Source organism: Salvelinus namaycush, chromosome 26 (genome assembly GCF_016432855.1).
Source record: "Salvelinus namaycush isolate Seneca chromosome 26, SaNama_1.0, whole genome shotgun sequence".
Classification (NCBI taxonomy): Eukaryota; Metazoa; Chordata; class Actinopteri; order Salmoniformes; family Salmonidae; genus Salvelinus; species Salvelinus namaycush.
The window spans coordinates 15,358,623-15,464,777 of NC_052332.1; the positions used below are offsets into that span (position 1 = coordinate 15,358,623).

Consider the following 106,155-nt stretch of genomic DNA (forward strand, 5'->3'; position numbering starts at 1 on the left):
TATTCTATGAACACCACACAAAATCAGAATGATCCAGATTCTGTAATCCTTTTTGACTGTGTTTAGACAAGCAGCCCAATTCTGGTATTTTCCCCACTAATTTGTCTTTTGACCAATCACATCAGATCTGTTCACATCAGATCGTTTTCAGAGCTGATCTGATTGGTCAAAAGACCATTTAGTGAAAAAAAATATTCAAATTGGGCTGTCTGTCGAAACACAGCCTTTTTTTTTGCAATTCAGGATCAGATCGATCTGTCTGCCTTTGAGACAGTGTTTGAGCAAAGAATCGGAGAGGATAATTCTGATAAAGATATCACAATATGGTTGTGTTTACACAATTTTGATCTTTTTCCACTAATTGCTCTTTTGACCAATCATATTAAGTCTTAAAAAGAGCTCATATGAAAAGGTCTTATGTGATTGGTCAAAATACCAATTAGTGGAAAAAATATCAGAATTGGGTTGCCTGTGTAAACAATATTATATTGTATCATATCAATATCACAGAATCCAGATTTTCAGTGCTTTGAACAGGGCTGCACCTTGCCATCTACTGGACAGGTTAGGGTACTACTACCTGTCATAGGGAAAATGAAATTACGAAACTACATGAATAAAGGTACCTAGATTAAAAGTAATAGAGCCTGCATATAATTTATAAGTAAGTACACACATTTATTTAACACTTCTCAATATAACAACTGACCACATGCCTATACTGCGGTCAATTAAACATAATTAACCTTTAGTTTTCAGATGTAAGAAAGTTCTCTATGCCTTGTCACCTTAATTACATTGACAGTTATTGGTTGTAGAGCCTTTCACCTTTCTAAATCCACTTTTCCAGTGGAATAAAATAATCCTGATTTTCGGCACCAAAACTATACTTATCACATTTGAAAACTGCAAAAACAGCATTTAATCTTGATTTGAAATCAGATTGGATTACTAAATCCAAATACCTATCCGGGGGATCAGAATCTAATTTCAGTTTTGAAAAACCCAATTCTAAAATGTAATACTATCCGATTGTAGGAAATCTGAACTCATCGGATTAAATGCATAGAAATATAATTAATCAAGACAATGATTCATCCGTTCTATTCATTACTTTTCTATGCATTTAATCTGATCCGATAGACGAAATCCAGATAATAAAAACAAAACTGGGCCCAGAAGATTAATTTGAAAGCCACACCCATGAATGGAGGCTGAACACGTTGAACAATTATGAGTTTCAGAGGGTGTGTCTTGTCAGAATGAACGAGCCCACTCTAATTTTACATTTAATCCAGACGAGGTACAACACGAAACGCTCTTCCACAACTTTCTGTCGACCCAGGTTTTCTGGAGGATAAGCGACCAACTTGCTTTTAAACATTGAATGTGGGGTCGTTTCGGGGAAGTGCAAAGTGTTACGCAGTAGGCTAGTGTTTTTCTTCATCACCTAGTTTCAGATATTGTCCTTGATATTGGCCAACGCGGCTCTCTTGCCCCTTCTCTTGGGGTCGCTTTCGTCGGGGATTGTTGTTAGTTCACCAAGGGGGTGTAGCCATGGGGGATGTTATTTCCACTCACCTGGACGAGGGCAAGCGAGAGATGATTACAGGTAAGCTCTCCCTTCTCATGACAACTGAACTCGTGGAAATAAAATTGAATTTCCCACTTATTTCCCTCTTGAGTTGCTGCCTAACTTGCGTAAAATGTGAAGAGGGGTACAAGACAATTGATTAAAAACGATACGTCCTTCCACACTCACAGGAAACGTACTCGACAGTCAGCGTCCCTCGAAAGTTAGGCTACATTGTTTCAATAAATTACAGAATGTTACAGAATGTCAAATTGCCTCGCATAACCCTCAGCTGAAGTACATTTCGAACAGTCAGTCTCCCTCCCCCTGCTTGAAGCAAGCCCAAAGTGAAAGTCCTAATTTCTCAGAGATAATAACTGCTTTCCCAATGACAGGCGGCTTGATCATAATGTTAGTACACTAGTGTGGCCCATACAGAAAGAAGTCTATTTAAAGCATGTATTGCCCAGCCTCTCACTCCCACAGATTATTCTTATGTCAATTTAGGGAGCAGAGTAGGCTAAACTGGCACATGGACTGAACTATTTAGGTTTGAGGAATGCACTCCCTCTTGTAGAAGTTATATACTATTGCTTGAGCATTGGTCTGCTAACTTCTCATGTTGAAATGTGTCCTTCTGAAAGATAAACAGGGGTGAGAGCTGGAATGAGGGTAGGCCTATTTGGGCTACTTGTGATTCACTGAACCAGTCCACAATTCAACCCTGTTGATATACATTTGCTTGGGTGAAGTGAGGTCTGATCAGGCTACTCCAATCTTGTATTTTCCATAGCTAACCACTCAGTCTGGGGTTCTGGCCTCAGAATCCAGGATGTGTCTGGTTGTGGCTGGAAACAATGTATGCCACTTTTCCCCCCAGACTCACCCTCATTCCTGATTTACAATTGATTCTCTCCACCATGAGTGTTTGTGCCTTCTATAAGACTTGTCATCCAGAGAATAGGCAGATTTACAGATATCTGTGGTCTCTCCACATGGAATGGAAAAATGGATTAATCCCAATTGGCACCCTATTCTCCAGTTCACTACTTTTGACCAGGACCCATAGGGCTCTGGTCAAAAGTAGTGCCCTATATAGGAAATAGTGTGCCATGTGGGATGGAACCTCTCCTAGGGGAGTCCTTCCTGGTAACATGAGGTATCAACTCTAACACTGCTGCTTCTTGAGAATGTGAAAGTGTGCTGTTCACACTACTACTTCAGTCAGATCTGTCGCAAACGGCAAGCAACTTCTAGCGAGGCTATCAGAATGTCATCACAAGCAAAAGGAGCCTCGTTTACACCTTGCAGTAACATGTAGGTTTTTTGATCTGATCAATATGATCAAATCACTCAGATCATGGTATTAAAATGTCTCTTATCTGTCCACTTTGTCTGCATTGTGACCAGATTTCCAGGTACCTCCCAGTATATAAATATGATATATATTATTTCAAACTAACATGAATTTATTTGTTTTAAGACAATTATTAATGCCATAAGTCATTGGTGCTTCCTGTCAATGATGTTAGAGGCGGGTATAATGATGAATTTAAATGGTTTGACCATCCAGATCGTTTTACACTTGATCGATATCCAGATACAATAGGTCTCTGACTACCTCCAGAGGTGGGCAGGAAGAACGGATCACAATCACATTATAATGCATCTTTTAATGATCTCCACGTCTAAAAACGTGGACAAGATCAGGACAAAGGATGCTAGTTAGCACCAGGTATAAACCGGGCTAGAGTAGGCCAATTATTTCCCTACTACTGCAAGAGTATAGCACGTCACTGTTCATAGTAATATACACACTACCTAATACTAAAAAAATCAAGCCTAGCCAGTTGATATAATACTGAACCCTTCCTCCACTGATAAGCCTGACTGTATTTTAGTCTGGTAAAGAGCGAGGGCAGAAACCAGACAGTAGCTGTAGCTTCTAAAGATGTCCAAAGCTTCAGAAGGAAAGTAAGTACAGAAGAAAAAGCAGGTAGGAACATGCCTTGGTATTAATGAACAGAAAGTCAGTCTGGTTCTCACACAGTAGAATGGGAAGTAACCCCCCCCCCCCATTCTGTCTATATGGCTTTCTTTCTACATGCCTTTTAATTCATATCTCTGTTTCATTTTATACCTTTTGTCTATTTCACAAACACGACCCAACCAACTGCTAAAGGTGACAGTCCTGTGTGGGTGGGAGGAGTGGTTAGTCAGCTCTTGTCCATGGGGAGTATACTGTTTGGAATAGTTAGCTGTACTGGGGGATGTCTCCACATTTGCTGTCAAGGTACATTCTCACCAACACACACACACACTTCTGTTTTCTTTCCTACTCCTAGACGTGTGTTAATCAGTTGTCAGTGAACTGCTTGACCCTAGTCCATCACTCCCTCATCCCCTAATGCATACAATACAGTAGACCTACCCAGTGACAGTACATACCATTCAAGCTGCAGGAGTGTTTCAGTCTAGTTTTCCGTCTGTAAAGAGTTCAACAGTCTGCAACCAACAGAAACAGGGAGGCTACTGTTCAATGCATTCTGACTACTGTACTTCTCGCTCTCATATATATATATATATGAGAGAAGTACAGTACCCCCATGCTGTCATGGTGTTTGATGGGGTTGAGGTCAGGGCTCTGCAGACCAGTATGCTGGAGGTAGGTGAGGGTGCTGTCCATCTAACCCCCAGATGGCTCCTTTGATCTGATACAATCAAAGCCAGGTTTGAATTGGACTCTAGATGACAGGGAACACAGTTTCATAACTTAGGCCTTGAGTGTAATCAAATCTCCATCAGTTTAGTCTGCTGCAGACTGTCCGTCAAGACATGCCTTCATTCCAGTGGGGAAGTGTGTAATTTGACCTAACTCCTTGTGAGAGTGGCTTTGGCACACTAACCCAGCCTGTCGGAAGTGCAGTACGTGAATGAAATATACTGAACAAAATATAAACGCAACAATTTAAAAGATTTTACTGTTATAGTTCATATGAGGAACTCAGTCAATTTTAAATTAATTAATTAGGCCCTAATCAATGGATTTCACATGAAGGGGATTATAGATATGCGTCTGTTGGTCACAGACACCTTATAAAAAAGGTAGGGGTGTGGATCAGAACCAGTCAGGGGCCTCCCGAGTGACTCAGTGGTCTAACGCACTGCATCGCAGTGCATGAGGTGTCACTACAGACCCGGGTTCGGATCCTAGGCTGTCTCTCAACCGGCCCGTGAACAGGAGTCCCAAAGGGCGGCCATAATTGCCCCAGCATTGTCCGGGTTAGGGGAGGGTTTGGCGGGGGGCTCTTTTTGGCCCATCGCGCTCTAGCGACTCCTTGTGACGGGCCGGGTGCCTGCAGGTTGACTTCATTTAAATGGTATTTCCTCTGACACATTGGTGCGGCTGGCTTCCGGGTTAAGCGGGCGGGTGTTAAAAAGTGCGGCTAGGTGGGTCATGTTTTGGAGGACGTATGACTCGACTTTTAGGAAGAGCTGGGGCATTATGCTGAAATGTGAGGTGGTGGCGGCGGATGAATGGCATTCAAATTGCCATCAATTTAAAATGCAATTGTGTTCGTTGTCTGTAGCTTATGCCTGCCCATACCATAACCCTACCACCATCATAGGGCACTCTGTTCACAACGTTGACATCAGCAAACCGTTTGCCCACACAACGCCATACGTGGTCTGCATTTGTGAGGCCAGTTGGACGTACTACTTACTACATTCTCTAAAACAACATTAGTGGTGGCTTATGGTGGAGAAATTAACATTAACTTCTCTGGCAACAGCTCTTGTGGACATTCCTGCAGTCAGCATGCCAATTGCATGCTCCCTCAACTTGAGACATCTGTGGCATTGTGTTGTGACAACTGCACATTTTAGTGGCCTTTTGTCACCAGCACGAGGTGCACATATGTAATGATCATGCTGTCATGGTGTTTGATGGGGTTGAGGTCAGGGCTCTGTGCAGACCAGTCAAGTTCTTCCACACTGATCTCGACAAACCATTTCTGTATAGACCTTGCTTTTGTGCACAGGGCATTATTACGCTTAAACAGGAATTAAGTCACCTAGCCCAAACCATGAAAAATAGCCCTAGACCATTATTCCGCCTCCACCAAGCTTTACAGGTGGCACTATGCATTTGGGCATGTAGCATTCTCCTGGCATCCGCCAAACTCAGATTCGTCCGTCGGACTGCCAGATGGGGAAGCGTGATTCATCACTCCAGAGAATGCGTTTCCACTGCTCCGGAGTGCAATGGAGGCAAGCTTTACACCACTCCAGCCATCGCTTGGCATTGCGCATAGTAATCTTTAGCTTGTGTGCGGCTGCTCGGCCATGGAAACCCATTTCATGAAATTCCAGACGATCCATTCTTGTGCTGACGTTAGTGAGTGTCGCAACCAAGGACAGATGATTTTTACGTGCTGCCCATTCAGCACTCGGCGGTCCCGTTCTGTGAGCTTGCGTGGGCCTACAACTTCGCGACTGAGCCGTTGTTACTTCTAGACGTTTCCACTTTACAGTAACAGCACTTGCATTTGATAGTGGCAGCTCTACCAGGGCATAAATTTGACCTACTGACTAGTTGGAATGTAGACAATAAGTAAAAAAAAATTAAAATAAATGTTACACAACACACCAAAAAAAGGAAATGCACAATTTGGTTGGGAGAATGCAAAACGTCAGCCAGGTTCTTCGGTGCCATCCTGTGGGTGAAATAGCCGAATCTACTAATTTGAAGGGGTGTTCACTTACTATTGTGTGTGTGTTTGAGGTAGATGTGTACATGAAGGCAAGGCAAAGTGACTAGGCATCAGGATAGATAATAAGAGTAAAATAAAGAACAGAGTAGCAGAAGCATGTGCGTGTTTGTCGGTATGCGTGGTGTGTGTACAGTACCAGTCAAAAGTTTGAACACCTACTCATTCAAGTGTTTTGTTTCATTTGTACTATTTTCTACATTTTAAATAATAGTGAAGACATATAAACTATTAAATAACACATGGAGTCATGTAGTAACCAAAAAGTGTTAATCAAATCAAAATGTATTCAAAGTAGCCGCCCTTTGGCTTGATGCCCACTTTGCACACGCTTGGCATTCTCTCAACCAGCTTCATGAGGTGTTGGAATGCATTTCAATTAACGGGTGTGCGTTAAGTTCATTTGTGGAATTTATTTCCTAAATGCATTTGAGCGATTCAGTTGTGTTGTGACAAGGTAGGGGTGGTATGCAGAATATAGCTCTGTTTGGTAAAAGGCCAAGTCCATATTATGGCAAGAACAGCTCAAATAAGCAATGAGAAACGACAGTCCATCATTACTTTAAGAAATGAAGGTCAGTCAATCCGGAGCAGTTCAAGGACTTTGAAAGTTTCTTCAAGTGCAGTCGCAAAAACCATCAAGCGCTATGATGAAACTGGCTCTCATGAGGACCGCCACAGGGAAGGAAGACCCAGAGTTACTTCAGCTGCAGAGGATAAGTTCATTAAAGTTACCAGCCTCAGAAGTCGGCAATTAACTGCACCTCAGATTGCAGCCCCAAAAAAATGCTTCACAGAGTTCAAGTTACAGACACATCTCAACTATTCAGAGGAGACTGCATGAATCAGGCCTTCATGGTCGAATTGCTGCAAAAAAAACACTACTAAAGGACACCAATAAGAAGAGACTTGCTTGGGCCAAGAAACACGAGCAATGGACATTAGACCGGTGGAAAGCTGTCCTTTGGTCTGATGAGTCCAAATTTGAGATGTTTAGTTCCAACCGCTGTGTCTTTGTGAGACGTTGAGTAGGTGAACGGATGAACTCCGCATGTGTGGTTCCACCGTGAAGCATGGAGAAGGAGGTTGTGATGATGTGGGGGTGCTTTGCTGGTGACACTGTCAGTGATTTATTTAGAATTCAGGGCACACTTAGGCTGCATGGCTACCACAGCATTCTGCAGGGATATGCCATCCCATCTGGTTTGGGCTTATTTTTCATTTAGAGTTTTTATTTATTTAACCTTTTATTTAACTAGGCAAGTCAGTTAAGAACAAACTATTTACAATGACGGCCTACCTGGGAACAGTGGGTTAACTGCCTTGTTCAGGGGCAGAATGACAGATTTTTACCTTGTCAGCTCAGTGATTCGATTTAGCAACTTTTAAGTTACTGGCCCAACGCTCTAACCACTAGGCTACCTGTCGCCCCAGTGGGCTTAGTCCCACTATCATTTATTTTTCAACAGGACAATGACCTAACACACCTCCAGGCTGTGTAAGAGCTATTTGACCAAGAAGGAGAGTGATGCAGTGCTGCATCAGATGACATGACCTGACCTCCACAATTACCCGATCTCAACCCAATGGAGATGGTTTGGGATGAGTTGGACCGCAGAGTGAAGGAAAGCAGCTGTTGGAGAAGCATTCCATGTGAAGGTGTTTGAGAGAATGCCAAGAGTGTGCAAAGTTGTCATCAAGGCAAAGGTGGCTACTTTGAATCTAAATTATAAAAAAATGTGTTTTACACTTTTGATTACATGGTTCCATGTGTTCATAGTGTTAATGTCTTAACTATTCTTCTACAATGTAGAAAAAAGAAACTTGCATGAGTAGGTGGGTCAACTTTTGACTGGTACTGTGTGTATGCAGAGAGTCAGTGCAAGATAGTTAACTAATGGTTACCCGGACTATTTAGCAATCTTATGGCTATTTATCAGTTTTATGGCTTGGTGGGAGAAACTGTCTTGGAGCCTGATGGTCCGAGAGCCGATGCTCCAGTATTGTTTGCCGGACGGTAGCTGGTTGGACAGTCTATGGCTTGGGTGATGGGAGTCCTTGGCAATTTTTTGGGCCTTCCTCTGACGCCTGATCTAGAGGTCCAGGATGGCAGGGAGCTCGGCCCCAGTAATGTACTGGGCTGTCCGCACCCCCCTCTGTTGCACTTTGGGCTCTCAATGGTGCAGCTGTAGAACTTTTTGAGGATCTGAGGGCCCATGCCAAATCTTTTCAGCCTCTTGAGGGGAAAGAGGCGCTGTCGTGCCCTTTCCATGACTGCGGATGTGTGTGGACCACGTTAAGACCTTAGTGATGTGGACTCCAAGGAACTTGAAGCTCTCGACCCGCTCCACTACAGCCCTGCGGATGGGGGCGCGCGCTCCCCTATTTCTCCTGTATTGCATGATCAGCTCCTTTTTCTTACTGACGTTGAGGGAGAGGTTGTTGTCATGGCACCACACTGCCAAGTCTCTGACCTCCTCCCTGTAGGCGGTCTCATCGCCATCAGTGATTAGGCCTACCACCATCATGACATCAGCAAAATTAAAGGAAAACTCCACACAAACTATCTTTTGGTATTTGTTTCATTAGTCCATTGTTGAGATATTCCCCAAATGTTTTGAATGTCATCATTCAAGTTTTCGAGATGTGTAAGTTTCAAAATACAGAAACTTTCAAAATGCATCATGATGCTGCGTTTTGTATATCTTTATCGACCTTGTGCCATCCCAAACTCCACAGAACCTCTCTAATCAGGTTAGCAATGCTAACAAGTACATGTAAATTGCTATAGTAAATGCTAACGAGTGCAGTATTTGACAAACTATTTGCAGGACAGACATCCCAGCTCATAAAGTTATAAAATGCTGCACTGTTTGCTGCACCCACAAATACAATATTAGACAGCAAGGTGCTTGATCCAGTAGGGGATTCTCTGCTGTTACCAAGAGAAGCTAACCACTTAGCTAGCTAGGTAACTAGCTACTAAGTTAGCAAACCAAATGCACAACTGCAGAGCATTTAGCACATTTTATACGGTTAACTTAATAGTTAAGCTATCTAGCTGGCAAATGTAGAAATAAAAAAAATAACGTTTGGAATTCCATAGTGTAACTAAATCTTCTGGCGCATGCTGCACAACAGTGAGTGTGACTTACAAGGCTTCCGGTCTCTCGTCGTTGTGTGCTTGTAAACAAAACAACGTGAATGGGGACTACTGTTAAGCTTCATAATGTGACCGGTGAAATTAAGAACGCAATCTGCTTTATCTCCTAGCGTATTGCACAAGTTGGTATTTAAGTAGCTACAAATATTCACATTTGATTAAACTTCAGTATACCTCCCAAGCCTACGTGAGGGGCCCCCGTGTTGACGGTCAGTGTGGCGGAAATATTGTTGCCTACCCTCACCACCTGGGGCCCTCCCGTCAGGAAGTCCAGGATCTAGTTGCAGAGCAAGGTGTTCAGTCGCCGGTTCCCCAGCTTGGTGATGAGCTTGGAGGGCACTATGGTGTTGAACGCTGAACTGGAGTCTGAACATCATTCTCTCACAGTTATTTCCCCTCTTGTCCAGCTGGGAGAGGACAAGCACTTCATAATTACATATGTGAGTGCTACATGGCGCTAGTAATTTAGGCAGGTTATTTTGGAATTTTTGGGAACAGGGACAATGGTGGTCAGCTTGAAACATGCTGGGATTACAGACTGGGACACAGAGATTGAAAATGTCCATGAAGACACTTGCCAGCTGGTCAGCACAAGCTTTGAGAATGCACCCTGGTATTCCCTCTGGCCCGGGGCCTTGTGAGTGTTAAACTGTTTTAAAAGTTTTACTCGCATTGTTCAGACAGAGCTCACACAGTCATCCGGAACAACAAGTGCTTTCATGCAAGACTCTGTTAAAAGGCATCGCTGGGTATCTCATGGCTGGGTTTCCCTTTGTAATCCGTTGTTGTCTGCAAGCCCAGCCACATACGATGAGCATATGAGCCGGTGTTATAGGATTCCACCTTACTGCTATATTGTCCTTTTGCATGTGCAATGTCTCGTCGTAGCAGGCTTTCTTGTATGTGTCCTGTTTCTTGTAAGTGGTTGCTCTGGTTTTTAGTTCAGATACGTTCGTATAGTTACTCTGGAGACATCATATATGCACATATGATGAAGCCCGTGACTGATGTGGTAAACTCCTCAATGTTATCGGATGAATCCCGGAACATATCCCAGTCTGTGCTAGCAAAAGTCTTTTAGCATTGTCTGCTTCATCGGACCATTTCAGTATTGCGCGGGCCACTGGTACTTACTCTTTTGAGCTTTTGTTTGTAAGCAGGAGAAAGGGTCATGGTCAGATTTCCCACAGGGAGCATGAGGGAGGGCCTTATATGTGGTCTAGTTTTAGCGCCCCTAGTGGCGCAGGACACGTGTTTGGTAAAAGTGAGGTAGAACGGTTTTAAGTCTCCCCGCATTAGTTAACACCCACCAGAAACGCTGCCGCTGGGTGAGTGATTTCTTGTTTGTTTATACAATTTGTTCAGTGCTAAAGTGGTGTTGGCTTGTGGAGAGATGTATACAGCCCTGATTACGGATGAGAACTCTCTTTGTAGATAAGTGTCTGCAGCATACCATGAGGTGTTCTATATCAGGTGAGCAAAAGCTAGAGATTTCTTTCACACTGGAAGCATTGCGCTGGTTGTTTATGAAGACACACCCCTCCCCCTTTGGACTTGCCCGAGCCCTCCTTTGTCCGATCGTGCCGTTGCATGGAGGAAACCACTGAGTCCTACTTACATAGTCATCCAGCCATGTCTCTGCTAGCCATATAATATTGCAGCTTTCCAAGTACCTGATTGGAGACGCTCTGGAATGAAGACACACCGAGGCTATCATAGGAGCGTCAGGTAGCCTAGTGGATAAGTGTGTTGGGCCAGTAACCGAAAGGTCGCTGGTTTGAATTCCCCGAGCCGACTAGGTGAAAAATAGGTCTGTGCCCCTGAACAACTCACTTAACCCTAATTGCTCCTATAAGTTGCTCTGGATAAGAGCGTCTACTAAATGACTAAAACGCAAAATGTAAATCCTCTGTTAGACCAGCAAGAATTGATTATGTAGGTGGAACTGTCTAGATTTTATGTTTGCAAAATTTCACTAACTTTCCAGGTTGGAAGATTCCTGGAATCTGAAGGGTTATAAGCTGGAAATCTGGGAATCGTTCAACCAGAATTTCTGGGAGTTTTGAGTTCGCTGAATTTTGCAACCCTAGACCAGCATGAAACATCTGTTAAACTTTCAGTATCTATTCTGTTTAGATCCCTCATGTTTTATACAGTGCGTTTCAGAAAGTGACTAAATGTGTGTTTGAGTTTACAGGATAAACCCTGATTACTTGTCTCTGTTCCCTCCTTGGCTCTTCCACTGGTTCTTATCTTGTTGTCAGGTCTTTCCTTCCTGCCCTCCTACTCAAAGGCTCCTTTCTCTTTCCTGTGGCGCCTTTGCCATAAACATCTCATAGACTGGTGTCACGTTGGACTGAGAACACTGAACCACCACAAGCCAAGCCTAAATGGACTGTGAGCAATTTTGTTGTTGTTGAGGAAGTCCTTTCAAGAATGACTCTGGTTAGACCATGGTATGTTACCATTCAACATCATGATGCTTGATTGTCCGTATTAGGGTTGCAAAATTCTGGTAGCTTTTAAATGTCCAGGTTTAATGAGAATTTGGGGGGAAATAACTGGAGTTTTCCAACCTTACTCCAGATAGGGTGTCTGTCGTCTGCTACAAACACAATACATTTGGCACAATCCTATTCTAGGCTCTTATGCGCCTTGACTGTAACAAAAGGTATGCAAAAGTAATCTTCAATATCTGTTCCAATTGAGAATGAAGTTATTGTACCACCATTATGTAGTGTTTTCTCAGTGAAATCTGATGTAGCTCCTGACTTGCTAACTTTCCTTATAAAGACATGGTGAGCAATTTTAATTTTACTGCTTGGACCTTTTCATATAAGGCAGATAAAGGTGGTAAAGATACTGGAGGGTTAATGCCCTCTCTTCCAGTCTCTCTCTGCTATTCCTGTCTGAGTCCAAGCCTAGCTAAGTCACCTTATAGCCCTCCACACGCCTGTCCTCAATGCCCGCCTCGGTAGTCTCATACTAACGGCTTCTCTTCTACACCAAGCTCTTAGCTAAATCCTCTGTGATCTACCGAGTCACATTACTGACGTGTCACGCTTTTCTGGCTCTGCTACCAGCTGAGACTGTTTCTGGGACTGGCCTAGCTGTGCTCTCGCTGTCTCTGTGGCTGTTTTTCTGTGACTGTTGACTGTGTTAATGTTTTGACTGTGACGTTTGGGTAACCTGTTGTCATTTCCGATTTACATAATGGGTTATAAATCAAATGTCTTTATAAAACCCTTCTTACATCAGCTGATGTCACAAAGTGCTGTACAGAAACCCAGCCTAAAACCCCAAACAGCAAGCAATGTAGGTGTAGAAGCACGGTGGCTAGGAAAAACTCCCTAGAGGCCAGAACCTAGGAAGAAACCTAGAGGGGAACCGATCATTCAGAGTATCTCTACTGCTCCTGCTGTCTCTAGAGAGTTGAAAACAGCAGGTCTGGGACAGGTAGCACGTCCGGTGAACAGGTCAGGGTTCCATAGCCGCAGGCAGAACAGTTGAAACTGTAGCAGCATCACGGCCAGGTGGACTGGGGACAGCAAGGAGTCATCAGGCCAGGTAGTCCTGAGGCATGGTCCTAGGGCTCAGGTCCTCCAAGAGAGAGCGATAGAATTAGAGAGAGCATACTTAAATTGACACAGGACACTGGATAAGACAGGAGAAATACTCCAGATACAACAGACTGACCCTAGCCACCCGACACAAACTACTGCAGCACAAATACTGGAGGCTGAGACAGGAGGGGTCAAGGAGACACTGGCCCCGTCCGACGATACCCCCGGACAGGGCCAAACAGGCAGGATATTTCCTTCTCATGAATTTATTCTATCGGTGTTGCCAGCTGTGTTTACGGTCTGTTGCCAGTTGTGTTTACGGACTGTGTTGCTCTTCAATTGTGTTGTCTATCCTGTGACTGTGTTAGCCTCCAACTGTAAATTCTGTCTTTCTTCCCACAGCTCGTGCCAGGCAGGTGATGGGGGAGTTTGGCCATGTGTACAAGGAGCAGTATGCTGTGGCCCTCTTTAACAGTGTCCGCTTTGAGATCGAGGGGGGAGGAGGGCCCCAGTCACAGCTCCTGCACCGCAAGGCAAGCGGCCAGGCCGGCCTGGGGACGACTGTCTGTTGCACTCGTTCACCCCTCTGTTTTGCCGGGGGTTTTTGTCACCCCCCCCCCCCCAATTATCTCTTTTCTCGCTCCAGCTCTCTTCATTTTATTCAGTTCCTCTCTCTCACTGTATTCCCACACCATCTGCAACTCTCTCCTTCTCAACCTCCTTACCTCTTTATCCCCCCTTTTTTTATCTCTTCCTCACTATCCTCCTCTGAGTCTCAAGGTTTTATCTCTGAGTGCAAGGCCGTGTGTGTTTAAACTCGACAGTCAAAAGCGATGGACACAGATAGGAAACACTTACTATAGCCATCTCCACTTCAGTGCTTGGGGAGTTCTGTGTTAGTCTCCGCCATCGAGTCACTGGAGGGAAAGTGGAGCAGAATTCACACATGAACAAACGGGGATGGTGCTAAGAATGTTGTTTCCCTCGTCTCTTCTCCTCACTACCTGAGTGATGCCCCGGGTAGTCGCACACACCGAAACACACAATTTTATTTACACTCCCAAAAATATTTCTGAAGAACACACAGGCACCACATTTTACAGAGCACTGCCAGTCAGCACCTTCTAAGCACACAACCTCTCTTCTCCAGCTTCTCTCCATCCCCTTATTTCTGGCCTTCCTCTGCTGGCATTAAGCTGTTTGAGTTCCAGTATTTGATCTACAACAGGAAATGTAAAAACGAAGTGTGGTTGTGTAAACACTATCCGAAACTTATGTGCTCTCACTTTAGCCCTCCGGTCTCAATCGCCTCCAGCGTGTAAAATAGAATTAGGCCTGACATTACTGTATGGATGAGTCTCAAATAGCACCCTATTCCCTATATAGTGTACTGCTTTTGACCTATAGCCCTATCGCTAACTGTGTCTGTTGTGTTGTGGTAGAATCCTCTAGAAGACCACTCTATCTTCTCTGGGGGTCTGTTCCAGTACCTGGAGGGGAACAAGAAATGGAGAAACCGCTTTGTCTTCGTGGCCGACACATACGACGTTAGCTTCTACGAGAACAAAGTGGTGAGGGCAGTCGGAAAAACTGAAACTATATATATTTTCTTCCTTGTTTTACGTTTACCTTCATAACCAAACTTCAATGTCAGCTAGTCTGAATCATTTGGGTCACAACTTTAGCTGTGGGCTGATGGTTCTGAACGGCTTGTACTTTTTCATTTTTTTTTCACCCTCTCCTTGAAACTACCCCCTTCTCACTCCGTGCTCTCTGATAGGCTCACGAGAGGGGCTTGCACCCTAAAGGAACCATCAACTGTGCCGGATACAAAGCTCTGACCTCCATGGAAGAGTACCTGGATCTGGTCAACACCAGCCTGCCAGGTGAGAGAGACGATTTGGTAACGGCCGCTGATTGTGTATAATAAATGGCCGATCATGAGAAACACTGTTGGATTGTCGTTGAACCAGGACTTCATCCAATGTGAGATCAAGTACTAAAGTCCTCAGTGGCTCGCTGGGCCGTATTCATTAGGGGCTCTATTCAATCTGGTTTGCTAAAGCGTTACGTTTCCCTAAATGCGTTCTCGGCTAATGCGGGGACATTGCCTTTGAATTTCAATCGCGCTGTAACTCTGAACTTCCGTGATACCGATTTTGAATAGAGCCCTAGGGCACACTGTAGCAAAAGTTTAGCAATCAGTCCGTTTTCTTCCATTTAGTGATAAGTGAATACAACCCTGATGAAGAAGCTATGAACACTATAAATGTGTGTTTTTTCAGGTGTAAAGGCTAAGGTGGGCAGCGGTCCGTTTGTCAAGGGTGCCACCCAGTTTCCCCTGATCCTGTGGCACCCGTACGCCCGCCACCACTACTTCTGTGTGCTGACAGAGAAGGAGCAGACGAAGTGGCACGCTGTGCTCCAGGACTGTGTCAGGCACAGCAACAATGGTGAGGAGCTGTGTGAACACATGACACAGTTAACACACACAGTGTACACACACACACACACAGCCATTTGGTGGTTCTGGATGACAGGAAGGGGATGACAGGTAGGGAACAACACAGAGACTCTCCCTCAGCTCCACCCTGGCCAATTATTGCTCTTCTGCCTTACTGCCATTGTTCACAACACAGACCAGGGTGTGTGTGTGTCGCTATGTGAACGTTTGCATACCATCTCAATGAGCTGGTCTATCAGTGAGAGTGAAATGCAGCCAGGCAGGAATGTTTTTTTTAAGTTATGACTTGGTTATGATAGTCTGGAGTGGTGTTCCTCTACTCCGAGTCCTGGAGGGCATGTGAGTGGCAGGGTGTGGCCTAATTCTTTATTACCCCAATTCAATAAATGTAAGTAAGCCTTGTCCAATCCAGAACCAGCCATAGTGCAGGAACCTATGGCTGGTTCTGGAACATATCTTATTTTTTTCTCTAGCTCGATGCATCTACAAGTAAACCGCCCAGACAGGAGGCTCCATTAACCAATCAACCATTTGATCTGTACTGGCACACACCAGATGAATACAGCCTGGTGTGGTGAGTGTAGGGTGCTACACAGTAAACATTGGTGTTGGATGAGGTGAAACTCCCCTCCCCACAATGACAGTAGTAAATGTGGAGTGTGTTTGTGTATTCCCCTACCTTGCGGAGCATATAAAGAGACTTTTATATATTTTTTTATTATTTCATTAGGATCCCCAATTAGCTGCTGCAGGGAACAAAATACAACAAATGTAATACATAATATACATCACAGAATACAATGAAATGCATAATACTATACAGAATATATAAAAGAGGGCTGTCAAACAATTAAAATAATTGCGATGAATATGGTGCTAAGTAACTTATTTTTATGGACAAATCTTTATGTATTGAGTTATAAGCATGTTTTTAATGGCATATTCACCATAAACAACAAGCAAACAAGCAATACAAAAGTCCTGTGCGTTACTAATGCACACAGTAGGGCTACTCCCTCATACATTTTCTTGAAATTCACACACACACACACACACACACACACACACAGTTAAAGTTTCAGCCATTCCAAATGATTGTTCTACCAATTACTAATTGGAGGGTTGGCTATAAGAAAAAAAATAACTGGCTCTATGGATACAAAGAACAAAGGGCATAAACATGTCCAACAATGTCATGAATTCCACACAAGCCTATGACCATAGACTTCAGTCATTCTCATTTCTTTTCACTGAGCCAGTTGCTAAGACAAACAAGCCTGTTGTCATTTTCAAATAATGAAGCTGCTCTTTTCTTCTGTATGATATGCTCAGAGAGTGAAAACAACCTCTCAGGCAGGCGTTGCCAGGTAGATTTGTGCAATGCAGGCCAGCCTGGTGTGTGTTCCCCTGCATGCTGTGACCACCAGTGTAGTGGACAGTCCTCCATGTTGATGCTGGGCTTTGTAACGCTCCACACATTTTCTCAATGGACTCCTCCTCTTCATCAGACTCAGAAGAACTCAACAAGAGGGCGGCTTTCTTCTTTGGTGGCTCTGACAGGTTGCTTTATCAGGTTGCTGTGCAGGCCTCTTTCTTCAGCAAGTTGCTAACCAAAGCCCACACCTCACCCCTCTCAGGTCTGGGAAAGCACTTCAGGTCCTTAAGGATTGGCTACTTTTTTTTCCAATTTTTGCCTAAAATGACATACCCAAATCTAACTGCCTGTAGCTCAGGCCCTGAAGCACGGATATGCATATTCTTGTTACCATTTGAAAGGAAACACTTTGAAGTTTGTGGAAATGTGAAAGGAATGTAGGAGAATATAACACATTATATCTGGTAAAAGATGATACAAAGATTTTTTTTTTTACTATGTTTGAAATGCAAGAGAGGCCATAATGTATCATTCCAGCCCAGGTACAATTTAGATTTTGGCCACTAGACGGCAGTAGTGTATGTGCAAAGTTAGACTGATCCAATGAACCATTGCATTTGTTGTATCAAGACTGCCCAAATGTGCCTAATTTGTTTATTAATAACTTCATGTTCTAAACTGTGCACTCCCCTCAAACAATAGCATGGTATTCAGTAATAGCTTCTGTAAATTGGACAGTGCAGTTAGATTAACAAGAATTTAAGCTTTCTGCCAATATCAGATATGTCTATGTCCTGGGAAATGTTCTTGTTACTTACAACCTCATGCTGATCGCATTAGCCTACATTAGCTCAACCGTCCCGCAGGGGACCCACTAATCCTGAAGTTTTAATTAAACCTTGGGTCGAATGCTGTGGCGATCGTCAGCCATGTGAGGTTGGTGTTTTCCTTTGGTTTCTCCAGGTCTATAAGATGAGAGATGGTCGCCTCACTTTGAGTTCTTAGGAAACTATGCAGTTTTTATTTTTATGTATTATTTCTTACATTGCTACCCCAGGAAATCTTAAGTCTTATTACATACAGCCGGGAAGAACTATTGGATATAAGAGCAACATCAACTTGCCAACATTACGACCAGGAATACAACTTTCCCAAAGCGGATCCTCTGTTCAGACCACCACCCAGGACAATGGATTTAATCCCAGTAGCCGACCCACAACAACGATGCCGCAGACGGAGCGGCTACTTGGTCAGGCTCCGTAGACGTGCACATCACCCACCGCTCCCAAGTATACTACTAGCCAATGTCCAGTCTCTTGACAACAAGGTAGATGAAATTCGAGCAAGGGTTGCCTTCCAGAGAGACATCAGAGATAGTAACATTCTCTGTTTCATGGAAACATGGCTCTCTCGGGATATTTTGTCGGAATTGGTTCAGCCACCGGGCTTCTCCATGCATCGCGCTGACCGAGATAAACACCTCTCTGGGAAGAGGAAGGGCGGGGGTGTATGCTTTGACTAACAACTCATGGTGTAATCATAACAACGTACAGGAACTCAAGTCCTTCTGCTCATCCAACCTAGAATTCCTTACAATCAAATGTCGGCCATTTTACCTACCAAGAGAATTCTCGTCAGTTGTGTACAATCCCCCTCAAGCAGACACCAGTACGGCCCTCAAGGAACTTCACTGGACTCTATGTAAACTGGAAACCATATATCCTGAGGCTGCATTTATTGTAGCTGGGGATTTTACCAAAGCAAATTTGAGAACAAGGCTACCTACATTCTATCAGCATATTGATTGCACCATGCGCAGGGGTAATACTCTCGACCACTGCTACTCTAACTTCCGCGATGCATACAAAGCCCTCTCGCCTTCCCTTCGGCAAATCCGACCACGATGCCATCTTGCTCCTACCGTCTTATAGGCAGCTGGTGTGACCAATCGGAAGCCACGCTTCATTGTTTTGATCACGAGGACTGGAATATGTTCCGGCCAGCCTCAGAACATCGACCTATACGCTGACTCTGAATGAGTTTATAAAGAAGTGCTTTGGAGATGTTGTACCCACTGTGACTAAAACCTACCCTAACCAGAAACCGTGGATGGATGGCGGCATTCGTGCAAAACTGAAAGCGCGAACCACCGCATTTAATCATGAAAAGAGGCCTGGAAATATGGCTGAATATAAACAGTGTAGTTATTCCCTCCAAGGCAATCAAACAAGCAAAATGCCGGTACAGGGACAAGATGGAGTTGCATTTCAACGGCTCAGACATAAGGCGTATGTGGCAGGATCTACAGGAAATAATGGACAACAAAAAGAACCAGCCACGTCAGACACCGACATCACTCTTCCAGACAAACTAAACACCTTTGCCCGCTTTGAGGATAATACAGTGCCACCGTCGCGGCTCGCTAACAAGGACTGCGCACCCCCCCCACCTCATCAGTGGCTGACGTGAATAAAACATTTAAATGTGTCAACCCTCGCAAGGCTGCTGGCCCAGATAGCATCTCAAACCACGTCCTCAGAGCATGCGCAGACCAGCTGGCTGGTGTGTTTACGGACATATTCAATCGCTCCCTATCCAAGTCTGTTGTCCCCACATGGTTCAAGATGGCTACCATTGTTCCTGTACCCAAGAAGGCAAAGACAACTGAACTAAATGACTACCGCCCTGTAACACTCACTTCTGTTATCATGAAGTGCTTTTGAGAGGCTAGTCAAGGATCATGTCACCTCCACCTTACCGGCCACCCTAGACCCACTTCAGTTTGCATACCGCCTCAACAGGTCCACAGATGACGCAATCACCATCACATTGCACACTGCCTTATCCCATCTGGACAAGAGGAATAACTATGTAAGAATGCTGTTCATTGACTACAGCTCAGCATTCAACCACATAGTGCTCATCAAGCTGGAGGCCCTGGGTCTCAACCCCGCCCTGTGCAATTGGGTCCTGAACTTTCTGACAGGCCACCCCCAGGTGGTGAAGGTAGGAAACATCTCTACTTCGCTGACCCTCAACACTGGGGCCCCACAAGAGTGTGTGCTCAGCCCCTTGCTGTACTCCCTGTTCACCCACGTCTGTGTGGCCATGCACGCCTCCAACTCAATCATCAAGTTTGCAGATGACACAACAGTAGTGGGCTTGATTACCAACAATGACAAGACAGCCTGCAGGGAGGAGGTGAGGGCACTCGGAGTGTGGTGTCAGGAAAACAACCTCACTCAACGTCAACAAAACAAAGGAGATGATTGTGGACTTCAGGAAACAGCAGAGGGAGCACCCCCCTATCCACATCGGTGGGACCGCAGTGGAGGAGGTGGAAAGTTTATAGTTTCCTCGGTGTACACATCCCAGACAAACTAAAATAGTTCATCCACACAGACAGTGTGGTGAAGAAGGCGCAACAGGGCCTCTTCAACCTCAGGAGGCTGACGAAATTTGTCTTGTCACCCAAAACCCTGACAAACTTTTACAGATGCTCAATCGAGAGCATCCTGTCGGGCTGTATCTCAGCCTGGTACGGCAACTGCACCGCCCTCAACTGCAAGGCTCTCCAGAGGGTGGTGTGGTCTGTCCAACACACCACCAAACAACTACCTGCCCTCCATGACACCTACAGCACCCGATGTCACAGGAAGGCCCAAAAGATCAAGGACAACAAACCCCAAACCACTGCCTGTTCACACCGCTACCATCCTGAAGGCGAGGCCAGTCCAGGTGCATCAAAGCAGGGACGGAGAGACACAAGCTGTTTTTCAATCTCAAGGCCATCAGACTCCTAAACAGCAGTCACTAACTCTGAGGCTGCTGCCTACATTGAAACCCAATCACTGGCCACTTTAATAAATGGATCACTAGTCACTTTAAACAATGTCTATTTAATAATGTTTACATATCTTACATTACTCAATTTGGAGGTGGAGGGTTCGTCATGGTCTGGGGCGGTGTGTCACACCATCGGACTGAGCTTGTTGCCTGCAATGACAATCTCAACGCTGTGCATTACAGGGAAGACATCCTCCCTCATGTGGTACCATTCCTGCAGGGTCATTCTGACATGACCCTCCAGCATGACAATGCCACCAGCCATACTGCCCGTTCTGGGTGTGATTTCCTGCAAGGCGGGAATGCAGTGTTCTTCCATGGCCAGCAAAGAGCCCGGATCTCAATCCCATTGAGCACATCTGGGACCTGTTGGATCGAAGGCTGAGGGCTAGGACCATTTCCCCCCCAGAAATGTCCGGGAACTTGCAGGTGCCTTGGTGGAGGAGTGTGGTAACATCTCACAGCAAGAACTGGCAAATCTGGTGCAGTCCACGAGGAGGAAATGCACTGCAGTACTTAATGCAGCTGGTGGCCACACCAGATACTGACTGTTACTTTTGATTTTGACCCCCCCCCCTTTGTTCAGGGACACATTATTCCATTTCTGTTAGTCACATGTCTGTGGAACTTGTTCAGATTATGTCTGTTAAATCTTGTTATGTTCATATAAATATTTACACATGTTAAGTTTGCTGAAAATAAACAGAGTTGACAGTGAGAGGACTTCTTTTTTTTTTTTTTTGCTGAGTTTATGTACATATTCTCATTCACCCCTTTTTTAGATTTGTGTGTTGGGGAATTGTTAGATATTACTGCACTGTCGGAACTAGAAGCACAAGCATTTCGCTACACTCGCATTAACATCTGCTAACCATGTGTCCAATAAAATTTGTTTTGAACTTCAGCTTGAATCTTACCACATAGGCAGGTCATCAGAGCTTTCCATCACCTGAAGGAGATGGCACAAAGCAGGCAACACCACTGAGCAAGTTCAGTCAAGTACCTGCAGTGGAAGATCATTCAAAATCACTTCAGTCAATTATGAGAGACTTGTTATACTCAGACACACGCAGACAATTTACACACTCTCTCACACACACACTACTCTCTCACTCACACACTTGTATTATAACACACACACTCGTATTATAACACTAATGGTGTGATAGAGCAGATTACCTGCAGGGCCCAGTAGTGCCCACAGCTTCTGCAGTTTCTCCAGTTGAGCTGTGTTTGGCATGATGTTTTCTGTTGGGCCAGAGCATCTCTGTGGTTGTTTTCTGTGGACAAGCTTACCGTTTCCAGAGTGGAAATCCATCTTGTTTTGACATCTTGTGCAAGTGACTCCTTTTGGCCATTTGCAACTTGCTAATGTCCTAGCTCTGCACCTTTTTTGGTGGGCTGTGTTTTGAAATGGCCAACAATTTTTCAGCGTTTGGCTAGCAAGGGCATTGTCGAACCTGCTGTTCTGTAGGGACACTGATGGACCTTTTGAATACTGCGCAGGGCAGGTGTTCAAAAGGCAGATGTCTCTCAGCTGCGGTCATGGTCTGTGCAAAGTGTGGTAACTTTGTTTTCAATGTTCAACTGCTTTGCTACATCCATGACCTGCTCGGCGCGCGTTTCAGCATAGTGCATCTCTTCTGTGCGCGTGTGAATGCTGTTTTTCACTGATTTTTATGGTGCGCAGTAACCCCAGGGTAGTTGTGGTTACTCACTGAAGTCCAGTGCTATTGCTTGTGTTAGCTTGCTGCTCGTCGACTTGTCCATCGGTCTCCCGCGCTCACACTCTTCTAGCTTAGCCTGCCGAAGATGTCCTCCATTGGTACTTGTATTGCCAGCATCAACGGTGTGTTTCGCTTGTAAATGATAACGAGGACTCGATGCATTTCGGTGACGCAAATTACAGCGTTTTATCCAGAGCCACCTGGGAGGGATTAAAATTGAATTTGGCATATTAAAAGCCCCTTACATCATTCAGTCATACAAGTGGCTAGCCAGAAAAGTGGTTGTCAAACTAGCACATCAGCTGCATGGGCTTGAATTTGAACTATGGATGGTTCAGGGGATCAAACTAACAATGTGTTAATGGCGTCAAAAAAATGTTTACCTTTGACAGCCCTAATAAAAATGTATCTCGTCCCCGTCCTGCCGTAAGGTGTGTTCGTTTTATTTATTTTTTAATTATTTTTTATTGCTAGCTTGAGTGGCAGAGTTCCATGTAGTCATGGCTCTATTTAATACTGTGTGTTTCCCAGCCTCTGTTTTGGACCTGGGGACTGTGAAGAGACCTCTGGTTGCATGTCTTGTGTGGTACTCATGAGTGTCCGAACTGTGTGCCAGCTGTTTGACCAGTACCTTCGACACCTCACACAAAGACCAATAGTGACGCAGTTAATCTCTCAACTTCTGAGCTAGGAGAGATTGACATGCATGCCATTGAGATTCGTGCTCCGTGTACATCTAAGTGCAGTATGTGCTACTCTGTTCTGGAGCAACTGCAATTTGCCTACATCCTCCTTTGCTGCACATGACCACACAAGTCCAGGTGCAACAAGGGCCAGTAGGGCCTTGGTCAGGGAGGTGACCAGGAACCTGATGGTCACTCTGACAGAGCTCTAGAATTCCTCTGTGGAGGTAGGAGAACCTTCCAGAAGGACAACTATCTCTGCAGCACTCCACCAATCAGGCCTGTTATGGTAGAGTAGCCAGACGAAAGCCCGCTTGGAGTTTAACAAAAGGCACCTAAAGACTCTCAGACCATGAGAAACAAGATTCTCTGGTCTGACGAAACCTGATCGAGCATCTCTGGAGAGACCTGAAAATAGCTGTGCAGCAACGCTCCCCATCCAACCTGACAGAGCTTGAGAAGATCTGTAGAGAAGAATGGAGAAACGGCCCAAATACAGGTGTGCCAAGCTTGTGGTGTCATTCCCAAGAAGACTCGAGGCTGTAAGTACTTTGTTAAAGCACATTTAACAGCAATGAGTAAAGGGTCTGAATACTTATGTAAATTCGTTTTTCAGTAGATTTTTTATAAAATAGCAAAAATGTCTAAACTGGTTTTTACTTTGTCATTATGGGGTATTGTGTGTAGATTGAGGGGGGGGGGGGGGGGCAATTGTTTACAAATTTTAGAATACGGATGTGACGTAACAAAATGTGGTTAAAGTCAAGGGGTCTGAATACTTTCCAAAGGCACTGTATGTAACTCAATCTATGATAAGGCAGAGGATGTAAATCCGTAACATCTAGTTGTTTTTTTCAGCAATAGGTTATGATCAATGATATCAAAAGCTGCACTGAAGTCTTAGCAAAACAGCTCCCACAAGCCTCTTATCAATTTCTTTCAGCCAATCATCAGTCATTTGTGTAAGTACCGAGAATGTTGTGTCCTTCCCTATAACCTTGATGAAAGTCCTTTGCCAATTTGTTTAATGTAAAATAACATGTATTTTGTCTTAATTGAAGGTTTCTATGCATCGGTAACAGGCCGATTTATAGTCAGCTGTTTGAACTATTTAAAGGGTGCTTTGTTATTCTTGGGCAGTGGAATGACCATTGCCTTTCTCCAGGCCTGAGGGCATATACCGTCTTCTAGGCTTAAATTCAAGATGTTGGAAACAGGAGTTGCAATGTATTCCAGTACAGACCTCAGGAATTGACCATCCAGATTTTTTCACCTCTTCCACACCCAAATTGCCGAACTCAACTACAGTGCTTGCCTTTCATTATTTTGTCCGATATGCATGAATATGAAGACGAAGTTTGCTAATCTTGTCAACAAAAAAGCAATTTAAGTGGTTGGCAATATCAAAGGGTTTTCATTGCGATCTGCTCTTATGAAGGATGGAGCCGAGTTAGCTTTATAGCCTAGAATTTCATTTTAAGGTACTCCAGCGCTTTTTACAATCAGTTTTTATAATTTATCCTGTTCCACAGTGGTTTCCCCCAACAATCATTGAGGGGCTGCACGGTGCAGCGAGGAGCGCCGTGGGAGAAAGGGGGGTGACGAGAGCCTCCGTTGATTCGGTGCTCCGATGTTGTGGAAACCCAGCGGTGAGGTGTTCCCCTGTTTGGGACAGAGGACACATTCTGGCTGAAAGTGGACATAGAGGGAGTAGAGGGACTGATGTTGGCGAGCACTTGCCTGGCATCGGGGTCTCCAGGACCAGAGTGGGCTCCTGGGGTCAGATAATCCACTTCCAGCGGCGCAAATCTGTTTGCCAGGTGGAATGGATCCTCCAAGTCGCGGCTCGCTCGTGCCCTTTCGTGTAACCATCTCGGCCCAGTCTTTGTGGTGGAGTTGAACAAGCCACCTTCTCCGAGAAGTGGGACAGATCAACTTCGCCCAACTCTCCACCACCCTGGGTGAGATGTTCAGTGCAGAGCTATTTTTAGCCTGGGCTATAGCTACATTGGTGAACTCATCAATAAGGCTCTGATTCAGCTCATCGGATAGCCGGCAAAAGTCCTTCTGTAGCCACCCGATATCACGCGGTCACACCAATGGCACTTCCACTCTGTCCCGTTTTGGTTAGTGAACATGTCACAGCAGTAGCATTGGACAGTCAATGGCCATTGATATCCATTGGATCGCCATCGGTAGCGATCATGTTAAGCCACAGCTTAGCAGCACTAGCTTAAAATAAAAAAGTCAATTTAAGGCAGTGTGTTCCATGAAGTGCTAAAATAAGCTACAAAAAGACGTGCATCGGTCTTGCTTTGACAGTAGTTGTATTCTTACCATTGTTAAGTTTTTAAAAATTCTGGCATTCCATGGCAAAATAACTCTAGTCGGTTGATTGTCCTTTGTGACATCAGAATTACTGAGTGAGTTTGCCGTGATGAAGACGTAGAGCCTGAACAGGAATGTAGTCAATATGGGATGCCTACCAAATGGCACCCTATTCCCTACATAGTGCTCTCTATAGGCAATAGGGGTCCATTTGAGACAAAACCATGGAGACGTGAGAAATTGAATTACATGCTGACCACACCAGCCGCATTGCGAGCGTGAGCGTTGAATAAAGTGTACATTTATTTTTTGCAATCATTTCATACAAACGTCAATGAGTGTCTGCGTAATCAGGTGTTAAAATAGAACTTGGTTCTATTTTAGACACTTGACACGCTACAAGTCCTGTGTCTCCCATCTCCTCATTGGTCTTTATGAGCATATACCCACGTTTAAAATAATAAATAAATATAAATTATTTCACCTTTACTTGTTTTCAACTGGCCTACCTGGTTAAATAATCATTTACAACTGCGACCTGGCCAAGATAAAGCAAAGCAGTGCAACAAAAACAACAACAGTTACACATGGGATAAACAAACGTACAGTCAATAACACAAACAAAATATCTATATAGAGTAAGGAGGTAAGGCAATATAGGCCATAGTAGCAAGTAATTACAATTTAGCAAATTAACACGAGTGATAGATGTGCAAGTAATACTGGTGTGCAAAAAAAGTAAATTAAAAACAATATGGGGATGATGTAGGTAGTTGGATGGGCTATTTACAGATGGGCTGTGTACAGCTGCAGCGATCGGTAAGCTGCTCAGATAGCTGATGCTTAAAGTTAGTGAGGGAGATATGTCTACAACTTCAGCGATTTGTTCCAGTCATTGGCAGCAGAGAACTGGAAGGAAAGGCGGCCAAAGCAGGTATTGGCTTTGGGGATGACCAGTGAGATATACCTGCTGGAGCGTGTGCTACGGGAGAGTGTTGCTATGGTGACCAGTGAGCTGAGATAAGGCGGAACTTTACCTTGCAAAGACTTATAGATGACCTGGAGCCAGTGGGTTTGGTGACGAATATGTAGCGAGGGCCAGCCGACGAGAGCATACAGGTCTCAGTGGTGGGGGATATATAGGGCTTTGGTGACAAAATGGATGGCACTGTGATAGCAAACTGGATGCAGTCTGAGTAGAGTGTTTGAGGCTATTTTGTAAATGACATCGCCGAAGTTGAGGATCGGTAGGATAGTCAGTTTAACGAGGGTATGTTTGGCAGCGTGAGTGAAGGAGGCTTTGTTGCTTAATAGGAAGCCGATTTTAGATTAAATGTTTGACTGGAGATGCTTAATGAGTCTGGAAGGAGAGTTTACAGTCTAGCCAGACACCTAGAATATGTGGACAACTGACAACTACAAATACCGAAATCAGAACCGTCCAGAGTAGTGATGCTCGGAAACCGGATTGCACACCTGAGAAGGTACGGTGGAATTCGAAATGGTCAGTGATCTGTTTAACTTGGCTTTTGAAGACTTTTTAGAAAGGCAGGGTAGGATGGATATAGGTCTGTAACAGTTTGGGTCTAGAGTGTCACCCCTTTTGAAGAGGGGGGCTTTCCAATCTTTGGGAATCTCGGACGATACGAAAGAGGTTGAACAGACTAGTAATAGGGGTTGCAACAATGGCGGCAGATACTTTTAGAGAGGGTCCAGATTGTCTAGCCCAGCTGATTTGTATGGGTCCAGGTTTTGCAGCTCTTTTAGAACATCAGACATCTGGATTTGGGTGAAGGAGAAACTGGGGAGGCTTGGGCAAGTAGCTGCGGTGGGTGCAGAGCTGTTGGCCGGGATTGGGGTAGCCAGGAGGAAAGCATGGCCAGCCGTAGAGATTGCTTATTGAAATTCTCAATTTATCGAGGATTTATCAGTGGTGACAGTGTTTCTTAGCCTCAGTGCAGTGGGCAGCTGGGAGGAGATGCTCTTATTCTCCATGGACTTTAGTGTCCCAAAACTTTTTGGAGTTAGAGCTACAGGATGCAAATTTTTGTTTGAAAAAGCTAGCCTTTGCTTTCCTAAGTGACTGTGTGTATTGGTTCCTGACTTCCCTGAAAAGTTGCAGAGGATGTTTTTGTGCTGGTCGAGGGCGGTCAGGTCTGGAGTGAACCAAGGGCTATATCTGTTCTTAGTGTTACATTTTTTGAAAGGGGCATGCTTATTTATGATGGTGAGGAAATTACTTTTAAAGAACAACCAGACATCCTGTACTGACGGGATGAGGTCAATATCCTTCCAGGATACTCAGGCCAGGTCGATTAGAAAGGCCTGCTTGCTCAAGTGTTTTTTAGGGAGCGTTTGACAGTGATGAGGGGTGGTTGTTTGACCGCGGACCCGTAACGGATGCAGGCAATGAGGCAGTGATCAGAGATCCTGATTGAAAACAGCAGAGGTGTATTTGGAGGGCAAGTTGGTCAGGATAATGAGGGTGCCCATGTTTACGGATTTAGGGATTAGGAACCCACCTGGTGAGATTGAGGGCATCTATCTTAAATTGTAGGACGGCCTGGGTGTTAAGCATATCCCAGTTTAGGTCACCTAATAGAACGAACTCTGACGATAGATGGGGGGCAATCAATTCACATATGGTGTCCAGGGCACAGCTGGGAGCTGAGGGTTTAATTTTTTTAAATTAGAAGCTCGAACTGTTTGGGCATAGACCTGGAATGTATGACAGCCTGCAAAGTTCTATCTCTGCAGTAGATTGCAACTACTCCCCCTTTGGCAGTTCTATCTTGACGGAAAATGTTGTATTTGGGGATACATTTCAGAATTGTTGATGGCCTTCCTGGCTTCAAACACAGCAAGGACATCAGGGTTGGTGGAGTGTGCTAAAGCAGTGAGTAAAACAAACTTAGGGAGGAGGCTTCTGATGTTAACATGCATGAAACCAAGGCTTTTACGGTTACAGAAGTCAACAAATGAGTACCTGGGGACACACAGGGCCTGGGTTAACCTCTACATCACCTGAGGAACAGAGGAGTAGGATGAGGGTACAGCTAAAGGCTATCAGAACTGGTCGTCTAGTGCGTTGGGAACAAAGAATTAAAGGAGCCGATTTCTGGGCGTGGTAGGATAGATTCAGTGCGTAATATACAGACGGGTAGGGTGCAGGTACAGTGGAGGTAAACCTAGGCATTGACTGACGATAAGAGGTTGCATCTAGAGGCACTAGTTATGCTAGGTGAGGTCACCGTGTGTGTGGGTGGGACAAAATAGCTATTTAAGGCATATTGAGTGGTACTAGGGGCGCCGCAGTAAAATAAAACAATGATAACTACCCTAAACAACAGTATACAAGGCATATTGACATTAGAGACCAAGCGAGGCATAAAGCAATCACAGGTGTTGATTGGGAGAGCTAGCTAAGACCACAACGGGTAAGACAACAGCTAATCAGCTAAGACAACAGGTAAAATGGCGATGAATGGGCAGAGAGGGTCAGTTAACTACACACAGGGCCTGAGTTTGAGGCTGGGGACCGACAGATGAACAAAATGGAGTACCGTGATTAATGAACAGTCCAGCAGGCATCAGCTATGTAGCCAAGTGATCATAGGGTTCAGTGAACAGCAATAGATGATAGATGAAACGGGGAAGCCGTAATGTAGTTGTTACTACCCTAGCTGGGAGATGCGCCTGGCTCGAGGCTAACTGGTGCTAGCTCTGGGACAAGGGTGTTACCGACGTGCCCTCAACCGGACATCAGACGGAATTACGTCGGCAGACCAGTCGTGATGGATCGGCGGGGCTCCGTGTCGACAAAGGGTCCAGGCCAAATTAGCAAAAGCGGTATTGTAGCTGGAGTAATTTTGTTTGCTAGCCGGGAGATGCGCCTGGCTCGAGGCTAACTGGTGCTAGCTTCGGGACAAGGGCGTTAGCCACTATAGCCACTTTGGTGCGTCCTGTGGAAAGGTCCAGAGCTTACGGCAGGAATCCGGTGACGTAGTTTCTTCTAGTCGTGTTAGTGAAGAGTCCGGGAGGCATCAGCTGTGTAGCCGAGTGATCATAGGGTCCACTGAGCAGGCCGGGAGATCGGCCTGGCTCAAGGCTAGCTTCGGGGCGTGGGAGATTTGAACGATGAACTGAGGTCCAGACTCCAGTCCAGTTGGTGGCAGTAATGCACCTTTAAAGTTGGTTGCCAACCACCATATGAAGTCCGAAGAAGACTGAACACTGAGATTACTCCGACAATTAATCCACAGATAAAAAGGGGAAAGCTAGTTAGTTAGTTTCTAGTAGAGGACCTTGTGCATTTCAGGTAAAATAACAGCAATGTTTATCCCAGGACAAATTAGCTCGCAACAGCAAGCTAGCTAGCTAAATGTTTGTGAATGTTTTCTTGTTTTGACCTTTCTCCAAATTAATATATTTGGTTGAGTTTGTTTTGATATTTCAACTTGTGTGTCCTGATTTGCGTCTGGTGAGGATAGACAAACTCAACATACGCACGCACGGGGCTGGTTTGGTCACTTTCACAGAAAGGTGAAACAATAACAGTGATTATTAATTGCGTGAAGTAGAGCACGCCGATGAAATCACATGAACAGACATGTTTGGTTCCACAGGTGGCCGAAGCAGCTAAACAATAACATGGTGATCACTGCACTGTTATCATCAACTGATGGTCCTCAGATTTTACCTCAGCACCTTCTCATAATACCCTTTTTAAATAAACACACTCTTGAGTCTGGACCATTAACAACCCACGCCCTGGGAGGATCTGACCCGTGTTTACTTGGGATCAAAGCGCACACACACACACACACACACACACACACACACACACAATGGTTCTGACAATGTTTGTGTCCATTTTAGACTAACTCCTTTGAAGAGGTCTTCTCATATTTATTCCGCTGATTTGATGTAAAGCATTCTCTAAGTTGGTTCTATTAGAGCCATGCAGTGTATCGTTACCAGAAGTACAAGCACATTTCTCTCTCAGACCCATCATTTGCCTATTTATAGTCTATTTATGAGTAACACGTACACACCACATTGGGTGGGCTTAACACACCCAGCTGCACATTGACTAGTGTCTTCAACTTTCTTTACAAACATGAAAAAGCCCCAGAATCTTCACCCCTCTCTGGAGCCAAGCAGAGCCATTGTACAGCCCCTACCTGTCCAGGCCTGCTAGCCCTCCAGTCACTCCTCTAAAGACACAACATTCCTGCTGTGAGCTTCCTTCCACTGCAGTGAAGGAGCAGTGACAGTGCTCATTAGCAGTTTAACTGTCTTCTCTTCTGCTCATGGCTGTTAAGAACGCTGAGCTGGAAATAGTTACAACTGATAGTAATTGAATGGAAGGGGAAATGCTGGGATGGTGTGTTTAAAAAAATAAAAATAAAATAAAATATATTGGCCTATTCGATTTGTCCTCAGCCCCTTTCTCTTGGGTCTGTAGTGTACTAGGTGAGGTTTCACTCCTCTTATAGGCCCTCCGTGTTTAGATGGGGTGTGTCTGTTTCTATGCATCCGTGCATGTGAGTAAATATAACACATTTAGGACAGTACTCATGTACGTTACTAGAAGGGCAACATAACATGAGTCATGTGCATGTTGTCATGCATGTCATTTCCTGCAGGTGTGCTCAACTGTATTTGAGAAGTAGTCGTTAGAGGAATTGTGTTGGTCAGAATTCTCGTTTAGTATTTCACTCTTTCTTTCTAGGACTGTATGGTTCAGTGTATAGTGCCTCTTGTTACTTAGAATATCACTAAAGATAAGTTGCAGGGAGCATAATACTGCGCTCAAAGAACTGCTTTGAATAGTGGTTCAGTGCTAACCAGAGCATTTACACAGTGAAGATGCTGCAAGGCGATATAGTCTGACCAGTACAGAAACACCATTCAGTCTTCCCTCATAAGTCTCTAACCACAGATGCAAACACATTGTGTGGCTTGCTGCATATTCTGGGCTCGCAGGGGAATTGGTTATCATAAAGTGCAGTCCAATAAAAGTGATTTGCATCACATTCAGAGGATGGATTGTTTGCTGGGGTAGGACTGACTTCTAAGGCTTCATCTGAAATGGCACCCTATTCCCTTATTTATAGTGCTCTGCTTTTTCAAAAGTAGTGCACTATATAGGGAATAGGGTGCCATGGTGTGAATTTGAAGAAAATGGCTGAGTTCTCTCTTTTTCCCTTTCGTAGTGTTAGAGTAGTCACAGGCAGTTGTCACTGTGGGCAAAAATGGCTTTGTTGCTGTTCTTGACTGTTATACCTGGTGTCCATGACAACCACTTGTTCCTGTGGCTTCACCTGTGGCAGGTGATGGTATTATCACTTGATGACATCTTCATTACCCATACACCTAAAGGTTTAGAAAAGTACACTACATGACCTAAAGTATGTGGACACCTGCTCGTCAAACATCTCATTCCAAAATCATGAGCATTAATATGGAGTTGGTCGCCCCTTTGCTGCTCGCCGCCATTGGACACTGGAGCAGTGGAAACGATTTCTCTGGAGTGATGAATCACACTTCACCATCTGGCAATCCGACGGACAAATCTGGGTTTGGGGGATGCCAGAAGATTGCTACCTGCATAGTACCAACTAAAGTTTTTTTTTTTTGTGGTTTGGGTTAGGCCCCTTAGTTCCAGTGAAGGGAAATCTTAACACTACAGTATACATTCAAGACAAATCTGTGCTTCCAACTTTGTGGCATCAGTTTAGGGAAGACCCTTTCCTGTTTAAGCATGACAATACCCCTGTGTACAAAGCGAGGTCCATACAGAAATGGTTTGTCGAGATCGGTGTGAAAGAACTTGCCTGGCCTGCACACAGCCCTTACCTGAACCCCATCAAACACCTTTGGGATAAATTGGAACGCCAACTGAGAGCCGGGCCTAATCGCCCAACATCAGTGCTCGACCTCGCTAATGCTCTTGTGGTTGAATGGAAGCAAGTCCACGCAGCAATGTTGAAAAGCCTTCCCTGAAGAATGGAGGCTGTTATAGCAGCAAAGAGAGGACCAACTCTATATTAATGCCCATGACTGAGCTTGAGAGGATCATGGGCATTAATCGTCTACACACAATACCCCCTATTAACAAAGCAAATGTATTAAAAATAAACACATTTACTTAAGTATTCATAAGTATTTATTCAGGACTCTGTAAATCACTGCCAAAAGGTGCTTCAGTCTCGAGTCTTCTTGGGTATGACGCTACAAGCTTGGCACATCTGCATTTTGGGAGTTTCTCCCATTCTTCTCTGCAGATCCTCTCAAGCTCTGTCGGGGTGGATGGAGAGCGTTGCTGCACAGCTATTTTCAGGTCTCTCCGGAGATGTTCAATCGGGTTCCAGTCCGGGCTCTGGCTGGGACACTCAAGGACATTCAGAGACTTGTCCCGAAGACTCTCCTGCATTGTCTTGGCTGTGGTTCACCTTCCAAGGTTCCTGAGCATTCTGGAGCAGGTTTTCATCAAGTATTTCTCTGTACTTTTGCTTTCCCTCGATCCTGACTAGTCTGCCAGTACCTGCCACTGAAAAACATCCCAACAGCATGATGCTGCCACCAACCTGCTTTACCTTAGGGATGGTGCCAGGTTTCCTCCAGATGTGCAGCTTGGCATTCAGGCCAAAAAGTTTAATCTTGGTTTCATCAGACCAGAGAATCTTGTTTCTCATGGTCTGAGTCCTTTTTAGGTGCCTTTTTGGCGAACTTCAAGCGAGCTGTCGTGCCTTTTTATGGAGTGGCTTCCGTCTGGCCTCTCTATCATAAAGGCCTGCTTGGTGGAGTGCTGCTTAGATGGTTGTCCTTCTGGAAGGTTCTCCCATCTCCACAGAGGAACTCTGGAGCTCTGTCAGTGACCATCAGGTTCCTGGTCACCTCCCTAAACAAGCCCCCCCCCCCCCCCACCCCCCAGATTGCTCAGTTTGGCCGGCTCAAGCTAGAGTTTCTTGGTGGTTCCAAACTTCTTCCATTTAACTTCACTAGGGTAGGGGGCAGCATTTGCAATTTTGGATGAAAAGCGTGCCCAAATTAAACTGCCTGCTACTCAGGCCCAGAAGATAGGATATGCATATAATTAGTAGATTTGGATAGAAAACACTAAAGTAGTGTGTAAGCATTTGGATTACTGGACAAAACGCGCAAACAAAAAGGAGGTTTTTGGTCATAAAGAGGGACATTATCGAACAAAACAAACATTTATTGTCTAACATGGAGACCTGGGAGTGCCACCAGATGAAGATCATCAAAGGTAAGTGATTCATTTTAATGCTATTTCTGACTTTTGTGACACTCTCCTTGGCTGGAAAATGGCTGTATGGGTTTCTGTGGCTAGGTGCAGACCTAACATAATCGCATGGTGTGCTTTCGCAGTAAAGCCTTTTTTGAAATCGGACACAGCGGTTGCATTAAGGAGAAGTTGTATGTTTAACACTTGTATCGTTTATGATGAGTATTTCTGTAATTTGATGTGGCTCTCTGCACTTTCACCGGATGTTTGTTTGAGACAATGCATTTCTGACCATAACGTGCCAATGTAAACAGATGTTTGGATATAAATATGAACTTTATCGAACAAAACATACATGTATTGTGTAACATGAAGTCCTATGAGTGCCATCTGAATACAATTTAAGTGATTCATTTTAATGCTATTTCTGACTTTTGTGACACTCTTTGGCTGGAAAAATGGCTGTATGGTTTTCTGTGACTAGGTGCTGACCTAACATAAGAGCATGGTGTACGAATGATGGAGGCCACTGTTCTTGGACCTTCAATCTGCAGAAATGTTTTGGTACCTTTCCCCGTTTCTGTGCCTCGACACAATCCTGTCTAGGAGCTCTACGGACATTTCCTTTGACCTAACTGCTTGGTTTTTGATCTGATTGCACTGTCAGCTGTGGGACCTTATATAGACAGGTGTGTGTGTGCCTTTCCAAATCATGTCCAATCAATTGAATTTACCGAAGGTGGACTCCACTCAAGTTGTAGAAACATCTCAGGGATGATCAATGGAAACAGGATGCACTTGAGCTCAATTTCGAGACTCATAGCAAAGGGTCTGAATACTGCTAGCTTTGACATCAGTTTTTTTATTTGTAATACATTTGCAAAAATGTATAACCTGTTTTCGCGTTGTCATTTAAAGGGTATTGGGTGTAGATTGAGGGGGATTTTTTTGTTGAAATAAGCCTGTAACGTAACAAAATGTGGAAAAAGGGAAGGTCTGAATACTTTCCGACTGCACTAATACACATGCATTGATACATACATTTATACAACCGTTCAAAAGTTTGGGGTCGCTTAGAAATGTCAGTTTTTTAAAAAGAAAAGCAAAAAATGTTGTCCATTAAAATAGATCAGAAATACAGTGTAGACATTGTTAATGTTGTAAATGACTATTGTAGCTGGAAACGGCAGATTGTTTTAATGGAATATCTGCATAGGTGTACAGAGGCCCATTGGCAGTTTCATAAAATAGTATCCACAAAACACCAGTCTCCACGTCAACAGTGAAGAGGTGACTCAGGGATGCTGGCCTTCTAGGCAGTTACTCTGTCCAGTGTCTGTTTTGCCCATCTTAATATTAGATTTTTATTGGCCAGTCTGAGAGATGGCTTTTCTTTGCATTTCTGTTGCCTCTTCGCTGTTGACGTTGAGACTGGTGTTTTGCGGGTACTATTTAATGAAGCTGCCAGTTGAGGACTTGTGAGGCGTCTGTTTCTCAAACTAGACACTCTAATATACTTGTCCTCTTGCTCAGTTGTGCACCGGGGCCTCCCACTCCTTTTTCTATTCTGGTTAAAGCCAGTTTGAGCTGTTCTGTGAAGGGAGTTGTACACAGCATTGTACGAGATTCAGTTTCATGGCAATTTCTCGCAAGGAATATCCTTCATTTCTCAGAACAAGAATAGACTGACGAGTTTCAGAAGAAAGTTCTTTGTTTCTGGACATTTTGCTCCTATAATCAAACCCACAAATACTGACGCTCCAGATACTCAACTAGTCTAAAGAAAGCCAGTTTTATTGATTCTTTAATCAGAACAACAGTTTTCAGCTGTGCTAACATAATTGCAAAAGGGTTTTCTAATGATCAATTAGCCTTTTAAAATGATGAACTTGGATTAGCTAACACAACGTGCCATTGGGAACACAGGAGTGATGGTTGCTGATAATGGGCCTCTGTACGCCTATGTAGATATTCCATTAAAAATCAGCTGTTTCCAGCTACAATAGTCATTTACAACATTAACAATGTCTACACTGTATTTCTGATCAATGTGATGTTATTTTAATGGACAAAAAATTTGCTTTTCTTTCAAAAAACAAAATTTCTAAGTGACCCCAAACTTTTGAACGGTGTGTATATCGATGTGTTATTTTTTTCATCACTAACACATACACACAGTACCCCACTGACTCCCCCATGAATTGCTGTTTCAGCGTTGTCTCAATGAAGAGTTCGGTGTTCGACAAGCAACATGCCCACAGTTACGAGCCCGGCTTGATTGAGCGACAGGTACAGGATCAATATCCCCCTTCATATCATGGATAAAGCCTGAGCTGGAATGTGACGCTAGCTGACACTGGCTAACTTGATAAAATCCTGAAAATATCTAGTGTTGTAGTATAGCCCTCCTGGCCTGATCACCACACCACCACTTCAACCTTGAGCAGACTGAGTGGGCCATATTTCTGCCATGGATGGGGTCTGTTTACAATTGTGCATACACACAGAGAGAGAGACAGGCTGGATGTGAAGGCCTGGGAACTGGGATCTGGCTGTGGTAGGACTCGGGAGTCACGCCAACCACAGTAGTGCAGAGAGGGAGACGGAAATGCCTCAAATAAAGAGACATTGGTAAATGCTACCACATGTTCTATTTTTACAAAACACACACTTTCTCATGTCTGCTGCTACTCAGGATGCAATCTGTTCCCTTATCTTGGTATAAGTAAAGGTATCCAACAAGCCTTTTTGTGAATTAAACATTATTCCCTTTTCCAGGGTATTGCCTCCAAGCACTAAGATATGCTTCCCATGTGTGGGAGTTCATTTGTGTTGATATACTTAGTGGCCAGTTTAATAGGTACACCACCCTGTTCACGAAAAATGAGGTCCGGTTAGGTCCTTTTTATACCGATTGAACAACGTTTCCACGCCCTGAAGAATTTGGGCTGTTCTGGAGGCAAAGGGGGGTATATAAATGTCCTCTCATTGTCAACTGCGTTTATTTTCCGCAAACTTAACGTGTAAATATTTGTATGAACATAAGATTCAACAACTGACACATAAACTGAACAAGTTCCACAGACATGTGACTAACAAATGGAATTATGTGTCCCTGAACAAAGCGGGGGGTCAAAATCAAAAGTTAGTCAGTATCTGGTGTGGCCACCAGCTGCATTAAGTACTGCAGTGCATCTCCTTATCGACTGCACCAGATTTGCCAGTTCTTGCTGTGAGATGTTACCCCACTCTTCCACCAAGGCACCTGCAAGTTCCCGGATATTTCTGGGGAATATGGCCCTAGCCCTCACCCTCCGATCCAACAGGTCCCAGATGTGCTCAATGGGATTGAGATCCGGGCTCTTCGTTGGCCATGGCAGAACACTGACATTCCTGTCTTGCAGGAAATCACATGCAGAACGAGCAGTATGGCTGGTGGCATTGTCATGCTGGAGGGTCATGTCAGGATGAACCTGCAGGAAGGGTACCACATGAGGGAGGAGGATATCTTCCCTGTAACACACAGCGTTGAGATTGCCTGCAATGACAACAAGCTCAGTCCGATGATGCTGTGACACACTGCCCCAGAACTTGACGGACCCTCCAAATCGATCCCGCTCCAAAGTACAGGCCTCAGTGTAACACTCATTCCTTCGACAATAAACGCAAATCTGGCCATCACCAAGGTGAGACAAAACCGCGACTCGTCAGTGAAGAGCACTTTTTGCCAGTCCTGTCTGGTCCACCGACGGTGGGGTTGTGCCCATAGGTGACGTTGTTGCTGGTGATGTCTGGTGAGGACCTGCCTTACAACAAGCCTACAAGCCCTCCAGTCCAGCCTCTCTCTCTCAGCCTATTGCGGACAGTCTGAGCACTGATGGAGGGATTCTGCGTTCCTGGTGTAACTCAGAAGTTGTTGTTGCCATACTGTACCTGTCCCGCAGGTGTGATGTTTGCATGTACCGATCCTATGCAGGTGTTACACGTGGTCTGCCACTATGAGGACGATCAGCTGTCTGTCCTGTCTCCCTGTAGTGCTGTCTTAGGCGTCTCACAGTATGGACATTGCAATTTATTGCCCTGGCAGTCCTCATTCCTCCTTGCAGCATGCCTAAGGCACGTTCACGCAGATGAGCAGGGACCCTGGGCATCTTTCTTTTGGTGTTTTTCAGTGTCAGTAGAAAGGCCTCTTTAGTGTCCTAAATTTTCATAACTGTGACCTTAATTGCCTACCGTCTGTAAGTTGTCAGTGTCTTAAAGACAGTTCCACAGGTGCATGTTCATTAATTGTTTGTGGTTCATTGAACAAGCATGGGAAACGGTGTTTAAACCCTTTACAATGAAGATTTGTGACAGAGTCCTGAAAAAGATGTCTCTTTTTTTGCTGAGTTTACAATGCTTTTAGTTTTAGAGTTTACATGTAGTTTAGTAAAAGTTCACACCGAAATAACAGAGATTGTTATTTTTATGAAGGGCAATCCTGTTTTAAAAGGGGTCCCTCTTTGTCCCTGGTGACACATTTTTCTTGCTGTGTGACGCTCCACTCCCTATGTAGTGTACTACTTTTGAGTGCACCATATCAAATCAAATTTCAAATCAAATTTATTTATATAGCCCTTCGTACATCAGCTAATATCTTGAAGTGCTGTACAGAAACCCAGCCTAAAACCCCAAACAGCAAGCAATGCAGGTGTAGAAGCACGGTGGCTAGGAAAAACTTCCTAGAAAGGCCAAAACCTAGGAAGAAACCAGGCTATGAGGGGTGGCCAGTCCTCTTCTGGCTGTGCCGGGTGGAGATTATAACAGAACATGGCCAAGATGTTCATAAATTACCAGCATGGTCAAATAATAATAATCACAGTAGTTATCGAGGGTGTAGCAAGTCAGCACCTCAGGAGTAAATGTCAGTTGGCTTTTCATAGCCGATCATTAAGAGTATCTCTACCGCTCCTGCGGTCTCTAGAGTTGAAAACAGCAGGTCTGGGACAGGTAGCACGTCCGGTGGGCAGGTCAGGGTTCCATAGCCGCAGGCAGAACAGTTGAAACTGGAACAGCAGCAAGGCCAGGTGGACTGGGGAGGAGTCATCATGCCCGGTAGTCCTGACGCATGGTCCTAGGGCTCAGGTCCTCCGAGAGAAAGAGAGAATTAGAGAGAGCATACTTAAATTCACACAGGACACCGGATAAGACAGGAGAAGTATTCCAGATATAACAAACTGACCCTAGCCCCCAGACACAAACTACTGCAGCATAAATACTGGAGGCTGAGACAGGAGGGGTCAGGAGACACTGTGGCCCCATCCGATGATACCCCCGGTCAGGGCCAAACAGGAAGGATATAACCCCACCCACTTTGCCAAAGCACAGCCCCCGCACCACTAGAGGGATATCTTCAACCACCAACTTACAATCCTGAGACAAGGCCGAGTATAGCCCACAAAGATCTGCGCCACGGCACAAACCAAGGGGGGGCGCCAACCCAGACAGGAAGATCACGTCATATAGGGAAGTACACATATATATATATATATATATATATATATATATGGAATAGGGTGCCATTTTGGATACAGCCATGGCCAGCTGACCTGTATGTCTGTGTTCTCATGAATGCCAAGACAGACTAGCCCCATTTCACCCATCAGCCCAGAGTTGGCATGGGGGTAGAGGGAGGGCTTCCTGTCTGTCTAGCCCTCCCCCAACCTTCGCCATTTAATTTCCTCTCTTTGTCAAACCCACAGCCGAGGCATGCAGGATAGACACATGAGCACGCGCACACATTTCCACATGACTAGACTACATCACAGACACACTCAAGTGGGTCTTTCCTGTACGCTTAACTCTTGTGGAGTCATGAAGTGATATGCGATTCTGTTATGTAAGAGTATTTTCCCCCAAACATTTATATTTAGCAGGGGTCTCCTACATAGTATTTTCTCAGTAGGTTGCTTGACTTCGACTAAGCTGAGTGCTATCCTCTACTGATTCTGTGGATGGTTGTAGTCGTTAGGTCGCATCTGTACATTGGTGCAATCAATGGCTCCTCACCATTCTGTTTACCTGGCATAGTGATTTGTATGCACATGTTGGCACATTGTGTGTTCTTTGTATGCATGCTGTGGAGCTCTGTCCTATCCAGCCATCTGGCAGGCACATCTGCTTGCTTGATATTCAATTAATGTCCATACCTCTTAACACACTACCTACTAGACAGTGTTTCAATACAGTGACCTTGAGAGAAACAGATTTCAGACTTATTTCAGAATACCCTGACCTTGAAGGCTGGTGTATTTTCACCACATATGCAAACCCACATGAGTGCTGACTTCCTGAAAGCGAAATAGCCCTATGAACATGTGTGTGCTGACTCCTCTTCAGCTGCCTACCATTGTCCCTGCTGCTACTGGGAGGGGCCGTTACCATAGTAACTACACCGCCTCTGTCACTTCCTGTTTTGGGCATGACTCCGCTGCCTGACGAGGGCTGTGATTCCTGTTGTCCCACGGTCAAGTTACTATTATTAACGAATAGCCGCTGTGGTGGAACATGGCTGGTTTATGAAGGGCCAAGAGGTCGTTGATAATGTTCTAGCAATTTCCTTGAGCAAATAGATTTTTCAAATTGTTCTATTACCTGAATAGTTTGATAGCTGGTCACTCAGTACAGTTGATACGCCTGTTTTGTGTCTTCCAAACAAACTGTATCTCTCAGGGCCTTCCCAAATCGCATCATATTCCGTATATAGTGCACTTATGACCAGAGCCTTATGGGACCTGGTGAAAAACAGTGCACTATATAGGGAATAGGGTACCATTTGAGACTCGACCTCAGTGTTCATACTGAAACATTTCAAACGTCACAATCACTTCCACCACAGAAGCTCCAGCCTATCGTAACTGTGTGCTCTTGCCTGCCCCCTCCAGGTCTGTCAGAAGAATGCAGGGTGCAGACCCCTGCCTTCACGGATGCTGTGCGGCTCCACAGGCAGGCTCAGGGACACTACGGCACCTGGGACATGATGTGTGGAGGGCCACCACAGGTGAGAGGAACACTATGGAGCTGGCTCTACCTCCTTGAGGACTTAGTTACATTTAGTTAACCTTGTTTAATTTGAATGTATTGTGAATAGGTGATGCTAACACCATACAGTACTTACAGCAGGTGTGTTGAGTCACGGCCTTAGCTAAACCTCTTGAGTGGTCAGTGTCCATGATGGATGTGAGTCAGGCAGCTGGTGTGTATTTGAGGTCTGTCTGTCTACTGAGGATTTGTTGACTGTTTCTCTGAGAGTACAGATGGGAGGAGGAATTGAACTCTCCTCCTGAGAAAACGTAAGGTTACTTGCATAACATCAGTTCTCTGATATGCGTTAGATACTGTATCTCACATGAGGGATTCACAAGAATCTTATAAGCTCAAAGAACCAATCACACACATCTGTCGGAGACGTACAGGTCGAGTGGCAAATGAGTTCAGCCCCTCTCAAACTAAAGAGCCACTCACCCGCCTTCTGGTCATTCTCGAGCATGCCGAACGTCCTCACACTCCTGTGAGTAGAGGAATACGGTGAGATCTCACTCATAATAGCAGGGTTACACAAGTAACCTTAAGTCATATGTCCATTATTAGTTTCAATATCTCAAATGAGGGATATGGCCAACTCCCGTGTTGCAACATGTTCTCTGAAGCCCGGTAACTGCAACATATCAACCCTCAGAGGCCCGACACTAAGGACCGTATGCACCAAAGAATGTGCAATGACGTCTAGCTGTTAGAACCTCCTAAAAGTATGAGGGGATGTCCAACAAGCTGCATCGCAAGGGCATCTCCTTGCAGGAGAATTGAACAGTGCCCAAGAAGTAGCCATACCTCTCTCTGGTGGAGTGAGGCCTTCCGGAGGCTGGAACGCTTTACTATTATAGGCCAATATAATAGCTTCTACCATCCAATGTGATAACCGTTGTCGGGTTATGCCCTTGCAGGGAGGCACCCATGACAGAGTTGGTCGCTCTTGTGCAAAGCTCTCGTTCAATCCGCTCATACTGGACAAAAACGGTGGAGTCACTCTTCTGTAGAAGGGAAAGGCGGCGGATGGAAAGCCACAAGGTCCAAGGCGAGAATTGTAATTGCCGCTGACCTTTAGGCATAAAGGCAGGGTTGGGCAATAAGGTAACCTTGGAAAAGCCCTGTGCCAACTGTAGGCATGAATCTCTCGCTTTGCGGTCATAAGGGCGACCAATAAAGCAGTCTTAAAGCAGGGATATGTCATCTCCACGCTTTCCAGCAGCGCAAAAGGCTGCTGTGAAATGGCCTCGAGCACAACAGACAAATCCCATGACTGGACTAAAGGCTTGGGAACTGGCCGTAAGCGACGCGCCCCCTCCATGGCTCTCGAGTAGTACAGCGGTCTAAGGCACTGCATCTCAGTGCAAGAGACGTCACTACAGTCCCCTGGTTCAAATCCAGGCTATATCACATCAAGCTGTGATTGGGAGTCCCATAGGGCGGCACACAATTGGCCCAGCGTCGTCCGGGTTTGGCCGGGGTAGGCCATCATTGTAAATAAAAATTTGTTCTTAACTGACTTGCCTAGTTAAATAAAGGGTCCATTTATTTTTATTTTTATGAAACGCATTAACAAGTGGTGTTTCCCCACCGTGTTATTGTCGAAGCCTATGTGACAGGCCGAGAAGGCGGCTAGATAGACCTTATCAGTGGAGAAAGCGTTACCTCCGTTCAAAAAAGTATAAAAATACAAAGCATTGGTCAGGAATGATGTGTTTCTGGTCACACCACTTCTCAAAAATGCACCACTTGATTCCATACAGAGGGCGTGTAGAAGGAGCCCTCTGGATAGTCTCAATGACTCTGAGAGGGCAGGCCTGTCGCATCCAGATTTAATCTCTCACGGGCCAGGCCCAGAGGGCCATGGTGTCTGGGTAAGGTTGTAAAATTTGCTTGGGTCAGCAGATCCCTGCGTAATGGCAGTTGCCAGGGCTCGACGTACAGCAGGAAAATGAGCTCCGCTATGCAGAGCTTGCCTGGCCATCGAGGGGCTACCAAGTTGAGGGATGAGCCTTCTTCCCTCACTCTGGCTAGATTGGGGCTGAGGGGAGTAAAGGTATAACGCAACACCCTCTGCCAAGCGTGTGCCAGCAAATTCAACCGGAGTTGTCTCCAGCTTGCGTGAAGAATAGCGGGTAGTGTGTGTTTTCGTGCGAAGAGATCTACGGATGCTTGACGGTATCTCTCCCAGATCTGGTTCACCCCTTGGGTATTTGGTATTTTATTAGGATCCCCATTAGCTGTTGCGATAAGCAGCAGCTTCTCTTCTTGGGGTCCACGTGAAACATGACATCATACAGAACATTAAACTAGAACAGCTCAAGGACAGAACTACTCAAAGGTTCGGTACTGACTCAATACTGAAGAAAAAAATCTGGTTACCTGAGCAATACGAGATGTTGCATGCAATCATGGCTATCATGGCTCTATATAATACTGTGTTTCCTTCAATTCATTCTGGATTTGGGGACTGTAACAAGTTGGTGGCATGTCTGGTGGGGTAAGTGTGTGTGTGTCAGTGCTGTGTGTTAACTGTGCAAGCAATTTAGTAATTTTCCACACATTAATGTTAAACACTGAATAAAAATGTAAAGTGTTGGTTTTATGAGCTGAAATAAAAGATCCCAGAAATGTTCCATATTCACAAAAAGCTATTTCTCCCAAATGTTGTGCACAAATGTGTTTACATCCCTGTTAGTGAGCATTTCTCATTTGCCAAGATAATCCATCCACCTGACAGGTGTGGCATATCAAGAAGCTGATTAAATAGCATGATCACTACACCTGCCCAGGGACTGCGGTTGAAAATTAGCCGGCTGGCTAAAACCGGCACTTTTACTGAAACGTTGATTAATGTGCACTGTCCCTGTAAAAATAAACTCAAACTCAACTCAACACAGGTGCACCTTGTGCTGGGGGAAATAAAAGGCCACTCTAAAATGTGAAGTTTTGTAACACAACACAATGTCAGTCTCAAGTTGAGGCATGCTGACTTAAGGAATGTCCACCAGAGCTGTTGCCAGAGAATTGAATGTTCACTTTTTGACCTTAAGCCGCCTCAAACGTATTTTTTTTACAGAGAATTTGTCAGTACATCCAACCGGCCTCATAACCTCAGACCAAGTGTATGGTATCATGTGTGTGAGCGTTTTGCTGATGTCACTGTTGTGAACAGAGTGCCCCATGGTGGCGGTGGGGTTATGGTATGGGCAGGCATAAGCTACGGACAACAAACACAATTGCATTTAATCGATGGCAATTTGAATGCACTGCAATGCTGCGACGAGGCCCATTGTCATGCCATTCATCTGCCGCCTTCACCTCATACTTAAGCATGATAATGCACAGCCCCATGTCGCAAGGATCTGTATACAATTCCTTGAAGCTGAAATTGTCCCAGTTCTTCCATGGCCTGCATACTCACCAGACATGTCACCCACTGAGCACGTTTGGGAGGCTCAGGATTGACTTGTACGACAGCGTGTTCCAGTTAACGCTAATATCCAGCAACCTGGCAGAGTCATTGAGGAGTGAGACAACAGGCCACAATCAACAGCCTGATGAACTTTATGCGAAAGATGTGTCGCGCTGTATGAGGCGAATGGTCACACCAGATACTGACTGATTTCTGTTCCTTGCCCCTACTTTTTTTTTAAAGGTATCTGTGACCAACAGATGCATGTCTGTATTCCCAGTCATGTGAAATCTATAGATTAATGCCTAATGAATTAATTTCAATAGACTGAAATTCTTATATGAACTGTAACTCAGTAAAATCTTTGAAATTGTTGCCTGTTTCGTTGATATTTTTGTTCAGTAATAAAACAAGAAGTGATGCAGTCAGTCCCTCTCTCCTACTTTTAGCCGAGACTGTCATGCATAGTATGGATATTAGCCCTCTGATTGCAGTGAAGAGCAAGACGTGCCGCTCTTCTGGGCCAGCTGCAGTTTTTCTAGTTCCTTTGTAGCACCTGACCATATGACTGGGCAGTAATCAAGATAAGATAAAACTAGAGCCTGCAGGACTTGCTTTGTGGCATGTGGTGTCAAGAGCATCTCTTTGTCACAGACATACTGTATCTCTCCCCATCTTTACAATCATTGAATCAATATGTTTTGACCATGACAGTAATTTAGTCTCCAACTTGCTCAACAGCCACTTTTTTAATCAGATTCAGCTGAGGTCTTGAACTTTGGAATGATTAGCACCAAATAAACTCAGCAAAAAAAATGTCCTCTCACTGTCAACTGCGTTTATTTTCCGCAAACTTAACGTGTAAATATTTGTATGAACATAACAAAATTCAACAACTGAGACATAAACTGAACAAGTTCTACAGACATGTGAACAACAGAAATGGAATCATGTGTCCCTGAACAAAGGGGGGGTCAAAATCAAAAGTAACAGTCAGTATCTGGTGTGTCCACCAGCTGCATTAAGTACTGCAGTGCATCCCCTCATGGACTGCACCAGATTTGCCTGTTCTTGCTGTGAGATGTTACCCCACTCTTCCACAAAGGCACCTGCAAGTTCTCGGACATTTCTGGGGGGAATGGCCCTCACTCTCCGATCCAACAGGTCCCAGACGTGCTCAATGGGATTGAGATCCGGGCTCTTCGCTTGGCATGGCAGAACACTGACATTCCTGTCTTGCAGGAAATCACGCCCAGAACGAGCAGTATGGCTGGTGGCATTGTCATGCTGGAGGGTTATGTCAGGATGAGCCTGCAGGAAGGGTACCACATGAGGGAGGATGATGTCTTCCCTGTAACGCACGGTGTTGAGATTGCCTGCAATGACAACAAGCTCAGTCCGATGATGCTGTGACACACCGCCCCAGACCATGACGGACCCTCCACCTCCAAATCGATCCCGCTCCAGAGTACAGGCCTTGGTGTAACGCTCATTCCTTCCATAAACGCAAATCCGACCATCACCCCTGGTGAGACAAAACTGCGACTCATCAGTGAAGAGCACTTTTTGCCAGTCCTGTCTGGTCCAGCGACGGTGGGTTTGTGCCCATGGGTTTGTGCCCATAGGTGACGTTGTTGCCGGTGATGTCTGGTGAGGACCTGCCTTACAACAGGCCTACAAGCCCTCAGTCCAGCCTCTCTCGGCCTATTGCAGACAGTCTGAGCACTGATGGAGGGATTGTGCGTTCCTGGTGTAACTCGGGCAGTTGTTGCCATCCTGTACCTGTCCCGCAGATGTGATGTTCGGATGTACCAATGCTGTGAAGCTTTTGTTATACATGATCTGCCACTGCGAGGACGATCAGCTGTCCGTCCTGTCTCCCTGTAGCTCTGTCTTAGGCGTCTCACAGTACGGACATTGCAATTTATTGCCCTGGCCACATCTGCAGTCCTCATGGCTCCTTGCAGCATGCCTAAGGCACGTTCACGCAGATGAGCAGGGACCCTGGGCATCTTTTGGTGTTTTTCAGAGTCAGTAGAAAGGCCTCTTTTTAGTGTCCTAAATTTTCATAACTGTGACCTTAATTGCCTACCGTCTGTAAGCTGTTGGTGTCTTAACGACTGTTCCACAGGTGCATGTTCGTTAATTGTATATGGTTCATTGAACAAGCATGGTTTAAACCCTTTACAATGAAGATCTGTGAAGTTATTTGGATTTTTACAAATTATCTTTGAAAGACAGGGTCCTGAAAAAGGGATGTTTCTTTTTTTGCTGAGGTTACAATGCTTTTAGTTTTATAGATGTTCAGGACATGTTTATTACTGGCCACCCATTCTAAAACGGACTGCAACTCTCTACGTACATATCCCAACCAGAAGCCATGGATTACAGGCAACATCTGCACTGAGCTAAAGGCTAGAGTTGCCGCTTTCAAGGAGTAGGGCACTAATCCGGACGCTTATAAGAAATCCTGATGCGCCTTCCGATGAACCAACAAACAGGCAAGGTGTCAATACAGGACTTAGATCGAATCCTACTATACCTGCTCTGATGCTCGTTGGATGTGGCAGAGCTTGCAAACTATCACGGATTACAAAGGGAAACCCAGCCGAATGCTTGCCCAGTGACTCAAGTCTACCAGATGAGCTAAATGCCTTCTATGCTCACTTTGAGACAAGCAACAGTGAACCATGCGTGAGAGCACCAGCTGTTCCAGACATCTGTATGATTACGCTTTCTGTAGCTGACGTGTGTAAGACCTTTTTAAAGGATAACATTCACAAGGCCACAGGGCCAGACAGATTACCAGGACGAGTACTCAGAATGCGCTGACCAGCTGGCAAGTGCCTATACTGACATTTTAAACCTCTCTCTTACCCACTCTGTAATACCTACATGTTTCAAGCAAACCACCATAGTCCCTGTGCCTAAGAACGCCAAGGTAACCTGTCTAAATGACTATCGCCCCGTAGCACTCACGTCTGTAGCAATGACGTTCTTTGAAAGGCTGGTTCTGGCTCACATCAACACCATTATCATAGAAACCCTGGACCCACTCCAATACGCGTACCTCACCAACTGATCAACAGATAAAGCAATCTCTATGGCACTTCACATCTGCCTTTTCCTCCCGCTGACAGGAAACTGATGGCCTAACACACCCCCATTCACATCGACGGGGGTGGAGTGGATCAAGAGCTTCAAGTTCCTCGGTGTCCACATTAATGACCTATCATGGTCCAAACACACCAACACAGTTGTGAAGCGGGCACTCAGCTCCTCAACGTTCTACATCTGCACCATTGAGAGCATCTTGACTTTTCTGCATCACCTCTTGGTATGGCAACTGCTCAGCATCCAACCACAAGATGCTACAGAGGGTAGTGCGTACACCCCAGTACATCACTGGGGCTGAACTCCCTGCCATCCAGGGCCTCTATACCAGGCAGTGTCAGGAAGGCCCTAAAAATTGTGAGACTTTCTGCTACCGGGAAGCGGTACCGGAGCGCCAAGTCTGGGACCAAAATCGCCTGAACAGCCCCCCCCCCCCCCCCCCCCCCCCCAAGCTAGAAGGCTGCTGAAAAATTAATCAAATGGTTACCCAGGCAATTTACTTTGACTCCCTTTATTTATTTATCTTCATTGTTTTGAACTGACTCCCTTGCACTGGCTGTATGCGCACTGGCTGTATGCGCACTCACTAGACTCTGCCCGCGCACTCACTAGACTCTGCCCGCGCACTCACTAGACTCTGCCCGCGCACTCACTAGACTCTGCCCGCGCACTCCAACACACACATTGCATATGTGACCGACCGGCTCGATTCGGGGCTATGTAGCAACATTTTAAATTGTTTTTTACATTGGATAATAGTAGTATAAATGGTATATCATACACTACAGTTGAGGAACAATGGGAAAGTAATTCTGCTTTAAAGGTTGATTAACTTGTATCCTCACTTTTGAGAAAATTGCCTTTGTTTTGGTACCTACTGGAGAGCCCTTTGTCTACAGCCATGCAGCATCATTCACACTCTCTTAAGCTTTATCCCAACCCATCTCTTTAAGGCTTGATCTGAGCATTCTGTCCTAACCGCAGTCAAACACCCAAGCTAACTGGCTAATGTTGGCTAGCTTGCTAGCTACTTTCAGACACAAATGAGAGAACAGCTTACTGACCATTTTACTCACCCTAGCAGAGCTGGTTAGGCTGTGTTTATGTTATCCAGACCATTGGTCACTGCAACTTTGCTGCTGGCAACAATTTTATACTTTTTTGCCTACATTTACTGATTAAATCAGAGTAGATAGCCTTAGCGAATTTACCAGCTACGTCTATCAACAGTTGTCGCAGTGACATTCTATTGAAATGGTTACTTGCATAGTGTAGTCTTTTTTTGTTAACCTGTCTGGCTCTGGCGTTCCGCCAGCAGAACTCCTCCCACATTCCACTGAAAAGGCAGAGCGCGAAATTCAAAAGATTTTTTAGAAATATTTAACTTTCACACATTAACAAGTCCAATACAGCAAATGAAAGATACACATCTTGTGAATCCAGTCAACATGTCCGATTTTTTAAATGTTTTACAGCGAAAACACCACATATATTTATGTTAGCTCACCACCAAATACAAAAAAGGAGACATTTTTCACAGCACAGGTAGCATGCACAAAGCCAACCTAACTAACCAAGAACCAACCAAACTAACCAACAAACAACTTCATCAGTTGACAGTCTTATAACATGTTATTCAATAAATCTGTTTTGTTCGAAAAATGTGCATATTTCAGGTATAAATCATAGTTTACATTGCAGCTACAATCAGAAATTGCACCGAAAGCAGCCAGAATAATTAGACACCAACTTCAAATACCTAAATACTCATCATAAAACATTTCTGAAAAATCGATGGTGTACAGCAAATTAAAGACAAACATCTTGTGAATCCAGCCAATATTTCCGATTTTTTTAAGTGTTTTACAGCAAACACAATATAGCATTATATTAGCTTACTACAATAGCCTACCACACTACCGCATTCATTCATCAAGGCACGTTAGCGATAGCAATAGGCACGTTAGCGATAGCGAATAAACCAGCAAGATATATAATTTGACTAACCTTGATATGCTTCATCAGATGAGTCCTATAACATCAGGTTATACATACACTTATGTTTTGTTCGAAAATGTGCATATTTAGAGCTGAAATCAGTGGTTATACATTGTGCTAACGTAGCATCTTTTTCCCACAACGTCCGGATATTTTTCTGACACTTTTTCTGACACACATTCTGACCAAATAACTATTCATAAACATAACTAAAAAATACATGTTGTATAGGAAATGATAGATACACTAGTTCTTAATGCAATCGCCGTGTTAGAATTCTAAAAATAACTTCATTACGACATCCAGCTTAGGTATAGCGAGAGAGTACCCAAAAGCTGGGCGCAAACGACTAGCACAACATGTTCGACAGATATGAAATAGCATCATAAAATGGGTCCTACTTTTGCTGATCTTTCATCAGAATGTTGTACAAGGGGTCCTTTGTCCAGAACAATCGTTGTTTGGATTTAGAACGGCCTTTTTCCCTCTTGATTTAGCAAGCACACTTGCCAAGTGGCGCGAATCTCTCCATCGTAAACAAACTCAGAGAACGGAACACGGCAAAACTCCCGAAAAAATTTCAATAATCTGATTAAACTATATTGAAAAAACATACTTTACGATGATATTGTCACGTATCAAATAAAATCAAAGCCGGAGATATTAGTCGTCTATAACGGCAGCTTATCAGAAGGCAAATCCAGGTCCCTCGCGCTCTCCGGAAAACAGGAAACTGGTGACACGTCATACCAAGAGCTGTAATTCGAGCCCAGATCAAGTTACACACTCAATTTCTTCTCACTGCTTGTCGACATCTAGTGGAAGACGTATGAAGTGCATCTAAACTAATAAATATCAAGGACTTTAATAGGCAGCCCCTAGAGTGCATCGATTTCAGATTTTCCACTTCCTGTCAGGAAGTTTGCTGCAAAAGGAGTTCTGTTTTACTCACAGATATAATTCAAACGGTTTTAGAAACTAGAGTGTTTTCTATCCAATAGTAATAATAATATGCATATTGTACGAGCAAGAATTGAGTACGAGGCCGTTTAAATTGGGCACGATTTTCCCCAAGTGAAAACAGCGCCCTCTGTCCTCAACAGGTTAAGACATGTAGCTAGCTAGGTAAACAATGAACCATAATCCCAACTCATGACATTACTACCCTGCATGAATCTGCAGGTAGCTAACCAACCAGGTTCAATGTTAGCTAGCTAACATTAGGCTATACCTTGCAAAGCAAATGTCTCTGAGATACGAATAATATTACTACACAGATCATACATGTAATGTTAGCTAGCCGTCCTAAGAGCAGCAGTCAAGCACCCAAGCTAACTGGCTAACATTGGCTAGCTTGCTAGTTACTTCTAGACACATGAGAGAACAGCTCACTGACCATTTTACTCGCCCTATTGAAATGGATACTTGCATAGTGGAGTCTTTTGTTAACATCTAGCTAGCTAAACAATGAACCATAATCCCAACGCATGACATTACTACCTTGCATGAATCTGCATTTCACTAACCAACTAAATTCAATGTGATCTAGCTAACATTAGGTTATAACTAGCAAAGCAAATGGTTCTGAGATACGAGTAATACTACACAGACCGAAGTGGTGCCATGCCCTGAATCACAGCACTCTGGGTGCACCTAATTCCTATGGGCCCTGGTCAAAGGTATTGCACTGTAGATGGAATTGGGTGCCATTTTGGGGGACACACTGTTACTCTGAAGTCCTGAAGTGATCGGACTTGCCTAGTATGAGAGACAAACTTTGAAGGGATCACAGTGTTGGGCATGAGACAGGAGGCCCGCATCTGAAATGGCACCCTATTCCCTATATATTGCACCCTGTGGACCCTGGTCAAAAGTAGTGCACTATATAGGGAATAGTGTGCCATTTCAGATGGGCACCCTAGATTTACCATGTCAATATCATGGCCCTATTTAATAACAGCTGTCATAGGAGTAATAGTGTGTTTCTAGCCTTTGTTGCCTACGTAGGGTTTGCCCAGAGCATCACAGGCACCCGAAAGCATGTACCTCACCAACCACACAGTAGGCTTCTATGAACATCTAGAGACGAGGGGGGGGAATTCTACATGTCATGTAGCTAGCCGCTCTGTTCAGCTCCAATCTGTTGTCTGGACCGCATTGAGACAATTATTCAAGTATGTCGAAAGCAGAGTGGGCCAAGTCGAGCCCTGGTCCAAGCATATTAAATCGTATTAAAACATGAGTTATGGTTTTATATTCTGCAGCCAAGGCAAGCCAGGGCTACTACACATGTAGATGGATAAAGACTGTAATGCTGTATCCCTGTTGCCCTCTTAAGAGATGGGTTGGGTGGGGCATGCATATTTACACATGTTAAACCACTTCCTCAGAACTATCATGTCAAACTTGTTTGTTTTCAGTTTCTCTTATGATTTCACTGGAAGTCGGACTTGTGTGTGTGTTATCCATAGATTTGGTTTTCCCCATGTGAATGAACCGACAGTGTGTTTCGAATGATTATTAGCTGTCTGGTGACATGTTTGACTGTTTAGTGTAGGGTTGTATTCATTAGGCTACATGGTAGTAAAACCTTTTTTCCATTTCAGTTCCTAATGAATGAATCCCAGTTGAGTCTTATTGGAGGTAAATGAAGGGTTATTGAGCACAGAGTGTGTGTTGTGTGCCAGAGTGTGTGCATGGGCTGGGTCCTGGGTAGGCGCAGTAACCACTTTTCCTATCTCCCTCCGGCTAGTTTCAATCGCCCCCCAGTGTGTCTACAAACACGCAACACAGGATAAAGGGGCCATAGGGCCAGTGTTTGTGCTGCAGGGCTGGGGCTGCTTGCTTGTTTTTCTTAGTGTTCAGGATACATTTGGCCTACACCTGTGACAACCCCCTCCCGCATATACAGTACCAGTCAAAAGTTTGGACACACCTATTCAAGGGTCATTCAAGGGTTTTTCTTTATTTTGACTGTTTTCTACATTGTAGAATAATAGTGAAGACATCAACTATGGAATCATGTAGTAACCAAAAAAGTGTTAAACAAATCCCCAAAAAATGTAAATTAAAAATGGCAAGAGTGGGCAAAGCAGTCAAAGGCAAAGGGTGGCTACTTTGAAGAATCTCAAATACAAAAAATAAGATTTAACACTTTATTTGGTTACTACATGATTCCATATGTGTTGGTTCATAATTTTGATGTCTTCACTATTATTCTACAATGTAGAAAATAGTCAAAATAAAGATAAAACCTGCAATGTACAAACTTGGTACTGTATGTTGGCATGTAAACTATAGTTGTTTACCAGTGAAATGTATGCTGGAATATGTTTTCTTTCTATGTGATTCTGACCAAGAACCGAGAGCAACTAGATGGGTGAGGTGTACTACTAGTACAGTACTGTCTAGTAGTATCTAATATAATTTCTTATATCAAACAAGAACACGATCCAAAAGATGACGTACACTGCCTTTGTTTGTATTGTGTAACAAAGCCAGGGGTTTTCTGAAACACAATGAGGGGAACTCATTTTTCTGTGATTTACCCCTGAGGACTGGACCTTCATCCCTCTGCTCTGCCCGTAGCTGTGGCCCATGAGTAAACAACCATCTGTCCTTATTGTGTAACGCCACACCCTACGATCAGTTCTAATTGTGGCTGTAATTCAACTGGGACAACCAGGCCTGGTATAATTGGGCTTTAAAGACATGGTCCTGAACTTTGGCGACTAGTAAACCTCTTGCTTTGGGCTGGATGTGTCAATGTGTAGTTTATACATGCATAGTGTATGAGCAGAATTAGTGTCTTACCTCAATTAGCCACGAAATCCCTAGTTTTAAAGCGACTGTTTTCTGGTAGCTGTGTGGCGCCATTTTCCCCCCACGCGGGCCAGCCCTCTAGCAATTCGAGTTTCAGCCAATGAGCTTCGGTAACCGAAAGGTGGCTGGATCGAATCGCCAAGCTGACAAGGTAAAAATCTGTCGTTCTGCCCCTGAACAAGGCAGTTAACCCACTGTTTCCCGGTAGGCCGTCATTGTAAATAAGAATTTGTTCTTAACTGACTTGCCTAGTTAAATAAAAAGTTAGCTATTCAAGTGTGTGACTGTGTATGTTGGATTGGAGGAGGGGTGGACTGAGGTGTGTGTTCAGTGTTTGAGTGCCTTTTTTAAAATGTTTTCTGTAAGTCTAGTGAGGTGGATGCGCTGCAGGTAAAAAGCAGGCTGTGTGTGTGCCTGTAAGCACCTTAAAATGCAGAACCACTAATGAGCAAAGGGAAATGGAGAACTGGCCCTCTGACAAACCCAATCCCAGCAGATTTATCTGTTTGGAGTGTGAGTATTTTACTGCATGTTAGGGAGAAAATAGTCTCATGACGTTCTGGGTGAGAGATTAGGGTGTAAAATACAATGCTATTGTATATGAATACATATGATATTACATGACTTAATTATTTAATGCAGAATGAATCAATTGAATTAATGACACATTAGTTACATAGTGGTCAAACTGCATCCTGTCTCAGACACTGACCTTAAGGTTTCTGTAAGGTTAACCCTATAGCATAGCACTATAGCATGCACACACAGATTTCTGTTATACAGTGCATTTGGAAAGTATTCAGACCATTGACTTTTGCCACATTTTTACATTGCAGCCTTATTCTAAAATGTATTTCTCATCTACACACAATACCCCATAATGACAAAGCAAAAACAGGTTTTTAGAATTTTGAGCAAATTTATTACTAATAAAAAAATATCACATTTACACAAGTATTCAGACCCTTTACTCAGTACTTCGTCGAAGAACCTTTGGCAGCAATTACAGCTTTGTCTTCGGTATGACACTACAAGCTTGGCACACCTGTATTTGGGAAGTTTGCTTAGGCACACCTGTCTTGGCTGTGTGCTTAGGGTCGTTGTCCTGTTGGAAGGATCTCTGTACTGCACTCCGTTCATCTATCCTGACTAGTCCCCCAGTCCCTGCCACTGAAAAACATTCCCTCCAGCATGATACTGCCACCACGCTTCACCGTAGGGATGGTGCCAGGTTTCCTCCAGACGGCATTCAGGCCAAAGAGTTCAATCTCCCTTTCATCAGACCAGAGAATCTTGTTTCTTATGGTCAGAGTCCTTTAGGTGCCTTTTGGGAAACTCCAAGTGGGCTTCCATCTGGCCACTCTACCATAAAGCCCTGATTGGTGGATTGCTGCAGGATTGCTGGTTGTCCTTCTGGAAGGTTCTCCCATCTCCACAGGGGAACTCTGGAGCTCTGTCAGAGTGACCTTCGGGTTCTTGGTCACCTCTCTGACCAAGGCCCTTCTCCCCCGATTGCTCAGTTTGACCGGGCGGCCAGCTCTAGGAAGGGTCTTGGTGGTTCCAAACTTTTTCCATTTAAAAATGATGGAGGCCACTGTGTTCTTGGGGACCTTCAATGCTGCAGAAATGTTTTGGTACCCTTCCCCAGATCTGTGCCTTGACATAAACCTCTCTCAGTGCTCTACGGACAATTCCTTCAACCTCATGGCTTGGTTTTTGCTCTGACAGGCACTGTCAACTGTGGGACCTTATATAGACAGGTCTGTGCTTTTCCAAATCATGTCCAATCAATTGAATTTACCACAGGTGAACTCCAATCAAGTTGTAGAAACATCTCAAGGATGATCACTGGAAACCGGATGTACCTGAGCTCAATTTCGAGTCTCATAGCAAAGGGTCTGAATACTTGTAAATTTGTATTTGTTTTTTTTATTTGTAATATATTTGCAAACATTTCTAAAAACCTGTTTTCACTTTGTCATTATGGGGTATTGTGTGTAGATTTTTGAAATGTATTTTATTTAACTAGGCAAGTCGGTTAAGAACAATTTCTTATTTACAATGATTGGCCCGGACGATGCTGGGCCAATTGTGCGCCGCCCTATGGGACTCCCGATCACGGCCGGTTGTGATACAGCCCGGGATCGAACCAGGGTCTGTAGTGACACCTCTAGCACTGATGCAGTGCTTTAAACCTCTGCGCCACTCGGGAGCCCAGAATGATGGTTTAAAAAAACAAAACATTTTCATAAGCCTGCAATGTAATAAAATGTAGAAAAAGTCCAGGTCTTGAGTACTTTCTGAATGCACTGTAGATGTGTGGTAGTAGAATAGTGGCCTGAGGACACACACTTAATGTGTTGTGAAATGTATTCTAATGTTTTTAAAATTGTAGAACTGCATCAATTTTGCTGGACCCCAGGAAGAGTAAGAGACCCACAATAAATATTGTATTGTGAACAGCTCCTCACTCATACATTTAGCAATTATTATGTTGTGTAGAGGAGCCACATGTTACTGTGAGCCCTGGTCAAATTATTGCACTATGTAGGGAATAGGGTGCCATTTGGGATGCACCCATGGACTCGTACTGAACCTGCATAGTCTTGTGCAAACACACCAGTCAACACATTCATGTAGGTGACTGAAGTGGTTCCTGCGCTCTACAGGTTGCCAGTTGTGTGTGTGTTACCGTTCTCTTTGAAATGCCACAAATATTAAGACTGACAACACCTTGTCATTTTCTCTGTTGTGGAAACACCGAACTCCAACAACAGTCTCATATGCTTTTACTAGGTGCCAAGTTCTGCCAACCACTAGTTACTTCTCTTGGTTACTCATACAGGCACATCCTATACACACACTTTAAAGATTGTGTAAGTGATTAATGCAGTGTGTGTTTTAGATCCTAGCCAACCTAGTGATGGAGACCCTCTACCCAGAGCTGAGGAATCTGATTGGTCCTCGTCTGAAGGGGAAGATGCAACAGAGACAGAGGGACTGGATGCTGGTGAGTCGTTCTACCGACGTGCTGCACTGTGTTCTTTCCCAGGCCCCAGAGTTTTCCCTGAGCACACTCAGTTTTTCCTGTTCAGGTCACATAGTCCGGAAAACTCCTGGCCCAACATTCCTGATCTGATTGCGGGTGCGTCCCAAATGGCACCCTATTCCCTACATAGTGCACTACTTTTGACCAGCCTACACGTGCATTATGTACCCTGGTCAAAGGTAGTGGAATAGGGTGGCATCTGGGACAACCCTTTCTCTCTATGTCCCCCTCCAGATCTCTGAGGTGGTGTATAAGCAGGTGTTGTCTCAGACCCAGGCCCAATACGAGGCTCTCGTCCAGGCCTGTGAGGTAGAGACGCCCCGTCTAGACGCCGCGCTACGCACAGACATGGACCAGATTATCACCTCCAAGGAACACGTCAGCGGCAAGATCCGCGGTGAGAGGCGCGTCCGTGCGCACACGCTTTTAATTTTTTGTTTTATCCTGACACCCTCTCACCTCGTGTTGTGACACAGCAGCACCCACAGGAAACACTCCTTACACTTTTCACCCACACGGGCTGTGATGCAGTGTGTCGACTTAATCACAGTGCGTTGTCTCAACGATGGCACTTTTTCAGTCCAAGCGTGTAGTGTATAGTCAAGGGAATTACCTAAGTGTTTACGCTGTAAAATTAGCAATGCTGTAATGCTCCTCAACAGAGGGGCCATTGTTAGCAACGTTTTGTCATTTCTAGTGTTTGTGGTTTGAGTTTGAGTTTATTTTTTACAGGGACAGTGCACATTAATCAACGTTTCAGTAAAAGTGCCGGTTTTAGCCAGCCGGCTAATTTTCAACCGCAGTCCCTGGGCAGGTTATTAAAAACAATTACAATATAGACAATAGCAACATAGAACAAGACATAGCATACAGACATAGCAACATAGGACAAGCAAGACGTAGCATACAGACAGAGCAACATAGAACAAAAAGCAGCAAGACAAAATTCATAAAAGCAACAAAGTGTTTACACACCTCACAAGTTACAGACAACAGACATGGAAAGCGGCAACACACAGCTAGGGACCATGTTCACAAATCTGATTGACCTTTAGCCATGTCTTCAAGCATTTTGTGAAAGTGTGATATGTGGTGCAGTTATGTGTGTCTGATGGCAGTGTATTCCAGACATGGGAAGCTCTCTCAGAAAAAGCGGATTTACTAAAGGTGCTTTTCCTTAGGGGAACTACAGTCACCTCTCATGGCAGACCTTGTGGATCTGCTGCCATATGTTTGGGTTTTCTGTTTAACAAAAATACTGAGTGGAGGGGGAGCCAAGCCATTTAGGATCTTGAATACAAGACATGCATCGGTGTATTGCACAAGATTTTCCCAACTCAGGAGCTCATGCTTTCTGAGGATGTGACAGTGATGATGGCTATTGGGCTTCCTATCAAGCACTTTGAGAGCCTGTTTGTAGACAGACTGAATAGGTCTTACTGTTGTACAGCAAGCTTGGGCCCAACTAGTCAAGCAGTATGTTAAGTGGGGGAGTATCATAGATTTGAAGTACAGTTTTGCTACCTCTGTAGTCAAACAATTTCGTATAAATCGGAAATTAGCTAGGTTGAATTTGGTTATTTGAATTACCTTTTTCACATGCTTTTTAAAAGAGAGGTTGGAATCAAGTATGATGCCAAGGTACTTAAAATCAGATACCACCTGGAGCTTCTCCCCTGACACAGACATCTGGCTCAGTAGCATCTGTTGCCCTCTTTGTGAAGAACATGCAAACAGTTTTTTTCACATTGAGATGCAAACACGAGTCACTGAGCCACTTTGTAACCTGGACCATTACAGTAGTGAGTTCTTGTGCAGCTTGTTGTTTGCTCTTTGCATGCACATATCACTGTATCATCTGCATACATTTGAACTTCAGACCCAGTACAGACAGAAGGCAGATCATTAATGTACAGGCTGAACAGGAGGGGCCCCAGTATTGACCCTTGGGGCACGCCCACATAACTAAGAGTGGGCGACAACTCATTGCTCACTCTGACACACTGAGTTCTGCCTTCAAGGTATGATTTCATCCATCTCAAGGCATCGGGGGAAAAGTTGAACTTGGACAATTTTGTGATGAGAATCTCATGGTTAACAGTATCAAAAGCCTTCCTTAGGTCCAGAAACACAGCCCCAACAACGCCCCCTTTGTCCATCTTGGACTTCACATTTTCCAGAAGAAAGCAGTTGGCCGTTTCTGTGGAGTGTTTCGCTCTGAAGCCAAACTGCATGGAATGTAATGTGAAGGGGCTGTTGTTGAGGTGGGCAATCAGTTGTTCTGCTACACACTTTTCAACAACCTTTGACACCACAGGTAGTATACTAATGGGCCTGTAGTTACTCACGTCAGCAGGGTCGCATGAATTAAAGATGGCCGTTATTATGGCCGACTTCCATACCCTTGGAAACACCCCGAGACCAATAGATGTGTTGGTGACCTTAGTAATGGGGCCAATGAGTGACTCTTTGTAGTTTTTAAGAAAGGTAGAGTCCATCCCAAACACATCTTTGGCTTTAGAGTTCTTTAGTGAGCTAATCACCTTGTCCACCTTTGACTCAGAAACCTCCCTTATGATGAAGACAGGTTGAGCATAATTTACTAGCACTGAGCCCAAGAAACCAGTGGAGGGGTTCTGTGTCAGTACCCTGACGGAGTCAATAAAGTAGGAATTGAAGGCTATTGCTATTTCGACTGCATCCTGTGTTAGATTGTTATTCACCATGATTTCTAGTCTTTTTGCAGTGTTACTATGGTCTTTCCCTGTTAACTTTTTTAGATTCTCCCAGATCAGTTTAGAATTTCCCTTTGCTTCACCAATTATGTTAATAAAAAAGTTTGCCTTGGCCTGTCTGATTTCTTTCATCACCTTATTTCTCAACATGGTAAACCTACGTCTGTCATGCTTTAATTTGGATCTTAGGGCTATTTTTAGATAATAATCTCGTTCTTTCATCAATTTCCAGATTTCTCCATTTAGCCAAGGAAGAGTGCTCTTTTGGCCAGGTTTGGATTTGATTTTCTTTAGGAAACCATTTAATGTAGTCTGGATTGTGGAAAAACTTGACTATCAGCTTCCACGTCTGCATAGGACAAGAGATCATTCCAGTTAATTCCCTTAATTGCGTTTTCAAAATAGCTTAATTCACTCTTAGGTATTCTTAGTTGATCAGGCTTTCTAACAGTAGAGAGGTTAAACCTGCTCTTAGACAGCTTTCTGGCTATAAGTGTCAGATTATGATCAGATAGCCCAGTAACCATATTGAATGATTTAGTCACTCTCTCTGGTTTATTACTGAACACCAAATCAATCTGTGTTTTAGAGCAACAAGTCACCCTGGTTGGCCCTTTAACTAGCTGTGTAAGGTCAAAGGCATTAGTGATCTGTTTGAGGGTTTTCCTACAACACTTGTCTTCATAATTAATGTTAAAATCTCCCATTAAGATGACCTCTTTCCCAAAATCACATTCCCTAAGCATGTTATTAAACTGATCAAAAAACACACTTTTGGTGGAAGGTGGCCTATACATTCCAATGAGGGTAAAAGACATTTGGGGAGACAGTGTAATGTTCAGGCCAATACATTCTAGTTCATTATCACATGACCACTCAATTTGTTTACATCGGATATGTTCTTTAATGTAAATCATCACACCCCCTCTTCCTTCAGTCCTGTCTCTCCTGAAAACATTGTAGCCAGGCACAATCAAAGCAGCAGATGGAGAGTTTTTATGGAGCCATGTCTCTGAGAGGCAGAGAAAGTCAAGGTTGGAGTCTGTGAGTAGATGTTGAATTTGATCACTTTTTGGAATGACACTACGAATGTTCAAGTGCCCCCCTAGTAGTCCCTTGGGCTTAGCTCGTGGGTCCCAGATGACTCGAGAGTGATTGACACATTGAAAAAAGTTAAATTTTCTGTGTTTTCTGACGGCTGGGTTTAGGCCGTTTTGTTTCGTTTTGATTAGGGGCAGTTCGGTAGCGCAATTAACAATCCCTCCCGCCTGCACTGGATGCGGGGAACTAATTAAAACAGCTTGCGTACCAGAAGCAGAGTCAGGGATCGCATATAGCGACTTTGGTATGTTTGAAGAGTCAAAATCTATCCTGGAGCCGGGTGAGTCGAGAGAAACCATAGGACCATAGCACTCACCCACTTCCACAGCGGCGACGATCAGTGGACGAGGCCATCCACCGCTTTCCACTCCGGTGCGTATCGCTGGCTCGGTGATGTTGGGCCCAGGATTGAGTTGCACATCCCCGGAGAGCAGGAGGGTAGTGAACAGGTAGTTTAACAGTTTCCGATAAATGTTGGACTTGTGTTTGTTGCGCCTAAGCGGTTCAGTAGAATAAGGAGCGAGGTAGACTTGGCCATTATTCAGAACATTATGGTATGCTGTGTACTGTCCGCTCCCGTGGAACGGTGAACCAATGTGTTTGGTGTTAATATTCTCCGGTAGTAGACTGATTGTGTCATCCCAGCAAGGACGCACTGAGATTATCAGTAGAGCAGCTACATAACTGACAATCATGGCAGAGTACTGGAGATAAAACACATAATTGCGCTTTAACTCTTTGCATGAGTTACTTAGCTGGGGTCGGCGTACACCTGATGGTTTAGATAAAATTACAGCATTCGAATGAGAAGCGGCACCTGCCGCACCACCCTGTCTTCCGTCCGCCATTTTGCAAATTAGGCTTTTCCACTACTATCGTTGGGGAGTAACAAAATACATGTAACAGGATGCCATATTCTCTATGAAAACGTAGTAACTGTTTTCCGTTGCAGATCTGTAGTAATTGTCATGACAGACAGGGCAGATAGAGTCAGTGTCAAGTTAACTAATGTAAATTGTCAAGGTTGTGCGCTACTGGTACGAAGTCAGGTGCAGGAGAGCAGTGAGTTGTGATCAGGCGCACTATTATTTGGCAACAGCACAAAAGACAGACGCAACTGTGTCCAAAATCCTCCAGCCACAGGTAAAAGTCAATAAGCGCGAAAACACTCACAAATATACAAATGTATGACAAATACATACAACGGGTCAAAATACGATACCCGGGGGGAAAACCAGTCTGGCGCATCACACTAAACACGTAACAAAACAATTTCACACCAGGCGCACTCAACGTTTGTTGAGTGCAGAGCTAAATGATTTATTGGCACAGGTAAAGCAGTTCGACCAGTCATTCAATGCGTCCCCAATGGCACCTATTCCCTACATAGTGCACTGCTTTTGACAATCCCTATCGGCCTTAGTCAAAAGTAGTGCACTATGTAGGGAATAAAGTGCCATTTGGGATAGAAGGGTCTTCTCTCTCATCTCTCCTCCCTCTCTCCTTCTCATCCCTTACGCTCATGTCTCTCACTCTCATCCCTCTCTCCTTCTCATCCCTTACGCTCATCGCTCCCTCACCCCTTACGCTCATCGCTCCCTCACCCCTTACGCTCATCGCTCGCTCACCCCTTACGCTCATCGCTCGCTCACCCCTTACGCTCATCGCTCCCTCACCCCTTACGCTCATCTCTCCCTCACCCCTTACGCTCATCGCTCGCTCACGCTCATCGCTCGCTCTCCCCTTACGCTCATCTCTCTGCCTCGTCTGCCTTCCTGCTCTAACATTTTCTCTTATGTTATGTTTCCCATGGAGACAATGTTGAAGGACTGCATTCCTTGGATGTCACTGGAGGCCAGGGCTCTCAGGTCCTGTGTTTATTAGTGTGTGTGTATGGAATGATCAGGACTATTTTAGTCCATTACTGTTTTTATTAGGTTTTGTATTTAGTTACACTACAGTAACTGGTCATATACAGCATACAGTCCCTTCAAAAAGTATTAATGTCCCTTGACTTATTCCACATTTTGTTGGTAGACAGAATTCAAAATTAAGGAGATTGTTTTTCTCACCCATCTACTTATAGTACCCCATAATGACAAAGTATAAACATGTTTTTAGAACATGTTGCACATTTTTATTGAAAATGAAATAGACGTATCTCATTTACATAAGTATTCAACCCCTGAGTCAATACTTTGTAGAAGCATCTTTGGCAGCAATTACAGCTGAGTCTTTCTGGGTAAGTTTCTAAGAGCTTTCCATACTGGATTGTGCAACATTTGCCCATTTATTATTTTCAATATTCTTTAAGATCTGCCAAATTGGTTGTTGATCATTACTAGAAAACCATTTTCAGGTCTTGCTATAGATTAAGTAGATTTAAGTCAAAACTGTAACTCGGCCACTCAGGAACATTCACTGTCTTCTTGGTAAGCAACTGTAGATTTTGCCTTGTGTTTTAGGTTATTGTCCTGCTGAAAGGTGAATTCACCTCAGTGTCTGGTGGAAAGCAGATTTAACCAGGTTCCTGCTTAGCTCAATTCCATTTTCTATTTTTATCCTGAAACTCCCAAGTATACCCATTTCATGCTGACCTCACCGATCACGTCGCAAAATGAATGTACACATGTTATTCAATCATTGCACCCACACTTCTCGCGTGCGTCTGCGTAGCCAGGCACTAAAATAGAACTTGGTTCTATTTGTGACGCTTGACACGCTGCAAATCCTGCCTCTCCCATCTTGGTTTTTAGGAGCATATACCCACGTGGGAGATTGAAAGATGAACTGAGGTCCACTGAGGTTAGTTAAGGATCATATCACCTCCACCTTACCTGACACCCTAGACCCACTTCAATTTGCATACCGCCCCAATAATGATGCCATTGCCATCGTACTGTACACTGCCCTATCCCGTCTTGACAAGAGGAATACCTATGTATGCTGTTCATTAGGCTCCCGAGTGGAGCAGCGGTCTAAGGCACTGCATCTCTAGAGGCGTCACTGCAGACACCCTGGTTCGAATCCAGGCTGTATCACAACCGGCCATGATTGTGAGTCCCATAGGGCGGCGCACAATTGGCCCAGCGTCGTCCGGGTTTGGCTGGTGTAGGCCGTCATTGTAAATAAGAATTTGTTCTTAACTGACTTGCCTAGTTAAATAAAGTACCCTCCAAGCTCGTCATTAAGCTCAGGGCCCTAGGTCTGAATCCCGCCCTGTGCAACTGGGTCCTGGACTTCCTGACGGGCCGCCCCCACAGGTGGTGAAGGTAGCCAACAACACCTCCACTATGCTGATCCTCAACACAGGGGCCCCACAAGGGTGCATGCCAAGCACACCTCCAACTCAATCATCAAGTTTGCAGAAGACACAACAGCCTACAGGGAGGAGGGCAGGGCCCTGGCGGAGTGGTGCCAGAAAATAACCTCTCCCTCAACGTCAACAAAAATAAGTGATTGTGGACTTCAGGAGACCGCTAAGGGAGCACTCCCACACGGAGTACACATGAATACATTTGGCTTGGCCCCTAAGACAAACTTTTACAGATTCACCATTGAGAGCATCCTGTCGGGCTGTATCACCGCCTGGTATGGCAACTGCCATACCGCAGGGCTCTCCAGAGTGTGGTGCGGTCTGCCCAATGCATACCTTCCCTCCAGGACACCTACAACACCCAGTTTCACAGGAAGGCGAAGAAGATCATCAACTACCCGAGCCACGGCCTGTTCACCTCGCGATCATCCAGAAGGCGAGGTTAGTACAGGTGCATCAAAGCTGGGACAGAGAGACTGAAAAACAGCTTTCATCTCAAGGCCATCAGACTGTTAAATAGCCATCACTAGCCGGCCTCCATCCAGTACCCTGTCCTGAAATAAGTCACTGTCACTAGCCGACTACCACCCGCTTACTTAACCCTGCACCTTAGAGGCTGCTGCCCTATGCACATAGACATGGAACACTGGTCACTTTAATCATGGCACACTGGTCACTTTAATCATGGCACACTGGTCACTTTAATCATGGAACACTGGTCACTTTAATCATGGAACACTGGTCACTTTAATCATGGAACACTGGTCACTTTAATCATGGAACACTGGTCACTTTAATCATGGAACACTGGTCACTTTAATCATGGAACACTGGTCACTTTAATCATGGAAACATACTGTTTTTCCATTTAATATGTATACTGTATTCTAGTCAAGGCCATCCTATTTAACTATTGCTGTACATATACTATTCTATCCTACATATTATTCAGATATACTACATATTCTATCCACTTACTGTCCATAATGTCTATACATGCAGTACCAGTCAAAAATTTGGACACCTACTCATCCAAGGGTTTTTCTTTATTTTTACTATTTTCTACATTGTATTATAATAATAGTAGTAGACATCAAAAATATGTATTAACCAAAAAAGTGTTAAACAAATCAAAATATATTTTAGATTCTTCAAAGGAGCTAGCCTCAGCCTTTGCCTTGATGACAGCTTTGCACACTCTTGGCATTCTCTCAGCTTCATGAGGTAGTCACCTGGAATGCATTTCAATTAACAGGTGTGCCTTAAGTTAATTTGTGGAATTTCTACAATGTAGAAAATAGTTTTTTTTTTAAATAAGAAAAACCCTTGAATGAGTAGGTGTTCGAAGACTTAGTGGTAGTGTATATACTGAACAAAAATATAAATGCGGCGATTACAGTTCATATAAGGAAATCAGGCAATTGAAATAAATTCATTAGGCCCTAATCTATGGATGCAGCCATGGGTGGGCCTACGAGGGCATAGGCTAGTTTTCCACCAAAAAAGGGCTTTATTACAGACATAAATACTCCTCAGCTGGCACACGCTGCGCAACAGTGTGCTTGTAAACAAACACCACGTGACTGGGGACTACAGTAAGCTTTAATAATTTGACAGGTGAAATTAAGAATGCAATGTTCTTTATTTGCAAAGATATTGCACAAGTTGACTGCAGGTGTTTACTTAAAAAGTAGCTACAAATATTCAAAAGTATTAAACTTCAAAGAAATTGTTTTGACGGTATTGAAACTATTCCGTGGCTTTTTCCAAATAACCTGGTATGCGGTATATATGGTATACCGCCTAGCCTAATACCCATAACATGATGCAGCCACCACTATGCTTGAAAATATGGAAAGGGTTACTCAGTAATGTGTTGTATTGTATTTTCCCCAAACACACTTTGTTTTCAGGACAAAAAGTGAATTGCTTTGCCACATTTTTTTCAGTTTTAGTGCCTTGGACAAACAGGATGCATGTCTTGGAATATCTTTATTCTGCACAGACTTCCTTTTCATTCTGTCATTTAGGTTAATATTGTGGAGTAGCTACTATGTTGTTAATCCATACTCAGGTTTCTACAGCCATTCAACTTTGGAATTGGTTTAAATTCACCAACTGAGTTAGGAAGGACGACTGTATCTTTGTAGTGACTGGATGTATTGAAACACCATCCAAAGTGTATTTAATAACTTCGCCATGCTCAAAGGCATATTCAATATCTGTTTTTTTTTTACCCATCTACCAATAGGTGCCTTTGAGAGGCATTGAAAATCTCCCTGGTCTTTGCGGTCAAATCTGTGTTTGAAATTCACTGCTTGACTGAGGAACCTTACAGAAATTGGTATGTGTGGGGTACAGAGATGAGAGTCATTCACAGATCATGTTAAACACTTTTATTGCTCGCAGAGTGAGTCCATGCCACTTATGTGACTTGTTAAGCACATTTTTACTGCGCCTGCTGTCTCGACCTCGGAGTGCTTGGCTCTGAAAAGCCAACTGACATTTACTCCTGAGGTACTGACCTGTTGCACCCTCTATAACCACTGTGATTATTATTTGACCCTGATGGTCATCTATGAACATTTGAACATCAATCTGACGTTAATGGCCATGTTCTCTTATCTCCACCCGGCACAGCCAGAAGAGGACTGGCCACCCCTCAGAGCCTGGTTCCTGCCTTTCTAGGGAGTTTTTCCTAGCCACCATGCTTCTACATCTGCATTGCTTACTCTTTGTAGTTTTAGGCTGGGTTTGTATATAAGCACATTGTGACATCTGCTGATGTAAAAAAGGGTTTTATAAATACATGTGATTGATTGACTGATGTAGTTCTTACCAGAGGTGTGGCAATGCTTACCTATGTTTGGCATAGCAGTCTGTCTGTTCCACCTTCACTTTGTCATGGTTGCCTCCTGTGCCAGAACAGTTGATCGGGACCTGATTACAATACTCACATGTTTTGTGTGGAAATGACTGACAACTGTTCATGACTTTGTTAGTTGGACATTGTTAGGCCTACAGTAGCAGCCAGGTTAGTAGTGCATTATTTCTCCATTTCAGTCACAGGTTTGACGGCTAATGATATTTTGGTTCCTTTTCTCCAGACTTTTCAGTCGGATGTCTCTGGGTAATGCTTGGTATTACTGTGGTCTTGAAGTGTGGGTGTCTACTGACCATGGGGACTAACCGTACCCCCCCCCCCCCCCCCCCCCTCCGTAGCTCTGGTGTTGCCCAGGGCAGAGCAGCTCCTTCGGCGCAGCGTCCAGCCCTACGTCAGCTCCATCCTGGAAGCCTTGATGGAGCCCACCAGCAGAGGCTTCTCCGAGGTCCGAGACGTCTTCTTCAGAGAGCTGGTGGAGGTCAGCAAGAACACGCTCAACGGAGGGGGCAAGGACAAACTGGGAGAGGTGAGTGGACCACCGGAGGACTTGAAGTTCACGCTTACTGTCCTTGGTGACCTCTGTGACTGTTCCATAAAATGTACTGTAGCTCTGTCTTGGATCTGTTGAAGTGCTCGGTGTTGCCATGTCCTCAACTCATCTCGGTCTGTCTCTTTCCCCTCTCTTCTCTCGCTCTCTTCCCCCTCCCCTCTCTCAGCACATGGAGAAGATCTCTATGCTGGCGTTCCACCCGGTGAAGATGCAGAGCTGCTATGAGAAGGTGGAGCAGCTGAGTCTGGAAGGGCTGCAGCAGAGATTTGATGTGTCCAGCCCCTCCGTGTTCGTCCAGAGGGCTCAGATCCTCATGAGAGAGGTGAGATCTTAACCCACAAATCCCACTACCTGGTGGGTATGAATCTGCCACACAAGACTACCAACACTGTAGTTATTGTTCTTACTGCACTTTGTGACAGATTGTAGTGGTCCCATCTGGTGGCGAGAGAGGGTATTTCATTGAACACCATAGGAACTCTTGTAGCATAAAATGGAAACACCGAATGAGATCGTTGACAATCTGTCTTTTCCCCCAATGTATCACTAATGTCCTCTCTCCTCTGTGTAAAAGCAAATGGACAATGCTGTGTACACGTTTGAACAGCTGCTGCACCAGAGTCTGGAGGAAAAGGACCAGAGAGGAGAGAACCTGTGTAAGACCATCCAATGCTGTCAGGACAGAGTGCTGAAGGTTAGTTAGTTAGACTGAGGGTGGATAAGGATGAAGGAGAATGACTGGTTTGATTTGAAGGATTAAGAATAGATTGGCCATTAATACAGTTGCAAAAGGTTTTCCCAAAATTCTGGTTGGAGGATTCCAAATTTCCTGCTTATTCCCTCCTGATTCCGGGAATACTCCAATCGGTAGGCCGGAAACCCTGGGAATTTTTGGCAACCCTTGCCATCAGAGTCTAATGTCTGCGTCCCTCTGTCTGTCCCTGTCAGAAATATGACTATGACAGTAGCACGGTGCGTAAGAAGTTCTTCAGAGAGGCCCTGCTACAGATCATCATCCCCTACATGCTGAAGCAGCTGGCTCCCTCCTGCCATCCGGTGAGGCTCACTGGTTATAGTCTCTTTTTCCAGCTATCCTAGTCTCCCGAAGACACAGATACCCCTCAGACTCGAGCCACCCCTTTACTCTATGGTTCCGTCTCATACGGAACCCTATAATCTATTTAGGCTCTGGTCAAAAGTAGTGCACTATATAGGGACTGGGGTGCCACTTGGGACGTTACCCATGTCTAGTGCATTAGTCTGTAACATCTCCTCTCCTCCCTCTCAGGACTTCCCTCCCTTCCAGGAGATGATCTTTGAGGACTTCTCCCGGTTCATCCTGGTGGAGAACATGTTTGAGGAGGTGGTTCTGCAGTCTGTCACCAAGGACATCAAGATGGGTGAGTGGTGGGCATTGGAGACACTGGCCCGGCAAAGGCTAGACTATTCGTAAAGCATCTCCGGGTAGGATTGCTAATCTAGGATCAGTTTTGTTTTTTTAGAGCACACTTATGATTATATAGACAGGGAGGACCTGATCCTAGATCAGCAGAGCTAATCTGAGAATTTGGCGCTGACGTAAATCTCTGTGTGCCTACAGCTGTGAAAGAGGCGGCAGTCCAGAAGAGACACAACCTGTACAGAGACAGCATGATCCTGACCAACAGCGACCCCAACCTCCACCTGCTGGGGGAGAGCCCCTCGGTAGACTGGGCCGCCCAGTTCGGTGGCGGGGATGAGGAGCCTGACGAGTCCCCGGAAGGATGTGGCCGGTCCAAATGGCGGCGCAGGCAAGTGGTCTCCATGATCAAGCTGGACGGGATGAGCCCGCTGCCCTACGAGTCGTGCTTGGAGGTACCGGGGGTGGATTTCATCCCCGAGGAGGGGGAGATGGAGGAGGGGGTGGATTTCATCCCCGAGGAGGGGGAGATGGAGGAGGGGGTGGATTTCATCCCCGAGGAGGGGGAGATGGAGGAGGTGGGAGCGACCTCCATGGAACCACAGCCAAAGACCCCCACGGAACTAGAGCCTAATTCCCCAGACAACGTGCAGGAGATCCGTTACCTCATCAACCCGGTGGTGGAGATGGTAGTCCCGGCCTCAGAGGAGGACTTGGCTGTTCTCACCAATGGGACAGAGCCGGGGATGCTGACGCTAGAGGGCGAAGAGGAGGTGACGCTAATCACCACCGTGGTGGAGGAGGTGCACAGGAAGTCACTGCAGTGGAAAAGTGCCCCACAGGAAGTGAGCGAGCAGCTGATAGAAAGAGGTCCATACCAGAAAGCTGAGGGGGAGCTTCAGGAAAAAGGGGAGGCAGCTATTGAGGGCAAGGTAGAGGAGGGCGAGGCGGCCATCGAGAACGCCTTACAGGAAATGCCGATAATGATACAGGAAGAGGTCGGAGACTTACAGGAGGAGAGGCAGGACGAGGTGGAGGCAACCATTGAGGTCGATTCATCCATCGAGGGAGAAGATGAGGCTATCGAGAACGCCATACAGGAAATAGAGATGGCGGTACAGGAAGAGGACGAAGACAGGATAACGGAGTGTGCCGTAGACTCTGACGCTGAGCTGGCCCCACCATTGGCCGACTCCAGCCCCCGGCACCACGATGACAGCGGCTTCCAGTCACTGACCAATGAGGCCTTGGATGAGGGCGAAGCTCAGCCAATGAAGGATGCTCTGAAAACAGGACTCTCTAACCGACCCAGGTGAGGTGGTGGTGATTGTGGAGCAGGGAAACGCTGCACTTCACGACGACTCTGAGACCGGGGAGGACTCTGAAACCAACATTTTATATGAGATTTGAATGGGAAAACAAGGGAGAATATTATTATTTTTATTTTTTTTACCTCATTTTCATTATCTCCAGCACAATACCAGTGTCAACATACCGTATGTGAAAATGGCGCATTTCTACCTGATGATATCATCAAAAGTTTCAAATAAAAAGTTCAAGGGAAAAAAACACTGAGGTTGGCAGTGACGTGGGGAGCAAGAAAATACCCTCCCTTGGGCTAGAAAACTTATTGCAGGTTTTGAAAATCATTTTCTGACTTTGAATCTTACCCTGTGGTGTCACACAGAGAAGCATTTAAATATATATATATATATGTACCCACAGATCATAGGAACGCAGCGTTTTCACATGTAGACACTGGTATGATTCTGGAGATGATGAATATGAGGTTGAAAAAGTTACACTTTACACTACAGATGCCCATGTGTAAGGGCCTTCAGGATATGTTCACAGAGATGCATGGCAGGATAGACGTAACACTTTATGGTGCATGGGTACACACTCACTGGTCACTGCATGACCTCTTACTGAGCACTAGGAGGCACTGTAAGCTGGCTTTTGACACAAACGGCTCTGTTTTATCTCTTTGTCATGACATCTTACTGTAATGGGCATTGTCGAAAACATATCATTATAGAGATTCAGCTATCGTTGCATTCAGGGCTTGGGAGCTCTGCTTTTTAACATGTTTTAACAATGACTTGGCACACTAGTGTATAAAATCAGCCAGAGTGATTTTGTCTTGAAATAAGTTTGTTAAGCCTTGTTATCAACCATTTTATTTTTCATTTTCACAAGCAGCCTTCTGGTATCTTTTCACAGTGCATGACATCAGCATGGCGAGGCACTTGCTTACTTCCTACTTTTCTGTCTGTGTTAGTCTAACCCTTATTTAGTGTGAGGGGAGCTGCTCAACTGGTAGCAGTCACTAGTCTTATTATAGATGCTAGAGGTCCTGCGTCAGCCACAGTGCCACTGCCATGAGCACGCTTACAGTTATTACTAAAGGGACTTGCTCTGCGACGCATCAGAATCTCTGTGGGAGTGTTGTGTAGATGGTTGACAGCACGCTATGTATCTTGTCATGAAGAGGCCTCTGTCAGTCTAAAAACATTGAAAAATGAAGTTGGCTATATGCAATATCTTTTTGAGTGCAGACCCATCACACCTTACTCTTTGTCCACAGTCTCCTCTGGCCACACCAAGGGAATAAACAAAGTCTATATTTGTTTATTTTCCCCACTCTTCAAAATTAGGGAAATTTGATTTATGCTGATTTTTCTATCCATGCTATGTTTATGGTCACTGTATATATTTGTTCTTAACCAGGCTGAGTTTGTAGTCTTGGGGAAAATAGGTCCATGTATCTCTGACTTAAAAGGATAGTTCACTCTGAACTATTCCTTTAAGACGGAGTCCTTCTGTTTCCTTCCTCTATTTATGACAAATACTGTGTGTGTATGGTGCCAATACACTATCCTCGGCCATAGTCTTCATTTTGTGTAAAGCCCTACGCAAGAGCTTTTTATTGATTTGTATTTTGCTATGCATGACAGACTATACTTATATTGATTTGATATGTTTTTTCTATTTCTCATCTATCTAGACTAAAATGGTAAACTGTGTTTAAGCCAATCATCATGTATTTTTTAAATCAAATTAAATGTTAAAAGGTTAGTGGTATTTGTTTTATTACTATCAATAAAATACAACAGTAGTAAGCACATGTTCATATAAAGTCCATTGAGAAGCACCCTTCTAAAAGTGTTTCAGATTAAAAGCAGGCCATTATCTACTTTCACAGTTTACTGTAGATCAATAGGATTTGAAGAAGAAAAAGCTTTGCGTTCATCCATGATTAGGAACAGGAAATATGCCTCAAATGTATTTAGGACAAAGTATACCCCAACCTTTTAGTGCCTATCTCACAAATGATTAACAAGAGCCACATTCGGTTCTCTATGTACCTAAGAGTAATTAAAACACTGTTACCCAATGAGCCTGACAGTTACAACACTCAATCACATGCTTCTGTGCTGTCAGTGGCAATTCCAGGAAATGTCTTGTGACTAGTGCTGACGAAATGCATAATCTCAGTTCCCTCTGCAAGTAGCCTGACCTTGGAGTTAGATGCTAGAATGAGGCCACAGGTTGAACTCGAGCTCTTCTCAAGGGCCATTCTCAAACATATGTCAGTGGATATGCATAGTACAGTAGGTCATACAGGGTAACACAAAAAAAGCATTAACTTCCTGAGACTTATCTTAAATGTACCATGGGTGTGCTCTATGGAAGTCTCCATCTTGCTTTTTACTTCACACACCTCTGCTTTAAGATAAGTAGGGAAGAACCACCTTCCACTTCAGGTAACTTGAAAAGCGACAGTCACAGGGAGAGCTATCGCACATTTAGTGTGCAACAGGGTCAGAATGAAAGACGCTGTGCTCTGAAAAACATATCACATCTTTCTCCAACAGGATAACTAGTGCCTATAGATCTATAGTCCAGGAAAAGGATTATTCTGTTTGATCAGATTTGACCCAGTAGAGGGAACCCTATGAAGTATCCCAGGACAGAGCCCAAGATGACCCCCAGGAAGATCCAGGTGTTGTAGGACATGACGCACAACATCAGCATGTAGCCAAGGGTTACCTGCAGGATGTGCAGGGCTGTCTGGATCCCACGGAGAAGCCATCTGGGTGAAATGAGACAGAGAGAACAGTGTTATTGCAGTAGTCTCTCTGGAGTAATTATATACAGGTGCACCAGTTCATGTTCTCGTCTCTAATGACCTACTCGGCTTTCTTATAATTGATCGGTGATTCATGTAGGCCTGTGAAACCAGGCACTTGCACTCTGGCCAATTTGGGGACCTGGTGGATGAAAGCCAGCGTCCCTGGAACGTGGTAATCACAGACAACTACATGGGCAGGGCTGCTCCTGTGTGAATCCTACCTGTTCGTGGGGGAGCGAGTGGGGGCAGTCTGTTCCATGGGGACCAGAGAGGACTCCGACAGGCTACTGGCTAATGCAGTGCTGCTTCCCCGGCAGTCTGAGGAGTGGAAGGGGGAGGGGCGCTTCCCCAGCCAGATCCTCCACACCTTCAGCAGCTCGTAGAACACGGTCAACAGGAGGACCATGAACACCGACAGCACCATCCCTGCAAACACATTGGCCACAGAGCTTATCGCGGTTGACAGCAATGATGGTCATCAACAGTGGCCCCAACTGTGTCCGTCTGGAACTCAGTGGTGACACCACAGTGTCTGCTATACTCATAGTACTGTAGAGACAACAGCAGTTACTTAATATGAGTGTAAGAAACCAGTGCATGCGTCACTAGGGGCCCTATTGAAACAGGTCTACATAAGCAACAAGTGCATTTGTTACCTGAAACACACTATGCAGAATGGTGGGGCTGAACTGTACTTGAAAAAATATAATGGAGTCAACCAGACAAACGGGTTCTAAAATATATCATTTAGATTCTCCTGAGGGCACAGGTCTGTCAGTGTTAGCCTACCTGCAGGTCCTTGCACATCCCAGAAGTGAAACAGCAGCATCACGCTGCTCCCTGCCTCAAAGGTCATCTGGATGAGAAAAGAGCAATTGTAATACAACAAAGAATATGCACAAGTAAACAGCAGTATACTGCAAGGAAGTGGACCAGATTTGGGACCTGTGCAGGAAATCCTGGTTACATGGACATCCACGTATGTGAAATATAATATATAAAGCTTGGTCAGGTAGATAATGACAACACAGTAAGCCAACCCCCCCCCAAAAGTACTAATGGGTCGTTCCAGATTTCTATCACTTTCTGACTGCACCCCTCTTGATTTGAACGAAACCTTCCAGAAATGTTTGCCCACGGTGGTAGTGGTCAGAAAGTGACTTTTTGGAAAGCCAAAACATTCAGGATAGAGGTGCTCAAAGTTGACACATTTTGCATACCCCACCCTACCATGAGACATGCATGTCTTCATCACTTAAAATGTTTAATGGTTGAGTTTGATATCATTTGAAAGCTTGCAAACAGTGTTGTCAAAATGTTTTCCTTAAAAAACAGTTTAACCTTAACATCAAAACACGTAAACTCTTTCATGTTTATAAACAGTACCAGTCAAAAGTTTGGACACACCTACTCAGTCAAGGTTTCTTTTTTTTTTAAACTATTTTCTACATTGTAGAATAATAGTGAAGACATCAAAACTATGAAATAACACATATGGAATCATGTAGTAACCAAAAAAAAGTCTTTGAGATTATTCAAAGTAGCCACCCTTTGCCTTTGACAGCTTTGCACACTCATGGCATTCTCTCAACCAGCTTCATGAGGAATGCTTTTCCAATAGTCTTGAAGGAGTACCCACATATGCTGAGCACGTGTCTGCTTTTCCTTCACTCTGCAGTCCAACTCATCCCAAACCATCTCAATTGGGTTCAGGTCGGGTGATTGTGGAGGTCAGGTCATCTGATGCAGCACTCCATCACTCTCGTTCTTGGTCAAATAGCTCTTACACAGCCTGGAGGTCTGTTGGGTCATTGTCCTGTTGAAAAACAAATGATAGTGGGACTAAGCCCAAACCAGATAGGATGGCGTATCGCTGCAGAATGCTGTGGTAGCGATGCTGGTTAAGTGTGCCTTGAATTCTAAATAAATCACAGTGTCACCAGCAAAGCACCATCACACCTCCTCCTCCATGCTTCACGGTGGGAATCACACATGCGGAGATCATCCATTCACATACTCTGCGTCTCACAAAGACACGGCAGTTGGAACCAAAAATCTCAAATTTGCCCTCATCAGACCAAAGGACAGATTTCCACTGGTCTAATGTCCATTGCGCATGTTTCTTGGACCAAGCAAGTCTTCTTCTTATTGGTGTCCTTTAGTAGTGGTTTCTTTGCAGCAATTTCAACCATGAAGGCCTGATTCAGGAAGTCTACTCTGAATAGTTGAGCTGTGTCTGTTACTTGAAATCTGAAGCATTTATTTGGGCTGCAATCTGAGGTGCAGTTAATTGACGATTTCTGAGGCTGGTAACTCTAATGAACTTATCCTCTGCAGCAGATGTGACTCTGGGTCTTCCTTTCCTGTGGCGGTCCTCATGAGAGCCATTTTCATCATAGCGCTTGATGGTTTTTGCGACTGCAATTGAAGAAACTTTCAAAGTTCTTTAAATGTTTTGTATTGACTGACCTTCATGTCTTAAAGTAATGATGGACTGTCATTTCTCTTTGCTTATTTGAGCTGTTCTTGCCGTAATATGGACTTGGTATTTTACCAAATAGGGCTATCTTCTGTATACAACTCCTACCTTGTCACAACACAACTGATTGCCTCAATCGATTAAAAAGTTAAGATATTCCACAAATTAACAAGGAACACCTGTTAATTGAAATGCATTCCAGGTGATTACCTCATGAAGCTGGTTGAGAGAATGCCAAGAGTTTGCAAAGCTGTCAAGACAAAGTGTGGCTACTTTGAAGAATCTCAAATATTTTGATTTGTTTAACACTGTTTTGGTTACTACTGGATTCCTTATGTGTTATTTTATAGTTACGATGTCTTCACTATCTACAAATGTAGAAAATAGTACAAAAAGAAAAACCCTGGAATGAGTAGGTGTCAAATTTAAACATCAACTTTCAAATGGTACCATAAAGATGGTTAGAGGTCCACACATCACAGAATGTTCACTTGAGTGGCAATATCCATTGTTTTAAAATTAAACAATCAATCTTCCATAGGAAACCTATTGAAATCATAGACATTTTTATAATAGAATAGACATTCCCATTCAAGTTGACATTCGACGGTGGGTGGACTGGCCAAATCCACTGGCTCCAGGTCATCTATAAGTCTCTGCTAGGTAAAGCTCTGCCTTATCTCAGCTCACTGGTCACCATAGCAACACCCACCCGTAGCACACGCTCCAGCAGGTATATCTCACTGGTCATCCCCAAAGCCAACACTTCCTTTGGCCGCCTTTCCTTCCAGTTCTCTGCTGCCAATGACTGGAACGAATTGCAAAAGAAATTAAAAAATAAAATAAAAAATGCTGAAGTTGGAGACATATCTCCCTCACTAACTTTAACCGTCAGCTGTCAGAGCAGCTTACCGATCGCTGCAGCTGTACACAACCCATCTGTAAATAGCCCATCCAACTACCTACCTCATCCCCATATTTGTTTTTCTGCTCTTTTGCACACCAGTATTTCTATTTGCACATCCTCACCTGCACATCTATCACTCCAGTGTTAATTTGCTAAATTGTAATTACTTAGCCACTATGGCCTATTTAATTGCCTTACCTCCCTACTTCATTTGCACAAACTATATACAGATTTTTCTATTGTGGTATTGACTGTATGTTTGTTTATCCCATGTGTAACTCTGCGTTGTTGTTTTTGTCGCACTGCCTTGCTTTATCTTGGCCAGGTCGCAGTTGTAAATGAGAACTTGTTCTCAACTGGCCTACCTGGTTAAATACATTTAAAATACAAAATCTCTGTGGTACCATTTAAAAGTTGGAATTTAAATTGTAATCCCATTTTAGTACATTTATTAGCCACAACATGGCACCCACCCTGTATAAGAGTTGTCTCAACCAATGGCGAGCGCGATACAAACACCTCAGATAATCTAAAATAGGTCTAAGCTACAACATATGCATAGGTGAAAAAAATCTGAAATGACATGTTTCTAGATAATTGTAGTTTAAGATAAAAAAAAATTGACAACCCTGTTTGTAAGCTTTTCAATTATATCAAATGTTTATATTGTCATGGATGTCTCAAGGTATGCAAAATAGGATTAACTTTGAGCACCGTTATCTCTTGAATGTTTTGAATTCAGGTCCAAAAAGTACCTTTCTGAGCACTTCTACAAAAGGCAAATATGAATGAAAGGTTTCGTTCAAATCAAAGAGGTGATTGAATTCAATTGGATGTACTCTACTATATCACGTGAAAGCAGTCAGCTGTAGATCTGTAGTAAGACGAAATCAAACTCCTTCTCCCCTTGCATCTTGGGGAAGTATACCAAATGCAAAAGTTATGTGGAAATCTCCTTGGATTATAACTTTAGAATTGGTTGATATACTACGACTGTGATATGTGGTTGTGTCACTTAAATATCTTAAAATGAATGCTCTGGATAAGGGCGTCTGTTAAATTACTAAAATGTTTTTAAAAAGTCGATGTATTTCAGAAACAAACAAATATATAGACACACTAAAGCAAGCTGTAGAATCTCAAAACGTCTCCTCATCTGTCCCTCTACCTACATCACGTTTTGCATTCCTTTCAGTTATTTTCAATATATTAGTCACCAACAACAACAAACCACATATACTTAAAACATACACAATCACCACCACCAACAAACCACATATACTTAAAACATACACAATCACCACCAACAACAAACATAAAATACATAGCACAAAGCAACAATGACGTTAAGTTCTTCTAAAAAATTTAACATGTTACAATAAGCAAATAATATAATTCAATCATACTCAGCTCATTACTCTTTTTTACAGATCTCAATTTTTATGTTTTCCTTTATTTTATTTTGGACAATTGGTTTTTATAGTTTTCCTGGCAAATAATCCAACATCTTCCATAAAAAAATAAGAATGAAAATGTGTATATATGAGTTATCAATATATATCCTTTTCCTCTCCCTACCACCCACACAAATTCCTGTAAGTATTCATTTTCACTTAAAGGTTACAAAATAGCACAATAGTATGGACTTACAGGCTACAGAATAACATTATTTAAAAAAATGTATACTTAATTTCACCTGATAAGAGGCAGCAACAACCAGATACTCGGTAGGTTATGGGTTGGCTAACCCCTTCAATAATATATTTGCACATCTCCTATAAACTCGCAGAAACTCGTCAAGTTTGCCCTGGAGGACATATTGTAAGTTAGTCTTTCCAGAGGAAACAACCACAACAGGTTTTGCATTCCAAGACAAATTGCTCTCTGGTCTTCCAACCAAAACCAATAGACCAAGTAGATTGTGGCAATTAAAGACAATGACCACCATTCTTAGAGCACAGATTCTGCTTGTACTGACGTACAATAGCAGTACTATGGAAAGACAGCCATGCTGTCGCATGTGAGCTTATCAGCCAATTTGCTTGTCAAGAGAGCCTACTGTTTCCTAAACTGGATGCAGTGTCTCAAGGCCAGTGAAGGAAAACGAGGTCAGTGAGATAGGTGCATACATACACTTTTTTTCTTCATGAAATTCTCAGCAGGAGCCTTTGCCTGTTTTTATTTTATTTATTTTACCTTTTATTTAACCAGGTACACCAGTTGTGAACAAGTTGTCATTTACAACTGCGACCTGGCCAGGTAAAAGCAAGGCAGTGCGACAAAAACAACACAGAGTTACACATGGGATAAACAAACATACAGTCAATAACACAATAGAAAAATCTGTATACAGTGTGTGCAAAGGGGGTAAGGCAATAAATAGGCCATAGTGGCGAAGTTATTACAATTTAGAAAATTAACACTGGAGTAATAGATGTGCAGATGAGGATATGCAAGTAGAAATACTGGTGTGCAAAAGAGCAGAAAAACAAAAACAAATATGGGGATGAGGTCGGAAGTTGGTTGGAGGGGCTATTTACAGATGGGCTGTGTACAGCTGCAGTGATCGGTAAGCTGCTCTGATAGCGGACGCTTAAAGTTAGTGAGGGAGATATGTCTCCAACTTCAGTGATTTTTGCAATTCGTTCCAGTCATTGGCAGCAGAGTGAAGGAGGCTTTGTTGCGAAATAGGAAGCCGATTCTAGATAACATTTTTGGATTGGAGATGCTTAATGTGAGTCTGGAAGGAGAGTTTACAGTCTAACCAGATATCTAGGTATTTGTAGTTGTCCACATATTCTAAATCAGAACTGTCCAGAGTAGTGATGCTAGACGGGCGGGTTCGGGTAGCGATCGGTTGAAGAGCATGCATTTAGTTTTACTAGCATTTAAGAGCAGTTGGAGGCCACGGATGGAGTGTTGTATGGCATTGAAGCTCATTTGGAGGTTTGTTAACACAGTGTGCAAGGAAGGGCCAGATGTATACAGAATGGTGTCATCTGCGTAGAGGTGTATCAGAGAATCACCAGCAGCAAGAGTGACATTGATATATACTGAGAAAAGAGTCGGCCCGAGAATTGAACCCTGTGGCACCCACATAGAGACTGCCAGAGGTCCGGACAACAGGCCCTCCGATTTGACACACTGAACTCTATCTGAGAAGTAGTTGGTGAGGCAGGCGAGGCAGTCATTTGAGAAACCAAGGCTATTGAGTCTGCCGATAAGAATGTGATTTATGGAAAGATATAGCCCATGATCCATTTTCAGATTTGAATAATGTAGTGACATAAGATACATTGTGGACATCCAATTAGGCATTTGGTCTATGTATGGCTCAAAGCATTCAACCTCTTACATAACATAGCTGGTCACTTTCCATATACTAGTGACCGAAAGGTTGCAAGATCGAATCCCCAAGCTGACAAGGTAAAAATCTGTCGTTCTGCCCCTGAACAAGGCAGTTAACCCACTGTTCCTAGGCCGTCATTGAAAATAAGAATTTGTTCTTAACTGACTTGCCTAATTAAATAAAGGTTTAAAAAATAAGTAAAAAATATGATAAAGTATCAAGAGCGCCAGCAGCACTCACATTACAGTAGCCTACAACATGTTCGTTCGCGCGCTCTCTCTCTCTCTCTGTCATGCAAAACAGTTAAATGGTGTAATGCTCTGCAAAAGTATTACCTACATATGATTGTGTTGTATCACCAAAACAACAAATGCAACAACACTATGCGAAGAAACTACTTACAGACATGATTGATCAACTTGAGCAGACAAATAGGAGATTTGGGGGGGGGTCTCCTCAGGCCCTTTCACTCCCCATCACCGACGAGAGCGAACTAGAGACGTTGTTTTGACGGGATTTAGTTGCATTCCACTTCTTCTCGTTTCTGACCGTAGGGCAGCAGGCTACCATAAACATGCTTCTGTCCTGCACAGTGTGACAATGAGGCCGCGGCACCACATGACGTTATAAAATGTCGCAAGGGTAGATGGTAGATGTAGTCTTGTGCACATCATTAATTTGCAAAGCAGATAGACGCAATCCGCAGCAATGTGTAGGAAGGAGATTCCTAGATGTGTAGTGTCGGTGGAAAAAGTTGTGTGTGTAAACTGTAGGGGTCCCCATGGTGCTGGAGATCAGAGATGCCCAGTGAGAGAAAGGCAGGTTGAGGTTGCCAGGATCAGAGTAGTGCAGAAGGTGTCATATGCTGAGGCAGGGAAGATAGTAGTAGAGGAAGATGAGTCCAGGGGCAGGTTGAGAGATCGTGAGTAGGTCGAGGCCAGTAGAGAGTGATAGGAATAACATGGGCTTTAGTAAGATAGTTTTTTGGGGCGTTCATGGCCAGCAATTCTACCACAGAAATGGAACGCAAATGACAGAGGATAGATGTTGTGGTGGCAGTTGCAGAGAAGTACTTGGGTTTACGAGATTTCACTGCATTCACAACGTGTAATGAATTCATACTACAGAATAGTAGGCGGTGGCATGCACCTATAACATTTGTTTGCGGACCGCCATAAAACAAGGATACAATCTCAGTATATCCACTTACATTCGAATGTGATAGCTAAATCTACATTTAGGCATAATCCATAGTCTAATAATGCATACGAAAGGATAGGCATATTGCAAAGTGTTGTTTTATAATTACCATGCTTCTCCGGTTGATCTAGCTACTAAAAATATTCAAGGTAAAAAAGTATGCCTACATTGTAACTCAATATTATGCCCATAACTGATAACAATGTAACTTTGAAAACCAGCAACATTTGACGTCAATATTCTTATCGGGATACGCTCCATCATGATACAAACGACGTAAATTGGGCTTGTTCGACATTGCAGGCGACTGCCGACTGACTGATCCACAAAGAACATTGTATCATAAATAACTACTCATTATTATTTGTAGATCAGTGAGTCATACTTGACGGGTCTGATCCCCTCGAACACGGCCAATGTCTTCCTTTTACCTCTGCCGCCTCGACCAATAGCATCAAGAGGTATCCTCAAAGCTTGTTGTTGTGTGTAGTAGACTGCTTGCTAAGTAAGTAGCCACCAAAGAAGCTGAGCACCGTCTGATTTGGTTTCTCCCTGGGGTTTCATCGACGGTTTGGTTGAAAAAACCCTTTGGGTCGGGAGACAGACGTTGTCCGTGTAACTGGGACTGACACGGAAGAGGAGGGTTGTGTTGCAATACGAAGCAGACATCACCAATGGCTCCTCTTTGTTAATTAGCTAGCTAAATTAGCTAACTAGCCAGCTAAGCTGATGGAGTTCCTTCCTGTCATTTTGAGTATACGCCTGATTATAGACTGGGAAATCACGCTAGTGAACAGAAGAGGAGCTTCGTGTGTGATTCAAAGTTTATGGACATAGCTAGATAGCTTACAAGCTAGCTACACCTACAGATGTCTATTGTGGCAAAGTTCTCAACAATCTCTAACGTACCCGGTGGTTCTCTTGTTAGGCTCGCTAATTATTGATCCTGCCAGGGGTAACATGCAAGGAACCTGATTGTTGTTGTCAATTAGCTATTTTGACAGCTAAGCCCATCAACTGTAGTGGAGACAACCAGTTGTCAAGTCTGAACTATTGTGCTTGTCCATGAGGCCACCCCATGCAGGTTCCCGGGAGAAGAAATGCATTGATGATATGATTTTTCAGGGACTTCATTGAGAGCACAGGAACACCCACTTGTGTACAGACGTGTCAAAGATTAAATGGGTGCAAAGCTGTTTTGCTGGCCACAGGGTTCTCCTGGCATTGCCATGCTGCTGAGAGCCCTACTCCTTACAGGCCTTCTTAGCTGGGCCAATGGCCAGGAAGGTCAGGCCATGTTACCTGAAGAAAAGAGCCAAATCAGGTGAGATAACAACCGTGTGTGATCACTCTCCAGCATTGCGCAATGCCCACCTTTTACTGAGTGGCGAGGTCTGTGCTGTGAAGACGAAGGGACTAAATCATTGAACACACCAACACTTTACCTATCCGACATCTTGTCTGTTAGAAATGACTTGGTTATGTTGATCTAGTATATTTCTTTCTGTTACAGGGACCAGATCGTTGAGATGTTCGATCATGCCTATGGCAGCTATATGGTAAGTCTGTCTGACCACATCATTTATAATAATACATCAGATGTATGCCATTTTGCATTATTATTGTCACTTTCAACTACATTGGGCAGAATTGGATGTTTCAGGCCATAGCTATGGTTGTCTGTCTGTTACTGACCATGTAGCTGGCCAGGGCATGCTTCTGTTAACTGTTTTGTTGATATTGTATTATTGCTCAAACAGCTCTCTGACTTGACTGTGTGCCATCCACTCGGGCCTATACTTCTAAGTTCAAAAGTATTTAAACAAATGTTCCTCCTAATTAGTATGTGTACCGTACCCTGACTGCACCTGTTCCCTGATTCTGCCACAGAAATATGCGTACCCAGCAGACGAGCTGATGCCCCTGAGCTGCAGGGGGAGGGTGCGGGGTCTGGAGCCCAACAGAGGAGACATCGACGACTCTCTGGGGAAGTGAGTACAGCCGCACGTTTCTCAATATGTAACGCTCATGGGAAAAGGAAATGCATTTGGACTTGATGTGGGAAAGCCTGTTATACTCTGTTTGACGTGACCTATCCGAAGCCCCTCTGGTTCTTCCTTAAGACCTTGTATGTAACACTTAGGCTGGAAACACAATAGATGATGACTATGGTGAAGCTGACATGGAGCAGGATCGAGTTTGTGTTGTGTGTGTGTGTGCATAAGTTCATCCTCCTGACCTGGGTCATATTCATTAAGCACCAAATGGAAGAAGACGGGCTGAAACAGGGCGGGACTATCTGAACTTGTCCAATAAGAAACTACAGTTTTCAAGGTTTTGTTGCAAACATTTTTGCTGTGGTGTACCCTAACAAATATAACCTTGTTTTCTCCTAGGTTCTCCCTCACTCTGATTGACACCCTGGATACTCTGGTGGTGAGTATCTGATCCTGTCTGTGTGGCTATAATTGTAGTCAGCTGTAGTACCACAAATGTCTATAGAGAAATCAATGAGAAAATGGGATATATTTTCACGACAACCCCTCAGAGCCACACACATAAAGTAAATGGCAGTATAGATGAAATGGATAGCCCTTTCTAATGGTTCTGGAAACCCTAGCAAAAATCATTGAAATGTAGTAATTCACAGGAATAATTCATGTTTTTTTTCAGGCAAGTTCATCATTTGTTTAGTCTAAGTATTTAAACACCTATTTGTTCAGTCTTTTCCCCTATTAACGAATGTTGCTTGTCCGTGTTTCCAGGTGTTGAACAAGCTGGACGAGTTTGAGGATGCAGTGAGGAGGACATTGAGGGATGTCAGGCTGGACAACGATGTGGTGGTGTCTGTGTTTGAGACCAACATCCGAGTCCTGGGGTACGAACCTATACAATGCATTGTCTCACTACGGCACCGTCGTTCTCCAAAATCGTGCATGATACTGGTTCAAATGTGTAATTGGACATTATGTTCTAATAACTGTACGACTTTATCATATAGTGCTGTCAGTGTTTAGATGAATAGGAAATTGTCCGGACATTGCCACGTGCTTACCACACTATCATCTTGCTCACCACACCATCATCTTGCTGTCCCTACAGGGGCCTGCTGGGGGCGCATACGATGGCGGACATGCTCCGTCAGCGGGGGGAGAGGATGCAGTGGTACGGAGATGAGCTGCTCCACATGGCCAAGGAGCTGGGCCACAGACTGCTGCCTGCCTTCAACACTACCAGTGGCCTTCCCTACCCCAGGGTAACACACCTCACTCTCCACATGTCTGCTTTTCGCCGTTCCCCTGGGTGCAAAGCCTTGTTAATCAGAACTCTGTTTTTCCACAATGTCGGAAAAATACCAAACGATTCAGGTCTGAAAGGAGTGACCAGCTGAATGTGAATAGAAGATTCAAAGTGATTTCAAGATAAGCGTTGTAGTTGTATAATTATCTGACAATACGCATGTAGTGCATACAACATACCGTTTTGCATTTTTGTGTGTAGATCAGCTTTAATATTGCAGATATTATTTTAAATAAATATATTAACCCCACAAAATATATATTATTTTAAATAAATATATTAACCTCCCAAAATATATTGGGGATTGGAAATGATGCAGACAATTACATTGCCACAAAATGTTTTATTAAAAAATAAATAATAATGTCCTTTATTATTTTCCCCGAACCCTAGGACTAGATATTGGCTAATAAAACAACAATACTTACCCTTCCACTTCGAGTTTATACATTCTACATACAGTTCTCAGACAGTATATTTTACATTTAGTAATCTTTTGTTTTTAGTCCCAGCCTTCAGCTAACCTCAACCCCTCCCATCTGTCTCTAGCAGCCATATATTTTTCCGCTGCGATGTTTCACAAAAGTTCTGAACCTTTCTATTCTCATAGTTTCTCATAGTAAATGAAAGATAAACACCTTTGCTAAGAGTATTATTCATCGATTTGACTATGACTTTTCAAATCACCCAGCAGTGCTATTTGCAGAGTTAGCTCCAAGTAAATCAGCCATTCCCCAACCTGTGACCAAAAACAAGCTACATATGGGCAGTACCAAAACAAGTGATCTAATGATTCTGTCTCTTCAAACCACAATCGGTAGAGATGGTTGTATCCCCCATATATATATATATATATAAGATTTTAATGGTTGCAAGAATTTTGTATAGTAGTTTAAATAAAAAAACTCAAGTTTTGAATCCGTCATCGTTTTGTGTATCAGTTCATAGACCATGTGCCATGGAATATGTACATCGAAAATCTCCCAAGTATTTTGCAACCTGTATGATGCAGGTGTAAATGTTTTGGTCCTTAAATGAACTTTGGTCTGCAGGGCCGACAGACAAGTTCCTTACCTTCTCCCATTTCCACTTACCTCTTCCATTTTTGCATAATGCTGCAATCATTTGGTTGTAATTTTGGATAGAGCAGACATTTCCATATAATTTTGTTAGCTGCATGTGTGACGCAACTCCACCAGTCTTATTTACAAAGATTATACCGTTTAAAAAATAAAAATCAATTAGTAAATTTGAGTTTAACCATAATATTTGTTCAGTCTTTTCTGGTGGATTAAACTGAAATTGCAACCAGCTTTCTATTGCTTGTTTTAAAAATAGCGCTATTTTGGAGATAATGAAAAATTGTAATCTAAATGAAGGGATAAAGGCCATTCTTGGATACGGGGTGAGCCATTCTTACTTATCTGCTAGAGAACCAGTTTGTATTCAAGTATAGTTTTTGTATGACTGAAGCCTTTAGTGAGATGTCCAATGCTTTAATATTTAATCATTTCTTCCCTCTGAATTCATATTAATTATAGAAATAGGCCCAATTAATTGACTGGCTTGCCGTTCCAAATAAAGTGCTCATAAGTGCTCATTTGCTCATATAATTTAAAAAACAAGTCTATAGGTGTAGGCAGGCCCATAAGTAAATAGGTAATATGGAATATGACTAAAGACTTAATCAGCGTGATTTTTTTTCTCCACAAATACACTACATGACCATCTCATTCCAAAATCATGGGCATTAATATGGAGTTGGTCCCCTCTTTGCTGCCATAACAGCCCCCGCTCTTCTGGGAAGGCTTTCCACTAGATGTTGGAACATTGCTGCGGCGACTTGCTTCCATTCAGCCACGAGTATTAGTGAGGCCGGGGACTGATGTTGAGCGATTAGGTCTGGCTCGCAGTCGGCGTTCCAATTCATCCCAAAGGTGTTCGATGGAGGTGAGGTCAGGGCTCTGTGCAGGCCAGTCAAGTTCTTCCACACCGATTTTGACAATCCATTTCTGTATGGACCTCGCTTTGTGCACGAGGGCATTGTCATGCTGAAACAGAAAAGGGCCTTCCCCAAACTTTTGCCACAAAGTTGGAAGCACAGAATCGTCTAGAATGTCATTGTATGCTGTAGGGTTAAGATTTCCCTTCACTGGAACTAAGGGGCCTAGCCCGAACCATGAAAAACAACACCCGGACCATTATTCCTCCTCGACTAAACTTTATAGTTGGCACTATGCATTGGGGCAGGTAGCTTTCTCCTGGCATCCACCAAACCCAGATTTGTCCATTGGACTACCAGATGATGAAGCGTGATTCATCACTCCAGAGAACGCGTTTCCACTGCTCCAGAGTCCAATGGCGCCACGCTTTACACCACTCCAGAAGACACTTGGCATTGCGCATGGTGATTTTAGGCTTGTGTGCGGCTGCCCGGCCATGGAAACCCATTTCATGAAGCTCCTGACAAACAGTTTTTGTGCTGACGTTGCTTCCAGAGGCAGTTCGGAACTCGGTAGTGAGTGTTGTAACCAAGAACAGACACATTTTACACGCTTCAGCACTCAACGGTCACGTTCTGTGAGTTTGTATGGCCTACCACTTCGCGGCTGAGCCATTGTTGCTCCTAGATGTTTCCACTTCACAATAACAGCACTTACAGTTGACTGGGGCAGCTCCAGCATGGCAGAAATTTGATGAACTGGCTTGTTGGAAAAGTGGCATCCTATGACGGTGCCACGTTAAAACTCAATGAGCTCTTCAGTAAGGCCATTATACTGGCAATGTTTTTCTATGGAGATTGCATGGCTGTGTGCTCGATTTTATACACTGGCTGTGGCTGAAATAGCCGAAACCACACATTTTAAGGCGTATCCACATACTTTTGTAAATATAGTGTATGTTTGTAAACTTACCATTTTAAGAAGTACCCTGATAATTGAGTGTACATATAGCTGTACCATGATATTTGCACCGTTAAGCATACTGTAGCTGCGACTAAGTAAACCTCTAATTGTCCTCCAATGTTCCACCCGCTAAAACCTCTCCCCATCCCAAAGTGGGTTGTCAACCCAGTGGGTGGCTGACCATCCCTGTACACATGGGTCCTTTAAGACAGGTATTCCCAAACTAGGGTACGGCAATGCCGTCAGGGGTACGCCAAATAAAAATGTGATTCACTTTTTATTTATTTTTTCTTCTTTTTAAAAAAAATCTTCACATTTTCAAACAGTCCATTTATATTTTCCAACGGGGCTATACATTTGAGTGAAGTTTTTGTCGACTGAGTAGCCTTGTTTTCACTGCCTAAAATGAAACCATCTAGTGTTCAGCGAAATAATACAATGTCAAATACAGGTAGCCTAGTCAAATAATTAACATCCAATCACATTAACCGTTACTCTCTCGCGGGAATTGCACTTAACGGTCTGTATGTAGCCAAATGTAGCTGCTGCTCATGTTGGTATCTACTGATGGCGCAAAAGCCATGACAGGGAGACATAGTGGAGTAGTAACACGCGTGCAAGCAGTTGCTCCCGACGCCACTTGGGTACACTGCAGCATCCACAAGAGAGGCCAAGGGAGCTTGAAAGACATTTTGGACACTACAGTGAAAATGGTTAACTTTGTTAAAGCAAGGCCCCTGAACTCTCGTGTATTTTCTGCACTATGCAATGATATGGGCAGCGACCATTTAATGCTTTTTCAACATACAGAAGTGCGCTGGTTATCAAGAGGCAAAGTATTGACACATTAAATTGAGAGACGAGCTTAGTTTTCTTTACTGACCATCATTTTCACTTGTCTGACCGCTTGCATGATGACGAGTTTCTCACACGACTGTCCTATCTGGGTGATGTTTTTTCTAGCCTGAATGATCTGAATCTAGGATTACAGGGACGCTCCACAACTATATTCAATGTGCGAGACAAAATTGAGGCTATGATTAAGAGTGGGAGCTCTTCTCTGTCTGCATTAACAAGGACAACACACAGGTCTTTCCATCATTGTATGATATTTTTTGTGTGCAAATTAACTCAAGCTTACGGACAATGTCAAATGTGATATAGCGAAGCACCTGAGTGAGTTGGATGCGCAATTACGCAGGTACTTTCCCGAAACGGATCACACAAACAACTGGATTCGTTATCCCTTTCATGCTCTGCCTCCAGTCCACTTACCGGTATCTGAACAAGAGAACCTCATCGAAATTGCAACAAGCGGTTCTGTGAAAATTGAATTTAATCAGAAGCCACTACCAGATTTCTGGATTGGGCTGAGCCCAGAGTATCCTGCCGTTAAGACACTGATGCCCTTTACAACCACGTACCTATGTGAGAGTGGATTCTCGGCCCTCACTAGCATGAAAACTAAATACAGGCACAGGCTGTGTGTGGAAAATTATTTAAGACTGAGACTCTCTCCAATACAACCCAACATTGCAGAGTTATGTTTATCATTCAAATTCACCCTTCTCATTAACCTGTGGTGAGTTATTCACAATTTCCAATTAACAAATAAGGTTTTATATGTAATATGGTTAAATATAGAGCAAAATTATTGATTATTATAATATTATTATTTGTGCCCTGGTCCTATAAGAGCTCTTTGTCACTTCCCACGAGCCGGGTTGTGACAAAACTCACTCATTTTTATGTTTAATAAATGTATCGTATAGTGTGTGTGTGTGTGACAGGCTTACAATGATGGCAAAAAACAACATTTGAGGGTGCGCTGACCCTGGTGCTAGAGGGGGTACACAGCTGGAGGTTGAATGTTTGAAGGGGTACGGGAATATAAAAAGTTTGGGAACCACTGATATAAGAGATAGGAGTCCTCCTTTAAAAAGAGCGCATGGTGCCACCTACAGTACAGAACCAGATCCGCAGCCAACATCATTTTGAACGCCTTTGCCTCGGTTGTACTGCATCTCGTTATGAAAAAATATACACTACCATTCAAAAGTTTGGGGTCAAATAGAAATGTCCTTGTTTTTGAAAGAAAAGCAAACATTTTTGGTTCATTAAAATAACATCAAATTGATCAGAAATACAGTGTAGACATTGTTAATGTTGTAAATGACTACTGTAGCTGGAAACGGCTGATTTTTAAATGGAATATCTATATAGTGGTACAGAGGCCCATTATCAACAACCATCACTCCTGTGTTCCAAAGGCACGTTGTGTTAGCTAATCCAAGTTTATCATTTTAAAAGGCTAATTGATCATTAGAAAACCCTTTTGCAATTATGTTAGCACAGCTGAAAACTGTTGTGCTAATTTATAGTAATAAAATATATATTTTTAAAGCTGTTTGAGAGAATGCCATGAGTGTACAAAGCTGTCATCAAGGCAAAGGGTGGCTACTTTGAAGAATCTCAAATATAAAATAGATTTTGATTTGTTTAACACTTTATTTGGTTACTACATGATTCCATATGTGTTATTTCATAGTTTTGATGTCTTCACTATTATTCTACAATATAGAAAATAGCAAAATAAAGAAAAACCCTTGAATGAGTAGGTGTGTCCAAACTTTTGACCGGTACTGTATATCAGATACACCACACAGGTGTGCCAACTAAAATATATCCCAGACAAGATTGAAGAATGGGACAAGTAGACAAAGTGAATATAAGTCAGTGATTGTGTCTGTTGCTGTTTGTATGAATTTCCATCCCTGAATCCAACTGAAGACTTGATGTGTGAATGCGTATACAATTTGGGTGTTTAAGAAGGGATGCCAAATTGCCAACTTGAGCAGGAATGGGAATATTTTATTAGCCAATATCTAGTCCTAGCTGATGGAGCTCGGATACCCTCCTCCCCCCTCCAACACCCACACACACACTGGTCCCCCGTTGTGACCCATCTTCCCAAGCACCTCTGAGCAGTCGCACCGTTTGATTATTCTGTGCCGCCGGGGCGACAATAATATGCATACAATATACTTACTACTTCTGTTTGTTTGCAGGTAAACCTGAGGTACGGGGTCCTTAATCCTCTGTCACGCACAGGCACTGAGTCGGACACCTGTACAGCCTGTGCAGGGACCATGATTCTAGAGTTTGCTGCTCTCAGTCGGCTGTCTGGGGAGGCCGTGTTCGAGGTACATTAGTAATTCCAGTAATAATAAATAGTGTTGTTTTTTTGTATTTATGAACCGGTGTGTATGAAGATGTGTTTCTGTGTCCCAACAGGAGAATGCTAGGAAAGCACTGGACGTCCTGTGGGAGAAGAGACAGAGAGGAAGTGACCTTGTGGGCACAGTCATTAATATCCACAATGGTGACTGGGTCCGCAGGGGTGAGCCAGAGCTCCACTGTCACACACTCAGCCGCTCAGACAACACACACTCGCCTACACCAGCACACGTAGCCACCCACTCTCACATTTAAAAAGTCCAAATGTTGCAGGAGGAACAAACATTTTATCACCTCGCACCATGTGATGACACATCATCTCACTTCCTCTATATCAGCCATTAGTCACTTCCAATATTACTAGCTGGGTTTGGTTTTGAATATGGGTCTCCCCGCCTGGTTGTTATTCCCATTTAGATCAGTCAAAATCTATATTAACGGTGTGTCCCTTGCATCTCCAGACAGTGGTGTGGGTGCTGGCATTGACTCATACTATGAGTACCTGATGAAGGCTTACGTTCTGCTGGGAGACAACGTTTACCTGGAGAGGTTCAACACTGTGAGACCCAATCTCTCTACTCTCACTAGCTGCTGATCTATTGCAATGTATTGCTCTATGCTTGTAGGGAACACTCCAATTTGTCAGACAGCATTTTTACATTTAAATGCTACCTGCATCCAGATTGCAGAACCAGATAACATATGCATGCATGTTCATTTCTAATGTAAATGTCCAGATGAACTGTGGCCAGATGGTGATCAGATGAAAGTTATCAGATATCACAAGGTCTATATTATTGTCGGTGTTTCCCCTATAGGCATTTAGCAGTGGCGAAATTAGCTTTCAAACTGCAATTTCTCTCTCAGCCCCATGATGAAATGTGTAAAATTGCAGGAAATTAGCTTAAACAGAAACATTTTGTTTCTGCGGCCAAGATGAGACTCTTAACCGCGTCATTGGCCACGGACGCTACCACGCTCCCACCCCTTTACCACCGCTGCTGAGAAAAATCCTAGTGGAAACACTGATTCATGAAGTGTAAATGGGGTTTCGGTCACATCACTGATCTAACCCCCCCCCCAATATCAACTCTACACATCATACATAATGTGAGTGTATTTAGTGACGCCTGCTGTCTGCTGTGTCTCCTACAGCATTACAGAGCCATCATGAAGTACATCAGCCAGCCTCCACTGCTGCTCAACGTTCACATGCACAACCCCACGGTGAGCGTCCGCAGCTGGATGGACTCCCTACTCGCCTTCTTCCCCGGCCTGCAGGTGAGTCCCATGACACCGCCTCTATCATCGCCACCACTTGGCATGGTTACCCTCCGCCTCTAACAATATGACGCAGGCCGCCTCCCAAATGGCATCCTATTCCCAGTTATAGTGCACTACTTTTGTATGCAAATGTCACACAAATTCATGAGACCCTCTGCTTGTATCATGACATCATCATGACCACACATCTATCCACTACAGCAGAAGACTGTTTATTTATTTTATTTTATTGATTTTCTATCAGTTTCAATGGGGTTGTATGAACAGGTATACGCTCTGAAAGTGAATCGTTCATAGTAAAGACTGTATTATCAACCCTTGGCCATAGGTTCTGAGAGGAGACCTAAAGCCAGCCATAGAGACCCATGAGATGCTCTACCAAGTCACCAAGCAACACAAGTTTCTCCCCGAGGTAAGGAAAAGTGACATTTGAAATTTGAGTCAAGATGATATCTGCTCTCAGCTTTACTTCACAATGTTTTTCCTAACGTTGCAGGCTTTCACCACTGAGTTCAGAGTTCACTGGGGTCAACACCCTCTGAGGCCAGAGTTTGCAGAAAGCACCTACTACCTCTACAAGGTAATGCAGTTTGGTTTGGGTTCCCACTGGGAAAAGCCAAATGTGTAGAGTAATGGTATACTCTGTGTACATGAGTGAACTGTGTACATCAGTGAACATAGTGAGAGAGGGGTTGAGAATGGGATAGACCATGTTTTCCCTTCCACAGGCCACAGGCGACCCCTACTACCTCAGGGTGGGCCAGTCCATAGTGGAAAAACTCAACGCCCATGCCAGGGTACCTTGTGGGTTTGCAGCTGTGCAGGACGTCCGCACAGGGGCCCACGAGGACAGGTAGGAGATCGCAGCGAATCATATGGGTTAAAACCTCCGGTCATATCCACTGATTCCATGGTGCTCTTTGAGCAAGAGAGCTCAAATTACATAGCAATACGTGTGATTTCAAGTAATTTCAAACATTCCCTTTCTTCGTAGGATGGACTCGTTCTTCCTGGCAGAGATGTTTAAGTACCTGTACCTTCTGTTCTCTGAGAAGAACCAGCTTCACTTCGACATCGACGACTACATCTTCACCACCGAGGCCCACCTGCTGCCTGTCTCCCTGTCCACCTCACAGCCCCCTTGTCGGGGCAACAACACGGTTAGTTACCAAGTGAGTTAGTTACCAACAGTTGTGTTGCGTTATGGTCAGAAGAGCTGAAACTTATCTGCCATTTTGTGTCTATATGTTCCAGGAAGCGGCCACTGCCGTTGAGGAAGACCTGTTTACCTACACCTGCCCCAGCACCCAGACCCTTTTCCCCAACAACCCCTCCTTCGCCAAGACCATAAGGGACAGCTACAAGTACCTGACTGGGGTGGGCCGGGCCTTCCACGCTTCGCCTGTCAGGTTTGTGTGTGCGTGTAGTGTTCATATTGAGAGTATTCAGACCCCTTGACTTTTTTGTTACGTTACAGCCTTATTCTAAAATGGATTCAAAATAATAAATATTCCTCAGCAATCTACACACAATATCCCATAATGACAAGGAAAAACTGGTTTTTAGAAATTGTTTCAAATGTATTAAAAATAAACAGAAATTCCTTATTTACATAAGTATTCAGACCCTTTGCTATGAGACTTGAAATTGAGCTCAGGTGCATCCTGTTTCCATTGATCATCCTTGAGATGTTTCTACAACTTGATTGGAGTTCACCTGTGGTAAATTCAATTGATTGGACATGATTTGGAAAGGCACACACCCACAGTTGACAGTGCAATCAGAGCAAAAACCAAAGATTGTGTCGAGGCACAGAAACGCGGGAAGGTACCAAAACATTTCTGCAGATTGAAGGTCCAAGAACACAGTGGCCTCCATCATTCTTAAATGGAAGAAGTTTGGAACCACCAAGAAACTCTTCCTAGAGCTGGCTGCCCGGCCAAACTGAGCAATCAGGGGAGAAGGGCCTTGGGCAGGGAGGTGACCAAGAACCTGATGGTCACTCTGACAGAGCTCTAGAGTTCCTCTGTGGAGATGGGAGAACCTTCCAGAAGGACAACCATCTCTGCAGCACTCCACCAATCAGGCCTTTATGGTAGAGTGCCCAGACAGATGCCACTCCTCAGTAAAAGGCACATGACAGCCTGGCACAAAAGGCACCTAAAGACTCTCAGACCATGAGAAACAAGATTCTCTGGTCTGATGAAAACCAAGATTGAACTCTTTGGCCTGAATGCCAAACGTCACGTCTGGAGGAAACCTGGCACCATCCCTACAGTGAAGCATGGTGGTGGCAGCATCATGCTGTGAGGATTCAGCGGCAGGGACTGGGAGACTAGTCAGGATCGAGGCAAAGATGAACAGAGCAAAGTACAGAGAGATCCTTGATGAAAGTCAAGTCCTGAGCAGGTTGTCTCAGAACCTCAGACAACGACCCTAAGCACACAGTCAAGACAACGCAGGAGTGGCCTCGGGACATGTCCTTGAGTGGCCCAGCCAGAGCCCGGACTTGAACCCGATCGAACATCTCTGGAGAGACCTGAAAATAGCTCCCCATCCAACCTGACAGAGCTTGAGAGGATCTGCAGAGAAAAATGGGAGCAAGTCCCCAAATACAGGTGTGCCAAGCTTGTAGTGTCATACCAAAGAAGACTCGATGCTGTAATCACTGCCAAATGTGCTTCAACAAAGTACTAAAGGGTCTGGGGTCTGAATACTTAAGTAATATTTCAGTTTTTTTATTTAATAAATTAGCAAACATTTCAAAAATCGTTTTTTCTTTGTCGTTATGGGGTATTGTGTGTAGATTGAGGGGGGGAAATACATTTTAGAATTAAGGCTGTAACGTAACAAAGTGTGGAAAAAGTCAAGGGATCTGTATACTTTCTGAAGGCACTGGTCGTAAATGTTGTGTGGCTGTGAAGACCTACACATTCACTAAAACTGATTTTGTTCTTCCGTCATCCTTTGTGTTAACCCTGCTAGGTGACTCTGACCTAGCCACTGTGTGTCACTGATGAGTCTGTGTGTGTTTGCAGGGGCATCGACCTGCCGCTTCACGACCACAGTATGGAGCCTGTTGAGTTTCTGAGGAGCATGGGCGTCTCCCTCACCCCACTGAGCGAGGCTGGAACAACAGAAGCATGGGGGGTAAGAAGCGTGGGCAGCTTTTTGATTTCTAGCTCTCTATTGTCTGACTCTGTCCCAAATGGCACACTATTCCCTGTGCACTACTTTTGACCAGAGCCCTATCAAAAGTAGTGCACTGTGTAGGGAATAGTGTGCCATTTGGGATGCGAGCTATTGTTTAGCAGGGAAACATTGCCCTGTCTCATTAATGCCCCTGTGTAATTAATAACACCAATGTACTTATTTTAAGGAGGTACATAAAGGTGTTTACAGGGTGAAACTGGTGGCAGAGGTGACCCAGACCACAGAGGAGGAAGAAGTAGAGCCCCTCCTCGTTCAGCTCATATCCCCCCCGTTTCTGGGTAGAACGGTCCTGACTGCAGGACCAGCCAAGTTTGGAATGGACCTTACCAAGCAGGAGCACGGGGTTAGCTTTCTATTTTTATTTTTTTTTGTCACTCAAAATATTGATACTGTAAGAGATGAGCATGCACCTTTTTGTCCCCTTACATTTATGACCCAAATTAAATACTGACTCTGGAGCTCTTTGGATGTCTGTCTCAATACTGTACAGAGTATTTACAGGAACCTCTCTTACTCACTCACATACAGTTGAAGTCGGAAGTTATACATACACCTTAGCCAAATACATTTTAAACTCAGTTTTTCAACATTCCTGACATTTAATCCGAGTAAAAATTCCCTGTCTAGGTCAGTTAGGATCACCACTTTATTTTAAGAATGTGAAATGTCAGAATAATAGAAGAGAGAATGATTTATTTCAGCTTTTATTTCTTTCATCACATTCCCAGTGGGTCAGGAGTTTACATACACTCAATTAGTATTTGGTAGCATTGCCTTTAAATTGTTTAACTTGGGTCAAACGTTTTGGGTAGCCTTCCACAAGCTTCCCACAATAAGTTGGGTGAATTTTGGCTCATTCCTCCTGACAGAGCTGGTGTAACTGAGTCAGGTTTTTAGGCCTCCTTGCTCGCACACGCTTTTTCAGTTCTGCCCACAAATTTTCTATAGGATTGAGGTCAGGGCTTTGCGATGGCCACTCCCAATACCTTGACTTTGTTATCCTTAAGCCATTTTGCCACAACTTTGGAAGTATGCTTGTGGTCATTGTCCATTTGGAAGACCCATTTGCGACCAAGCATTAACTTCCTCACTGATGTCTTGAGATGTTGCTTCAATATATCCAAATAATTATCCCGCCTCATGATGCTATCTATTTTGTGAAGTGCACCAGTCTCTCCTGCAGCAAAGCATCCCCACAACGTGATGCTGCCACTCCTGTGCTTCAGGGTTGGGATGGTGTTCTTCGGCTTGCAAGCCTCCCCCTTTTTCCTCCAAACATAACGATGGTCATTATGGCCAAACAGTTCTATTTTTGTTTCATCAGACCAGAGGACATTTCTCTAAAAAGTACGATCTTTGTCCCCATGTGCAGTTGCAAACTGTAGTCTGGCTTTTTTAATGGCGGTTTTGGAGCAGTGACTTCTTCCTTGCTGAGCGGCCTTTCAGGTTATGTCGAAATAGGGCTCGTTTTACTGTGGATATAGATACTTTTGTACCTGTTTCCTCCAGTATCCTCACACGGTCCTTTGCTGTTGTTCTGAGATTGATTTTCCTTTTCGCACCAAAGTACGTTAATCTCTAGGAGACAGAACACGTCTCCTTCCTAGCAGTATGACGGCTGCGTGGTCCCATGGTGTTTATACTTGCGTACTATTGTTTGTACAGATGAACGTGGTACCTTCAGGCATTTGGAAATTGCTCCCAAGCATGAACCAGACTTGTGGAGGTCAAAAGAAAAATTCTGAGGTCTTGGCTGATTTCTTTTGATTTTACCATGATGTCAAGCAAAGAGGCACTGAGTTTGAAGGTAGGCCTTGAAATACATCCACAGGTACACCTCCAATTGACTCAAATGATGTCAATTAGCCTATCAGAAGCTTCTAAAGCCATGACATCATTTTCTGGAATTTTCCAAGCTGTTTAAAGGCACAGTCAACTCAGTGTATGTAAACTTCTGACCCACTGGAATTGTGATACAGTGAATAAGTGAAATAATCTGTCTGTAAATAATTGTTGGGAAAATGACTTGTGTCATGCACAAAGTAGATGTCCTAACCGACTTGCCAAAACAATAGTTTGTAAATTTGTGGAGTGGTTGAAAAATGAGTTTTAATGACTCCAACCTAAGTGTATGTAAACTTCTGACTTCAACTGTACCCTGTTCCTCTCCCAGGTGAAGGGCAGTATCGTGAAGACCTCCCCTTACACAGCGTGTGGACCCATAGAGAATGCTGAGGAGCTGAGCGGGCACATTGCCCTGGCACAGCGTGGCGACTGCATGTTTGCTGCCAAGGCCCACAGGCTACAGGAGGCTGGGGCTATCGGAGTCATCTTCATAGGTGAGGGAATGGAACACACACACCCCCATTCTGCCTGTCCCCCTCTCTCTCACGCCTCAACACCACCCAGCTCCCCCAGGACTGCCGGGTAAAAGAAACACCAGCAGAGAAGCACGAGATTGAACTTCACTCAACTTTACTAGTTTCGACCCGTTAGTTTACGTTATCAAATTTACATATTAGCCCCTTTCGATGCAACAAAACAAAACAAATCTAACTATGCAAGGCTTAATCTGTGAATATGGTTTTAGGCAGAGCGCATCGTCGGAGGATTCTATTGCATTGACGGATACAAGCTGTCACTAGATGTGCTTGTTTTGAGAACAGAGCCGCATGTAGCCGTGTTTGCACATTTGTTGATATTCTTTGCTAGTTAGTGAGGTTATTAGCCAATTTATAGCTAGTTTCTAGTCAGCAATAGGGGAGTAGTTGCTTCCTACTTTTCTATCCATCTTTCAAAAGCGAGTCCGGTAAATGCCGTGTTCACGTCATGTCGTTAACTCTGAAATGTCTGACTTGCTTACTCATTGTAGAAAGATGATACCCGAGTATCCCACTTGGGAAGTATCAGAATCAACCAATAGGAATCTCTACGCAAATAACTTATGTTAATTTTAACTCGGGGGTCCCGAGTTTCTGACATGACAAGAACTCGGCAGAAGACTACAGAGCTTTTTTTATGTCTTAAAGGTGCAGTGAGACCAGCTTGAATAAGCCAAAAGGCAGAGGGTAACAAAGCCTACATTTTCATCTGATTCTCTAATAATAATGGTATGGGAATAATAATGCATTTTACTTTGAAGTGGTTTCTTGCATCACACAATACACCATTTTCAGTCGACGACTTGTCTGAAGGAAAATGTTCATGTCAAGTCCATGCATAATGTTTTTTTTTTTAAGTCTTATGGAATGTAGACCTACATAGAACATCACACATGGCTGCATCATAGAACAGCTATTGCAATTTTATGGGATGCATTTTTTTAAATTGTTTTTTGATAGTAGAAATTTGCTCGTTGCCGAAAACAATTAGAGGGAACATTGCTCAACACACCCACACACAGCCCATAATATCAGCACACAGCCTGTTACTCTGCTATAATAGGAGCTTAGGAAAATAGCTTAGTGGGGCCTAACCTAGATTTAGAAGGCCATATCGGTCTGCATTGTTACAGTGTACTACTTACTGAAGTAAAGATCCCAAATGGTTGGTTTTGGGGAACCATCACCTACTTTATCAGTGTGAGTTTACAGTAGCTCTGCGTTTTACCTCTTAAGATCAGAGTTGGTTCACAAACGGGCTTTGATCGATATGGCATTCCTCTTTGAGTAGATATCACTCACAAGCCCCTACCCACTAGTGTTCTGAAAAACAACATTTTCCATAACTCCTCCGTCCCTCCTAGACCACCGGGAGGGGAGTAACAGCGCAGAGACGCCCCTGTTCCAGATGGTGGGAGACGGAGGGTCCACAGCTGACATCACCATCCCCCTGGTGTTCCTATTCAGCCAGGAGGGGGCGCTGCTCACCTCTGCTCTGGAGGACCACAGCAACGTAGACGTACTGATGCTGCCCAAAGAGAGACGGCTAGGTAAGACAACAGGTAAGAGAGGCCCCCTCTGTGCAGAGCCCGTGGTCTAGTAATACTGTTCCCCACCGGAGACCAGGGTTCAATCAATGCGTCTATAATACTGTTCTCCCACTTGCCTGTCTCCCCCTGTTTCCAGCAGTCTAAATCAAGCGTAAAATATTTTTTTTAAAGAGGTGGCCTGCCTATGAGACTGAAGCTATAGGGGTTAATTATGCGGGGGAAGAGTTCCAAATTGAGGTGAAAGGTGGAACAGCCCAAAAGCCTAACTGACATTTTAATGTTGAACTCTTATCAGTTGTTTGGCTTCAATGAAAAATAACACTTTGTAACTTAAATGTGTGCTAGATGTTTGAGGTGTAACAGATGACATGTTTGCCACTGACTGTCTCTCCCTCTGTCTTCCTTTCTATTTCTTGTTCTCGCTCCGTCTTCCTCCTAATCACTACTCTCCAGACAAAGCAGAGAAGCCCCTGGGGAAGATGAACATCAAGTTCCGCCTGGCGGAAGAGGGGGAGCTGGAAGACGGGGAGGAGGGAGAGGCCAGAGGCCCCACCCTGCAGTTTGTCCTGGAGAAGGGAGAGGTAGTGTTGGAGGAAGAGGAGTACAAACAGCAAGGAGACAGCTGCCTAACACCTGGAGACGATCATATGCAATGTTCCTACGGACAAACTGTTACATCGCCCCCTTTCCACAGCCCCAACGACCCCAATACAGACCCCTGATCTCAGAACAGTTAGGTTCCTCAACCCCCCTCCCACTGACCAAGGGCCTGGGCTCCCCAGCACTGATCCCTGGCCAGTGTGCAGAGGCACGTTGCTGTGCCAAAGAGGGCCCTAGTGCACGCTCTGGACGGGACTGACTCAAGAGGGGACCTTAGCAGTGTGACAGTCAATCCCACTGACTCACTCACTACCCCTTCTAAAACCTGAGGGTGTTCTCGTACAGTTGATAGTTATTGGAACTGCAGTATGTATTAATGTATAGGAAGGGATGGGCATTGGGCAGGTAGCTTGTTAGTCTTACCGTGCTAGTCGCCTCAAGCCTCCTCAGTTGTGTTGTGGAGATGACACAGATTTAGTCAGATGATTGTAAGAGAGAATTGATGACGTGCACATTTCAGAGAAATAGCTAAGGTAAGCGTGGGAGGGGATATTGGGCTGATATAGGGACAACTTTGTCTGAGGCCTTGTGTTTGAGTCTCTGTACTGTAGGCTAGATTGTGTTGAGCGGCTGCACTGACAAGGGGATTGCTTTACTGTCCCCTGTAACAAGTTGGTGTCCTGTCAATTCAGTGGCGTGTGTGTGAGTGAATTTACAGTGTGGCTAGTAGTGTTATTTTGAAGATGAATAGGTGAGGAATGGGCTCTCCTGACCAAAAGGATGTGTTAACACTCACAAGAATGCTTTTAGAAAAAGGATAAGGGGCCATTTTGGGTGAACCGATGAGTTCAGTTTGATTTATTTTGTACTGGTAGCTACATCAGGGAAATGTAAGAGTGAAAAAGACGTGTGTGTGTGTGTGCAATCGTTACTACACTACCAAATCAATACCTTTTATCGACCTTAGTCATGCATTTTTCAAATGTCAGTCGGTTATGTAAACACAATATATCAGTCCGATTTCCGCAACAACTAAGAGCATTGAAGCGCGAAGCTCAATTTCTCCGCCGTTTTGGGTCCCGTATAAACCACGTTGTAACATCATGAAGTGCAGCTCATGCGCAGATACTGTGTGAGGAGAAAGTCTCGCACTGCACTTAACTACATTTTTGTAGTGCTGCTCGTGGCAACGTCATGACGCTGAGTCTACCAGCTCTAGGTTGGTACTCTGCCTATCTTCACCATTGCCACCAGACGGCCTATAATGCCATGCACTTCAGCCCACCGGCATCTTCCTCCTAGAGCTATCATCATGGTGGGACCAAACATCCAGGGACTTCTTCCCAAGCAGCTCACAGCACATCAAACACACCGTCGGTGTTTTGTCTGTTCGGTGTCCTCATCGCAAACAGCCTTTGTGCGTATGATTCTTTGTGTGGAGGGTAAGAACATCAGACTGTTCGTATTTTTCTCTTTCTCCATCTTTCTTTTTGCATTATGAGATTACCTGGGCATGAGTGTGTGTGTGTGTACCAACAACAGTTAAGCAGCAGACATAACGTTTCTACTTGTATGATCAGATGCAGTCACTCACATCCGCTTATTGTATCATTCATTCCTGAGTCTCAATATCGATCTGCCAGGTGTTTTAATCATTTTTGCATGGGTTTTATATTTCATATATTTTAAGGTGTAAAAGTGGGTTATATTCCCATTGTCCCTGTGGAAACATGGGAATGTTTTGTATAGAGAAACAGTGTTTTGTCATGACAGAGTACATGATTTCTTCACAGTTAATGTTTTGTGTAGTAGATATCTCGTTGTTGCTGCTCACTTCACTTGAAGTCTTAATCCACCACGGCCACCTATATACAGTAACACTTTATTTCAAGGCAAAGTCCATCTCTATCTATGGCCTCTGTGACCATTACTGTTCACTCAGAGAGGAAAGGGACATTAAAAATGAGTTGTCTTTTTAGGTATTTATTATGGACATTTTGGAAATGTTGACCGATAGGGATAACTGAAGCTCAGTGCCAAAGTGATTATTTCTGATAGCAGTACCAGATTATGATGTACTTTGTCTTTTGAAAGGAGGCCAACCTGATCTTGTCAATAAATTAAGAATAATGATCTTAGTTTTTCTTGTGAGTCATTCGTGTACTCACTTCCCTCAACAAAATATTATAATGTGGATGTTTTCAATGATCACATTTCTTCATAAAGAGGTATCTAGGTAGGTTTATGAACTAGTAATGGCTCTATAACTTTAGAATAAAATCTAAATCATTTTATGTCTGTAACGGAGGTCTTGGTGATGCAACGCACAATTCATTCCAAGATGACGTCAGTGGCCATTAAGTGTCATTTGTGGTAATGCCGACGACCACCACCTTTTGTTTGTGGGGATTCAACCATACTCCGACTTGGATTTTTGGATGAAAGCGACCAAATTTGGAGCCCAGTATCCGCTCAAAGGGAACTATTGGGAGCCCCAACCGACACCCTATTCACTATGTGCTCCACTTTCAACCAAGGCCCATCAACCGTAGTGCACTATATAGGGTGCCATTTGGGATGCACACAATGTATCACTTCACCTTACACAGAACAAAAACAGACTTTTGACTTTACAGATGCATGTGTGTGGATTAAGGTTTACTCTAACCATAGATGTTGCCTTCAGGAGTAAATTACAAGACCGTGTGCTTCGTAGCTTCTCAATGAGCCAGGATCCAGGTAGATTTTTCATTTAGTTCAGTATAGGGTTACACATTTTGGGGAATATTCAGAGGTGGAAACTTTCTGTGGGAATTAATGGAAATATGCAAATGAATATTAATACCACTTAATTGTAGATGTTTTTTGCATTGGATATATTTGCCATATCATATGGACACAAACATATACATTTTACCTTATCATAAGTAGACAATTACAAATGATTAAATCCTTCCAATAGAAAAAAAGAAAAAGATTTATTTACAAATCTAACTTTAATTAAATGAGTTGACTCTTCACATGGGATGATTTCACTGAACAACAATCTCCCATCGCATCTCCCAAAAACGTTTTCAACATACATCTGTAAAATGATAGTCTAGAAACTAAAGCTTTGGTTGTCTTCCTCTCAGGCTTCCATGTCCACCTCTTGAACATCACTGTCACTTTCCAACCTTTTTGAGGATGGCTCGTTGTCAGGCTCAAAATGCCTCAAAATTGCCCGGATGGCCACCAATTTTTCAACCTTTGTATTGGTCAGCCTGTTGCGTGCTTTGGTGTGTGTGCTCCCAAACAAGGACCAGTTGCGCTCTGAGGCGGCTGATGTTGGTGGGATTTGGAGGATGATGGAGGCGACAGGGGATCAGATCCACAAAGTCCCTTCCACCAGGTGGCTGATGAGATATGTTGGCACGACTGCCATATTGCATCTCCATCCCAAAGCCCTTGCTTGCAAGTGTATTTTGCCAGACTGCCAAGACCCTTGCCCTCATCCAGGCCAAGGTGGTGAGACACCATATAGTGATGACACCATAGGCCTTGTTGATCTCTGCACCAGACAGGATGCTCTTGCCAGCATACTTGGGGTCCAACATGTACGCTGTGGCGTGTACTGGCTTCAGGCAGAAGTCTTCACGCTTTTTGATGTATTTCAGAACTGCAGTTTCCTTTGCTTGGAGCAATAGTGAAGTGGGCAGGGCCGTACGGATTTCTTCTCTTACATCTGCAAGCAGAGTCTGAACATCAGACAGGATGGCATTGTCTCCCTCAATCCGTACAATGGCTGCTGCTATAGGTTTCAGGAGTTTCAGGCTGCTTACCACTCTCTCCCAAAATACATCATCCAGGAGGATCCTCTTGATGGTGCTGTCCATATCGGCAGACTGATATGGCCATGTGGAGAGACTCCTTCCCCTCCAGGAGACTGTCAAAACATGATGACAACACCACCCCAACGGGTGTTGCTGGGCAGCTTCAATGTGGTGCTTTTATTCTTCTCACTTTGCTTGGTGAGGTAGATTGTTGCTATATCTTGATGACCCTTCACATACCTAACCATTTCCTTGGCTCTCTTGTAGAATGTATCCATTGTTTTCAGTGCCATGATGTCCTTGAGGAGCAGATTCAATGCATGAGCAACACAGCCAATGGGTGTGATGTGAGGGTAGGACTCCTCCAATTTAGACCAAGCAGCCTTCATGTTCGCAGCATTGTCTGTCACCAGTGCAAATAACTTCTGTGGTCCAAGGTCATTGATGACTGCCTTTGAGCTGATCTGCAATGTAGAGACTGGTGTGTTTGTTGTCCCTTGTGTCTGTGCTCTTGTAGAATACTGGTTGAGGGGTGGAGATGATGATGTAGTTAATTATTCCTTGCCCACAAACATTCGACCACCCATCAGAGATGATTGCAATACATTCGGCTTTCTCTATGATTTGCTTGACCTTCACTTGAACTCTGTTGAACTCTGCATCCAGCAAATGAGTAGATAAAGCATGTCTGGTTGGAGGGGTGTATGCTGGGTGAAGAACGTTCATAAATCTCTTCCAATACACATTGCCTGTGAGCATCAGAGGGGAACCAGTTGCATACACAGCTCGAGCAAGACATTCATCAGCATTTCTCTGACTACGTTCCTCTATTGAGTAAAAAAAACGTATGATTCCAGGAGGACCATGAGCTGTTGCTATCGATAAGGTGTCAGATTCATCATTTTCCCCTCGAATAGAAGTAGTGGGACTTTTGTCAGAGGTTGCTTGTTGTGAGCGCTGAGGGAAATGTATGCACTTGGCCAGATGATTCTGCATCTTTGTTGCATTCTTCACATATGATTTGGTACCATATTTGCAAATGTACACAGCTTTTCCTTCTACATTAGCTGCAGTGAAATGTCTCCACACAGATAGTGCCCGTGGCATTTTCCTGTAAAGATTAGGAAAAAAGAGTAAAAAAATACCAAATACAATTCCATGTACAGATAATTAGTTCAGAATTTAGATCAAACAACTCCTTTTGTAAGATAAATGTTTTAAAATGAAACATGTATGGAATCAGGTGAATTAACACTCAGTTAGCAGGCTCAAGCAAGCTAAACCCCACATGGTAGCAAAAACTAACTAGCAGAAATTGTTAACAAGTTAGAAATGATTTAAACACACTTTGCTGTAGGTTACTATTTACTAGTTAACAGAAAATCATGTATGTCATAAAATATATTCACCCCACCCAGTATTGTAATCAAAACTTACCAGAAAGCGTGTAGTAGTGTGGGCTCAATAGCATCTCATTAATGTGCAAGATCTTGAGAATCAGCTGTACATGTGATGGAAGAATGCACTGTGCATGCAGAGGGTTGCAATTCCATTGAATTGGGGATAGTTTAACCAAAATATGCCATGTGTATCCCACAAAAAAGGTTCACTGTTTATAAGTAAACTTTTTTTGTTGAATTTAAGCAAAATTCCCCAAATTCCAGGGCTTAACTTCACATGGAAAATGTCTGACCCTTTGCAACCCTACTTCAGTACTTGTTTCACTGCTTTATAGTGAGGTTTGGAGACTGATAAAAATCCTCTCCTTTCAGGGGAGACTTGTGACAAAGCACAGGCTTTAAGCCAGGCCCAGTATACTGACCTGGTCTCACACAAGGACACTGGACATAAGGTTAAAAAAAAATGTCAATAGTGTTATTTTTGCCTTACTACCAAACCACTAGCGATAGGCCTATATTACTTACTTACTTAATCCTCATCATTCCTGGCGGAACATAGGCCTATATTAAAATTGCTTGATTTGTTATGGAACTTTATTTCGCACGCAAATGACTGTGAGCAAAAAGGATAAGTTTGATATTTATATTACCTCCAGTGCTTGACTTGGACTGAAATAGATGCCAGTACTCATTTTGGGTGCCGGTACTGTTTATATTTAGGTGTAGGAGCTCCACAATACTTTAGAGCTAATATTCTGGAAGAGGTGCAGGAGCTCAAGCAGTAGAACATTTTAGGTGCCGGTACTCCGCTCCGGTGAGCTTCTGCCAAAGTCAAGCACTTATTTACCTCTGATATTTGAAACCTTGTAAACTGCTTGTCCTATTAGCACAGTGGTGATGGTTTTACTAATACATCAGTAATAATATCTGTATTGCAGCTTCTGCTCCCTACACTGATCAGCAGGGTGCGCCCTCTCACACGATCCAAGATGTCCTCCCAGACCCACTCATTCTCCCTGCCCAGTCTGGGTCACTCCAAGCTCCTCACCTCAAAGAAGCAGCAGCCCATCAGATGTGAGCCTTCAATTTGACCAATGTCCAAACAGCTGAATTGTGAATTTTAAAGTGACTTCCTCTCCTTCATCTGCAATGATCTGAAAGCACAGTGTAGTTTCCCGATCCACTCTTTCACATCAGTGCAGGTGAAGGGAAGGCGATGAAGAAAATCAGCCACTTTAGTCTGTTGAGAGATGCACACATTGTCTCCAGTCCGTCATGTTTTTCAGTTCTCAGTGGTCCTCTCGAGTGCCAACATGTTTTTAGCCCAGTCTGAGCGTTCCAGTCACTCCTAGAGGAACTCTGCTAAGGAGAGAGCACAGGAACAGCCAGACAGGACTCCACGTAATGAGGTAAACCACTACTCACACTCCATATCGTAAGAGTACTCTGAGATAAAAGGGGTAACATCTTGGAGGTCATATGTAGCCATGGGAATGAGGTTATTTTGATTATGTTTCTCACACCCAATGAGCAATACCGCTACAGAAACTATGTGGGCCGGTTTTCCGGACACAGATTAAGACTATTTATGGACAGGAAACCTATATCAATGGAGAATTTCCAATGAGCTTGTTTGTTAGTCCAGGACTAGGTTTAGAGGCAATTTATACTTGATCTGAAATGTGGTCGGAGGTGCCATGTAGATGGTGTGACGCAATTTCGGAGTATGAATGCCCTGCCTTCTGCATAGGCCTTATCACTGTAAATACTGCACGGCCAACACAGAAATCAGATTGACCATGCAGCACCTTTAAATCTGTGTTCGAGAAACCAGCCCTGTATGTACGGTATGGCTAGCTGCAATAAAGCTATCCCCTTTTGCTGCCAGCAGACGGGAGAAGGCCTGACAGTGGAACTCTAGATGTGGAGTGCTCTAACTATGACCCATATGATAACGAAGTCACCTTCCTCATCGATGCTAACACCAACATGCACTAAAGCTGTGCTCACTTTCTGGTACTTACACTGTCATAGCACGAAAATAGGCAAATGTTAACAATGTTATTTTCTCAGAAAAGTGTGATAGTGGAAACTAGCTGCTTAGACCTACATAAAAACGTTCTATGGCATTATAATCATGGACTTTTCATTGCGTTTCTTATCTTGCAAACAATATGATAACATTGCTGCCACCCCCTCTTGCTAC

General features: G+C 43.9%; 3 protein-coding genes across 6 annotated transcripts; 2 read left to right on the forward strand and 1 right to left on the reverse strand.

Moving 5' to 3' along the window:
• Nucleotides 1-14,082: 14,082 nt before the first annotated feature.
• Nucleotides 14,083-71,274, forward strand: LOC120021892 (protein Niban 2-like). The gene is made up of 13 exons (XM_038965731.1): nucleotides 14,083-14,091; nucleotides 14,514-14,642; nucleotides 14,852-14,957; nucleotides 15,357-15,524; nucleotides 40,672-40,787; nucleotides 56,068-56,172; nucleotides 56,446-56,608; nucleotides 66,586-66,773; nucleotides 66,964-67,119; nucleotides 67,372-67,491; nucleotides 67,746-67,853; nucleotides 68,086-68,197; nucleotides 68,398-71,274. The coding sequence occupies exons 1-13, from the start codon at nucleotides 14,083-14,085 to the stop codon at nucleotides 69,510-69,512; spliced, it is 2,595 nt and encodes an 864-aa protein (XP_038821659.1). The 3' UTR covers nucleotides 69,513-71,274.
• On the reverse strand, nucleotides 71,275-80,867 carry slc31a2 (solute carrier family 31 member 2). 2 transcript variants are annotated; one of them, XM_038964832.1, is made up of 4 exons: nucleotides 80,698-80,867; nucleotides 73,121-73,187; nucleotides 72,553-72,757; nucleotides 71,275-72,292 (listed from the first exon to the last, which is right to left on the reverse strand). In XM_038964832.1, exons 1-4 carry the CDS (start codon nucleotides 80,719-80,721, stop codon nucleotides 72,127-72,129), a joined length of 462 nt encoding a protein of 153 aa, XP_038820760.1. In that variant the 5' UTR covers nucleotides 80,722-80,867; the 3' UTR covers nucleotides 71,275-72,126. The 2 variants fall into 2 exon arrangements, with proteins under 2 accessions (XP_038820760.1, XP_038820761.1); XM_038964833.1 differs by lacking the exon at nucleotides 80,698-80,867 and adding an exon at nucleotides 79,469-79,659.
• LOC120021188 (ER degradation-enhancing alpha-mannosidase-like protein 3) lies at nucleotides 80,714-100,871 on the forward strand. 3 transcript variants are annotated; one of them, XM_038964828.1, is made up of 20 exons: nucleotides 80,715-81,590; nucleotides 81,780-81,825; nucleotides 82,157-82,257; nucleotides 82,663-82,702; nucleotides 83,032-83,144; nucleotides 83,369-83,522; nucleotides 89,541-89,675; nucleotides 89,767-89,872; nucleotides 90,171-90,268; nucleotides 90,865-90,990; nucleotides 91,322-91,405; nucleotides 91,490-91,573; nucleotides 91,722-91,846; nucleotides 91,988-92,153; nucleotides 92,248-92,402; nucleotides 94,032-94,143; nucleotides 94,373-94,549; nucleotides 96,380-96,545; nucleotides 97,952-98,149; nucleotides 98,591-100,871. In XM_038964828.1, the coding sequence occupies exons 1-20, from the start codon at nucleotides 81,448-81,450 to the stop codon at nucleotides 98,857-98,859; spliced, it is 2,598 nt and encodes an 865-aa protein (XP_038820756.1). In that variant the 5' UTR covers nucleotides 80,715-81,447; the 3' UTR covers nucleotides 98,860-100,871. The 3 variants fall into 3 exon arrangements, with proteins under 3 accessions (XP_038820758.1, XP_038820756.1, XP_038820757.1); XM_038964829.1 differs by having other exon boundaries at nucleotides 97,952-98,137; XM_038964830.1 differs by lacking the exon at nucleotides 94,373-94,549 and having other exon boundaries at nucleotides 80,714-81,590.
• The last annotated feature ends 5,284 nt before the right edge of the window (nucleotides 100,872-106,155 follow it).

Excerpts from the sequence above, each read along its gene's own strand:
- slc31a2 (XM_038964832.1), bottom strand. The coding sequence starts at position 80,721 with ATGCTATTGGTCGAGGCGGCAGAG. Across the intron at positions 72,758-73,120 it reads GGATGTGCAAGGACCTGCAG|GGATGGTGCTGTCGGTGTTC; the intron begins GTAGGCTAACAC and ends ATGTGTTTGCAG. Across the intron at positions 72,293-72,552 it reads ACTCGCTCCCCCACGAACAG|ATGGCTTCTCCGTGGGATCC; the intron begins GTAGGATTCACA and ends CATTTCACCCAG.
- LOC120021892 (XM_038965731.1), top strand. Across the intron at positions 15,525-40,671 it reads TGTCAGGCACAGCAACAATG|GTCTGTCAGAAGAATGCAGG; the intron begins GTGAGGAGCTGT and ends TGCCCCCTCCAG. Across the intron at positions 67,492-67,745 it reads GTCAGGACAGAGTGCTGAAG|AAATATGACTATGACAGTAG; the intron begins GTTAGTTAGTTA and ends TGTCCCTGTCAG.
- LOC120021188 (XM_038964828.1), top strand. The coding sequence starts at position 81,448 with ATGGGTGCAAAGCTGTTTTGCTGGCCACAGGGTTCTCCTGGCATTGCC. Across the intron at positions 91,406-91,489 it reads AACACAAGTTTCTCCCCGAG|GCTTTCACCACTGAGTTCAG; the intron begins GTAAGGAAAAGT and ends CTAACGTTGCAG. Across the intron at positions 94,550-96,379 it reads TTACCAAGCAGGAGCACGGG|GTGAAGGGCAGTATCGTGAA; the intron begins GTTAGCTTTCTA and ends TTCCTCTCCCAG.